Raw genomic sequence first — 144179 nt, 5'->3', positions numbered from 1 at the left:
CAACAAATTGAATCGAGAAATCGCCAAAATCTTCGGTCTCAGCCACACCACGGCCAGTCGGATACTCAAAAGGAAAGAGGCAACGGGGTCAGCCAGCCCGCGAAGACATGGGCGATGCGGCAGGAAACGGAAGACGACCCCATGAGATGACAAAATGCTGGTACGCAACAGCAAAAAGAACCCACGATTGACCAGTCCTGCCCTGACCGTCCTGCAGAAGGATATAGAGTGACTGTTTCGGACAGTACAGTACGAAGACGTATGTTAATTCCTTACCAAACCCATGCGAAAGAAACGGTACAACTGGGCGTTGCGGCACATCAAAAAAATGAAGGATTTCTTTGCACAGAAGGACATTATTGTGATGGATTGGCCTGGATATTCACCGGCCTTTAACCCGATTGAGAATTAATGTCAATAATCAAGATTTAGCTGCGTGAGAAAGATTGCATGACAAAAAAAGCCCTAATTTTTGCTATAATTAAGACCTGGTACCAGGGGAGTGATGTGTCGTTTGCGAATGAGCCGTTTCTTGGAGCCGGATCTCTGAAGTGAACGGAGAGAGCCAATTCCTAACAAGGAGCCGGAAATGGGAGCCGACTTTTTTTGTCATCTATTCCTCACCCCCAGTCTTCGGTTAAAGCCGCAAGTGATTGGTCAATATCCATGGTAGAGGAGGCAGGGGAGAATTACAGACACACGCCGCAGTGAGGAGAAGGTGGAGGGGGTGTTAAGGTAAACAAGTGGACAAAGGTTATCACATTATGCTGTTGTTATTATTCAATTATTCTATTTTTTTCTAGTTGGTATGATAGCATTATTAATATGAAAAGCAAATTAGTGACAGCTGATCATCAGACCACAGTAACCACAGGGAAAGTGAAAGTTAGTGGATGCTCTCTGTGCACATATAAATCAAGCCATCTAAATAGAAATATTTGATATTGTGTATTTTTTTACATCAGTAATTCATTTTTCATATAAGTTTACATGATTTTTTTGGTAGTTAATTAATTTAAGCAACAAAAAAAAAAAAAAACAAACTGAGGAGCCATTTGGGTGCCAAAAGAGCCGGATCTTTTTAGTGAGCCGAGCCGGCTCTCTGAAAAATGCAGGGATTTCCATCACAAGTGCAGGGACCATTCCATCATCAACAACTGTCAAAATCTGGTCGATTCCATGCCAAAACGCATCGCTGAGGTGATAAAGACCAAGGGAGGACAAACATCTTACTAAAATGTACATTTGAATCATTTGAGTTGTCAAAAAATGCAAACAATCAATTTTATGCCAAAATAACAGGGTGGTGCAATGAATTTGCACAAGGGTGTAAAATTTTTGTCTGGAATTTTGTGTCGCTGAGCTTTTCAGACTGTTGAAATGAAGAGAGTGTCACACATTTCATGTTGTCTGTTCATCAGGTTTGACTATGGTGATCACTACTGGATGGTGAAGAGTAAATACTTGAGCTGCAAGTGTGGCTCACCCAAGTGTCGCAACGATTTTGGAAGCTCAACAGCGATGACCACGTCATAGTACAGTTGGAGTTTCTCTTCCTCTTTTTCTGTATAGGTGTACGTACTACGTGCCATATTGCTGCCGTTGGGCCAAAACGTCCTGTCATTAGTTGCCAAATCTCAAATCTACACTGTTGTTCAGTCCACATTTTTATAAATGATTGAGGAGTCCAGTGTTGCTGAGGCTTGCTCTCTTTGACAAGGTTAATGGTTCTGTAACCCGTTTATTTTATCTTATGAAAAGTGGTGAGCTTTGAGGTACAGTGATACCTCGGTTTACGAACACCTTGGCTTACGAATTTTTCGGTTTACGAATGTTAAATTTATGAAAATTTTACCTTGGCACACAAACTATTTTTCGGGATACACAGGGAGCGCGACAATGATTGATGTGTCGTTCGCGATAGTTCAAAGTCAGTGTAGACTGCAAGGTTAAAATATCCCATCAATCACACTTGATGTAAAATGCTATCAACCCAGCTAAACAGAACACAATTGATGAGGAACTAGGTAAAATTATTGCAAAGAAAGCACCTACAAGGGATCATTCCTCAAGATTGTGAAAGAAGAAGGCTACGTTCCTCATCACGTGTACAATGCTGATGAAACCGGCCACTCCATTCATCAAGCAAGTAAATAAAACCACTTTATTATACAGTACAGTTAATTTCTTTAATTATAATACCATAGCACATTTATTATACATAAAATAGAGTATATTTTGTGTCGTTTTAAGGCTTAGAAAATTAGAAAGTAGAAAATTGTTTTATGGGGACATGGGAACGGATTATTCTCATTTTAATGGTTTCCTATGGGAAATTATTTTTTGCGATACACACTTTTCGCCTTACACACTGTCTGGGAACCAATTAAGTTCATAAGCTAAGGTATCACTGCACCAGGATTCAGCTAGACGCCAGCAATGTCAAAGCTAATAAATGCGATTTTGTTCACATTTATTTTGTAAATTACATTTTTTTCTGTTTAGTTTGACACATGGATTGTCTTGCAAACGTATGCACAGTTATAGTAAATGGGAGATTTTGTGCATCTTTATTAAGTATACTTTAAGTATTCAGTACTTCACTTTTTCCACATTTTGTGACAGCATCATACCAAACTTTAGTCATGTTATGTCAATATTTTACACACAACCCAATGACTAATAAAAAAATAAGAGAGATGCGCCATGAATTTTTTTGTCACTAAACCGCTGTGGCGGACAGTAAGGATCATCCCTCTCACCCAGCGAGTACAGCAGGGGGCGTGTTTAAGTTAAAGTTGTTTTAAAGCACTTTCCAATGCTTGTTTAGATCCACTTGTTAACAGTTGAACTAAAAATGTGCTACAGTCAGTCACGTGTGCTCCTCCCTCTACTGGTACACTGGTGACCCCGACGTTCGAAATGTTCCTGGCAATGGACGAAGAGGCGCCTTCCTTGGCCATGTCGCTCCGACCTCCGCAACTTGCAGCCGCCGCTTCTACCGCGAGGCTGCCCGAGTGCAGTCAGAGCGACCCGGCTTTATGGTTTCAGCATGTGGAAGCAATTTTCCACCTACAAGGAATCACGACAGATGAGCCGAAGTATTACATGGTCGTGGCTTCCTTCGGCAAACCGACAGCACATCACACGATGCAACAATTTCGGGGACTTCCACAATGCAGGAAATATGAGGCGCTCAAACAGCTGCTGCTCAGAAGGTTTACTTTTTCGGAATGAGAGAGCAGACAGGTTCTTTTCCCTTCCCGGACTAGACGATGCCACGGCAGGGGATCTAATGGTCAAAAAGTTGTCACTGTTAGGCTCGGATGAAGACGGATTCCTTTTCCTGTACATTTGCCTCCGCCAGCTACCACACTCAGAACGCGCCGTGTTAGCCAACTCGGCGTGCCTGGCCGCCGGCAACTATCAAGGTTTGGCGGAAGAAGCGGATCGAGTACTACTGACTACACGGCGGTTCGCCATGCAGAGTGTGACGGCCGAACCCCTCTGTGAAGCGGCATCGAGCGTTGAGCCGGCAATGAAAGCGAGCTGCTTTTTATCACGAACGCCTCATCAGGAAGATGTTTCCTTGTGGACAACGGCCTCCTCTGTGTGCAGCTAACGGCTCGCCCATCACCAACTTTGATTCCACTTCGGTGACTGTGCTTCCATGGATGGAATTTCCAGTGGAGTTTCATCGTAGCCTTGATCATGGTTCCGATAATAGGCGGATATTTTTTCCCTTCAAATTATGCCATTGCACTGAAGAATGCACAGTAAAAAAATGCTGCATAATTGAAATCCATACCTCGGTTGGCATTTCTGCACCATGCATATTTCGTGTTTTAAATTGTTTCCGGTTTTCATCCAAATTTGTATTTTTCAGAACAGTGCCACTTCAATTACCACTAAATTTGTGTTTTGTTCTTTATCCATAGTGCAATTTTAGTTGAGTTTTTTTAAGTTTTTGGTTCTTTTCGTTTTTGCTTTCGCGTGATGTTGGTCGGTGGTCAGGTCAGGAACCAGGTCGCATGGAACCAATGTGGATTGTTTTCAGGAAAAAAAAACAAATGAGGGATAAGAGGTTAAGGTTGCATGACTGTTTGTTTTTATGTTTTGCTTTGTGATGATTATTTTACCTTGCAGTATGTTAACTGTTCTGTAAAGGACTTTGTAACAGCTGCAGCTGTTGTGAAAGCACAATATAAATCAGGCTATGTTCTATTGTATTCTGAATAGAAATAATAATCATACATTTCGTTTATAAGCGCCTTTCAAAACTCTCAAGGACACTTTACAGTCTCAGGATATTTTTTTCTGCAGGTAAGCAGCGGCAGCCACACGCAAAATGCATTCAAGAGACGTTCATCATAAAGGTGCTCATAGCTAGGAGTAAAAAAAAAATACGGTGTTTGTCGAGCATTCTTTTATTGAGTTACTGCAATTTATAAGAAAAAAAACAATTACTGTATTTCACATTATTACACATTCTGCTCAGTTATGAATCACCTTTCCTACGCTGAGCATTTATGAGTTGATAATACATTTCATTTATAAGCGACTTTCAAAACTCTCAAGGACACTACAGTCACATTTTTTTGTGCGGGTGATTCACAGATGGCTAAGAAGAAATTTTCCAAGGTCAAATCTTGACATTGCAAGCAAACAAACCATTTCACTTTTAGAGTTTTATTCCACTTAAAACACATTTAATTTGTGATGATTTGTTCTAAATTAAAATTGATGCATTATCAAAAAAAGCAAAATACATTCAAAACACGAATTTCTCTAGAAGAAAACAAATCCGATCCCATTGTAAGCATGTTGCCACGACATCCACCAATTAATGAAGTTGCTCGGATTGGTTCCTGATTGTCCGCTGCTTTTATGTGTTACAGCTTTCATCATAGGAAGGAGGAGCTTCTGAAAAACAAAATCACAAAAGCATTTCCATTGTTGAAACGCAGTATTATGAAGCCCACTGTAAGATTGTACTCAATCAAACTAATTTGGAAACATTCCCGGAAAAAAAAACATGCAATCTGAATGGCATTTGGGCATTGATTTCATCAAATTGCAAACGTCTCATTTATATGTTTCATTTGCCACAGTGCATCTTTGCAAATGTCCATGACGTTGACAGAACAAAGAACCCGCGTTGAGGACAGTTCCCAAACAACAAATCTTGTCAGCATGGTTTCGTGGTGCAAGTCATCAAATGCGTGTGCTCAGGGTTCTAAAGTAGTCATATCATAATACTCTGAACACCAGATATGAATTCCTTGGACCATTTGATTAATCTTCATGGAAAGGAGCGACTTTAATTTGACTTAATTCGGTTTTCATTGCAGCCCAAGTAAATACCCAGTTTTACACTTTTGTTGCCTCGTGGCATGGAGGGAATTTAGTGTGAAAACAATTGTGGAGATCAGACCCACTTAGTCACTCACTAATCTACAATGTGGATATGCATATATAGCAGACGTGTATCAATGTGATTTTTTAAAATTGAATTGCAATCACTTATCAACTATTATCAAATGTTATTTTATGAATGAAAGACTATTGTCAATAATTATAATAATAATAATAAATTGCCTGGCTATTTTAATGCCTTTCAAAGCTCTCAAGGACACTACAGTCACAGACAGGCATAGGCACTATAATAAATAAAATGCAATCACAAATAGAATACAATAAATAAAATAGTTATAAATAGAAACAAGAGAAAGAGCTACACAGAAAATGCGATTCTAAATAGGTGGGTTTTGAGATGGGATTTGAAGGTGGGAAGAGAATCGATGTTACGAATGTTCGGAGGAAGTGAGTTCCAGAGTTTGGGGGCAGAGCAGTTGAAAGCCCTGTCCCCCATTGTGCTGAGACGGCCAGGGGTTCGGGGGGCACACAGAGGTGGAGTATCTGTCTGACCTGCTTCAAATCTCCGTTCCCTCTAGGTCCCTCAGATCCTCATCCTCCCTTCACCTCTGTGTCTTCTGCCCGTCTCACCACAATGGGGTGAAGAGCTTTCAGCCGCTCTGCTCCCAAACTCTGGAATTCACTTCCACCCAACATCCTTAATATTGACCCCCTCCCTACTTTCAAATCCCACCACAAAACCCATCTGTTTAAAAGTGCTGATTGAACTAGACTCTAGTTCAATCAGCAATTTTATTATTTATCATTTTATTTACGGTTTTATTGTTTTTTGATTGTCACTTTTCCTTGAGTGTTCTGAAAGGCGCTTGAAATTAAATGTATTATTATTATTATTATTATTATTATTATTATTATTATTATTATTATTATTGGTGTGTGGGTCCACAACCAAACATTGGTCAGATTGAAATGGTTGTCATTGATTGGCTTGGAATTATTATTATTTTGTTTATATTTGCCACAGTAGACCAACAGGTGATTAGCATTCACAGCATCAGCACAGGTTACTGGATAAGCTTGTTTACTAATGAATGACATTAAAGGAAGAAAAAAAAAACATGCTATAAGGGTTCCGAAAGACTAATACCTCTGCAGTTGCCAATTTTCACATTTTTTTTATCTGCTTAGAGGTATTTTTAATAATAATAATAGTAATAATAATCCATTTTATTTATAAGTGCCTTTCAAATCTCTCAAGGTCACTTTAGTCACAGGATCAGTTTTTCTGTGGGTGAGTAGCGGCAGCCACACGCGCCAGCGTTCACTCACCCGGAAGTAACTCAAAAAGATAGAAAGATTTTAACCTCTAACCCAAGTTTATACTCCCCTGACTCCCTCTTGAGAAAGCTTTGCCCTTCTCATTTCTGTTTATCTACTTCCTCGATTGAACTACTGATAATTGTGTGAACAAAATGATGCCAACTAACCTTGTGGGAAAGCAGAGCTCCTGTAGTTTGGAGGCTGCCTCAATGGAGTTAACACTGAGCTAGTACCGTTCTCATAAGAAGTATGAGTCGAGGTCCTAGTGGAACCACGAATTGCCGTTCCATCGTGGTCTACGCCTGTCTGGTTCTGACTGTTGGAGAAAGAGAGGCCAGGAGCATAACTAAATCCACTTGGCGACACAAGCTTGGAGTGCCGATGGTTTCCGAAGCTACCACCCTCAGCACATAGGTGGTATTCAGTTGGTGGAGCGGTTGGAGTATTGGAGGATGACAGTCTGGACCGAGGGGCGGGACGTGGAGTTGGGTTTAGGGCAAGAGGAGGCGGTAACGACGTAGCAGCAGAAGCTGAGTCAGATGCTGTGTCTTCAACATGGGCGGAAGAGAATCGGGCTTCATTTTTCGATGGGTGAAACTTCTTGTCCAAAGCGACATTCCCTATGTGGAGGGGTAGCGTCAAGAGGACACTTGGAGACTTAAGGCTGACCTGGTGATAAAGATTAGACAGAATACAAGTTATCAGAATCAGAATCAGAATCATCTTTATTGCCAAGTATGTAGAACACACAAGGAATTTGTTTCCGGTAGAACACGCTGCACTAGTATCGTTGTCAAAAAAAACTGCTAAGTGGCACTATACAGTTCCATTTTGGCTACTGTTGAAAGAGTTCAAAGAGTTAATGGCTTGGGGGAAGAAGCTGTTTAAATGTCTGCTGGATTTGGTGCGCATGGATCGGTAGCGCCTGCCTGAGGGGAGTAGCTGGAAAAGGTGGTGGGCAGGGTGCGGAGGGTCCAGTAGGATTTTCCGCGCCCTAGTTTGGATTCTTGCAGTATGCAAGTCCTCGAGAGTGGGTAGGGCGGTGCCAATGATTTTTTCCGCCGTCCTAACTGTCCGTTGAAGTCGGATTTTATCACATTTAAAGGTTTCATGCTGTTATATGCTTAGTGAACATGTGTGACTCGAGTACACAATTGAAGCACAGAGAAACCTGGGGTCAATCTCAGGTAAACAGACAGTTAACCTGTCATCTTCATGTAGGAGATCTGGCCTTGAACAGAATTTAGGACTTGACAAACTCCTTCAAAGGAATAATTTAGGACTTGACTCCATCACGGGAAGAGCTCATTAGCCGGGTTACAAACCCATCGGTTCAGGTAAAGACCACCAATTAAAATGTCTATGCTCTATTGTTTATAGCTGTTGGTGCTTGGGACGTCCAGGGACGTGGTATTCAAATCGATGTATCACTAAAATTTGCCATTACTCTCTATAAATAGATTGGCAGGGGGCTGCAGAATTTAGGCATCTATCTTGAATGGCCGCGTCCCCTGCCGGCAGTAAAAGACAATCTTCCTGTGTTCGAGAGCCTTTGTCAACAGTATCTGATCGAATATCTCTGATGCCTGGTTAAATGAAGATGAAATGTTTAGAACCATTTAACATTAAACTCAGTTCACCTCAAATTATTTTTGGTACCTAAATTATATTCAATTTGGAAAGTACTGTATGCAGTTGTAAGGGTTGAAATTGGTCCTTGAGTAATTTCAGGATCTCAGTTGAAAAAAATGCTGTGGGCCTTTTGTCTGCCTTGAGTACCCATATTCATTTTTATGTAATGTATATAAAACTGTCAGCACAAAGTCAAGCGGACTGCAAACGAAAAGTGATCGTGCTACATGATAATACGTTGCCAACAGGGTGAGAAACCAACTTCAAAATAAAACTTAAAACTACTGTGACAAAATGAGAAAAGGAGCAAAAATGTGCCCAATTGTGTAAAGCATACTGCACAGGTATATCAAAATAAAAAATGTCCGCAACAAGTAAGAGACCTGATGCCTTTTCTTTATACTCACTCATTGTCTCTATCTAACTTTACATCCCCTCTATCAGCATACATAACACCATTGCTCAGCTGATGTCGTGCAACAAACTTTTCAAGCCAGCCATGGGACATTCAAAAGTCCTCAATGCTTCTAGTTAATGCTGTGGAATTCTCTTCTTCTCTTACTAGCAGTCCATTTTGTGCAAAGTTTTTTTAACACGATAAGAGTCAAACCATTCCAGGAAACATGCATTTACTCGCAAGCAATTCACTCTCAGCATGTTAATTGTCAGAATCGGACAGAGCAAGAATAATATCTTTGTTTTTCAAAGTGTTGTGGATTTGAGTCTTCGTAACGTTTGCGACTTTGTAACCTGCTTTGTTTAATCAGATACACAGTATATCACTTTCTCTTCTGCGATCGTTACTGTTCCTTTTCATTTTCACATCATGATCTACAAGAGATAAATGAATACATGATTCTGAAATAACGTCTGCCTGGGGGCCTAAAGTTGCCCCGGGGGGTGCAACTTTTACGTCGGGCATACAACTTACAAAATGGCTCCGCCCAGGTGGCCGACAACTTTTTCAAGAACAAAAGACAAAAAAAACTTTTTTTTTTCAAATCAAACATTTGCTTTATTCAATAAAGCAAATGTTTGAACGAAGATTTTGAAATCTGAATAAATTATTCAGATTTCAAAATCTGAATAAATTATTCAGATTTTGAAATCTTCGTTCAGTTTGGAAATTTTGGTTCGTTTGGCAATTTGCATACGCGGCATGACAGCCAATCAGAAGCCTGCTTTGTGCTTTCGGACTTTCCTGAGTGTTATAAGGTCGTGCATTTGCATATCATTGTCCAAAGTAGAAACACAGAACATCAGCCCCAGAAGAAGGATTCAAAAGAAGCTAACAAAATTTATGACGCTACAAAACGTAAACGTGCATTTAAAAACATTGTGGAAAGAGGAGTTCACGTGGCTTGTAGCAGACGATGCAACGCAAGCATTGCATTGTGCAACATGCTGAACAGTGTATGGACAAACAACAACTGGAGCAAAATCATCAACAAGGGATATTTACGATAAATTAAGCAAGGGAGCATTTGTGGTAGGTACATCCTTAATTAAAAAAAAAAAATCCTTAAAACTTTGCAACAATTTCAAAGAAGTACAGATGACGGCTGAAGAAACCTTTTCATCGATGGACCACTCCTGTACGACTGAGAGCTTACACAGACGTTTTGCAATTTTTTTTCTTTATTTTTTTTTTTTTGCGATTAGTCATCTTATTGTATTTCAAGTTGTGAAAAATGGGGCAGGCAACTTTATGGCTGGGCAGGCAACTTTTCAGAGTTTTCTGCCCTGGTGTCCGGTAACCTTTTAATCATGATTTTCAGACACTGACATGAATTCAATTTAAAAGTTTTGCAATTCCAGTAAAACTCACTACAATCAAGAGTGACTTGCATGTTGTCATTTTGTATCCAATGATTGTAAATAGTGGCGCGGATCAATGTATCAATGAGTTACTTCAGTTGACAATTTTCTTTCAATGTTAAAATACAGAACACAAATACGGTTTGTTGATTTATCCCATAACATCTCAACAAAATTAATATCTTGGGGGCTGTACTGTGACAAAATGTAGAATATTTTTAGGAGTAATCAAATTACTTTTGAAAGTCTCTGTATGAAGTTGGAGGGGCTGTAAAAAATTAACAAATAATAATAAATAAATAAATATGACAAAATGTGTGACTTTCTAGCCAAGCACAATACAAATGTGTTTTCTTACTTTAACGTAGTATTCAATCTTTATGAGGTCACAGCCAACGAGGGATGATTGAGGAAGAGGAGGAACAATAATCTGCTCCTTCCACTCCATTTGCCTGCCGGGTTTGACTCGACCGCCTTCCACCTCTGCAATGGCCCTCATGTCGTGGAAGGGTTTTTTTGTTTGATAGGTTACTCTCTGAAACAAAAGGACACAGTTATTTACAAAAGTAACTCATTGCATTACCGTCACTTCAAACAATCAATATGTTTAATTCTGCTATCACATTGCTGGAACTTTCAATTCTTGATAGACAGACATTGATCTTTTGAAACCATGACCAATGAGCTCAACAAGTCTTGAATTTTATTCATCTCATCTCATTTTCCGTAGCGCTTATTCCTCATTAGGGTCGCGGGGGTTGCTGGAGCCTATCTCAGCTGTCTTCGGGCACGAGGCGGGGGACACCCCGAATTGGTTGCCAGCCAATCACAGGGCACACAAAGACATACAACAGTCACTCTCACACTCACACCTAGGGACAATTTGGAGTGGTCAATCTGCCTGCCATGCATGTTTTTAGAGTGTGGGAGGAAACCGGAGGACCCGGAGAAAACCCACGCGGGTCTGGGGAGAACATGCAAACTCCACACGGGGAGGCCGGACCGGGACGCGAACCGGCGACCTCTGCACTGTGAAGCCACTCGACTACCGGGCTGCCCCTTGAATTTTATTTTTCCTCAAAATTTAAAGAATGTCTTGTTTTGAAAATCCTGCCTACAAGAAAGTCTATCGTTGCCGTTCACAAATCTGTACTACAGTATAAGTTAGTCAAGCTCTCTATTTGCAATCCAGCTGGCTAGCTATCTAGCTAGCTATTAGCTATCGAGCTAGCTAGCTCTCTATTTGCTATCTAGCTGGCTATCTATCTAGCTATTAGCTATCAAACTAGCTATCTAGCTCTCTAGTTTAGCTAGCTTTTAGCTATTTGAGTTACTTCCGGGTTGAGTGATTATTAGCTAACTCTTAACTAGCTAGCTTTCTATCTATTTGAGGTACTTCCGGGTTTAGTGATAATTAGCTAAATCTAAGCTAACTAGCTATACTATCTATTTGAGTCACTTCCGGGTTGAGTGATTATTAGCTAACTCTTAGCTAGCTTTCTATCTATTTGAGTTACTTCCGGGTTGAGTGAACGCTGGCGCGTGTGGCTGCCTGCTCACCCACAGAAAAACTGTGATTGTACAGTGACCTTGAGAGTGTTGAAGGGCACACAGAGGTGGAGGGAGGAAGCGGATCTGAGGGAACGAGAGGGAATAGAAATTTGAAGACGGTCAGATAGGTATTGGTGGGGGCAAGGTTATGGACAGCTTTAAATGTATAAAGAAGAATTCCAAAGTTGATTCTATATTTGACCGGGAGCCAGTGGAGCTCTTGGAGGACGGGGGTGATGTGGTGAAAGGATGAGGTTCTGGTGATGATCTGGGCTTAAGAATTCTGGACTAGTTGATGTTTGTGAAGACGTTTCTGAGGGACACGAAGGAGAAGTGAATTGCAATAGATCTGTATGAGGCTGGTCTGGTTGAGGCATAACTAGGATTAGTTATTTTAGGGCATTTCAAAAATGGATGAAAAGATGAGTTCAGATCAATATGTCAGAAATCACATCATCTTGTCACTTTTCATGGGCCTTTTCATTTAAAATCAGATGAGGTGGGTCTGGTTAGATAACTGGAGTGCTGTAGTTTCACAGAATGTTGGTCTGGTTGAGGGTTAACTGTTTTTTTTTCCTTTTAGGGCAGGGGTCGGGAATCTATGGCTTGCGAGCCATATATGGCTCTTTCGATGATTGCATCTGGCTCCCAGATAAAACTCAATACATATTCTCGCTTTTTCGCAGTTAATTTCCTGTTTGGGCGGCAGTTGGCGGAAAGCGCAATTTGATTGGATGACACTGACCTAAGGTGGCAGTTGATGTTCAAAGAGCAATTTTGATTGGATGATACTGACCCTTTTAAAGGACAACCGACGTCTCCGGACAAGTTGTGTCCATAATTTGTAAAATAGCTTCAAATGACTTCTACTGAGCGTATTTTAATAAGATTCCACCGCATATAGCTATATTTTATGTTTTAAGACTCACGCTGAATATTCAGGAAGTCTTGTTTTTGAGTTGGTGACGAGTCCTTACGTGACGTCACTAAAGGAACGATCCTGACTGAAAAAAAGACACATTGTAGCAGTCCTTCCATCACGTCAATGTATGTTGCTGTACTTGTTTGGTCTGACAACCTCGTGTTGCACCCAAAAGCCGCCAGAAGAGGGTGTCCAAGCTCCATATAAGGAATTTATCAGGCTGTGGAAATGGAGGTGGCCACAGGAGGTCACCATTTTGTGCCTCTTTTTTAGGGTGAGACATTTCCCCCCAATGTTGCCTTAAAATGGCACGAAATAAATTCTTTAATCGATTGAAAACATGTATGCTTTCCTCTTCAGAATTATTTGAATCATATTAATAACTGGATGTGTAACAAGAAAGCATATTCTCCAAATCTGAAGCCATTGTTTTGATTCTCCAGCAATGCAAGACGTCTTGGCATGACGTCACGAACTGGGGGCGGGACTTTCTGAAAAGCAATTTAAAATAATAATAATTGTTTGTAGATTTTGGACACTAAGTCATTTTTATTGGTGTTTTGCATTTGAATAAAAATATACTGCGTGTTTTGGGTATTTTAGATGCTATAAAACATTTTTCTGATTGTTAAAATGTCAGTTAGAAAAACAAAAAAGTGACGCCGGTTGTCCTTTAAATAAGCCTGACGAGTAAAAAAAAAAAAATACGAGTATCGTACACTTCAGTTTGAATGGACCGAAGGAGGTTCTGCCGTGATTCTAATTTGCAATGAAAAAATACCATGATGAAACAGTTGAATATCAGTGGCACTTTGACAAGCCCCATGCTAATGTTAACATCAATATAGTTCTGTGAGAGACAGCAGAAAACAAGCGTCCAAGCTAATGAGCAGTGCGACGGCTAGCTAGCAGTAACTTCGCCTATGGAACAGGTAAGTTGACTTTCATTCCGATCGTTTGGCTGGATTTTTTTTTTACAAATCATGAGGAACGGAAAACTATTCATATTAATGGTGAGTATTATCACAAAGTTATTTTAAATAATACATTCTGACATTTTGTAGAAATCACGTGTGTGTGTGTGTGTGTGTGTGTGTGTGTGTGTGTGTGTGCGCGGCTCTCACTGAAAAAATTTCTAAATACTGTACTTTTATGACTCTCTTAATCAAAAATGTTACCGACCCCTGTTTTAGGGTGTTCTGTAAATGAAAGGCCCGGTAGTTGAGTGGTGAGCACGTCGACTTCACAATGCAGAGGTCGTGAGTTCAAGACCCTGTTTGCAAATCAACTAGAGGTGACAGAGCTTTTTAAGCGGTAGCCCTTTGGCTATGGAATGCACTACGCACTAGTCTATGGCCTCAGTTGACACTTTTAAAAACCATTTAAATACTTTTTTTTTAAATTTAAACAGGTGTTTGATTAACTGTTATGTTCTATGCTTGATAATTTTCCACTAGCACTTTTTTGTGTATTGTTTTTATTATGACTGTTTAAAATTTTGTGAAGTACTTTGTGGTTTCACCTGTGAAAAGTGCTATATAAATAAAGCTTACTTACTTTGGCCTCCCTGTGTGGAGTTTGCATGTTCTCCCTGGGCCCGCATGGGTTTTCTCCGGGTCCTCCGGTTTCCTCCCACATTTCACAAACATGCACGGCAGGCTGATTGAACACTCTAAATTGTCCCGAGGTGTAAGTGTGTGTGAATGATTGTCTCTGTGTGCCCGGCGGTTGGCTGGCAACCAATTCAGGGTGTCCCCCCGCCTAGTGTCTGAAGACGGCTGGGATAGGCTCCAGATCTCCCTGCGACCCTAATGAGGATAAAGCGGTACGGAAAATGGATGGATGGATGTAAACGAGTGAAAAAGACTAACATGTTAGAATGCTGGTCAATGACAGAAATCAGGTCATGTTGTCAGTTTTCAGAGGCCTTTTATTCTAAAATGCAACATTTGGTTGGAGGATAACTAGGATTATTTCTTTGAGCATGTTTCAAAAATTTATGAAAATATGAAGAGTTCAGATCAACATGTCAGAACTCAAGTCACCTTGTCAGTTTTCTTTTATTTCAAAATACAACACCAGATCCGTATAAGCATTATCTTGTTGGATAGCCGAGCTGCTGTAGTTTTACTGGGTGTTGGTCTTGTTAAGGATTATTTCTTTTTAGGGTGTTTCAAAAATGTATGAAAAGATTAGGAGTTCAGATCAACGTCCAAAATCAGTTCAACTGTCCGTCACAGCCTAAATAGGACATTGATTGGCTGCCTTTATGTTGGGCTTCTTTAATCAAAGCTGATAGGCTGATTGGATTGGTGTTTATTTCAAGACTTTTTTTGTCATGATGAATATCGTCTGTGTAAACTCTCAGTCGTACAGGAGCGGTCCATCAATGAAAAGCTTTCTTCATCCGTTGTCTGTACTTCTTTGAAGGTGTCTGACGTTTCGCTTCTTATCCAATATATATATATATATTATACATACATACATACACATATTGGATTGGATTTGCCTATATATATATATAGGCAAATCCAATCCAATATGTGTATGTATGTATGTATATAAGTATATGAATGTCGCCGGATAGCTGCTTTTTGTGATTCCAAATATATATTCCTACTGTCCAGAGGTGACGGTGCCAGACCTCTGCTATGATAGGTCCCTGCTATCAGGTTGGGGGGAGCAGAGGACTATTCCCTGAGGCAACACTGATTACTTCTATTGTCCTGACTGATTACCTCTATTTTCCTGCGTGATGGGGTCTATGACTGGCCTGATTGCCCCATTTGCTCTGGTATCACCTCATCACCATAACTAAGCCTGTGTTGCCAAAGAAGTCTGTTGTACGAACGATCCAAATTAAACCTCAGCCCACCATGGCGATTTAGTGAAGGGTTTTGCTGTTTTATGAAAATAGCTTATTTTGCTCCCCTTTCAAATACATATGCACCTAAAGGCTAACAACCACTCAATTGGCGACAGTGAGGTTAAAATCTTAGCGAAAGAAAATAGATGGTTTGAAAGGGGAGTAAAAGTAGCTAGGACAGTAGGAATATACAGTAAAGTCTCGTTATATCGATATTCTCGGGAGTTAGAAAAATGTCGATATAACCGTACTGTTGATATATCAGTCCTGCGCCAAACTGCATTAACAAAAGCCGCCAAAAGAGGGCATCCAAGCGGCATATAAGAAACTGAGCTGGCCATATGAGCTCGCCATTTTGTGCCTTTTTTTGGGGGGGGGGGGGGGGTGAGGGATTTTCCCCCAATGTTGCCTCAAAATGGCACATATAATTCTTTAACCGGGATAGATGGAGGACATTGATTCGCTGTGGCGACCCCTGAGGGGAAAAGCCGAAAGGAAAAGAAGAAGAATTCTTTAATCGATTGCAAACATGTACGCTTTCCTCTTCAAAACTACAGTGTATTTGAATCATATTCATAACTGGATGTGTAACAAGAAAGTATATTATCCGAATCTGAAGCCATTGTTTGAATTCACAAGCAATGCAAGACGACATTTGAATAAAAAGTGACATCGGTTGTCCTTTAATACACAGTATGGAATGTACGGTAATTTTCAAAATCATCACGCTTCAGCAGACAAAACAAGAAACATTGTTGCAAAAAACCATTGCATTCATATACAGTACAGTGGGCATGTACATAACACAACAGGGAAACTGCAACACTTACATCTTACTGTATTATGTATGCAATTTTAAAAAGTCATCAATCTTCTTCTGCTTCCCATTTTTACATTTAAACACAAACACTTCAATATCATCTGCTACACACGAGCTAGCGTCTGAAAATGAAAATGGCTCTGCTACACGGGAGCTGGTCACGTAACAAACTCACGTGACCAAGTCGACCAATGGCGCGACCGATGGCGCGACTCGATATAAACATAGCAAAATGGCCGGCGGGAGATGAAAAAGAGCACCGTAGTAACCGGATTATCGTAAAAACCACGAATCGTACTAAACGGAACTAATTATACATAAAAAGACTAGAAATGTGCACGGGAAATGAAAATAGTGTCATAATAAGCAGTATTATCAATATACACGATATCGATATAACGAGACTTTACTGTGTATATATAGGGCCAAAGCTACCAGCAAAAAAAATTAGTTCGCTGACGAAGCCTCTTGGATAAGAAGCGAAACGTCCGACACCTTCAAAGAAGTACAGATGACGGCTGAAGAAACCTTTTCATCCATGATAAACATCGTTATTTCTGAAGTACAAACTTATAGCACTGTGATAGGTGATGGGTCTATTTTGTTTCTTGTTTATTAGCTGAAACTATTTGTTGAGAGTTTGTATTGGTCAGAATATTGCTCTTACTGTTTTGGATAAGTTCACCTAAGCACTTTCTAAGGACCTGATGTTCTATTTTATTTTTATTTTGTAATTATTTGGAGATTTACAAAAAACAAACATTCATCCATTCATTGTCCGGACTGCTTTATCCTCACAATGATTTCAGGGAGAGGGGGAGCCTATCCCAGCTGTCTCCAGGTAGTCACCCTGAACCGGTTTCCAACCAATCGCATGACACTTAACAACACTCAATTACAGATATTTTTGTCTGCCTCAATAATGTAATGAATTTAAAATGAAAATGTTTTTTTTCTCATTATTTTTTAAAATGAGATCCCCAAAAAATAGTTTAATTAGATCAATTAATTACAGACTTCAATTAATTGATCGCACCATTTTTTTAATTTGATTGCTTGACAGCACTAATGATACTTTACCTTGTAAATGTTCGCTAAAAATTCAGCTTGAAATTGTACACATTTCAGATGTGTGTTTTTTTGGAGGGGGTGGGGCTGGGGGGTTGCGGTCCTATGATAATGCAGTTTTAGGATAATTTTGGTCGTGGCAAGTGTGGAATTAAATGATCACATCACTTCATCTTCACACTGGTAACAATCTCATACAAGACAAGAATGGAAACTCATGTGTAATGAATGTATACTCATCCAAATATTTTCAGGACAAGTTGAAATAAACTTCACTGTTTGGTGAATAGTTGGAGTATTTGAAGTAATTACAGGGAGATTTACCTGCACCAGGGAGGCATTGATGTTGCTGGTACTCTTCTCCGATTTATTGTGGATGACAGTTGACAGCTGAATGACCTGGCCTGGTGTGTATCCCTTCTTGTCAATCTGGGCTTTCAGCATCACTGTGCCGGTTTTTAATAGCATGTAGCTGAATTCCTGGATCACTGAAGAGGAGCAGGGACCCTGCACAGAGATAGGCAGTTACAGGACATTGTGCCGGTGTGGGTTTTCTTCCGGTTGGTCCCACGTTCCAAAAACATGCATGGCACGCTGATTGAACACTATAAATTGTCTCTAAGTGCGAGTGTGAGCGCAAGTGGTTGTTTGTGTCTGTGTGCCCTGTGATTTGCTGGCGACCAGTTTAGGGTGCTTAGGGGTTTAGGATAGGATAGGGTAGGGTAGAGTAGGGTAGGGTAGGGTAGGGGGTGGTGGCTTTCGGGTGGGTAGGTAGGTAGATTACTCCTGTAGCATAGCGAGCAAGATTTGCAGTTTTCAGGGGCTACATTAACGTTATACATCTATATGCTCTACAGGGGCAGACGAAGTAAGAATTGCCGTGTGAATAACCCTTAGGTGTGCCTTGTGATTGACAGGAAAACAGTCCAGGGTCCACCGCGCCGACTGCCTGAACACATCTGGTAGAAGCCCTTTCTGATCTCACACACTGTGTTGTGTTATCCATGTGCAAAATAAATAAAATCAAATACAGCGCTTGTAAATATGTCAAAACCCTGTGATTTAAGGTTGATCAGTGAGTGAGGGTTACCGAGATGCCTGCAGTCATCTGAAATAAACATAAATGCCACAAAACCTTTGTCCAAACAGTGTATCCCTTAAAGCAAACTAAATATACTGCATGGCTCACCCATATGTCTGGAATTTTGTTTAAGTTGAGTGGGTCCAAGAGGTAGAATGCTTTCTCTGTGCTGTAATCTTTGGTGAAGCGCGGTGTGTCAAGGAAAGCTCTTAATCTGTACACTATTTTACCGTAGTTGCCCTCAAATGATGTTGGAGCAGAGCCTGAAAAAAAATAAACATATGCTTTAGAGGTCGTTATTCAAAATGTGTTTTTTTAATAGAAGAAATAACTTCAATGATTGTGTTAACTCATTTTCAATTCCATGCATCCATCTTCTGCCGCTTATGCGGGGTCGCTTCGTGGGGGCAGCAGCTTCAGTAGGGAAGCCCAGACTTCCCTCTCTCGAGCTACTTCTTACAGCTCGTCCTAGCGGATCCGGAGGGGTTCCCAGCATCCATAAACCACCTCTTTGGTCTTCCTCCCAGTCTTCTGTCTGGCAATTCAAGTTTCAGCATCCTTCTCCCGATATAGTCACTCTCGCTCCTCTGGACATGTCCAAACCATCTCACTCTGGCCTCTCTGACTTTCTCTAATATGAGTTGTCCCTCTGATATACTCCTTCCTGATCCTATCCAACCTGGTCACTCCCAAAGAAAACCTCAACATCTTCATCTCTGCTACCTCCAGTTCAGCTTCCTGTCTTTTCTTCAGTGGCACTGTCTCCAGTCCCAACATCATGGCTGGTTTTACCACCGTTTTATACAACTTTCCTTTCATCCTATCTGAAACCATTCTATCACACATCACACCTGACATTTCCCTCCAGCCGTTCCATCCTGCCTGGACACGCTTCTTCACCTTTTTTCCACACTCTCTATTGCTCTGGACAGTTGACCCCGAGTACTTAAAATCCTCAACCTTTTTCATCTCTTCTCCCTGTAGCATCACTCTCATTCACACACACATATATTCCGTCTTGCTCTGACTGATCTTCATTCCTCTCCTTTCCAGGGCATATCTCCACCTCTCTAGTTTCTCCCCCGCCTGTTCTCTGCTCTCGCTCCAAATCACATCATCATCCAAGGAGATTCCTGTCTAACGTGGTCTCTCCGCCTGTCCATCACCATATCGAATAAGAAATGGCTCAGAGCAGACCCCTGGTGAAGTCCCACCTCAACCTCGAATTCCTCCGTCACACCGACAGCACACCTCACAGCCGTATTACAGTCATTATAAAGCTCCTGTACCGCTGTGACATACTACTCAGTCACTCCAGACTTGGTCATGCAATACCACAGTTTTTCTCTGGGCACCCTGTCATACGCTTTCTCCAGGTCTACAAAGACACAATGCAATTCTCTCTGACCTTCTCTGTACTTCTCTATCAGCATCCTTAAAGCAAACACTGTATCTGTCGTACTCTTTTTCACAAATGTCCACATCTGCTCTTAGTCTAGCTTTAACTACTCTTTCATATAGTTTAATTGTATGGCTCATCAATTTTATTCCTCTGTAGTTACTAGAATCCTGCACATCTTCCTTATTCTTAAAAATGGGCACCAGTACACTTTGCCTCCATTCGCCAGGCATCTTCTCACCATCTATGGTCTTGTTGAAATTTGTTTTTGCTATTGCTGTTTGCTATTATCACTAATATTAGCAAGACCAGAAAAAAATCATGTTGGTCTTTGGTGTTTCTTTTTAGCAGGGAGTTGATCTCTTCCACAATCTACTGGGACACAGCGCCATAGTATATTGCTTGCTGACGGTCTGCCTCCTCATGTGGCTGGCGATATTTTGCTTTTGCTGGATGGTGGTTGCTACCTCAGCGTAAATATTTATTTTTTTGAGAAAATGGCCTAAACTGTTTGGTCCTCCTTGTCTACCTTATGTCATTGCCCACGTGAACGTTGAAACCCCCCAGCAGAACTAGGAAGTCAGCAGCAGAATACGCTCCAGCACACCCTCCAAGGACTCCAAAAACGATGCTGTTTGGTGCATACTCACAAGTAACAGTCAGGACCAATCCCACACCCAAAGGCGCAGGGAGGCAACCTTCTCATCTACCAATGTGAACCCTTATGTACAGGCAGTGAGCCGGGGGGCAATGAGTCTGCACACACCTGATCGGCGCCTCTCACCGTGGGCAACTCCAAGTGGAAGAGAGTACAACCCTTTCACGAGAGAACTTGTACCAGAACTCAGGCTGTGTGTGTAGGCAAGTCCGACTATATCCAGTCATAGCTCTTCTACCTCGGACACCAGCTAGGTTGGGGAAGCAGTTGGGATGACAATCAGCACCTCCAAATCTGCGACAAAGGGTGGTGAGCCCTCTCTTTGTCAGGGAGGAGATCTTGCCCCAAGTGGAGGATTTTGAGTATCTTGGAGTCTTGTTCACAAATGAGGGTAGGAGGGAGCGAGAGATCAACGGTGGATCGGTGCGGTGTAGGCTGTGGACTTTGTACCGACCGATCTGTCGTGGTGAAGAAGGAGATGAGATGATATGCTCAATTTACCAGATGATCTACCCTCATCTATGGACACAAGCAATGGGTCGTGACCGCAAGAATGAGCCACCAGACACAAGCTGCCTCAATGAGTTTTCTCTGTTGGGTGTCCGGGCTCTCCCTTAGAGATAAGATGAGAAGCTCAGTCATCTGGGAAGGGTTCAGATTCAAGCTAATTCTCCTCGACATAGAAAGGAACCAGATGAGGTGGCTTGAGAATCTGATTAAGATGCCTCCTGGACACCTCCCTAGGGTGTTCCAGGCATTTCCCACTGACAGAAGACCTCAAGGACGACTCAGGACACGCTGGATAGAATATGTTAGCTGGCCTGGGAATGCGTCAGAAACTGCCAGGAAGAGCTGGAAGAAGTGGCTGGGGGGAGAGCAGTCTGGGCTTTCCTAATAAAGTTATTGCCCCTGCGACCCAACCCAATGGATGGATGGATGTCTACCTCATGTGTACTTATCAAAGCGACATGGTTATTACTGGGAATGTTCAGCAGTGTACATGTCCGGCTGCTCAGATGGCATCATGTGGGGAATCTGAACATTTTATGTATACTGAGTAATGTACAAACTTACAATATTAGCACCAATACTGATATTGATGCATACCAAATTATCTCTGATGCGAAAATATGAATATAGTTGGACAGTGATCCCTCGCTTAACACAAGAGACAAAAATATGTAAAGTCAGGGCTGACAAGTTGTATACCCAATCAACATGGCTGTGCAACATGGGAAGATTATGGTTATTGGTCGACGTCAGCACTGGGAACAAATGAAGCTCCTGCCATGTCCAAAACCTCTGAGTTATCTAACATATTTTGCACAGAAAGTGATATAATCAAAGCGAAAAATAATCACTGTACTTACTTTTCCCAATATAGCTGGATCAGACACGCTAGGGCAATTCGCTATACGAAAACATTTTAAACATGTTTTTATTTCCTTACACATTGTTTTATTTTCTCAGACTTTCGGTCATGACGTCACATCCGGCCGGTCTTTTCCAAAGCACTCCCAAATAGCTCCTCTTCCCCCCTCGGGCTGTCTGCCCCTCTGGGGGTGGGCAGTTCCATTTTGTGCTGTTTTGTGTTGTGTTTTGTTTTTCTACTTTCATTCCTTTCATCACTTTGCTGCTGTGAAATGTAAATTTCTCCACTGTGAGACTAATAAAGGCATATCCAATCCAATCCAATCCAATCCAATCCAATCCAAAGATTGAAGAATCTTTTTGTTCTTACTCTTGATTCCTGATTCATGAATAATGACCATAACAAGAAGATTGGAATGTAACACTACATTTTAGGAAGTCAAACTTTAGGAACTGTCATGATCTGGTTGGCGACCAACGGGTGGGGCTGTCAACCCCGCCTGCAACTGCACAGGTGTTGGTCATTCCAATCAGTGGCAGTTAAAAGGACTCCCGGCACGACCATTTGTTGTTGGGTCATTGTATGTGTTTGCTTTACCCTGTCAGATTTGGTCCTGCTGACTTTATTTAATACAATTTGTCAATTATACCCTGCTGCTCCCTCTTGCCTGCTTTTTTTGGGATCCACCACCATGCAAACCATGACAGGAACAACAGGTTTAAAATAGAGTGAAGCAGATTTGACATTTTTTTAATTGCTTATACCAATTCTGTCAGCTATTAATACCCCCAAAAAGTGTCCACTTGTCTCTGTAATGCTTTTCCAGGCTTTCACTGCGGCCTTATTTTGATGTTTTGTTTTTTAAAATGCTGTTAAATTAATCAATGTATTCTCCCCTTCAGCATGTAAAATGTATGATATACATGGGATAGACATAGACAGTATTGTATAACAAGTTATATTGATAAGAAGCTAGTGCCATTGAACATAAATGTTTTGCATTTAAATGCTTTGAAAACCATGAACCACAAAACAGGCTTGACAGTACCTCAGCCAGAAAAGTAGCAGAAGGCTGTATAAACAACACAGTGTCAACACGGTTATTTGCAGGGATGCATCTGGGCCGCGCCCTTTCGCCATTTATGCATTTTGACAGCCACTGCCTCAACTTTTTAACTCCACGACGCCAGCACCGGCGCAAGTCTATTATGATTAGCGCATGTTGTTTCATGATCTGAGCCATATACAGTATAACATACTTCTGTTAAAATAGCGAAAGAAACAGATTTGGTTGAACAGCAATGAAAGCTTTGAACGGTTTGAACTTTCATCGTTTGTCATCTTGCCTGCCAGGAAGAGCTGACCGTCGTGAGACAGGTTAGTTTTAACTTACTGATGATGTGTTGTAGCGATAGCCTCGCACCAATGGCTTCTCAACCAAGCACACGCACTAAGTGTCTGAACATAGAGTTCCTCTCATACTGAGCAAGATTGCTATCACGACAACACATCATCAGTAGGGTAAAACTAACCTCTCTCACGACAGTCTATATCTAGCCATAATCACCTTGCATTTGTTTCAGTGCGTTCCAAAGTCGTGGTAGAGAATATTTTGACATTTTCGTGATTTGCCGGAAACTGCCGAAAGGACTAATCCAATATTCATTTACCCATGTTGCATTGCATTATGTACATCAAACATGGCAAATGGTTGCAATAAGGAGCGTTAGAACATGAGTAAAACTCTAAAAGAAATTAAAACAGGCAGCAAACAAACATATTCTCGTTTTTTAAGAATCAAATAAGTCTGTGGAGGGTAGTGGCAATTCGTTGCAGCAAACGTTAATGATTCGAATTTAGTGGATAATGGGAATTATTTCAGAGCTGTTGAGGCAAATTGGAAATCTTCAAAGAAAATGGATTTAAGTAGACATGAGTAAGAAATATTGTGCTTGAGTCTTCTCTGTAATACCGTTGAATACCAAAATAGCAAAGGATTGATTGTGCAGTAACTGAAGAAAATTGAAAATGTTTGTTAATTTTATGTATGAATAAATTATTTTACTTGAATTAAAGTTGTTGATATTAGAAAAATAGATTTTAGTCAAATAATGTTTTTCATTTGCAATTGAGAAATATCATGCTCCATTGAATGTATTTTGGTTTATTTCAATCAGGTTTGGATACTTCGGCAATCCAGTTACATTGGATCCATCAATTTTAGAATGTTGCTCCCTTTTCAGACACAAGTGGCTCAACTGGCCACTTTTTTTACTTTCCCAGATGCACCCCTGCATTTGCTGCTCAGTAAAATATAGGCTTGAGTGGTTCTAAAATCCATTCGATTTTGTCAAGGGATTGGACGGCTGATCGAAAAACAAATGAGGGAGACTTCATTTCCTGGAAATTATGTATTTTTAAAAATGGTGCATTAATTTTAAGGACACAGGTTGCGATTCTGACCTGGAATAAGAAACTTGAATGGAAAGGTGTGATTTCCTTGCTTCAGAGTGCCTGTATCAAACAGAAAGAAGTAAAAACAGCATCAAAACAAAAACTCAATGTTTATAGGCTGATTCTGTTTCAGGGGGTTGGGAAAACTATCTACTTGTGGTGTATAGATTTTGATCCTCATGAGTTTTGATGAAAATGTTTCTTCAGCCGCCATCTTTTTCATTTTGTTTTTCTACTTTCATTCCTTTCATAACTGCTGCTGTGAAATGTAAATTTCTCCACTGCGAGACTAATAAAGGCAAATCCAATCCAATCCATCTGTACTTCTTTGAAGGTGTCGGACGTTTTGCTCCTCATCCAAATAACTGTGTCAGCGAATTAAAGTTGTGCTTTTAACTCTGGCCCTATATACAGTATATCCCTAATGGACAGAGGTGGTGGTGCAAGTCCTCTGCTATGATAGGTCCCTGCTCTAAGGTTGGAGAGCAGTTAACTACTCCCAGAAGCTAATCTGTTTACTTCGGATGTTACCTGTGCATTATGTTTTTTTAATTGTGTTAATCTAAAATGTAATATACGTTTACTGTTTCTGTAGGTGAGTTGCCTTTTCTAATACAGTGTCCTTTTTATGTGTTGGCTTCCTGTGTTCAAGTTGTTGAGGGTGGAGGAAAAAACTGTCAGTCAGTCTGAGGCCTGTCATTGGCTGTCATTATCCTCCCTCTTCCTCTGTATGCCCCCTGCCCGTCTCAGCACGATGGGGGACAGAGCTTTCAGCTGATCTGCCCCCAAACTCTGGAACTCACTTCCTCCCAGCATTTGTAACCCCGATTCTCTTCCCACCTTCAAATCCCATCTCAAAACCCACCTATTCAAAATTGCATTTTCTGTGCAGCTTTATCTTTTGTTTCCATTTATAATTGTATTTTATTTATTATTGTATATATGCTTGTCTGTGAATGTAAAGTGTCCTTGAGAGCACTTTATTTGCTAGCTGTTTGCTATCTATTAGCTCTGTAGCTGGCTCGCTAGCTATCTAGCGAGCTATCTATTAGATATATGGCTGGCTAGCAAGCTAGCTATTAGATTGTCTAGTTAGCTCTCATGAGTGGGTTGAGTGAACGCTGGCGTGTGTGGCTGCCTATGCTCACCCACAGAAAAACTTATCCTGTGACTGTAAAGTGTCCTTGAGAGTTTTGAAAGGAACTTTTAAATGAAATGTATTATCATTATTATTATAGCATAAAGTGATTGACTCCCATTGGAGTTAGGCGGGCTAAGTAAGCAGAGGTGAGGTAAGGGGAGATGAAAATTTAGGAGCATGTGAGAACTCAATTTACGCCCTGACGACACTTTTTGTAAAGATCGAGTGTTGTGCTAATTTGTAAGGAGTTTGTACACACAAAATCAGCTGAAATTTAGCCTCCTACGGCCATGCAAAACACCCAGTCGGGAGTGCAGCCACGGCTAATGTTAGTACCAAAGGCATTCGCAAAAGGGGAAAGATGTCAGCATAGCTGCTGTGCCATTTGCAGCATATTAGAAGTTTATTTCAGCACTTTATTTTGTCATGATGAACAGTGTTCTTTCTGAAGTGCCAATTTATAGCACTGGGGCTTTAAAGGACAACCGACGTCTCCGGACAAGTTGTGTCCATAATTTGTAAAATGGCTTCAAATGACTTCTACTGAGCGTATTTTACAAAGATTCCACAGCATATAGCAATATTTTACATTTTAAGACTCGCGCTGAATATTCAGGAAGTCTTGTTTTTGAGTTGGTGACGAGTCCGTACGTGACGTCACTAAAGGACCGCCCTTTACCGTAAAAAAGCCGCATCGTAGCGGTCCTTCCATCACGTCAATGTATTTTGCTGTACCTGTTTGGTCTGGGGACCTCGTGTTGTACCCAAAAGCCGCCAGGAGGCCAGAAGAGGGCGTCCAAGCTCCATATAAGGAATTTATCAGCCTGTGGAGGTCACCATTTTGTGCCTCTTTTTTTGGGTGAGAGATTTTCCCACAATGTTGCTTCAAAATGGAAAAAATAAATTATTTAATCGATTGCAAACATGTATGCTTTCCTCTTCAGAACTATTTGAATCATATTCATAACTGCATGTGTAACAAGAAAGCCTATTCTCCGAATCTGAAGCCATTGTTTTGATTCACTAGCAATGCAAGACGTTTTGGCGTGATGTCACGAACTGGGAGCGGGACTTTCTGAAAATGCCCAATTCGCAGCTCAATTTTTTGCAGATTTTGGACACTTTCAGTCATTTTTATTGGTGGTTTTGCATTTGACTTAAATATCATACTGCGTGTTTTGGTTATTTTAGATGCTATAAAACGTTTTTCTGGTGTCAGTTAAAAAACAAAAAAAGTGACGTTGGTTGTCCTTTAAGGGTCTGTTTTATTTATTATTTGAAACAAATTTCATGTTCAGTATTTGTATTGCTCAGAAAAAAAATCTTACTGTTATTGATATGTTAACCAAAACACTTTATGGACCTGATGATCGCTTATTTTTATTTTGTAATTATTTGGAGATGTACTAAAATCAAACTGATATTTCCTTTGGTGTTCTAAACTATAAAAAATGGATTAGTCTCACATATACTCATTCATTTTTTTCATAGACAGAAAGTACAGTAAATGGCTGTGACTGCATTTGTTTAAGTCTCTTTGAAAACTATTTATTTATAAAACCAGGTTTTTTGTGATGTGAATCTTTTGATCTGCCTCACTCCTCAAAAAAAATGTGATGGATTTAAAAAAATAGGGGTTCTCTCAGCTATTTTTAGATGAGATTAAAATACAGGTAACATCCGAAATACGACAGAGTTCTGCTCCGAACAAATGGTCGAAAGTCAAAATCCATTCAAAATGTTGAATAGAGACTCAGAGGCTAAATGACTCAAACACCCCCCCTCCCCCTCTTCTGGTGCCATTGCACGGTCGATCGCTGTGCGAGAGTGAGATGCTGACTGGCTGGCCAAAATTGTCGTACACGTTGCCGGCATCTAGCGCGTTGCGGTGCCAGGCATAGAATTATTTTTTTTTTTAAATAGGGTCTGTAAGTCGTGGTCGTAAGTACGGGTGGTCGTAAGTCGAGTTGGATGTAAATCAGATGTTACCTCTAGAGAGTAAAACAATCAATTAATTTTGTTCAATTGTGTGGACTGGTTTACACACAAAATTAATCTACGTAAAGTATAAATAAATAAATGTGTTTGGGTGACGGGTGACCAACCTTTGTCTGAAACAGACAGAGTATTGTTGAAGTACTGTTCCTCCACTGTCCATGTTGTTTCGTTTACTTTGTTGGTGATGCCACATAAACCATTGCAGTTCACCTTCATGGCTGAAAATGACAACATACAAAATTGATGTGACTGTCCTGGATACATCACATTAAGAATAATGCAATCAGTAAGCATTAAGAAAAATAGGAATTGTCAACAATGCTGATAATACATGGACCAACATGACCTTGTCCCAAAGAGATTGGTACCACACACTCAAAGGTGCAATGGATTATGAGCGTGTACGCGCACGCACACACTCACACACTAGGTTGATTAAAGTTAATTTTAATTGAGTCCCATTCAAATGCAGCTATTGTATAAACCCAAGTCCAATGAAGTTGAGTTGCAGTATATGGAGCTCTGTTTCCTCTGCACCAACATGGGTCTCAGGGGCCTCACCCTGGAACAAGGCATGGAGATGGGGCTCAATGGCAAGCACCTGGTGGCCCGGGCCTATGGGACCAGGCCAGGCACAATCATTGGTGGGAGACCCCAAATTGCTCAGAACAAAATAAGCTTGGTGGTGGCAAATGCGAAGATTTTGGCAGGTGTTGTTGTTGGGTGGAAATTCATGAATTAATGTTCCGATCAGTTGTAAAAAAAGGTATTCGAGCTACCATATGGAATTGTGTTTTGTTATTTTTTTAGTCTAATTCATTAAGTCTGTGAGGAATGGATGGAAAGACTGCATTGTATGTGGGTCGATAAGTGGTGTTAGTCAAAAGCCCCCTCCCTACAGAAATACGGACCTTCTGACACTTTTACCTAGAAATGGCTGCTTTCAAACCATCCATTTTCTCTCTCTCAAATATACTGTTCGGACCTTGTTGTCCACAAATAACTGCTACTTCTTTTTGAGGTCCACCTAAAAAAAAACTCTTCTTGACCCTGAAGAATTACCCTGTCTGTTGTCCTATGCGCCTGCTCAATGAAATTGGTTTTCCCATTTTGTATAGATCTGTGTATTTCTCACACACTTTACTCCATACGCCAAATTCCTTTTCTCAATATGAGTTGACTGATCTTTGGAGTGCACAAGCCCTTTGTCTTTGGTTTGTTCCGAGGTTTGAAATTTCCCGGCATTTCATGTGATTAAAAGTTTAAAATCATTGTACATTTTTCAGACAAACCTGATAAATATGGAATCCGATTGTTGTGTCTGTCACTTTTTTCCCTTTCATTCGCATTGAGAATGATCAATCTGGTTGAATGTGTGACATGCATTTTTGTGTTTATGTAAAGAATATCAGCTCAGAGAACGCACCCTATTTAAGAATTCTTGGATGAAGTGCTGGAAAGTGCACTTCATCAAATGCTCACATGGTGACGGCAGTAAGGCTTTGAAAGGAATGGTTTGGAGGAACTTTCATTCAAAAATAATCGAGAAACCAGTAAGTAAGCGAGGTTACGTTGTTTTTCACCCCAATATCAGTCAAAAAGCTAAAAATGCACACTGTACATTCTCAAAACATCAAATTAAATAAAAATTACAGAAAATACAGAAAAAAATAACACTAGCCTTGTATCTACCCCGGTAAAGGATGACGCTTCTTACTGATGTCACAACGTTTATTGTGAAACACTTGGAACACCGTGAAAACTATAAAGGACATTGAAACAGCAACGTTACGATAAGTTAGACAAAACACAGTAAATAAGCAAATCAATAACGTAACGTGTGCACCTTATTAACTGAAAGTAGATAAACGTTGACGCAGGGGTGCTCATTACGTCGATCGCGATCTACCGGTCGATCGCGGAGGTAGTACTGGTCGATCGCAGCGTGACAGTAAAAAAAACATTTGTCAGCCTATCAAACGTCCCGTCACTTGATTGACATACAGGGCAACCATTCAGATGACAACTGAATTTTTACCTTTAGGTCGCCGTGCATGCGTAAACAACGGCGCTAAACGCAGCAAAATTTACAAGCTAGTCAGCGAATTACCTCAGATTTTAAGCCCTTGCTAAAACATATGGTGATCAAAATGAGTGAGAAACCTGGATAAAGTAAGGGGGTAAAACATATTACTTTTATACGGAATGGGAAAATGTGGAGCGGCATTTTCGGACTTCCAAGACGGACAGATTGCAAAAGAAGCATTCGTTGAAGCAGCTGACTCCTTGTTCAGAGACTTTAAAAATAAGGCAGAGATATTATCTTCAATCAAAGCTCTGCAGCTGTCTGCGCTGTAAAGCCATGGCTGAGGATTTAACCCAGCAAATGTGGAAAGACATCGGAGATTGTGAGTGTTCTCACTGCTGAAGTCCAGGGCTCATGGGCAGTTCTGTAACTTACTCACACAGTCTGGTGGGGTGAGGTTCAATTTGGATCGTTCATACAATAGCCTGCTGCAAAACAGGTTAGGCAACTTTCGTAATGCTGATGAGGGTCGTTATGCTGATGAGGTGATACCGGTGGGAGTGGGGGTAATAGGCCAGTCGTTAGTCAGGAATGCAGGAACAATCAGTGGGGCCACAGGGAGGGGTCCTCTGCCCCCCCAACCTGAGAGTAGGGACCTATCATAGCTGTGTCCGGCGCCACCATGTCTGGACATTAGGGATATATAAATAGGGCCGATACGACCAGTCAGACTTTAGTTCGCTGACGAAGCCTCTTGGATTTGTACAGATGACGGCTGAAGAAACCTTCTCATCGACTTACTCACACAGGAAAAGTACCCCAACATGAGGAAATGTGCTACCTCCTTGACTGCATTATTCGGCTCCACTGCTTTATGTGAGTCAGCCTTTTCCTACATGAAGATCATTAAGTCCAAATACCGTTCCACCATGAATGATGAACATTTGGAAATGTGCTTGAGGCTGGCTGTCAGCAGCTACTGTACGGACTATGCATCCCTGGCTGATTCAATTCAGTGCAAGTCATCAAAGTAAACTCAGGTAATTACAAAAAATGTTAATAGTTATTTATTATGTTATGTATATGTAGTTATGTGTGTTGTGCAATATTGGCTTATTCAGTTATGCAAGGTACATCAACATACATTGTACATACAACGATGAGAAGGTTTCTTCAGCTGTCATCTGTACAAATTTGAGAACCAAATTAAGAACCACCACAGATGTATTGTACATACAAAGAATCCTTAAAACATTTGAAAATAATTATTTTTTGCATTTTTGTCGTGGGTAGATCATTTTGACTTGGCAGTTTTTATAAGTAGCTCGTATGCTGAAAAAGTGTGAGCACCCCTGACGTAGACTTTCGACTGTCGTTCTCTATCTAGCAGTTGCTCTGCTTCTGTCTCTCTAGCATCAGTGTCGTTCTGTCTGTCTCGCCTTACTCTCGTTTATCGAAACATGACACGGAAGCGGAAATGACAATGACAAAACATAAAATATCAAAGACGATTTTAAGAAAAACACACATATAAAGGTTTGCATAGAAACGTTAAACACTTTTACAGAACAACAAGACCAAATAAATTATGTTGTTGTTGTCATGGCAACCAATGACAATATACCTGCCAGTTACAAGACTATAATAACATTGCATCTGCAGAAAACCGTATAAACTGACACACCTCATTTGATTCACATTGCGGCGAATCCCCTAAACCAGGGGTCCCCAAACTTTTTCCTGTGAGGGCCACATAACTTTCCCCTTCTGTGATGGGGGGCTGGTGTCAGTTTGTAACAGAAAAAGTGTGACGAACATAGGGGAGCTTAAAAAAAATGTTTTCCAGAAAGCCACACATAACCAAATAATAACCAAACAAATAATAACACTATTAATGAAATAAATAATAACTAAATAACCCTCTCTGAGTTCTTCACAGAATTTTTTTTTGCGAGTTTGTATTGTTCAATCACGATTATAAACAACATACATTGATTACATCGATTAAAAAAGGAACAGATAATGATCGAAAACCGACCTTTGACTTGTAAAAGGATTGTTTATTTTTCTGTAGGCCAAATAGGATAAAATCTGACAGCATCTTGTTCTACCGGAAACAAATTCCTTGTGTGTTCTACATACTTGGCAATAAAGATGATTCTGATTCTGATTCTGATCTCTGGTATTGTTCAGGGGGCCGGGCCAAAATTGCTGACAGGCCGCATACGTAGTTTGGTGACCACTGCCCTAAACTAACCGCTGCTTCTGAGAGCTGCTTCACATACACTATGCGTTGTTTGGAATCAACTAACTTGTAGAACAAGTGAATGGTTATTTGAGATCATGATTGTTGACACATTTTTAATCAGATTAAGAGCCGGTTGGTCTCGCAGCAACATCCTGTTCATTTACTGTTGTGTTTAAAGGACAACCGACACCTCCCGACAAGTTGCATCCATAATTTGTAAAATCACTTCAAATGACTTCTACTGAGCGCATTTTACAAGGATTCCAGCACATATAGCTATATTTTACTTTTTAAAAGTCACACTGAATATTCATGAAGTCTTGTTTTCAAGTTGCTGTCGATGAAAATGGTGGAAAGTCTAATTTTGATTGGATGATACTCACCTATGGCCATTGATGTTGAAACAGGTAAACGCCCCCTTTAAATAAAACCGGCGATTAAAAAAAATGCTGAATATCATACACTTAGGTTGAATGGACGGAAGGATTCGCCTTTGTGGACAGAAAAAGTTCAGCCGTGATTCTTATTTGCAATGAAACAATACCATGAATGAAACAGTTGAATATCGGTGGCACTTTGACAAGCCCCATGCTAATGGTTAGCATCAATATACAGTAAAGTCTCGTTATATCGATATCGGATATATCGATAGTCCCGGTTATATCGATACTATTTCTATGCACACACGGAGAAAATTACATGCAAACAGGGTCGGATATATCGATAGTCCCGGTTATATCGATATTTTTTCGGACTCCCTTGGATATCGATATAACGAGACTTTACTGTACTTCTGTGAGAGACAGCAGAAAGCGAGTGTGCAATCTAATGAGCCGTGTGCAGGCTAGCTAGCAGTAGCTTCGCTGATGGACGCAGCAATTTGACTTTCATTCCGATCGTTTGGCTGGATTTTTTTACCAATCACAAAGAACGGAAAACTATTCATATTAATGGTGAGTATTTATTTTAAATAATATATTCTGACATTTTGTTGAACTCACATGCGTGCGTGTGTGTGTGTGTGTGTGTGTGTGTGTGTGTGTGTGTGTGTGTGTGTGTGTGTGTGTGTGTGTGTGTGTGTGTGTGTGTGTGTGTGTGTGTGTGTGTCTTTCACTGACAAACATTTCTAAATGTTTTACTTTTATGGCTCTCTTAGTCAAAAAGGTTCCCGACCCCTGACCTAAAGCATAATCTGGACAGACAGCTGTGGTGTTCTTGAACTAATAGCATAACCCAAACTAGTCCACATGCACTGAAGTAGACCGACTCTCCAGTGTGTGCTACCACAGTACGTTTGCTGCGTCCATAACCAGAGAGACCAGAGATGAATATTCTGTCAGGACTGACGGAAGCTTTGTCAGTACGTCACTTACGAGTGACGACAGATATTTTTTTTTAAATGACAGACCCAGCACCGAGGGAAGTGTTTTTTTTTTTTTTTTGGTCCGTCAGTGTTATCATAACTAACGTGATCAAATGACATCTGACCTATCAGTCTGTCACTGATGGACACAGAAACACGCCTATCTTTATCAGTGTTTGTTCTTGTGGGATCTTTGTTCTTGGGGATCTTACGAGAGAGGTTGCTCCTATTTTCAGAGAATCTCTGCAGTCTAGTGGCCTGCTGTGAATCACTGAGGAAACTGAACCAGCTAATTTTAATAAATATGACATCACTTCACTTCGCCATGACAACACAAATGTACAATCTTTGTTTGAGTGTAACACTGTATGGATGCGTATTTATTTACATATAAAATTTACAGATGTGTGTGTTTTTTTATCTGGCTGAAATGATGTCGGTATTTTGAAACAATTATTTCTTGTTTTGGGGCGTTGGATGATGAGTGAATCAGAGCGAATGAGAGAAACAATGGTGTTGTATTGTGTGGTGTATTATTATCCTAGATTTATCCAATTTTTGTTTGTTTTTCGGCACAGTGGCCGACAGTTTGGCATAGCCGCCTTACTGTGCAGAGGTGCAGGGTCCGATTCTGACTCTGGCCTTCCTGTGTGGAGTTTGCATGTTCTACTGTGCCTGTGTGTGCTTTCTCAGGGTTCCTCTCATATTTCAAAAAACATGCATGGCAGGCTAATGGCAGTCTTAATTGTCCCTTGGTGTTAGTATGAGCATGGATGGTTGTTCATCACTGTGTGCTCTGCAGTTGACTGGCAACCAATACAGACTGGCCCAACCTTCTGCTCAAAGACAGCTGGGATAGGTTCCAGAATGCCCATGACTCTCATTAAAATAGGCGGATTAAAAAAATGGATGGATGGATGGATGGATGGATGGATGGATGGATGGATGGATGGATTGGTTACAAGATGCACATGGCACATGATGTTTTGATCATTTCCTGAATGTTTGCGGCCAAGGGATGATTACAAATCTTGTTTGTTAATACTATAGAAGATATTTGCTTGAGATTTGCCACTACTTAGCTTGATAGCTAAATAGCATGTGCTGCGAATACATGAGACAAAATGAGTAGTACACAGGTGGTGCCCTCTCATTAGGAGTTAAAAAAACTTAGAAAAGTTAAACAAAAATTGCAGTCACAAAGAGTAATTTAACGACTACAGAAAAGCGGTTACAGTTTGGTACGGCTTGAAATATTACGAACTGATTATGATGGACAAGTGTCCAGGCCCCTGACAAATTTTTTTGACCACCACTTTGGTCAGATTTTATAATTTTGTGTAAACATTAGGGCAATTACAATTATTGTTATTAATTCAAATACAACACACTATTTGGGTCATAAATATGTAAATTCTACTGATGAGACGGTTTCTTCAGCCGCAATCTGTACTTCATCACTAAATCGCCATGGTGGGGTGGGGTGAGGTTTAATTTGGCTCATTCTTACAACAGACTTCTTAGACCACATAGGCTTAGTTATGCTGATGAGGTGATACCAGAGCAAATGGGGCAATCAGGCCAGTCATAGACCCCGTAATCAGGCAGGACAATAGAAGTAATCAGTGTAGCCTGAGGGAATAGTCCTGTGTTCCCCCAATCTGAGAGCAGGGACCCATCATAGCAGAGTCTGGTACTGCCACGTCTGGACAGTAAGGATATATATATAGAGAGAGAGCCGAAACTACCAGCAAATTTTAGTTTGCTGACGAAGCCTCTTGGATAAGAAGCAAAACGTCCGACACCTTCAAAGAAGACGACGGCTGAAGAAACTTTCTCAGCGATGGACCTCTCCTGTACAACTGAGAGCTTACACAGATGTAAATTCTACTGTTATGTCAGTGCCTCCCCAGCAACGGCGGGCAGAGCACAGTAGATGTCCAAGCCGAATGAGCAGTTTTGATGCCCCTGAAATCAGTGGAGGTTTGAGAGGGAAGGGTGTTCATTTCGAACATGAGTGAATTTTCATTCATTCATTTCTGCGTCACTGGCGTCATTCCTCCTGTGGCCAACTCACACCGTGTGAAGGTGAATATGCCCCCTTCTGCGAAGCACAACACACCTTCAACAGGCGCAATAATCTACGATTGATCTCTGACAAATATGTATTAAATACTTTCACATTGATCGTTGGATCGTATTGTGAGCGTGGAAGTCCAGTAGATGCCCCCCAAGTGGCCCTCGTCCCATTGGCCTTGTCTACTGCATGCTCTGATCACCAGCCATGAACCTCAACACAAATCATCAGTACTATGTAGAAATGTTTTTCTACCAAAACTTGTGATTTATCACTTGCCATATTTGACTGATCCTATTGTATTTTTTTTCGAGGCATGTACATTACATCAAAGCCTCTGTATAGCACTGGGTTTTAGCGATAGGGTGTAGACATGCTCTATACTGTATGTACATATACGGGTGTTTGATAGATCTACATAAATAAAATACATCCCGTGTGTGTGTGTGTGTGTGTGTGTGTGTGTGTGTGTGTGTGTGCATGCAACAAATTGATGGATTACAAGTTTATAAATCAGTCAACTATAATACAGTAAAGTCTCGTTATATCGATATTCAAGGGAGTCCGAAAAAATATCGATATAACCGGGACTATCGATATATCCGATCCTGCGCCGAATTGCATTAAACAAAAACCGCCAAAAGAGGGCAGCCAAGCGCCATATAAGAAACGGAGCTGGCCATTAGCTCTCTTTTTTTTGGGTGAGATTTTCCCCCAATGTTGCCTCAAAATGGCACATATAATTGTTTAATGATTGTAAACATGTATGCTTTAATCTTCAGAACTACAGTGTGTTTGAAACATATTCATAACTGGATGTGTAACAAGAAAGCATATTATCCGAATCTGAAGCCATTGTTTGGATTCACAAGCAATGCAAGACGTCTTGGCGTGAAGTCATTTTTATTTGCATTTGAATAAAAAGTGACATCGGCTGTCCTTTAATACACAGTATGGAATGTTAATAATTTTCAAAATCATCGCGCTTCAGCAGACAAAACAAGAAACATTGTTGCAAAAAACGATTGCATTCATATACAGTACAGTGGGCATGTACATAACACAACAGGGAAACTGCAACGCTTACATCTTACTGTATTATGTATACAATTTAAAAAAGTCATCAATCTTCTTCTGCTTCCCATTTTTACCTTTTAACACAAACACTTCAATCTCGTCTGCTACACACGAGCTAGCGTCTGAAAATGAAAATGGCTCTGCTACACGGGTGCTGGGCACGTAACCAAGTCACCTGACCAAGTCGACCAATGGCGCGACTGATGGCGTGACACGTAACCAAGACACGTGACCAAGTTGACCAATGGCGCGACCGATGCCGGCTCACGTAACAAGACACGTGACCAAGTTGACCAATGGCGCGACGGATATATCAATATAAACAACAAAAATGGCCGGCGGGGGATGAAAAGGAGCACCGTAATAACCGGATTATCGTAATAACCGGGTATCATACTAAACGGTACTACTTATACATAAAAAGACTAGAAATGTGCAAGGGAAATGAAAATAGTATCGTAATAAGCGGTACTATCGATATAACCGATATCGATATAACGAGACTTTACTGTACTTTCAATTATTCAATTATTGTTTGAGTGTTTTAACGGGATAATGAAATTATTCCAACATCAGAATATTATTTATTACACCTAACAATTTGACATTTGGCGCGAACGGTTGCAGCTGCTCACCCGCACAAAAAAAAAAATCCGGTGACTGTGAAGTGTCCTTGAGAGTTTTGAAAGGTGCTTAGAAATTAAATGTATTACATGTATTATTATTATTATTATTATTATTATTATTATTATTATTATTATTATTATTATTATTATACAGAGTTTAGCAAGGATCAAGAAGCTGATACACGTGGTTTACTTTTACATGATTTTATTTTAATATATAGCAGGCCAGACCTGGGTCTCAGGCCTTGAGTTTAACACCTGTAATAGACCATAACAAATAAATTAAAATGCTTTATAATATCAAGAAATGTTTATTTCTTCTATGTATCGTGTTGTATTAACGATTGTTCTGATCATTGTCATGAACTAAAAATATGATTTATCAAAATAATTATTGTTATTTATTCATTCAACCTGCAGTGTTTTCGTACCAGTGGCTAGGTACGCGACAGTGAGGTATATTCCACCGCAATTGTTTCTGTACCCTATTTTCCAAGCTGTGCAGTTTATGATGACGTATTACACGTTTCCCCCCCATGCTGGTTCTTGAAATTTCCGAATACGACAACGAGAAACGGGGGAAAAATTGATTGAAGTTTACGCTCTTTTTGCTAACACTAGTTTATAAAGGTGAGTAAGTTGTATTTGTACAACTCATAGAAGTGGTAGAATATAGATTTTTCTCCATAACTGCCAAGTTTCAAGCAAAAAGAAGCATGAGCATATATATTTCTAGAGCTCGCAATTTTCTTTCCTAGTAGTATTCAGTGACGGCCATTTTTGATTTCTGATTAAAATCTGCGTGAATTTGATCGTTGTTCTTATTAAAATAAATATCAGTTAATTATTTTGAATCTTTTCTTGTCTTTTCTGTTCTTGTTTAGAATGTCAAAAGCTTTCCAATGGTACCTTACTCGTTAAGATCTGCCTAAAATTAAGAAAGTTATGATAGTTTAAACTGTAATAAAGAAATCGGTCACAGATTTTCATTGCTTTAACTGTACAGGCAGAAAATCCCCTCATATTTTGAAAATTAAAAATTCAATTATTTCCTTATTATTTGTCATAGGACAATAATCTATACATCATTTGAAAGATATTTAAATGCATTTTAATATGATATTAGAAAATGTGTGATGAATTATTATTGAAAATTTGGTCACATCCCTAATTTGTGTTTTTTATTTATTGAACCTGCAGTGTTTTCGTACCAGCGGAACATTCCCATATTAAATTCACATACAAGAAAATTCGCCCCGAATATAGTACTGATGAGGCCATTTAAAACGAATACCATAACATTAACACACATATATCAAATGGAAGCGTCAACATCAACAACGAGGAGTATGTTGTCCTGATAATTGAGGTTTCGCTTCCTTGTTTGGCGACTCCACTGCTCCCACCCCACCCCCTCTCGATTCCAACAAGAAAAGCCAGAGTAATTGACCTTTAACGTCACTCTTACCTTTACATTGTAACTTTTGGCCCACTCTGATCGTCACTGTTCCCGAGATATACTCGCCAGGGTTGTAAAGTTCTTTACTGTTGTCAAGTGTGATCTCGAAAGCCTCAATTTTGCCCATGTTTGTTCCGATTCAGAAAGACTGCGAGAGTCACCTGTGCGATCCAACCCCTTCCAACTCCGCCCCTTTGCCCGCGTCACTACATTCTCAAGTTGGCCCCGACACCACCGACTTCAATTATGTCTTTGTACGAGTGATGGAAATTCCAGCTCTTTTCAGAGAGCCGGTTTTTTTTGGTTTGGCTCACTAAAAAGATCCTACTCTATTTTGCTCCCAAACGGATCATCAGTTTTTTTGTTGCCTAAATTAACTACCAAAAGTAATGTAAAATTATGTGAAAAACGAATTAATCATCTAAAAATACACTATATCAGCTACTTTTATTTATATGTGCACCGAGAGCATCCACTAACTTTCACTTTCCCTGTGGTTACTCTGGTCTGATGAGCAGCTGTCACTAATTTGCTTTTCATATTAATAATGCTATTATACCAACCAGCAAAAACATTATAATTGAATAATAACAGCATAATGTAATAACATTCGTCCACCTGTCTATCCTACCCCCCCACCCCACTTTCTCCTCACTGCTGCGTGTGTCTGTAATTCTCCCCTCCCACCTGTAGCATATGTCACACTGCTACAGAATGTTGCGACAGGTCGAAAAGCAGCGGTGACGTCACGACCGCAGGTAGACTAAGATGGTGGCACAATAAACACGTTGACAAAGCAACTCTCCTCTCTCATTCCTCCGGACACAACATTGGCGACGAAGATGGACTTCTACACAGCTCCCCTGCCCTCGTTTCTCGCGCTCCCCGGTGAGCCACCAGTCCCGTGGTTTCGCTGGTATGACTCGTTCACGACATATCTGACGGCGACCGGACTAAACGAGGCAAGCGAAGCACGCCGAACGGCTATGCTAATACACAGTTTAGGTAGTGAGGGGCAGCGCATTTTTCGCTCTCTTAGACCCGCGCAGACATACGGGTGGTGCCATTCAAGTGGTGCACAGTGGAACTGGATGGAGTGAGCTTTCCACTCCTGCTCGACACGGCAGCCTCCAGGTCACTGTTGAACGTGTCCACAGTTCGACGGCTATTTCCTCATCTCCCGATCGAGGCCAACGCTGAGGACTTGTTTGGCTATGGCCAAACTAAGATTGGTATGGTGGGCACTGCCACCTTCACGGTGCGCTATGGCTCAAGGACTCTCCCTGCTTTCACTTTCCAAGTGTCCCGTCACAGCGCCAACCACTCGGCTTTTCTATCTCTGACAATGCGGGTGCCCCAATTCACCCCCAGGCCAACGGGGGTGGAGGAAGCTCCAACCAAGCAGACGGCCCTCCCTACTCTTCCTCAGCCAGCAGAGGGCCCAACGAGAAGCGCCGGACGAAGCAACGCACACTTACTGTGTCGGACTGGGTCCGCATTCGCCGGCCGTGCTGCTCTCACAAATTGGACTCATTCTGGACAGCACCAGTCCAGATTATCGCCCAACTCGGACCGACCACCTTCTGTCTGGCTGACGGGTCGCGTTGGCATGCCAGCCGCCTTAGGAGAGTGGCGGCACCGACCCCCTCGAACGACTTCTCAGGCAAAGACTACTAACGTCCTGTCACACATCAGAGAACACTGATGGGACGCCTTGAAGAGCGTCGTGAACCAGCCGTGCCCGTGGGGCCAGAGCCTCGGCCAGCTCGCGTTCGCCTTTGCCCTCTGTATTTGGACAATTATCACCGATTTTGAATGTTCAGACCCTAGCCAGTGCTTAGCCTATCGCGTGGCAGAATAACCCACACGGCTAAGCAGGGAAACCGGCAGTCTACCCGGTTTCCCTTGTTACAGAGTGTTTTTGGTTCCTTCAGGGAGGGGGGTAAAGCATCCACTAACTTTCACTTTCCCTGTGGTTACTCTGGTCTGATGAGCAGCTGTCACTAATTTGCTTTTCATATTAATAATGCTATTATACCAACCAGCAAAAACATTATAATTGAATAATAACAGCATAATGTAATAACATTCGTCCACCTGTCTATCCTACCCCCCCCCCACCCCACTTTCTCCTCACTGCTGCGTGTGTCTGTAATTCTCCCCTCCCACCTGTAGCATATGTCACACTGCTACAGAATGTTGCGACAGGTCGTAAAGCAGCGGTGACGTCACGACCGCAGGTAGACTAAGATGGTGGCACAATAAACACGTTGACAAAGCAACTCTCCTCTCTCATTTCTCCGGACACAAAACCACCTCTACAGCGGATATCGACAAATCACGTGCGGCTTTAACCGAAGACCGGGGGTGGGGAATAGAGGACAAAAAAGTCAGCTCCCATTCTGGCTCCTTGTGAGGAACCGGCTATCTTCGTTCACTTCAAAGATCCGGCTCTAAGAACCGGCTCGTTCGCAAACGGCACATCACTACTTGGTATAGGTACTTGCAAACAACCGCTAGACTAGAGTGACAAAGCATGCCAATGAGATTAAAATCTTGTTGAACAAGGAACTGTCGAAATCCGACTTCTGAGTACAAATGGTACGTACATTTTGATTGTTTACGTCAGTGTTTTTCGGAGCAGTCATTTTAGAATTCAGTAATACACTATCATTTTCATTCAATACGGCGGTTGCTTACTCGGGACTCATCGGAACATCACAAAATATCTGCTACATCAGGGGTGTCAAACCTACGCCCCCAATGAGGTTCGATCAGGCCCGCATGATAATTTGAAAGTGGAAAAATGCATAAAAGACATGGAATTAATATTTTTAATTCACTGCAATTCATGGATTATCCGCTAAGGGGCGCACTCTTTCCATCAGAAGACACGCCGCATCACTGAGGCAGACTGAAAACAGCAGACGGTGTCAATGCGCCATCTGCTGCTTGTTACGTTGTTAATACCTTGGTCTCTACCTCTCCGCTACACACCCATTAGCCAAAATGTCGTTATCCAAACGGAGAAAAGAAGATAAGAAGTGTAGAATTTTCAAAGAAAAATGGACCACGTCCTATTTATTTACAGAGATGCACGGAAAACCTTTGTGCTTGGTGTGTCTGCAACAAGTGTCGGTATTGAAGGAATATAATATTCGACGCCACTACGAGACTCGTCACAGCGAAAAATATGACGGGTTGCAAGGACAACTGAGAAGAGAAAAGATTAACGAATTGCTGGCGGGTCTGAGGAAACAGCAGTCAACTTTCATCCGGAGCCGAGAAGTCAATGACACAGCGGTAAAAGCCAGCTACCCAATTGCTTGCGAAATAGCATTAGCATTGAAGCCGTATTTCGACGGTGACTTTGTTAAACGATGCATGATGAAGGCGGCTAAACTTGTATGTTCCGAGAAGCGACAAGCTTTTGCCAATATTTGCCTGACGAGGAATACTATAGCAGAGAGGATTTATTGCATTTTCCGTGGCAATTGACGAGAGCACTGACATCACAGACGTGGCCCAACTGGCCATATTTATTCGATGAGTTGATGAGACATTGACTGTTACTGAAGAGTTTCTTGAGTTGGTGCCAATGATGGACACCACAACAGCCGAGGACATTTTCGGCTCTGTCGTTGCTGTATTGGACAGAGTTGGAGTGGACCGGTCCCGCGCTGTCAGCCTGGCTACAGACGGCGCGTCATCCATGGTTGGAAGGAAAGCAGGTTTCGCGACAAAGTTCAAAGACAAAGTACAAGCCCTTGGAGGAGATCGTTTCTGGACATTTCACTGTATGTATTTTGCACCAGGAGGCATTGTGTTGCAAGTCGCTGAAAATGGACCACGTAATGGAGGTGGTTGTTCGCACTGTAAATTTCATCCGGTCCAGAGGTCTGAACCATCGTCAGTTTGACAAACTTCTCAGCGACAGTAACATTACCCACAGCCTGCCATACCACACTTTAATGTTAGTCAGCAGCTTCACTACAAAAGTTCTGTGATGGAATTCTACTGTTCATACAAGTCCATAAATTTTCAGTATGTATTGTATGTGTATGTTTCATGTATGAAGTTTACAGATTTACAGGGCAGGTGAACACTTTCTTCATTACACATTTAAAATCACTCCTAAATTTGTAAGATGTACGCAGGAATTACATTTAGATGTTATATGCGTATGTGTAAGTGGTTTAAAAATTCCCTTTCTTTAAAAGTCTCATGCATTACTATATTTTTCAGTACCAATTCAAGTTTTGTGCCTTTGTACAATCAGTGGGATCAATTGCAATGCATATTTGTGAATGATCAAAGTAAATTGCACATTTGTCTAAGGAAATATGAGGTGTTTCATGAAATGTTTTGTAAAAGGATAGTTCATTAAATGCCAATATTTTCCTAATGTTCTTGTGCTTCTTTACACCAAAACAAAGGAAAGACATGATATTTTTGCTATTTTTAGCAGAGTATGGTGTAATTTTAATGGTCCGGCCCACTTGACATCTCCCTAGGCCGTATGTGGCCCACGATGCGAAATGAGTTTGACACCCCTGTGCTACATCATTTCACCAAAGACAAATTATTTAAATGTCGTTGTTTTTTTTTTAACGTGAAACAGTAAAATTTGACAATTTTTTAGTTTTCATTATTTTTAGAGAGTTTCAATATTCATTCATGCAGGGTGCTTCAACGGCAGGTCCGTCTCACAATGCAGAGGTTCAATTCTGGGCCCCGCCCTTACTGTGCGGAACTCTGAGCCCCCCCCCCCCCTCTTCCACCACAGAAACATGCATAGTTGGTTAATTAAACACTCTAAATCGTGAATTTATGGCTCGCGAACCACGTATGACTCTTTTAATGATTGCATCTGGCTTACAGATAAAATATTCTCATTTGTGAAAGCTTTTGTTAAATTGTTGGGGTTGTCGGAGTTTTATTCCGTTTATGATGGTTTTGGCATCTTTGTGTGATTGGTTGAAGGAGGGCAGGATGTGTTGTCCCATCGAGTAGTGATGGGAATTCCGGCTCCTTTCAACTCCGTTCTTTTGGATTGGCTCACTACATGGATGGGTGAGACAGGCGTTCACATTTGCTGTTGAAACAGCAGATGTCAATCACGAATTACTCGATGAAATCATTGAAATTCAGTTTTGGTGTCAACAAATGAACAAGTGCCCAGTTATTGCCAAGAAAGCCCTGGATTTTTTTAATACCATTTGTTACAACATATCACTGTGAGCAATGTTTTTCGAGGATGCTGGACATAAAACCGAAGAAAAGGAACAGACTTTGCTGTGAAAATGACATGAGAGTGGTACTTGGTGAAGCCATGCATATCTGAACTGGTCTCTCAAAGGCAACAGCAGAAGTCACACTGATTTGCAGGTATGTAATTTGTTTTGAGTTTATGCATTGTGTTGGTTTTGTTCTTTGAACACGGTTATGTTCATGCACGGCTGATTTTGTGTAACAGTAAAAAAAAAATCTGTCTTGAATTTGAAAGAAGAATCATATTTTATTTTTCACTCAAGAGAGGTTCGGTGAATGCACATATGAAATTAGTGTAGTTTGGTACCTCCAACAAGCTTAAGAACCACTGGCTTAAAGGACAACCGACACCCCCGCCGGACAAGTAGTGTCCATAATATGTAAAATCACTTCAAATGACAAGCATATTTTACAAAGATTCCACCGCATATAGCTATATTTTACGTTTTAAGACTCGCGCTGAATATTCAGGAAGTCTTATTTTTGAGTTGGTGACAATTCCTGACATCACGTCACGACAGGGACGCCCCTGACCGAGAAAGCGACACACAATGCATTTTGGGCACTTTGTTTGATCTGAAAACTTCATGTTGATCCATGTTGACGGCGAAATTAGAAGGAAAACATGTAAATAACGCGATGGTGAATCGTTGTGTGTTGCACCAAGACAACTATTTGATATTCGCTGACACAAATTCCCAGCAGACAAATCAGCCCATTTCCAACGGAGCTTGGGTGCCATCGTCTGCATGTTCTGGGTGCTACACATCAGTCCTGATGCCTCAAAATGACCCGGAAAGACTTTAATCGATGCAAACATTTATGCTTTCCTTTTCAGAACTATTTGAATCATATTCATAACTGGATGAGTAACAAGAAAGCATCTTCTCCGAATCTGAAACCATTGTTTTGATTCTCGAGCAAGGCAAGACATCTTGGCGTGACTTCACGAACAAGGGGGCGGGACCTTCTGAAAATGAAACTTTCTCAGATCATTTTGAAGTAGTTTTGGGAGACTTTGTCATTTTTATTGGTGTTTTTCATTTGACAAAAATATCAGCTTGGGTGTTTTGGGTATTTTAGATGATATAAAACATTTTTCTGATGTCAGTTAGGAAACCAAAAAATGGTGTCGATTGTCCTTTAATCATACTGTACTTATATAAGCCTTAAAGGACAACCAACATCACTTTTTTGTTTCCTAGCTGACATCAGAAAAACGTTTTATAGCATCTAAAATACCCAAAACACGCAGGATGATATTTGTAGTCAAATGCAAAACACCAATATAATTGACTAAGTGTCTAAAAATTACTTCAATTTGAAACCGGAAGTGGCCAGTTTCAGAAGGTTCCACCCCCTTGTTCGTGGTGTCACGTCAAGACATCTTGCCTTGCTCGAGAATCAAAACAATGGCTTCAGATTCGGAGAAAATGCTTTCTTGTTACTCATCCAGTTATGCATATGATTCAAATAGTTCTGAAGAGGAAAGCATACATGTTTGCAATGGATTAAAGAATTTATTTAGTATCATTTTGAGGCATCTGGAGAGAAATGTAGCACCCACTAGATGGCGTGGAAAGGGGCTGATTTTTCTCCTTGGCATTTTTGTTAGTGAATATCAAATAGTTGTTCTGTGTAACACACAAAGATTCACCATCGCGTTATTTATGTGTTTTCCTTCTAATTTCGGCATCAACACGGATCAACACAAAGTTTTCAGACCAAACAAAGTACCACAAAATGCATTGAGGTGATGATAGGACTGTGACAGTATGTGCTTTCTCGGTCAGGGGTGTTCCTTCCGTGACGCCAGGACTCGTCACCAACTCAAAAAAGAGACTTCCGGAATATGCGTCTGTGCGTCTGTGAAATGTAAATTTCTCCACTGTGAGACTAATAAAGGCATATCCAATCCAATCCAATCCAATATTCAGTGCGAGTCTTAAAACGTAAAATATAGTTATATGTGGTGGAATCTTTGTAAAATACGCTCAGTAAAAGTCATTTGAAGCAATTTTACAAATTATGGACACAATTTGTCCGGTTGTACATTCCATACAAAATATAGCACTGAAGCTACTTAAGTACGAATTCACCTTATGGACGCCCGTTCGGAACGTATGTCGTTCATAAATTGGGAAGCGTCTATAGCTTATTTTGAAGGCACATTTAAAGGACAACCGACGTCTCCGGACAAGTTGTGTCCATAATTTGTAAAATGGCTTCAAATGACTTCTACTGGGCGTATTTTAATAAGATTCCACCGCATATAGCTATATTTTACGTTTTAAGACTCGCGCTGAACATTCAAGAAGTCTTGTTTTTGAGTTGGTGACGAGTCCTCACGTGACATCAGAAAAGGACCGCCTCCTGACCGTAAAAAAGACGCATTGTAGCGTCTTTCCATCACGTCAATGTATTTTGCTGTACTGATTTTTTTTGAAACCCTTGTGTTACATCCAAAAGCCGCCAGCAGAGGGAGTCCAAGCCCCATGCGAGGAATGTATCAGCCTGTGGAAACGAGCTGATTCATTCCTCACAGGACCTGGTCGCCATTTTTCTGCCTCTTTTGTGGGACGTTACATTACAGTCCAGATGCCTCAAAATGACACGGAAGGACTTCCTTAATCAATGGCAAACATGTATGCTTTCCTCTTCAAAACTATTTGAATCATATTCATAACTGGATGTGTAACAAGAAAGCATATTATCCGAATCTGAAGCCATTGTTTTTATTCTCCAGCAATGCAAGACGTCTTGGTGTGACGTCACGAAGTGGGGGCGGGACTTTCTGAAAATGCCCAATTCGCAGCTCAATTTTTTGCAGATTTTTGACACTTTAAGTCATTTTTATTGGTGTTTTGCATTTGACTAAAAATATCATACTGCGTGTTTTAGGTATTTTAGATGCTATAAAATGTTTTTCTGATGTCAGTTAAAAAACAAATAAGTGACGTCGGTTTGCCCTTTAAGCGTTACCATAACGACCAGAGGGTGTTCCAGCCAGGTAGGATGTCTTATCATGATTTGTGTTTATCATGTTTTCATAATACCATTGTTTTCTTGCAGGTAGCATTATATTATTTTGTTGTGTTTGCCCGTCACACCTTAATGGCCAGTTCCTGAAAATATTGTATGATATTAAAACCGATCCATGGGACAAAAAAGGTTGGGGACCGCTGTCATGTAAGAACTCATGTTCTTACATGAGTACCCCAAAATTCTTTAGAATTCATTCACATTTTTTTTCATTGGTGACTCTACTGAAACATAAACACAAAACAGTACCTTGGAATGAAAATACAGTATATTAAGACCTTTTGGAGATGTAGATGGCATGAATTTAAAAAAAATTAGGGTTTCCACCTTGAATGCAACACCAAAGCAGCAAAACAAATTACAGGGCGGCAAAAACTCATACATTCATACATAGAAATGTCCGTTGCAGTTAACGTACAAATAAACATTTAAAACACCCAGTAATATATTTATATTTCCAAATCAATGTAGAGCTATATTTACAGCCATCCATCCATTTTCCAGACCGCTTTATCCTTATTTGGGTCGTAGGGGTGCTGGAGCCTATCCCAGCTGTCTTCGGGCACTAGGCAGGGGACACCCTGAATTGGTTGCCAGCCAATCACAGGGCACATAGAGACAAACGACCGTTCGCTCTCACACTCACACATAGGGACAATTTTGAGTGTTCAATCAGCCAGCCATGGGGAATGTGGAAGGAAACCGGAGGACCCAAAGAAAACCCACGAGGGCCCTGGGAGAACATGCAAACTCCACACAGGGAGGCTGGACCGGGTCTTGAACTCACGACCTCTGCACTGTGCTAACCACTCGACTACCGGGCCGTGCTATATTTACATTCAGACTCAATTCAAATACTTCCATATATCTTCTATGTCAGAGTTGTAGTCGGGGTAGAGGAAGTGGTGGGAACATTCACAGGGTGCAAGCTGAGATCCAGGGAAGGCGTTTCCTCTGGCATAGGAGGACTCTTCTTCTGAGCTTCGAGCTTCTCGATGAGTTGGCTGTGTAGCTCCTTCAAAGGATCACTGCTCTAAAAGATCAAACATTGACACACAATGGTAGTCAATGCAATGTGTAGTTTTGTGTCTCTATTCAGAATTATATTAACCCTCATATTATGGTGGGAAAAAGAGTATGTTGTGGGTCGTTTTTACCTGTCTATCCAATAATCCACACAAAACAGACAAATATTTGGTGACAACAGCAACAACTGAATCTGAGATATTGTAAAAAAAACTTGGAGACACGGACAACATTTTTATCCCATTGGCATATTTTAGAACGGTTTTGTCAATGTTTTTCTCCTTCAAGTTTTTTTTTGTTTTCTGACATTTTCAATGTTTCATCTACAATGTTGTTGAAAATCTTCAAGGGCCAAGAGGCAGTTTTGCACTAGGAGCTGTATGTTGTGGTAGTTTTGTCCTTTGGTGGAATTGTAGTGATACCAAAAAGTCAAAGTCAAAGTCAGCTTTATTGTCAAATATGCTAATATGCATGACATACAGCACAGATGAAATTACTGTCCTCTCGGACGCAGCATGCAAGGCACTTATAATTACTTTAACAAACATAAACATGAAAACGCCAATTTGCCGGGAGAGGGGAGCCGCTGCGTGTTCACGCAGACCATACCAGAGCAAATGGCGCAATCAGGTCAGTCTGGTATCATGATACCAGAGCAAATGGCGCAATCAGGCCAGCCGTAGACCTCATACTCAGGCAGGACAATAGAAGTAATCAGTCAGGACAGTAGAAGTAATCAGTGTAGCAGCAGGGAGTAGTCCTCTGCTCCCCCCAACCTGAGAGCAGGGACCAATCATAGCAGAGTCTGGCACCGCCACATCTGGACAGTAGGGATATATATATAGGGGCGAAACTACCAGCAAAATGACTTTAGTTTGCTGGCAAAGCCTCTTGGATAAGAAGCGAAACATCCGACACCTTCAAAGAAGTACAGATGACGGCTGAAGAAACCTTTTCATCGATGGACCACTCCTGTGCGACTGAGCGCTTACACAGACGTCTAGCTAATAACTGAATTCCAAGGTATGCATGCAAGTCTCATCCAATGGCTTAAATTTCTCTTGAAATACTGTACACACCTCCAATTCAGTCTTTTGCAGTAGAATATTCTCGATTGGTGATTTGATGATGGTACTAGTTCAGCGTGTTTGACCGGAAACAAATTCCTTGTGTGTTCTACATACTTGGCAATAAAGATGATTCTGATTCTGATATTAACAGCTGAAATTCGGATTGAAGAACACCAACTCATGACAAAAAATATTGTAGCACCAGGAGTTATTTTGATAACAATAGTAGGTGAGTCTGCCTTGACTTTGGTGTGGTGAAGCTGACCATTTTATCTCACCATCCTTGGATGCCCATATCCCCTGCGTGGCTGATGATTGCCGCATTCCTTGGTTTTCATCCAATGGAGAGACAGCAGTAGACCTGTCCTCTGTCATCTCATCGTTGCAATACTGACAAACTGAATCATCAATAAGACTGTCTTCTGTCTCTTGAGAGAGTATCCGTGTCTGAAATCTCTTCCTCTGCTATCCCAATTCGAACTCTGTAATGAAGCTTTAAATCTTGTGAGGCTCGGTTTTGGTGTGTTGGTCGAAGAGATGACATGGGAAGGGTGACAAGTCACTCTGTGTTCCTGAATGTTCCTGCTCTACACACATCTGGCTCTTTGGAAATCAAAACAAACCACTGTTCATCAAATAGACATGCCTATTTTGGATCTGAACAGCTGCTTGCCTACATTCCAGTGCCTGGGTCAAAATGACACCCAACATCAAATTCGTAATCAAACTGTGCAGACATTCCACTACACATTAGAGCAGTGGTTCTTAAACTGGGTTCGATCGAAATGCAGGCTGTGTTTTGAAACCAATCAGTGGTTTGTGCTTAAACTGGTTTATTTGTTTTATTCACTTCATAATTCATTTTTGACTGCTGCGATATATTGTCCAAAAAATAAAGTAGTTGCTGAAGAAATGCCGCTTTGTGTCCAGTCAATTGTCGAAATTTGGCTAAGCTAGTCATTGTCCCACCTCTGTGTGCCCCCCCCCATTCCCCATCAGCACGATGGGGGACAGGGCTTTCAGCTGCTCCGCCCCCAAATTCTGGAACTCACTTCCTCCCAACATTCGTAACATCCATTCTCTTCCCACCGTCAAATCCCATCTCAAAACCCACCTATTTAGAATCACATTTTCTGTGTAGCTCATTCTCTTGTTTCTATTTATTTTATTTATTGTATTCTATTTGTGATTGTATTTTATTTATTATAGTACCTATGCTTGTCTGTGACTTTAAAGTGTCCTTGACAGCTTTAAAAGGCGCTTAAAATGAAATGTATTATTATTAATATCTCTGCAGAAGTGATTGGAGAGCCCTTTTCTCATTTCTCTATTGAATGAATGCATGCGTGTGACTTGGTTCTGGGTGTTTGGTGTTCTTATTTTACCATTGAAAGTATCTCAATAATTCATCATCATTAAGTTTGTATAGTTTCTTGTTCTGTAGCCACAAGGGGACATAAGCCAGTGTCTTCTTGTGCCGGTCCCAAGCTCGGATAAATACAGAGAGTTGTGTCAGGAAGGGCATCCTACATAAAGGCTTGGCCAAAACAAATATGCAAATTAAACCTCTGAAGATGGAGGACACTGATTCGCTGTGGCGACCCCTTGAAAGGAAAAGCCAAAAGGAAAAGAAGTATCCCAATAACATTTACAGTTGGGGTTTTAAAATTTGGTTGTACAATTGGTAGTTAGTTACAATGCCTTGAACTTCAAAATATTTTTGAAGTTCAGGCCCCCATACAGAGCTTTTTGCTGGGCCATCGGCCACTGTCTAAATGACCCCTTCCACACCACAACTCTTTTAGCGTGACTGGTGCTCCCCAAGATGGTACATTTTACTGTGTCAGCATATTTCACCAGGTCAGTGTAGGGCTGTGTGGCTCGACCATCATCACTGTAAAGGATGAACAGATGGAGCGAGCGTACTCATATCTCCAGTGAAGGTGTGTCTTATGTCATTGAATTTCTTATTAATGCATGCACTCAGTGAACTGTAGTAAAGAAAATCCAAGAGCAACATTATAAGTGTAAGTAAAATTATTTCAGAACAAGTGTTCAGGTCGCATTTTAAGCAATAACAACTTCAACTGAGTGTCAGAGCAATGTGGTTTTCATCCCAGTCATTGAACAGTGGAGCAGCTCTAAACCCTCAGCAGAGACATTGAAAGGGAGTTTCTTTGGGTTTTTGGGGGGAGGGAATTTGACTGTGTCTTGTTCTTTGAGGAGTTGTGTGGAGGGTGCCTCGCGGGCATGGCGTACCAAGACTCCCAATAAGGGCTGTTTGCCGGCAATGCAGACCAAACTCTGACATTCGTGTCACATGGACCAATCAGCTGGAATTGTTTCCGGTGAGGGTTTGGCCACCCTACCCCCCATGGCTGCCTTTTGTTCATAAGCTTTGTGAACAACATTTCTAGGTGCAGTCAAGGTGGTGAGAAGGTTTTCCCTTCAGCATCTTAGTACTGCATCCCTGCTTTTTACAGATGATAGTACTGCCTTCTTCAAGCCATGAACTTTCCGCAAACTGGATCGCTAATAAGAGATGGGGTGAACAATTTTTTTTATATACCTGTACTGTATAGTGCAGTTGTTTTTGCAAAATAATGTATTGTTGCACTTTGTTGCATGTGTTGTCAGACATGGATAATACAAACACACTTCGGACGTTCATACAGGAAATTCACTGTTCCATAGTTGTTTCACAGCTCTGATTAATAAAAGTAAGTTAATACTTTAATGGTAAACCTAACCTGTTTCGGAGGTTCCAGAGTTTTCATCAATGTTTCCATATAGGAAGGGAGCACCTTGTGGTGCAGGTGCAACAGCATCCGTAGAGTATGTCTGTGAACATTCTCTTTACTGTAAAATACAAGCAGTAAAGATCCATAGTTAAAAAAAAATGTCTGTTTATTTCAAAGCTGCCAGAACAAGTTAACAAGGTTATTTTTGCCCATGTTCAATCTGAAATTGATGTGCTCAAGACAGGATAACATTCCATAATATGGGAAGAATAGCCAACCTGGAAAAAGTAGTCAATAGGAAGCCATCAAACACAACTGAACAAAATTCTTCTCCTCCAAACTCATCAGAAAGCAGTGTAAGGTGTCCGGTAAGCAGGTGCAAGAAAATGTCACCAAAAGCCATGTCATTATAAGTCTCCACTGAAGGGAAAGAAGACATTGGAATGATAGATTTTACTTCATTTCAAGAAAAAAAGTGCAGTTCACATTAAACATTTACTTGTTCAAATGGCACTTTTTTATAAAGAAAAATAAGACTAAGTTATATTATTTAAAAGAAATTCTACTCTTAATATGGCCCACAACCTGTAAGAGTTAGTTGAAATTTACATTGGCTGTTTTAATTGACCATGAGTTTGAATACGATGGGTTTTCTTAGTTATTTATTTCTATTTCTAATATGTATTTTTTTCCTCAATTGAGTTATACAAGGTATAGGTCACAATAATCTATTTTGTAATAATAAAATACTACTACTACTACTGATTCGCTGTGGCAACCCCACAGCGAATCAGTGTCCTCCATCTTCAGAGGTTTGATTTGCATGTTTGTTTTGGCCAAGCTTTTACGTTACCTGCCCTTCATGACACAACCCTCTATATTTATCCGGGCTTGGGACCGGCACAAGAAGACACTGGCTTGTGTCCCCTTGTGGCTACAGAACTTAATAAAGATTAAGATGCTCAATAAAAGGCAATGGCAGCATTACATTTGTGTCATTTTTATATCAACCCGTAATTTTAATATGGATCTCTAGACATCTATTGAAGCATATACAGAAGAAAAGCTAACTATATTTAACAACGGTGGCGGTTAATTTCTGAGAATGCTCAAATTCATGTGAGTGTGAGGGCCTAAGTGCATTCTTGAGCCTTGTTTTAGCCATTAGCCCAAATTTCTAAACATAAGATCGACTTTTAAAGTTATAAAGTTTTAAATACTGTAGGATTCATTGTGTCATGTTTCTTCACAAATAAATCATATTTTACATATTTATGTTTGAAGCATAAATGTGGAAAAATGTGTTGAGTTTTTTTTTTGAGTGGGTTCTGCACTCTGTCAGTGTTATAGTTTTTGAACTGATATTTGTACATTTGTACAAGTTAAATAAGCAATGGGAAGTGCCCAGGTTGACTACTTTGAAAAAAAAACAGGGTGGATTCTCACCTAAAGCAGGTAGCAACCTTTGTAAGGCATTCTTGTTTCTCAGCTTGGCTATGTGTAGGATGTAGTAGAGACCCATTTCACAGGCCACTCGGTTCTCCTGCAGGTATCTGAGGCAAATCCAATCACATATGTGACTCATAAGGATTGACTACTTTCGAATGCCACACTTTTCAGATTTTTTTTCATTAATTCATTCATCCACAGAGACGAACCATCCACACTCACACCAAGGGACAATTTTGAGTGTTCAATCAGCCTTCCACGAGTGTTTTTGGAACGTGGGAGGAAAGCAGAGAACAAGGAAAAACCCACGAAGGCTCTTGGAAAACATGCGCCTCCACAAGGGGAGGCTGGAGCTAGAATTGAACCTGTTACCTTTGCACTGTGAGGTCACCGCGCTAAGCAATGGCCACCCTTTCTGATTTTTATTTACAAAAATATTTTACAACAGAGTGACATTTTCCTTACAGTTCAAAGTGATATATATACATTCAAACAAAATACATTTTCAATGTGACTTTAAAGGACAACGGACATCACTTTTTGGTTTCCTAACTGACATCAGAAAAACGTTTCATAGCATCTAAAATACCCAAAACACGCAGCCTGATATTTTTAGTCAAATGGAAAACACCAATAAAAATGACCCAAAGTGACCCAAAACTGCCACCAATTCGCTCAAAACTGGGGAGATTCAGAAAGTTCCGCCCCCTTGTTTGTGACGTCACGCCAGGGTACTCCTTCACAAACTGCCTTGCTCCAGAATCAAAACAATGGCTTCAGAGAGTTCAGATTCAGAGAATTGTTGTTACTCATCCAGTTATGAATATGATTCAAATAGTTCTGAAGTGGAAGACATAAATGTTTGCAATTAAAGAAGTCCTTCCGTATCAATTCGAGCCGTCTGCAAGCGATGAAACCGGTGAAGATCTGGACTCCGATGTAGCGCCCAAAAAATACACAAGATGGCGCACAAGCTCAGTTGGAAATGGGCTGAATAGTCTGGTGATTTGTGTGAACTTACACCTACTTTATGCGTGTTACCGCCATTGGCTGCGACACAACGATTCACTATCGCATTATTTATGTAGTTTCCCTTCTAATTTTGCGATCAACATGGTGTTTTCAGACGAAAAAAAGTACCCAGTCGCTTTCTCGGTCAGAGGCCGAGATTCCGAATATCACGTCACTTCGGGCATCGTTATCACTCGAAAACAAGACTTCATGAATATTTAGTGCGAGTCTTAAAACGTAATATATAGCTATGTGCGGTGGAAACTTTGTAAAATGTGCTCAGTAGAAGTCATTTGAAGTGATTTTACAAATTATGGACACAACTTGTCCGGGGGTGTCGTTTGTCCTTTAAAGGACAACCGACACCATTTTTTGTTTCCTAACTGACATCAGAAAAACATTTTATAGCATCTAAAATACCCAAAATACGCAGGCTGATGTTTTTAGCCAAATGCAAAACACCAATAAAAATGACTTAAAGTGTGCTAAAACTGCAACAAATTGAGCTGCGAATTGGGGGTTTTCAGAAAGTCCCACCCCCAGTTCGTGACATCACACCAAGATGTCTTGCCTTGCTCGAGAATCAAAACAATGGTTTCAGACTCGGAGAAGATGCTTTCTTGTTACTCATCCAGTTATGAATATGATTCAAATACAGTAAAGTCTCGTTATATCGATATTCAAGGGAGTCCGAAAAAATATCGATATAACCGGGACTATCGATATATCCGATCCTGCGCCGAACTGCATTAAACAAAAGCCGCCAAAAGAGGGCAGCCAAGCGCCATATAAGAAACGGAGCTGGCCATTAGCTCCCTTTTTTTTTGGGAGATGTTCCCCCAATGTTGCCTCAAAATGGCACATATAATTCTTTAATGATTGTAAACATGTATGCTTTAATCTTCAGAACTACAGTGTATTTGAAACATATTCATAACTGGATGTGTAACAAGAAAGCATATTATCCGAATCTGAAGCCATTGTTTGGATTCACAAGCAATGCAAGACGTCTTGGCGTAAAGTCATTTTTATTTGCATTTGAATAAAAAGTGACATCGGCTGTCCTTTAATACACAGTATGGAGTGTTAATAATTTTCAAAATCATCGCGCTTCAGCAGACAAAACAAGAAACATTGTTGCAAAAAACGATTGCATTCATATACAGTACAGTGGGCATGGACATAACACAACAGGGAAACTGCAACGCTTACATCTTACTGTATTATGTATACAATTTAAAAAAGTCATCAATCTTCTTCTGCTTCCCATTTTTACCTTTGAACACAAACACTTCAATCTCGTCTGCTACACACGAGGTAGCGTCTGAAAATGAAAATGGCTCTGCTACACGGGTGCTGGGCACGTAACCAAGTCACCTGACCAAGTCGACCAATGGCGCGACTGATGGCGTGACACGTAACCAAGACACGTGACCAAGTTGACCAATGGCGCGACCGATGTCGTGTCACGTGACAAAGTCACACGGCCAAGTCGACCAATAGGGCGACCGATGGCGGCTCATGTGACCAAGTCGACCAATGGCGCGACCGATGGCGGCTCACGTAACAAGACACGTGACCAAGTTGACCAATGGCGCGACGGATATATCGATATAAACAACAAAAATGGCCGGCGGGGGATGAAAAGGAGCACCGTAATAACCGGATTATCGTCATAACCGGGTATCGTACTAAACGGTACTAATTATACATAAAAAGACTAGAAATGTGCAAGGGCAATGAAAATAGTATCGTAATAAGCGGTACTATCGATATAACCGATATCGATATAATGAGATTTTACTGTAGTTCTGAAGAGGAAAGCATAAATGTTTACAATCGATGAAAGGAGTCCTTCCATATCAATTCGAGCCGTCAATGACAGCAATGTAGCGTCCCAGACAAAGGCAGAAGATGGCGCCCAAGCTCTGTTGGAAATGGACTGATTTGTCTGCTGGGAATTTGTGTCAGCGAATATCAAATAGTTGTCTTGGTGCAACACACAACGATTCACCTTTGCGTTATTTATGTGTTTTCCTTCTAATTTCGCCATCAACACGGATCAACACGAAGTTTTCAGACCAAACAAAGTACCGCAAAATGCATTGTGTGCCGCTTTCTTGGTCAGGGGCGTTCCAAATGTGACGTCACGTGGGCATCGTCATCAACTTGAAAACAAGACTTCCTGAATATTCAGCGCGAGTCTTAAAACATAAAATATAGCTTTATCCGGTGTAATCTTTGTAAAATACGCTCAGTAGAAGTCATTTGGAGTGATTTTACAAATTATGGAGACAACTTGTCCGGAGGCGTCGGTTGTCCTTTAAGGAAAGGGAACAAATGTGCAATACTTTAGTGTGAAAACTTTTGAAAGGCACCATTATCTCAAATAAATTATTCACATAAATTATTGAATTTTGGAGCAGATGAGTGTATTTTTTTTCTTTGTTCTGTAAGCTTATACCTTTTAAAGGCATCTGGCAAAGTCGTAGGATAGGAGAGTGAGGTCTTCTCTTCGGTGGGAAGTTTCTGCTCCACAATGTAAGTGTGGTCATCCACAACCACAGACATCATGGCAGGCAGAAAGCGGGTCATTAGCTCCAAATCCTGAGTGCCAGTGTGTGCCAAGTACAAAACAAAAACAAAATCACTTACAATCTGTTTACTGAAACCAAACCAAGCACATGTTGCACAAGTACTCATGGAGAGAATTTTACAGTACATACCAAACGAGGTTCTTTGAAAACTTGACTGTCAATCATATCCCACGCTCCTTGACCAAGAGACAGCATCCTGAGAAGCAACATCAGATCGGGACTATCCTGTTGACAAATAGAGCAGCATGTTTTCAGATGATTGTTTGGATCCGTTTTCAAAAAAGTTGTTTCAGAAAGAAGTAGGACTGACAAGAAAGACAGCACTTGAGGAAAATAATCTGTTTGATAAAAGTTTGGACTTAATATCAAGATATCAACTAACAGTAGGTGCAGAGTAATGTAATCATCCCAAGGTTTCTACATTTTGAAGCGAAAGTTAAATTCTAGAGTCTAGAAAAGTAAAGTCCAGAATCGAGACTTTACTTTTGTGGCCGTGTGAGATAAATGACAAGCATCAAGTTTTAGCAATCTGACGGAAAAATATTTTTGGTTGGTTCTGTTTCCATGACTATGTGATCTTACCACGAAAGTCATTTCGGAAGTCATTTAGCAAAGTTTTTTTCTTTCAATAATGTGAACACATTTACTCAAAGCGTGTTCATATGAACACAGATAAATTCATTTAAAAAAAGGCTTTGTAAGAGTCGATGGGAAACCTGTCAGTCATTATTGTATGTCGATAAAAAGGTTTCTTCAGCCGTCTTCTGTACTTCTTTGAAGGTGTCGGACGTTTCGCGTCTTGTCCAAGACGCTTTGTCAGCGAACTAAAAATTTTTGCTGGTAGCTTTGGTCCCATAGATATATCCCTACTGTCCAAAGGTGGCGGTGCCGGACCTCTGCTATTATAGGTCCCTGCTCTCAGGTTGGGGGGAGCAGAGGATTATTCCCTGAGGCTACATTGATCACTCTATTGTCTGTGTGTGTGTGTGTGTGTGTATATATATATATATATATATATATATATATATATGTGTATGTGTGTGTATATACGTATATATATATATACAGTAAAGTCTCGTTATATCGATATTCAAGGGAGTCCGAAAAAATATCGATATAACCGGGACTATCGATATATCCGACCCTGTTTGCATGTAATTTTCTCCGTGCGTACATAGAAATAGTATCGATATAACCGGGACTATCGATATATCCGATATCGATATAACGAGAGTTTACTGTATATATATATATAGTGATATCATGAGAGGCTGGCTCTCAGTGGGACGGGACAAGAAGTGCAATGGACGACGGATAAATGGCCCTCATCCTTTCCCGCATGTCCCCCACATGCTCGATGAGGGTACGTTGTCGGCACGGCTGCTCTTCCCAAGCCTCTTTGGCGATATCCAGCAGTCCCTGGGGTCTGTCAGAATACAACAACTCAAAGGGTGAGAAACCGGTAGAAGACTGTGGTACCTCCCTCACGGCAAACAGCAAGTACGGGAGCAGTTGATCCCAGTTTCGGCCATCTTCTTTGATAACTTTCCTCATCATGTCCTTGAGTGTCTTGTTGAATCGTTCTACCAATCCATCTGTCTGTGGGTGGTAGATGGAGGTTCTCAGTTGCTTGACCTTGAGCAGGGCACACAGGTCCTTCATGACCTTGGACATAAAGGGGCTTCACTGGTCGGTCAGTATCTCCTTTGGGATCCCTACCCGGCTGGCGAGAGGAAACAGTTGCTTTGCGATCTGCTTTGTGGTAGCCTTTCTGAGGGGAACAGCTTCTGGGAACCGAGTGGCATAATCCATCATAACCAAAATATACTGGTGTCCCCTAGCACTTTTTGGTAGAGGTGTGACTATGTCCAGCCCAAGCCTCTGAAAAGGGGTCTCAATGATGGGTAAGGGAATGAGCGGGTTTCTGTATGTGGACTTGGGCGCCACCTGTTGGCACTCGGGGCAAGAACGACAATAGTTCTCCACATCCTTGTGCACCCCTGGCCAGAAGAACCGTTGCAAGATTCTCTCTTTTGTCTTTTCAACCCCTAGGTGTCCCCCTAGCAGGTGTGTGTGTGCCAAGTCCAGTACTGTAGCTCGGTGTGGTTGTGGTACAAGAAGTTGTTCACGTACTTCATCATTTTGCTTCGTCACCTGGTATAATAGCCCGCAATCAACCGCAAAATGGAGGTATGTGGGGCTTGTCCTTTCCCCCAGTACCACACCCTCTAAAACCTGCACATTCTTCATGGCGTTGGCAAGGGTAGGATCCTGTAACTGGGCTGTACCATACCGGCCTGTTAGAGGAGGCAGCTTCTGAGTCCCTGGGTTCTCATCACTACTGGAAGCCGGGAGATTTTCTGGGGCTGGAGTTTCTTCGGCGGTCTCTGGGCCAGACTCCGTCTCCGGTGGTGCATCTGCTGTCCATAGGAGAGCACAGGCTGGGGAGAGTGAATCAGAGGGGTAGGCTTGGGTATTCACTACACGCGTCTTACCTCTCCCCTTCCGAGGTAGTCGGGCCAGTCTTTCCTGTGTTTCTCTCCACAGTGGGTGAAAGGCCGGACAGTCGCATCCAATCAGGAGGGGGACAGGGAGAGAGTCAACCACACCGGCTACCGTGCGGATGATTCCCTTGGTTGTGGTCATGGTGAGTTCAGTAGTGTGGTACTCTCTGGTGTCTCCGTGGACGCAGGAGACTGGAAGGGTTTTCTCTGGAGACAACCTGGTTGGATCGACCAGCGTTTGGCGCACCAAGGTGACCAGGCTTCCGGAGTCCAGCAGGACTTCAACATCCTGTTGATTCACTGTCACCGGACAGGTGGGGGGCCTTGTTAGTGAGCTGTCACTCCCCCCCAGGAGGGAGGCATAATGAGCAGGGTGGGCACTGGAAGAGTCAACGGACGGCATGGACTCTTCCGTTGGTTTTCCACACTGCCATGAGATGTGTCCCGTCTCTCCGCATCTGTAGCATCGTCTGGTTTCGGTGCCACTGGGCGTCCGCCACTGCCTGGGTGGACCTCTGACACCACCTGGAGCAATCTTGGCTGTGTTGGCAGTCTTGGGCAACTTTGGGCGGGCCATTTCAGTCCGGGGTGGGGATGTGTTGCCGGTTTCCCTCTTGGTCGTTCGCAGCATCTCCGCTGTGGCCTGGTACTGCTCCACCGCTGCCACTGTTTGACACGCAGTAGTCAGCGACTGCTGACTGATTATCCTTTTCGCCTCACAGGGCAGGGCTCGTAAGTAGCGATCCACGACAATGGCCTCGACCACCTCAGCTGCCGTGCTCCTTTCCGGTTCCAGCCACTTCCGTGCGATGCGGGCCAATTCGTGCATCTGTGCCCGTGGAGGTTGGTCTGGCTGGAAAGTCCAGGTGTGGAAGCGGTGTGCCATCCCGAACTTGGTGAGCCCATGTCTGCTGAGAATTTCAGCTTTTAAATAGTCGTAGTCTTCTGCTCTGTCTGCGGTCAAGTCCAGGACAGCATTCAGCGATTCCCCTGTCAGGAAGGGTGCAAGCAATCCCACCCACTGCTGCTTGGGCCACTTTTCTTGAGTGGCTGTTGCTTCAAATGTATGCAGGTACGCCTCAATATCATCCGTCACCCCCATCTTGGCTAAAAAAATCCCCCGCCTTCACCCGGGGCATGTTCTTGGCGGCCATTTGTTTTTGCCAGAGCAATTCCTCTGCCTTCAGTTCATTGGCTCTCCTTTGCTCCTCCAGGAGAGCCAAATTGGCCTGATATTGGGCTTCCTGACTTGCAAGCAGGGTTTTCAAAATGTCCTCCATTTTTTTTTTTTTTTTTTTTTTTGTAATTGAGGATATTTTCAATTTAGAAAAACCATAACACAAACCATCAATGTCCATGCACTTACTAACGCTTGTCCAGTGCCCGCATTCTCCACCATATGTGATATCATGAGAGGCTGGCTCTCAGCGGGACGGGACAAGAAGTGCAATGGACGACAGGTTTGGATACAAACAAAGGTTTTAATCAAAGGTTTCAGGGGGGATTCACAAGCAACAAAGGTTTGAATAGTGTCTCTTCCAATACTTAAATCAAAATAAAGTCTCTTCTGAGGTAAAACTGAAGACGGAGTTCTTTTCCAAGAGTCTCTAGGCCTCACCCCTCTTGATGTCCTCCTCATGTAGCCTAGCCACCTTAGCAAGGTCCAACCCCAATGTCTTGTCGTGTGGTCCCAACTGGCAATGAGTTCCACGCAGCAATCAACTTCTTCACAGAGCACAGCAATCGAGCTTGTCTTTCCCCAACCTCCACACTCAGAGGCTCTCTGCCTTAAGAGCCTTGCCTGCCAATCCCGCCCTGATCAGCTGCAGGTGTGTGGTTTTAATTGCTGCCTTCCATCAGATGGGGCCAAGACTCTCTCTGGGTGGAGCCATCTTAGGGGGATGTATTTGCCCTCCAGGACACAGCCTCTCGTGACATCACAATATATATATATATATATATATATATATATATATATATATATATATATATATATATATATATATATATATATATATATATATATATATATATATATATATACACACACAGTATGTGTATAGGCCAAAGAATCATTGATGTACCACTCCTGTACGACTGAGAGCTTACACACACATTATGGTATGGTGCTGTAAAATAGTACGTACTTGCCCCCTTCTAGATTTCTGTGTTCTTTACATATTTGTCACATACAAATGTTTGAATTAATCAAACTCATTTTAATATCTCACAGAGGCAACTCAAGGAAAAAGAAAATGTAGTATATGTAGTAGTATAGGCAAAAATGTTCCCTATGTGTTGATACCGACTTCAACAACATGACTGCACCCTGAAATAAATTAAAAGCTTTCTGATTCTGATTCAAAATTGAGGAAAGTCACAACGTTATGACTTTATACTGAAGCAAACATTTTATTCCGTCTAAAATGGTGTTGTTTGCTGCAGAAACGTAAACTTTTAATTTTACATAATGTCAACTGAAGTGCTTCCAATTAAAGACTTTAAATAAACGTGGATTGTTTTGCTTACCCTGGGTAAAGCATCCTGGCTAAGAAGCTCTTGCAGGTTCCTCATAATGGTGAGCACCAGGGTGTTCGAAGCAAATGGGTCACAAAGGATCATCGACAGGTCCCTGAAAAGTACAGAGGGCCATCAACAAGCATTGATAAGCCACGGCCACTTTGTCTGTATGTATTTATGTATGTATTTATTCATGTATGTATTTATTTATGTATGTATTTATTTATTTATGTATTTATGTATTTATGTGCTTATTTATTTATTTATTTATTTTACCCAAGGACTTGCTCTTGTCCTTTCTTGACTCCATCTAAGAACCCTTGCAACTCTCTGGCTCGCTTTCCATCCACAAATTTCTCTCGGATGCAAGCATCTAAGCACCAAGTAAACTGAAAAATAATTAAAAACAATTCATTGAAATCATGAATCCCAATGCTTAATTACTAATGAAAAAAAAGCTATGCCTTCTTACTTTGTGGCAGGGGTCAACAGAACATATTTCACTGATGTCCAAATCATGGAGAGACATGAGCAGTTCTGCTCGAAGAGTGCAGTAGTGAACATTTCGTGTTCGTAGGAACAGTGTCCGCAAAAACTGCAAGACCATATCATAAAGCTTTACATTCTTCCCAATCATCTGGGTCAGCTTCAGGACCACCTGTCACGCACACACAAACAAAATAGTTTGAGTAAACATCTCTGGAGAATATTGTGTTTGAGTTTATTGGTACAGACGCTCCCCAACTTACGAACGAGATACTTTTCAAACGGTCGTTCGTACGATGAATTTGTTCATAGGTTGCTTCAGTGCTATATTTTGTATGGAATGTATTTTTAAGGGACAATAGACGCCTCCGGATAAGTTGTGTCCATAATTTGTAAAATCACTTCAAATGACGTCTACTGACGTATTTTACAAAGATTCCACCGCATATAGCTATATTTTACGTTTTAAGACTCACCCTGAATATTCAGGAAGTCTTGTTTTTGAGTTGGTGACGATACCTACCGTGATGTCACGTCTGGAACGCCCCTGACCGAGAAAGCAATACACAATGCAGTTTGGGTACTTTGTTCGGTCTGAAAACTTCGTGTTGATCCGTGTTGATGGCGAAATGTGAAGGAAAACACATAAATAACGCGATGGTGAATCGTTGTGTGTTGCACCAAGACTACTATTTGATAATAGCTGACACAAATTCCCAGCAAACAAATCAGCCCATTTCTAACAGAGCTTGGGCGCCATTTTGTGCATTTTGTGGGACACTACATTGCAGTCCTGACGGCTCGAATTGATACGCAAGCACTTCTTTAATCGATTGCAAACATTTATGCTTTCTTCTTTAGACTATTTGAATCATATTCATAACTGGATGAGTAACAAGAAAGCATCTTCACCGAATCTGAAGCCATTGTTTTGATTCTCGAGCAAGGCAAGACGCTGTGCGTGACGTCACGAACAAGGGGCCGGGACCTTCTGAGGTCATTTTGAAGTAGTTTTGGGACACTTTAAGTCATTTTATTGGTGTTTTTCATTTGACTAAAAATATCAGCTTGCGTGTTTTGGGTATTTTAGATGCTATAAAACGTTTTTCTGATGTCAGTTAATAAACAAAAAAATGGTGTTGGTTGTCACCCTCTTCTGCCTCTTTTTGGTCCTACACGACGTTTTCAGACCAAAGTACAGCAAATTGCATTGACGTGATGGAAGGACTGCTACAATGTGTCCTTTTTTCGGTCAGGGGCGTTCCTTCAGTGACGTAACGTACGGACTCGTCACCAACTCAAAAACAAGACTTCCGGAATATTCAGCGCGAGTCTTAAAACGTAAAATATAGCTATATGCGGTGGAATTTTTGTAAAATACGCTCAGTAGAAGTCATTTGAAGACATTTTACAAATTATGGACACAACTTGTCCGGAGACGTCAGTTGTCCTTTAAGGCTTATATAAGGATGTTTAAGGTTTATATTAGTATGTTTAAGGCTTGTTTAAGTAACCTGGTTTGTACTGAAAAACAAACATTGAGTAAAATACCTGGATACGCTCTATAAAGATACAGTACGTATTAACTTGATTTTTGAAGTTTTAAAAAAGCAGCATTGTGTTGCATTATATCATGGTGCCCCCTGCACGGCTGCCTCTACAGCAGCTCCTAAACCTGTTTGAGTCCCTTTCCGTCCGACTATTTTGTTTATGTATTTGTCCGATCGTGTTTTATGTATTTTTGTCCCCGAAACCTCTGGTGAGGAAATGGGCATCTTTTCATTTCTGCTCATCTCCGTTTTACTTTTTTGTGACTTCCGTGAACTGGGAAACAACTCGCACACACGATGCACGAGCAATGGCGATAACGCAACATCAGATGGAGTACCATGAAACCAGTTTGCTGCTCCTCACGAAAGCACGGCTGTCGGCGATCACTCCGGGGACACACACGCTGAGTTGGAGGGCTTCCAACTCATATGTGCGAACACGAATGCAGGGAGCGGTAAGAAGAAAGAAAGGGGATTTGCTGTGTTTGTGAACGACAAATGGTGCAATTCCTGGGCACTTGGGACATTGAACATTTTTCGACATACCCGCAAAATGTTTGTATATACTTTTGTACATGAATGTTCGTAAGTAGGGGAGCGTTTGTATTTACACCCACCTCGCCTTGACGACGCATTTTGGGAGATGGACTGAAGAAATTATGCAGAATAGAGAGATCACTGCTGAAGAGAGCGGTTTCTTTTTCCACAATATACTGTTTTAGGAGAGGTGAAACCTCATCCCCAAATAGGGCCTGGTTGTCCTGCCAGATCTGCCTTTTCACCTCCACAGCACACACTTTGTAAAGTTCCTTGTCAGCCATGACCATTTTCAATTTCTTCTCTGGTACCTGGAAGAGTACACAGTTTGTTGGATGTTGCTTTTGTAACCCTTTATGAAGAAAAACAGTGGTCACCAACCTTCTTGAAAGTGATATTTACTGCTTGGATGCTGCTTAATGTGAAAAGCTGCTTGTTTGACATACATTTTTGAAATCAGAATCAGAATCAGAATAATATATTTGCTTAACTTACCATTTATTAATTAATGTCACTTGTCAACAGAATATTCTATTAGAGATGGCTTTAAGTGACCCTAAAACAGTGGTTCTCTCCGAGGGGAGGCGTGAGGGTCCTGGCTCTCTGTCAAACTTAGAATTAATGTTGAAATACTTATACAGTGAGACCTCGGTTTAAGAACCCCTCGGCTTACGAACTTTTCGGTTTCCGAATGTTAAATTAATGAAAATTTTACCTTGGCATACAAACTATTTTTCGGGAAACACACGGAGCGTCACAATGAGTGATGTCATTCGCGAACGAGCCGGTTCTTGGAGCAGGATCTCTTAACTCTTTCCTCCCTAGCAGGCATTTTGCATTTCTTCCCCCACAGTCTACAGAGCCTGCAGCCTAGCTTTGTAGTGTGCTCCCTGAGTGGCTTCAGCAGGAAATTCATAACAAACATGTGTGTTCAAATAAACTGTTATAACTTCTTTATTTGTTGTTCAATCTTTATGAAACTTTCAGTACAGTTTCATAACATATAATAGAATAAGATAAAGTTTTTTTCGTGAAATTGATTGAAGTTTTAAAAAATTATTGCAATGTTAATATTTTTTTTCCAAAACCTGCAAATTACAACAAAATGCATTCACAACAAGTCACATATGCATGAAATAAACCTAGAATGCATTTAAAATAATTCAGGATGTTTTTATTTGTGGTATGGTTTAAAACATGGAATGCATAGGTTCACATTGCATTGCTCACAACCTGTTCTTGGCTCGCGACAAATTTTCTTCTTTGCACACTCTTTCCATGTTCTCTTTTTATCCAATTCTACTGGCCAATGAAGGAGGGCAGCAGTGTCATTCTCCTTCATGCATTCTCTTTTTCTTTTCCTTCTGTAATTGCCAAACAACTGATGAGCTAAGTTTGTCCTGAATTTTAACTGAGTCCTTTTTCGGAGGCGACCTGTTCTGGTTTTCACTTGATGGTTTGGAGAGAGTTTCATCAGTATAAATCCATTGCAAATACAAATATTCACTAGAAACCAGAACAGGTATTTCCACCATTTGAGTGATTTCCTGGAGATAGCGTGTGCAGCACGTAGTTGATCAGCCCGAAAGTATTTGAATGGTGATAGAAGTTCATCAATGCAACAGTCACGAATGTGTCAGATGCCAAAATGTCTTCATCAACATGGTCATCTATTTCATTCTCATCAGGATCTGGAAAGATATACAGTACATGGGTATTTTAGAAAAAAAAACATATGGACCTCTGTTTCAATAACCATATTGAGAATGCAAAGCTATGAGGTACTGCTATTCGTGGAAAATTATTCGCATCGGGTACCAAGTCAGGATCAACAATATAATCATGAAAATAGCGTTAGCGTTAAAATGTTCCGAATTCGGGACATTCCTTATTTTTAATATTTCTCGGTAAATAAACAAGTTAGCGTTAGTTTATGCATTTCAGTATCAAGGTAAACCTGAATAGCTCATAAAATAGTTACAACATATACTTACGTGGTATTTCATCCATGACGAAAAATAGAAGGCGCTTTGAAGATGGAGAACAAGTTGTGTTGCGCATGAAGGAGATGATGTCACTGACGGATTTAAAAGCAAAGCTGCATATAATCTGTTTTAAAGGGACATGTAACTTGTGCCGCATCAGTTTCAATCAGCACTTGAACTGCTACCTTTCATTTTCTCGAGCTAGAAGCACATTCGTCCGTAAAGGGTTAACATCTATTCACGGCCCGCCTGTAGTCGGCATCCGGCATTATTTGCTATTGCTTTACCCCGACTGGAGGCGTGACTCGGGATACACGGAAGTAAAAACACAACGACTGTAGTCGTTTGCCGGGAGGAATGAGTTAAGTGAACGAAGAGAGCCCGGCTCCTACGAAGGAGCTGGAAATGGCAGGCGACTTTTTTTGTCCTCTATTCCCCACCCCCAGTCTTCGGTTAAAGCCGCACGTAATTGGTCAAGATCTGCGGTAGAGGAGGGAGGGGACACACGCAGCAGGACATATGCAGCAGTGAGGAGGAGGAGTGGTGAGGAGGAGGGGAGTGAGCACATGAACAAAGACAAAAAAACCAAAGTGAAAAGGTGAGAAAATGGATAGAAAAACAGTGAAATTTGGACTCGTTTCAACATTATTGATAGCAACTTCATTGGGCAGAGTGTAGGCTGCAAGATTAAAATATCCCATCAATCAGGCTCCACAACTAACCCGCACAAACCATCTGGACAATTTGAAGAGAAAAGACAAGCAAGGGAACCAGCTATTAATGAGGTTTCTAGTGTGTCTGCCTGCATCAGTTGCAATATCACAACTTCCAAGATGTACAACCTAGAGCTCCTTGAGACACTTTATGCAAAAAGATATCAACCCAGCTAAACAGAACACAATTGATGAGGAACTAGGTAAAATTATTGCAGAGAAAGCACGGCAACTTCACTCGGATATCGTCAAGAGGCAACCTGGAAGTTCGTCATCTATTGATGATTTCAAGGCTAGCCACGGATGGTTCGAGACCTTTAAGCGTACAGGGATTCATACAGGGATTCATAATGCCATTCGTCATGGTGAGGGAGACAGTTCTGACAATAAAGCTGCCAAAGCTTACAAGGAATCATTCCTCAAGATCCTCATTAATGCTGATGAAAACGGCCTTTTTTGGAAAAAGATGCCTAACCGGACTTTCATTACACAGGAAGAGAAGTCCGTCGCTGGGGAAAAGCCAATGAAAGATGGGCTAACCCTCCTTCCTACAGTCCTTATGGAATGTGACTTTCCCTCCCACCTCCTCTTACTCAATTCCATAAAGCCATCAATAACCATCACAAAGGTAGTAAAACGACTATTATACAGTACAGTTTATTTCAATACCATATCACATTTATATATACATAAAATAAGGTATATTTTGTGTCGTTTTAAGGCTTATTTAGTAGAAAATTATGTTTTATGGGCACCTGGGAACGGATTACTCTCATTTTAATGGTTTCCTATGGGAAATTAATGTTTGTAATCCACACTTTTCACATTACACACACTTTCTGGGAACCAATTAAGTTGGTAAGCCAGTGTATCACTTTATATACATTTAAAGACATCCATAACCATGCCCCTCCTCCATCGGTCAGACCTTAAAATTCCCATTATAAGTTTATCTGTGGTTTTATTGTTTTGTGTTTGTGACTGTAGAATCTACAGTATAGTGTCCTTGAGACTTTTGAAAGGTGTTTATAAATAAAATGTATTATTATTATTTTTTTCGGTTGTTTGTTGTTTGACTTCAAGATGGCACCATGAGAGTAGCTGGCTTTATAGCAGCCAGCATGCGTCTAAGAAATAAAAAAAAGGGGGCCAATTGGCCCCCTTGTAATTGGCCCCCTTGTGTCTGAAATTCTAAAATTGATGGGGCCAGATTTAACTAGATTGCCGAAGTATAGTAAATTGATTGAAATAAACCAAAATACATTAATTGAAGCATGATATTTCAATTAAATTGCAATTGAAAAACATTCAAAAAAATATTTTTCTAATATCAACAATTTTAATTCAAGTCAAATAATGTATTAATACATAAAATAAACACATTTTGGATTGGATCGGATTGGATTTTCCTTTATTAGTCTCGCAGTGGAGAAATTTACATTTCACAGCAGCAAAGTTATGAATGGAATGAAATTAAACAAAATTCAGGAGCTGCTGGAAAGGCAGCCACTCTCACGGCGTCGTCTTGAAGTCAAAAGAACAAAAAAACTAAATAACAAATAATGTGACAACACAAAGACACAGCGAGTCATTCATTCTTAAGCACTTTCTGTACCCTCTTTGTTGCATGAAGCAGTTCTAGATGAAATAGGAGAAGATCAAATCATCTTTTCGCCAGTGGATCAGGGACATCATGGTGGAATGTGCACGTCGACTACAAGCTAAATGTTGAAAGCAAACACGCAGCTGTAGCATCCATTGATGAAAAGAGATTGTCTCACATTTCTTGTCCCACATAAATCCGCTTCAATTCCAAGCCGCGACAGTTCAACATACGCATCGGCGCTCTGCTCTGATGCTCCATTTTAAATGTTCTTTAGTTACTACACAATCAATCCTGTGCTATTTTAACATTATACGTTATTACAGAAAAGACAAAGAGAACAGACTTAGCACAATATTTCTTACTAGTGGCTACTTAAGCAAATGTCTTTGCTTTGAAGATTTCCAATGTGCTGCAGCAGCTCTGACATCATTCCCATTAGCCATTAATTTGAATCATTAACAGCAGTTTGCTGGAGCCTTTTACTGAGCGAGTTACTTGTTCTGTAGCCACAAAGGGACATAAGTCTTCTTGTGCCGGTCCCAAGCCCGGATAAATACAGAGGGTTGTGTCAGGAAGGGCATCTGACGTAAAAGCTTGGCCAAAACAAACATGCGGATCATACCTCTGACGATGGAGGTCACTGATTCGCTGTGGCGACCCCTTGAAGGGAAAAGCCGAAAGGAAAAGAAGAACAGCAGTTTGCTGGAACGAATTGTGACTACACCCCGCAGATTTATTCGATGGTTTCTTAAAATACGAAAATGTGTGTTTGTTTGCTGCCTGTTTTTAATGTCTTTTAGGGTTTTACTCCTGTTCGCGCACTCATTTTGCAAACATGCACCATGTTTGATGTATAGACTGCAATGCACCATGGGTAAATGAATATTCGAATATCTCCTTTGACAGTTTCCGGCGGATTATGGAAAAGCTCTAAATATCCTTTACCACGACTTTGGAACGCACCGAAACAAATGCAAGGTGATTATGGCAAGATATTGGGAAGGCAAGATGGCAGACGATGAAAGTTAAAACATCTGATGGAAAACAACGTTTTCAATTGCTGCTTAACTAAATGTGTTTCTAGCTATTATAACAGAAGTATGTCACATGTATTGCAGATCATGTAGCAATATGCACTAATCGTAATAGACATGCTCTTGTGCTGCCGCAGTAGAGATACAAAGTTGCGCCAGTGGGTGTCAAAATGCGTAAATGGCGCGCAAGGGCACGGCCCAGATGCATCCCTGACCTTTCCTTTACTCTTCCTTTTATAACCTTGCAGTTGTGAAATGTAAATTTCTCCACTGCGAGACTAATTAAGGCCAATCCAATCCAATACACTTATTATAATTATTAGTTGAATTAGAGAAATGTGGTTTGCAAGTCTAACAATTTAGTTAATGTAAGAAAAGTTACTAGAAGGGGCAGCAGCAGGGCAGAGACAAAGGAAAAAAAGTACTACTACTACTGGGAATTGCACACTGTATGGTGGTGATGCACAAAGCTCTATGATGTTAATACTTTCTAACAAACTAAGTAAAAACACCTAATATTTAGAATTTATTTTCCAACACTTACCTTGGGCAAATGTTTCAGCACCTGCATCACCACTGGTTGAATGGATTGCATTTTGACCAGTGGAAAGCTTTTCTCCAGCAATTCTTCAAGTTTCCCATATCTAGACATGTATGAAAAACAAAAAAACACATCTGGACTGCCATCTTTTGAAACTGGAGCGGGTGGTGCTGTATGCACTGGTTATTTCCACTCTGGATAGGATGTCAATTGTAATGTCACTTGGAATCAAATGGTTACACTTTTACTCTGGTGTAGAACTGGCTGCCCCTGTAGAGCGCTCACTTGTGCAAAGTTACATCAGGGAAGCCCCTGAAAACAACTTAAACCAGAGGAAATTTTAGCCTCCGCAGGAGGCGGTTTTAACTTTTATTCTGGAGTAAATGCTAGATTGCGGAGAAGCACCAATATTAAATGGGTCACATTAACGCCACAAGGGTAACTTGTTTAGCTGCCGCTAAACACTTGCAAGAGGCACTATAAAATTTGGCATCAGCATAATTAAACTGTTTTTAGCACCCTTGGGCAGTGACTGAGCATTATTTCAAGATGTGGTCATGTTGTTGAAGTCGGTATCAACAGTGTGTTTTCAGGATCAGAATCAGAAAACCTTCTTCGTCCCACAATGCGGTCCACAGCAGCAATTTGAAAGGGGTTGGGGTGGGGGGTGAAAGGATAGAAAAACAAGATTTTCTAAGCACAGTAAAAAAGACGAAGACGAGTCGACTCAGCCATTTCACACAGTGGCATTCTGCCCAATAGCTGATAAAGTGAGGTTTGATAGGAAGCTGGGTCATTATTATTTTCAAACCACTCAGGATACACTTTTTTGGAGCAAAAATGTGTAGAGAGCAGTCAAAAGGGGGCAATAGATAGCCAATTTTCATACCTGTCTTCCTCTTTGCCTTCGGCAATAGTAGCCACTCGCTCCATCAGCTTTTCCCGCAGTTCATCAAAGACTGACTGGTGAAACTCCAACCGGGGTGTTCCGTGAAGATCCAGAAAAGGAAGGGCAGACTGGAGAGTGGGCAACAAGATGCCATTTTCCATCTACAATCATAAGATGTATCAAACCGTCTTAATTAATCAATATCAAGTATCGAAACATGATCATAAAACCCTTAGAATCCCGTCTTTTTTGTCATTGAGGTTGAATCATTTTCATTAAATCTTTACAAATATAGTTTACTCTGAGAAAAAAAAATCTTCATATTTGATTTAGTATTGATGTCTTTTTTTATGAATTTTATGTGTAGTAACAGTCATTCCAAAATTAAATACTGTATTTTCCACACTATAAGGCACTTCAATTTTTTAAAATTCCACTTATATGTGGAAAAAGTTTAAAAAATGTCATTCATTGAAGGTGTGCCTTATAGTCAGGAAAATACTGTACTGCCCCAAATAAAAAGTTTTTTTATTATGCAAAACATTCATATTTACAAAATATTTCAACATGGCTTACGGAGCACTATTTAACTCCTTTACTGCCAGACATGCAAAAATGTGTCCACTCCAGTGCTAGGGGTTTTTCCTCACTTTCACTCAAATTGCAGGACCCAGAGAATATTGAGTTTTAGGACTACATAAACATTCAACACAGCGTTAGAAACCTTAGACTCGCTTCTTTCATCAGAAAAAAAGTTCATTTCTAGCTGATTTGGTTCAGGAGATATTGGCTATTAAAATCTGGCAGTTTCAGGCCAAATGCCCGATTTTTCCCAAAAAGCAAAGAAAAAGAGCTTTTTGTGAAGAAAAACAAATTCAAGCAGAAAGGTGATCAAGGATCATATTTTTAACTTCGAGTGACACCTCAACCACCTGGACAGTTTACTTCTATGAAACAACAAAAGTAAAAAAGACTTTTGATGACAAACCTATATTTATTTAACTTGAGAACAGAACAGAACCAGAAACAGAACAAAAATAATCTATTTATCGAGGTGTGCATGTGTTTGAACTATTTACACGTGTGTGCGTGAGCTACATACAGGTGACCCCTCGGGACAAGTGTCATCATCATCCAAAAAGATGCGTACCCATGAAAAATTCAATTGTGGCTTTGATTAAAAAGCTATTTATTTCAAATTACAACCACACATTATTCAGTTTATGGAAGACTATTCACCAGCGTTTCGGCGCTCGGGCCTCGGCACTCGGGCGCGTGGGCACGCCGCGATGAGAACAGGGGGAGTGTCCACCGACGCCAGCAGCGACGCGGGTGGGCGTTCGCGCTCGGGACCGCTGCGACGAGAGCGGCGTCTCGGAAATACAGCCGGCGCCGCCGCCTCTTTGAGACAGTTCGTTCTGCTTCGGGGTGAGGTGGCGGGTCGGGCCACGCGTCAGCGCGGAGAGCGAGGTAAGGCCGGGGAGAGGGCAACCGGTAGAACACGAGCGATTCAGACCCACGCCCGTCCGCCCCCATAGCGTCCGAATCAGATCGTTTGCATGTCATTTAACACAGAGTCTTTATTCAACATTTTGAAAGGATTTCGACTTACGACCATTTTAACTTATGACCGTTTGGACAGAACGGAACCCGGTCGTAAGTCGGATGTTGCCTGTAGTTGGCACGTGGGCGGCCCGGTAGACGAGTGATTAGTACACCGACGTCAGAGGTCGTGAGTTCAAGACCCGCTCCGACCTCCATGTGAGGAGTTTGCATGTTCCCCGGACCCGCATGGGTTTTCTTGGGGTCCTCTGGTTTCCTCCCACATTCCAAAAACATGCATGGCAGGCTGATTGAACACTCCAAATTGTCCATCGGTGTGAGTGTAAGTGTGAATGGTTGTTTGTCTCTGTGTGCCTGTGATTGGCTGACAACCAATTCAGTGTGTCCCCTGCCTTGAGCACAAAGACGGCTGGGATAGGGTCCAGCAACCCCTGCCACCCTAGTGAGGATTCAGCGGTCTGGAAAATGGATGGATGGATGGATGGATGGATGGATGGATGGATGGATGGATGGATGGATGGATGGATGGATGGATGGATGGTTGCACGTCAGATATGGTGGCCATGCGATATACGACCAATGAAAAGTAGTGAACTTTCAGTCTGCTGTCTGTACGAATTGCCAAACAGAATGAGGGAACTAGAGAACAGTGCTACAAACGACATACCTGCCAACTTTTAAAACTAGAAAAGCCTAGTAATATTTCAGGGTCCAGGGGCCAAAGTCCTGGTGAAGGGTCAGGGGGACAAAGCCCCCCCTCCCGAAGCCAATTGATTTTTAACATCATAGCTATTTAAACAGAGGCTAAAAACACCCTGCAAATGTTGATCAATGTCTAAGATATAATTGTGAAAAAATATCTATATTTGAAATCGTCAGTCAAGAAAATATCATGTTTGCTACTCGACTGTGTAAGCTCTCAGTCGTACAGGAGTGGTCCATCGATGAAAAGGTTTCTTCAGCCGTCATCTGTACTTCTTACAGATGATAGGCTGCCAAATGAAAAACAAAGTAATGTAGTTTATTCAATACATTGTAAGAATGAAAATTGTAAAGAGCAGTACATTGGGGAGACTAAACAAATTCTCAAAAAAAGACTTCATTAACATTGCAAGGATAATACTAGTGGGCCTCAATCGGCAATACATATGCACCTAAAAGCTAGCAACCACTCATTTGATGACAATGAGGTTAAAATCTTAAAGAACATAGATGGTTAGAAAGGGGAGTCAAAGAAACCATTTTCATAAAACAGCTAAATCCTTCATTAAACCCATATGGTGGGGTGAGGTTCAATTTGGATCTTTCATACAATAGCCTGCTTAGGCAAAATAGGATTAATACTGATGAGGTGATACCGGTGGAAATGGGGCAATCAGGCCAGTCGTTAGTCAGAACAATAGGAACAATACGTGGAGCTGCAGGGAGTAGTCCTCTGCTCCCCCAACCTGAGAGCAGGGACCTATCATAGCAGAGTCCAGCACCGCCATGTCTCTGAACTACCTAAACTACCAGTAAGACTTTAGTTTGCTGACAAAGTGTCTTGGATAAGAAACGAAACATCCGACACCTTCAAAGAAGTACAGATGGCGGCTGAAGAAACCTTTTCATCATGTTTGCTACTATTTTACTGTTGTACAATCAACCAAAATATTTTCATGACTGACAAGTTGAAATATAGATATTTTTCACAAGTATAACTTTCACATTGATCAACATTTGTATAGTGTTTTTAGCCGAATTTTAAGTCGCTGTGACGTTAAAAATCATTTGGCTTCGGGGGGCTTTGCCCCCCTGACCGTCTCACCTGGACTTCAGTCCCTGGACCCGGGCATAATACTCGGCTTTTCTGGTTTCAAAAGTTTGCAGGTATGAATAATGTACAGCATACTACAACTATTATACGGGATTTATTTTAAATTGTGAACCAACCTTCCAAAGACCATTTTGGCTCAAATCCAGTTAGTCTCAACTGTTGATAGCCAACAACAATGCTGCCGCCAATTGCTACTATTGTCATGGGCAAACCAGGAAAAGTAATCCTCAATCGTATTAATATTTTTTTTTAATCGCTGCGTACAGTCGGATTGATAAAAGCATAATGTGCACACGCGCAGTAAACTGACTGCATTTCCGCTTGTTAGCGTTTTTTTTAATCATTTCAAATAATGTACGGCGTACTACAACTTTTATACGGGAATTGTAATCATTTATACAGGCAGCTATTAGCCAACGTTGACAGGTATGACACTCAAATTACAAACTCGTATAATTTTCAGCTTTTCTTGACTGAAGTATAACTCCTGGAAATGCTTGAGAGTATTCCTCATGAAACAACTGCAGTTTTCTCTTAGATTTCACACTTTTTGTTGCTTTTTCTCCGGCAGATGCCATTACATGACAATGATAAAACCGATGCTAACTCATGACTTGATTCCAGAATGACCCTTAGCACACGCATGCGCAATTCATCTTAAAGGAAGCTAACAGCGGTCACTGAGCAGATTACCTGTTTTAAATTTAGAAACGATACTTAGCGATCTTGTGTTTTGAATGAACGGTGGGTATTTATTATTTTGATGATTTTTGACTTCTTGTTTTTAATTGGAAACCGTAATTTTCATTCATAAACCGTAACCCGGAATGGGATAATGAAAACTGTACTAATTACGGCAAACCCGCAGTAGTGGGGAGGTAGGCAAGGAGTGTGATGCTATATAGACTGTTTGAATGGCCAGATAGACTTATGGAACGGAACTAGAGAATAGTGCTACAAGGAGTGTGATGCTTTATTGTGGATGGGAGGTGAGGGCATCCAAAGTGCACATTCAGCCACAGCCATGCACAAAATACACACGCTTGAGACCATATGCGTTTTGTTGAATCACGGTGTATAATTAATACTTTTCCAAAATGCAGTCCGTTTACCCATAGACAAGATCGATTCGCAAAACAATCGGACAAACACAAATCTGGATGAATAAACTGTGCTAAAACTTAGTGCGTACTGCTTAGTACCTTCAAACAAAGTGTAGCGGTAAGCGGTTACCATATACTCCAGACATAAATTGTATTATTATAATCTTCCCAAACTAGAACAACATGTTTAAATTCAATGTGAAACGCTGTCTTTACCTGAAACTGATCAATAGCCTTCAGTGGCTCAGTGCAGTTGGTGAGAGTTTCTTTCAAATCCTCGCCGTTTGATATCCCCAGTTCAGGCAAACCCCCGAATGTTTTTGTTTCCATTTTTACATCTACTCTACAATGTAGAGATAGAATAATATTAGCACGGACCAACTGGTATCCACTCGACACAGGACAACTTTCCCTCAAAAGCACGCACGAGTGGTCACTTCACCAAAAGTACGTCAGAAACGCAGCTGAACTTTTGTTCCGCTTTTCATTCAACTTTTAATTTAAATTACAGGCAAAGAAATCGGACGCCGGCTCCATTCCCGCTGAAGGATGGTCGAATCTGAACATAAACGCCGCCAAAATATGTCCGTATCATATCAAATACCTGTTGATATATTGGTAAAATAAGGTCTACTCCCGGAGACATTTTTTCTATCTTCAAAACGAAGGTCATTTGCTTTGTTTAATAGCGCGTTTGAACAAGTGATAGATAAACGTTTCACTTTGCCTTGGGGGGGGGGGGGGGGGTCAAGCGTCCGCCCCAAATCTATAAATCCACCTGCAAAGCTTGGTCAAAATAAACATGCGAATTAGTGATGGGAATTCCGGCTCCTTTCAGAGAGCTGGTTCTATTGACTGCTCATGATAAAGATACGGCTCTTTCGCTCCTCAGTTTTTTTTTTTTTGTTGCTTAAATTCATTAACTACCAAAAATCATGTAAAATTATGTCAGAAACAAATTACCCATGTAATACAGTATAGCAAATATTTTTTTGTGTGGCTTTATTATTTATGGACAGAGTATCCACTAACTTTCCCTTTCCCTGTGGTTACTCTGGTTTGATGCTCAGCTGTCACTAATTTGCTTTTCATATTATTAATGCTATAATAGCAACTAGTAAAAATGACAATAATTGAATAATAATAACAGCATAATGTGATAACATTTGTCCACTGTACCTGACCACACTGATCTCCACAGTTACCTGCTCAAATGGCTCCAAAACAATGCATGAGTCCTGCAGTACCTCCCATTCCTCTTTGCTCAGAGGATCAACAGGTGCATTGATAACATCCAAGGTAGAGATCACTGCATCCTTGGACCCCAGGATCCGTTTTAGCATGTGAAAGGTGGAGTTCCACCTTGTAATACGCTCTTGCTTGAGCTTCATCTCAGGCATGCCCATCTGTTGTTGGGTAGATTTGAGTTTATGTGTGGCTGTTGTGCTCCTGTAGAAGAATCCACTATCCCCTTGACTTTGTCCATAGTTTGCAGATGACACAACTGTGGTGGGCCTAATCAACAACGATGAGGAGACAGCCTACAGGGACGAGGTCAGCCGCCTTGCCACGTGGTGCAAGGACAACAATCTCCGTCTGAATGTGGAGAAGATGAAGGAGATTGTTGTGGACTTTAGGAGAGTGCGCCCCCAGCATGCTCCACTAACCATTGACGGTGCTGCAGTGGAGAGAGTGAGCAGCACCAAGTTCCTGGGAGTGCACATATCCGAGCACCTGTCCTGGAGCTACAACACGTCATCTCTGGCCAAGAAATCCCACCAGCGCCTGTACTTCCTCCGCAAACTCAAAAGAGTTGGAGCCCCGACCCCCATCACGACCTCCTTCTACCGCGGTACCATCGAGAGCATCCTGACCAGCTGTATCACCGTGTGGTACGGCACCTGCACCGTGTCCTACCGTAAGACACTGCAGCGCATCGTGAGGACAGCTGAGAAGATCATCGGTGTCTCTCCCCCCCCCCCCCCTTCAGGACATTTACAACACCCGCCTCACCCGCAGAGCCATCAGGATCGCTGGCGATCCCACCCACCCCTCCCACAGCCTCTTCAGCCTGCTGCCATCGGGTAGGAGACAGCGGAGTCTCCGAGCCAAGACCAGCAGGCTCAAGGACAGTTTCTGCCACCAGGCAGTCCGGAGACTCAACTCCCACCCAGCCCTGCCCACCCTGCCCATTCCCACTGCCACACTCACCGAACTCTGAGGACATGCTTCACGCTGTACTATCATCCTGAACTCAATTTTTTTTTCTCTCACTTCAATCACTTCAACCCTTTCTTCTTGTTTGTTTTTGCATTACTACATTACGTCACTTTATATATGTCATTACCTCACTTTCCATACGTCACTACCTCACTTTACATACGACACTACCTCACTTTACATTCAGAAATAACATGTATAGTCTGTTGTCAATTGTATGTCTTTTTTAGCCACGTTAGCCAACTATCTTAACCTGTGACTGTAAAGTGACCTTGACAGTTTTGAAAGGCGCTTATAAATGAAATGTATTATTAGTGTCTTGCATGCTGGATCCGAGAGGACATTAATTTAATCTGTGCTGTATGTCATGCATATTAGCATATTTGACAATAAAGCTTTGACTTTGATAGTCATCACCTTCAGAGCATATCTATTCACTTCCGGGTTGAGTGAACGCTGGCGCATGTGTCTGCCGCTGCTCATCCACAGAAAAACTCATCCTGTGACTGTAAAGTAACCTTGAGAGTTTTGAAAGGCACTTAGAAATGAAATGTATTATTATTATTATTATTATTATTATTATTATTATTATTATTATTATTATTATTATTATTATTATTATTAATATTATCTCTTACAACCAGGGTAAGACATGGGTGATGGCTCCGTTTCAGGGTTTTAATTGCTTTTGTGATGTTAGTTGCATTGTTGCTAACAAGGCAACGCACTTTGTTTCCCACATCCCACTCTTTGGCCACTTGGAGCTGCTCCTCTGCTAAATTCTCAGAAATGTTTCTGTCACTAAACTCAAACAATCCAGCAGACCACTTTGAAATGTTCAATAAAGTGGCATGTAACTGATATGTAGCATGTTGTGATTCGGGATGTCCAGCAGTCAGTTGTTCGACAAACAACTGTGGCTTTTTTAACCGTTCTTAGACTGCAGCACATTTTTGTCACATATGATTCTGGTATGATTCTTTGAGAAAATGTTTTCAGAATCAGAAAGCATTTAATAGTCCCACAATGTGGACATTTCCTGCTTGGAATTGCATACATTGGGTTGACAGCATGACTATATTTTCTGAATCATTTGTCATCCACAATTGAAAATGGCTTAAAATCACTTGCAATCATTTTACCCAGTTCCTCATCAATTGTGTTCTGTTTAGCTGGATTGATAGCTTTTTGCATAAAGTGTCTCAAGGAGCTCTGGGTTGTACAACGTGGAAGTTGTGATATTGCAGCAGCAAAAGATGCAGGCAGACACACTCGAAACTTCATTAATAGCAGGTTCCCTTGCTTCTCTTTTTTCTTCAAATTGTACGGATGGGTGGACTGTTATGATGCGCCTGTGCGGGTTGTTTGTGGAGCGTGATTGATAAGATATTTTAACCTTGCAGTCTACACTCTGCCTTTGAACTACAGTATCAATCAAGTTGAAACGAGTGGAAATGGCACTGTGTTGTCTATCAATTTCCTCACCTTTTCACTTTTGTTTTTTTCTTTGGAGAGCTATCAAGCTCTGTCGTCTCCTTTTTCTGTTTCATGTGCTACTCAGTGTGCTGCTGGTTCTCTAACCCCTCCCCCTTCTCCTCACTGCTGCGTGTGTCTGTAAGTCACCCCTCACTTCTCTACCACGGATATTGACCAATCACGTGCGGGTTTAACCGAAGACTGGGGGCGGGGAATAGGGGGAAAATAGTCGGCTCCCATTTCCGGCTCTTTGTTAGGAGCCGATTCTGTTCGTTCACTTCAGGGATCCGGATCTAAGTACCGGATCGTTCGCGAACGACATATCACTAATGCACAGTGTTGTCAATCGAAGTAACTGCTCACTGAACTTCGATTTTGCGAGTGGAGGCTGGCTTGACCGCGATCAACGAAAGTGGCTGCCAGGTCGCACACCAATCGACCGCCGCGATTGCGCATCCTCGGCGCGGCGCGATGTCGTCATCAGCCTACAAATGTCGCCTCTCAGGCAACAAGAGCCTCAACGTCAGACGTGAATCATGTGGAAAGTCAGCTGACAATCCACAACCAGGAAGGGTGCTGAAAAGTTGTACAAGTTGCCATGTAAAACATAGTTTTCCCTCTGCACCACGTGTCTAATTTTTAGATAGATTTTAAACGATAACATGTTCGGTGGGGACGACGAAGATGGAGATTTCCTGTCACCCACAGGCGGGTGAGTTATGCCTCTCGTTTCGACGATGAAGAATATGTTAGCATTCGAGTTAACCAGCATAAGATCAGTCAGTGTTGATCGATAGCTGAATAATTTAAGCGTTCTGTCATTCAAACAGGCGGCCCGGTAGTCGTAGTTTGTGGAGTTTGCATGCTTTCCCTGGGCCGAGTGGGTTTTCTCCGGGTCCTCCGGTTTCCTCCCACACTCCAAAAACATGCACGTCAGGCAGATTGACCACTCCAAATTGTCCCGAGGTGTGAGTGTGAGAGTGACTGTTGTATGTCTTTGTGTGCCCTGCGATTTGCTGGCAACCAATTCAGGGAAATGGATGGATGGATTCAAACACGCGCAAATTCATCCCTGATCGCAAAAAAAAAACTAAACCGAAATTTGAATTACGTTTATTCATTTGATGTTTAACAAATTCATCTTGACTTGACTTGCTCTTTTTGGAGGGCCAAGTTGGCTTCGTTGTTTGGGCTTGACGAAGAAACCAGTCAAGGGAACGATTCCTTTCATTACACAGCACCTAAACAGCCGAGAAAAAGCCCAAATACAGGTGAGATCATTAAAACTGATGAATGAAGTGAATATAATTTGCTATCACTGCTCAATGTTTTGCTACTCATATTTTTGCAGTTTCAGGTGTCGAAGAAGAACCATCACATGGTCCCCTTGAAGTCTTATTTGCTGTTGCTGTCCACGCCTTTCAATAGTAAATACCCTGATTTTTATGTTTGAAGAAATGAAGAGCTATTTGTTTTCATGAAATTGTATTTTAAACATTCTACCAAATGCGCTTTTGTGTAAATGCTCATATATTGTCTGAAGAGAACAATTAAAAGTAATGCATGCCCCCGATACAGTATAAATGGACAATACGTGAAGCAGGGAAAGCTGGGAGCGGCCATACTGGGCAACCACACCACTAAAGAGGTAGGGACTGTACTTTGGAATACCGTTATACATATTACCATTGGATGGGCATTTTAATGATTGTGCTGAGTTGCCATTTTCCTGAATAATTTCTGTCTTTTTGTGTAGTACAAGTTGCTCCTGTACTTAAGCCACCAGAAGCCAGTTATTTCTGTCAAGATCAATATTGACTTCATTTTTACGGTGAGCTATGGAAGCTTGGTTTACAAACTTAATTCACAAAAGGCCTCATCTAAGAGAGGTGTGAATCACGTTTACCGCAAATGTCCCGAGCGCATTTCATATATTTCTGTCAGATGTTAATACTGTAAACAGATAGTTACATATGTTTTTATCAAAATCACATTCTTTCAAAAATGTGTTTGTTTCAAGCAAAAATATTTGTCTCTACAATCGGAGTGTGTGTGTGTGCGCGCGTGCATGTGTGTGTGTATATTTGTGTATATGTATGTATATGCATGTATGTATATGCATGCATGTATGTATATGCATGCATGTATTGTGATGTCACGAGAGGCTGTGTCCTGGAAGGCAAATACATCCCCCTAAGATGGCTCCACCCAGAAAGAGTCTTGGCCCCATCTGGTGGAAGGCAGCAATTAAAGCCACACACCTGCATCTGATCAGGGCGGGATTGGCAGGCAAGGCTCTTAAGGCAGAGAGCCTCTGAGTGTGCAGCTTGGGGAAAGACAAGCTTGATTGCTGTGCTCTGTGAAGAAGTTGATTGCTGCGTGGAACTCATTGCCCGTTGGGACCACGCGACAGGACACTGGATTTGGACCTTGCTAAGGTGGCTAGGCTACATGAGGAGGACGTCAAGAGGGGTGAGGTCTAGAGACTCTTGGAAAAGAACTCCGTCTTCAGTTTTACCTCAGAAGAGACTTTATTTTGATTTACGTATTGGAAGAGACACTATTCAAACCTTTGTTGCTTGTGAATCCCCCCTGAAACCTTTGATTAAAACCATTGTTTGTATCCAAACCTGTCGTCCATTGCACTTCTTGTCCTGTCCCGCTGAGAGCCAGCCTCTCATGATATCACATATGGTGGAGGATACGGGCACTGGACAAGCGTTAGTAAGTGCATGGACATTGATGGTTTGTGTTATGGTTTTTCTAAATTGAAAATATCCTCAATTACAAAGAAAAAAAATGGAGGACATTTTGAAAACCCTGCTTGCAAGTCAGGAAGCCCAATATCAGGCCAATTTGGCTCTCCTGGAGGAGCAAAGGAGAGCCAATGAACTGAAGGCAGAGGAATTGCTCTTGCAAAAACAAATGGCCGCCAAGAACATGCCCCGGGTGAAGGCGGGGGATTTTTTAGCCAAGATGGGGGTGACGGATGATATTGAGGCGTACCTGCATACATTTGAAGCAACAGCCACTCGAGAAAAGTGGCCCAAGCAGCAGTGGGTGGGATTGCTTGCACCCTTCCTGACAGGGGAATCGCTGAATGCTGTCCTGGACTTGACCGCAGACAGAGCAGAAGACTACGACTATTTAAAAGCTGAAATTCTCAGCAGACATGGGCTCACCAAGTTCGGGATGGCACAGCACTTCCACACCTGGACTTTCCAGCCAGACCAACCTCCACGGGCACAGATGCACGAATTGGCCCGCATCGCACGGTGCGGGCCAAGTGGCTGGAACCGGAAAGGAGCACGGCAGCTGAGGTGGTCGAGGCCATTGTCGTGGATCGCTACTTACGAGCCCTGCCCTATGAGGCGAAAAGGATAACCAGTCAGCAGTCGCTGACTACTGCGTGTCAAACAGTGGCAGCGGTGGAGCAGTACCAGGCCACAGCGGAGATGCTGCGAATGACCAAGAGGGAAACCGGCAACACATCCCCACCCCGGACTGAAATGGCCCGCCCAAAGTTGCCCAAGCCCGCCAAGATTGCTCCAGGTGGTGTCAGGGGTCCACCCAGGCAGTGGCGGACGCCCAGTGGCACCGAAACCAGACGATGCTACAGATGCGGAGAGACGGGACACATCTCATGGCAGTGTTGAAAACCAACGGCAGAGTCCATGCCGTCCGTGGATTCTTCCAGTGCCCACCCTGCTCATTATGCCTCCCTCCTGGGGGGGAGTGACAGCTCACTAACAAGGCCCCCCACCTGTCCGGTGACAGTGAATCAACAGGATGTTGAAGCCCTGCTGGACTCCGGAAGCCTGGTCACCTTGGTGCGCCAAACGCTGGTCGATCCAACCAGGTTGTCTCTAGAGAAAACCCTTCCAGTCTCCTTCGTCCACGGAGACACCAGAGAGTACCACACTACTGAACTCACCATGACCACAACCAAGGGAATCATCCGCACGGTAGCCGGTGTGGTTGACTCTCTCCCTGTCCCCCTCCTGATTGGACGCGACTGCCCGGCCTTTCACCCACTGTGGAGCGAAACACAGGAAAGACTGGCCCGACTACCTCGGAAGGGGAGAGGTAAGACGCGTGCAGTGAACACCCAAGCCTTCCCCTCTGATTCACTCTCCCCAGCCTGTGCTCTCCTAGGGACAGCAGATGCACCACCGGAGACGGAGTCTGGCCCAGAGACCGCCGAGGAAACTCCAGTCCCAGAAAATCTCCCGGCTTCCAGTAGTGATGAGAACCCAGGGACTCAGAAGCTGCCTCCTCTAACAGGCCGGTATGGTACAGCCCAGTTACAGGATCCTACCCTTGCCAACGCCGTGAAGAATGTGCAGGTTTTAGAGGGTGTAGTACTGGGGGAAAGGACAAGCCCCACATACCCCCATTTTGCGGTTGATCGGGGGCTATTATACCAGGTGACGAAGCAAAATGATGAAGTACGTGAACAACTTCTTGTATCACAACCACACCGAGCTACAGTACTGGACTTGGCACACACACACACCTGCTAGGGGGACACCTAGGGGTCGAAAAGACAAAAGAGAGAATCTTGCAACAGTTCTTCTGGCCAGGGGTGCACAAGGATGTGGAGAACTATTGTCGTTCTTGCCCCGAGTGCCAACAGGTGGCGCCCAAGCCCACATACAGAAACCCGCTCATTCCCTTATCCATCATTGAGACCCCTTTTCAAAGGCTTGGGCTGGACATAGTCGGACCTCTACCAAAAAGTGCTAGGGGACACCAGTATATTTTGGTTATGATGGATTATGCCACTCGGTTCCCAGAAGCTGTTCCCCTCAGAAAGGCTACCACAAAGCAGATCGCAAAGGAACTGTTTGCTCTCGCCAGCCGGGTAGGGATCCCAAAGGAGATACTGACCGGCCAGAGAAGACGTCCAGATGGGTCCAAATTTGTCCCCACACCAACGCCAGATGACCCTCGAATGGGTTGAGCGTAACCAAGACATCTTCTCCTCCATACCTGGACACACAGACGTGGTGCAACACGAGATACGCACCATGCCTGGAAAAACAGTACACCAGCGTCCATACCGTGTGCCAGAGGCCCGTAAGACAGCTATACAGGAGGAGATCAGGGAGATGCTGGAACTTGGAGTAATCGAGGAGTCCCAAAGTGCGTGGGCGAGTCCAACCGTGTTGGTCCCCAAGCCAGACGGGTCAGTACGATTGTGTAATGACTATCGGAAGTTGAATGAGGTTTCCGAATTTGGTGCTTATCCAATGCCTCGTGTTGACGATCTCATTGACTCCCTGGGACAGGCACGCTTCATCACCACTCTCGACCTCACAAAGGGATATTGGCAGGTGCCCCTGACCCTGACATCAAAAGAGAAGACAGCCTTCGCCACACCTGAGGGACTCTACCAATACACCAGGCTCCCGTTTGGTCTCCATGGAGCACCCGCCACGTTTCAGCGCCTAATGGATCGGATTCTCACCCCACACAAGAGGTACGCAGCAGCATACGTGGATGATGTTGTCATACAGAGTCCTGACTGGGAGAGTCACTTACCCCGAGTGCAAGCTGTGATTGACTCCCTCAGAAAAGCAGGTCTCACAGCAAACCCGAAAAAGTGCAGGTTGGCATTTGGCGAAACCAACTACCTGGGCTACACTATAGGACGGGGGCTGGTGAAACCTCAAGAAGCAAAACTACGGGCTATACAAGATTGGCCCCAACCCCTTACCAAGAAGCAGGTGAGGTCGTTCTTAGGCATGGCTGGCTACTATAGACGCTTTATCGCTGACTTTGCTACTATAGCAGCCCCCATGACAGAATTGACGACCAAAAAACACTCCCGATTGGTGAAATGGAGCCCAGAGGCCGAAATGGCCTTCGCCAATCTAAAATAGGCACTGTGTTCCAGTCCGATCCTGGTGGCACCAGACTTCAGCAAGGACTTCATTGTGCAAGCGGATGCATCAGAAGTTGGTCTGGGGGCTGTACTCTCGCAAGTACATGGAGGAGAGGAACATCCCATCCTGTACCTTAGCAGGAAGCTGTTGCCCAGGGAAAAGAACTATTCCACAGTAGAGAAGGAGTGCCTTGCCATCACATGGGCGCTGGAGTCATTGCGCTTCTATCTCCTGGGAAGACGTTTCACAGTGGTCTCTGATCATGCTCCTCTCCAATGGATGGCCCGGAACAAGGAGACCAACAGCAGAGTAACCAGGTGGTTCTTGAGTCTGCAGGCCTTTAACTTCTCTGTTGTCCACAGGGCTGGCAAGCGCCAAGGCAATGCGGATGCCCTCTCCCGAAGGGAGGCCTTCCTGGCCTGTTTCGCATCCTTCACCCCGCCGAGGACGTCGGTCTCAAGGGGGGGTGTGTGTGATGTCACGAGAGGCTGTGTCCTGGAGGGCAAATACATCCCCCTAAGAAGGCTCCACCCAGAGAGAGGCTTGGCCCCATCTGGTGGAAGGCAGCAATTAAAACCACACACCTGCAGCTGATCAGAGCGGGATTGGCAGGCAAGGCTCTTAAGGCAGAGAGCCTCTGAGTGTGGAGGTTGGAGAAAGACAAGCTCGATCGCTGTGCTCTATGAAGAAGTTGATTGCTGCGTGGAACTCATTGCCAGTTGGGACCACACGACAGGACATTGGGGTTGGACCTTGCTGGTGGCTAGGCTACATGAGGAGGACGTCAAGAGGGGTGAGGCCTAGAGACTCTTGGAAAAGAACTCCGTCTTCAGTTTTACCTCAGAAGAGACTTTATTTTTATTTACGTATTGGAAGAGACACTATTCAAACCTTTGTTGCTTGTGAATCCCCCCCTGAAACCTTTGATTAAAACCTTTGTTTGTATCCAAACCTGTCGTCCATTGCACTTCTTGTCCTGTCCCGCTGAGAGCCAGCCTCTCATGATATCACAGTATGTGTATGTATGTATGTATGTATGTATGTATGTATGTATGTATGTATGTATGTATGTATGTATGTATCTATCAGTGACGTGCGGTGAGGTTCATGGCTGGTGAGGCACTGACGTCATCACAGTCAGATTTACAAACATATGAACTCCACACAGTAGCTTATTCACCATTTGATTGGCAACAGTTAATGTGTTTTAAGATGTCATGTCAGCATTCTTTATATACAGTATACAAACTGTAGCATAGAAAAAAAAAATAAAAAAATGTTATGATCGTGTTACTTTCACTCATAAATGAAGTCCAAGCCTCTCTGTCTCAATGGAGATCAGTGCCAGTGAAAAAAGTCGTCCTTGATCAGTCCTGTTCCGACTGTATGTTTTCAGTCTTTTCAGTGCTGAGGATGAGAATGCTGTCGTAGCTGGAAGAGTGAGCACGAGCTGGAGCAACTTTGTTGCTTCAGGAATAGTTTCACTGTAGTACAGTGTTTATAATGTACAGTGACTGTACATTATATACTCCAGCTAAACTGTAGAAATTTAGTTCATATACTCAAAGCTGTAATAGCCATATGCAGAGGGACAGCAATGCGGTCTCACTGCAGAGCAAGCCAGCACATTTAGCATCGTGATTGCGCAATCCATGGTGAGGCTCAGCCGGCTGCTGCCTCACCGCTTGTCTCCACTTAATATTTGAACGGTAAATGTGAACATTCAGCGATTTTGAAAAAAAATGACGTGGAAAAGAACATTAAAGTACAAATCACTAAATAAATATAACTGTTTAATTTATTTTGTCATTTGATATTTATATATATATATATATATATATATATATATATATATATATATATATATATATATATATGGCGGTAGACGAGTGGTTAGCACACCGGCTTCACAGTGCAGAGGTCGCCGGGTCGCGTCCCGGTCCGGCCTCCCTGTGTGGAGTTTGCATTTTCTCCCCAGACCCGCGTGGGTTTTCTCCGGGTCCTCCGGTTTCCTCCCACACTCCAAAAACATGCATGGCAGGCAGATTGACCACTCCAATTTGTCCCTAGGTGTGAGTGTGAGAGTGACTGTTGTACGTCTTTCTGTGCCCTTCGATTGGCTGGCAACCAATTCAGGGTGTCCCCCGCCTCGTGCCCGAAGACAGCTGAGATAGGCTCCAGCGACCCTAAATGAGATGATATATATATATATATATATATATATACATATATCCGATATATATATCAGTAAAGTCTCGTCTCATTATATCGATATCGGATATATCGATACTCCCGGTTATATCGATATTTTTTCGGACTCCCTTGAATATCGATATAACGAGACTTTACTGTATATATATATATATATATATATATATATATATATATATATATATATATATCTCATCTCTCATCTCATTTTCCGTACCGCTTATTCCTCATTAGGGTCGCGGGGGTTGCTGGAGCCTATCAGCTGTCTTCGGGCACGAGGCGGGGGACACCCTGAAATGGTTGCCAGCCAATCGCAGGGCACACAAAGACATACAACAGTCACTCTCACACTCACACCTAGGGACAATTTGGAGTGGCCAATCTGCCTGCCATGCATGTTTTTGGAGTGTGGGAGGAAACCGGAGTACCCGGAGAAGACCCACGCGGGTCCGGGGAGAACATGCAAACTCCACACAGGGAGGCCGGACCGGGACGCGAACCGGCGACCTCTGCACTGTGAAGCCGGTGTGCTAACCACTCGACTACCGGGCCGCCTATATATATATATATATATATATATATATATATATATATATATATATATATATATATATATATATATATATGTATATGTGTATGTATGTATGTATGTATATGTGTATGTATGTATGTATGTATGTATGTATGTATGTATGTATGTATGTATGTATGTATGTTTCGTTTGTTTGGTTCCGTGTTCCAAGTAGCCATCGAACACAAGATACTGTGGGCCTTCACAGATAAAGCATTTTTACCTATCTAAAAGGGAGGGCACCTTCTGTACAAAAAACAATTTCAGATTTCATATTTTTTGTTTTTCTGCAGGTACAGTCCAACAATTATGGGACATTTTATGATGACCAAAGGCAGAATTGGTCCCTCATGTTTGATTCAGAAAAATCATCATCTGACTTCTGTAAAGAGGTAAGGAATAAAAAAATCGCAAGCTTAAAAAAAATAGATCAAGAATCATCTTTCAAACTTTCTCACCGAATTCAAACCACTTTGTTTTGTAGGTGTGTTTTCGTGTTGTCAAACAATTACAATAATTGCAATCACATTTATAAATTCATAGTTAATTCACAATTGATCGTGATTAATCACAGGTTTCTGTCTGATTCAAAATTACTTTCTATATTTTTGTCCTATTGTTCCCATTTGAATGCTCTCATCAACAAGAAATAATGGATCCGTTTTCTTTGTGCTAAATATAAACATTGACTGAAACATCTTTCTTCCACAAAGAGCAATGAAAAATATTTTTCACACAACAGCTCCTTTTTTTAGGGAATTATAACGTGCACATCAAAGGTTAACTAGTACTCAGCCGAAGATGAAGTGAAACCATGTCTAAATACTTTAGGCTTTCTCAGGTTTGCTTTGAACAATGCAGTCAGAGTAAATGCTCTTTATTCGCCGTAGACTCACCAGCCGCTGGCAATTCATAGTGTTGTTGTAAAATGCAATGCAATTGATTTCAGCTCGAGTCTAGCTGTGGTGAGGACAATGTTGAGAATTCTTTATATAATCAATTTTGTTATTTCCTCTCTTGATTCTCTGTTTGCGGCATTATGTTTGCTTTTCTGAGTGTCATTAAAGTCATCGTTGATTTACGTTTTTGGGGGCGGTCATTGAACACCTCTGAAGCAGAGACCTACCTGTAGTTGCTTGACTGAAACAAATTATTAATGTGTATGTTTTGCAGGCTAATTGAACACTCAAAATTATGCCAAGGTGTGAGAGCGAATTGTTGCTTGTCTCTGTTTTCCCTGCAATTGGCTGGCAAACAATCCAGGGTGTCCCCCGCCTAGTGCCCTAGGACGGCTTGGAGAGGCTCAGCACCTCCCGCGACCCTCGTGAGGATTAAGCGGTCCGGAAGATGAATGAATGAATGTTTTAAAGAGAACCAACACGACAGCTATCATCATATGTCGGAAAAGTGTTGTAGCTCCAAAACAAAATGAGCTGTGTGTTGCTTCTTTTTAAAACATTCATTCATGTCTGTCTATCTGCCTGTCCGTCCATCCACAGGACACACACACTGTAACTTTGCTCACGGTCTGTAAATACATATTTTTTCCCATTAGGTGTGTCTGGCAAAGGCAAACAGCTGCAACGTTTTTGATGCAGTGCTGACTCAGGATCTAAGTCCCGGGGAAGGCCAGGCAGTACAATATGGAGACTCTTTGGAGGTGGCATACAGAGGATGGCTCTTGCAGAACCACACAATTGGGCAGGTTGGGAATTGGTGCCCAAAAAATGTCAGTTTTGATCAGAGGGGGATTCAGGAACAATTTTGATTAATTAAGTTTTATTTCAATTCAGATGTTTGACTCCAATCAAAATAAAGACAAGTTGTTACGGCTGAAAATTGGAGCTGGAAAAGTAATTCAAGTAAGATGAAAACATGTTTTCTTGAGGTTTTCCAGCAGACTTAGCACAAAGAGAATTTTCAAGGCACAAGATTATTTTGCTTGAACAAATGGCGTAATGATCATGTTCTTTCTATTTCAACATCAAATGTTCAATATTTTGAGTTTTATTTACTTAGTTTGGTCAATCATCTTTGCTCTTTTTACACTTGCTGTGAACATCCCATCACTTTTATTCAGTGACAGCGTTTATGCAACGTCGTCACTGATGTTTTGGTCACTGAGTTCACACAGTTAACCAAAGGTAGGCCTACATGCATTATTATCCTTTTTTGTTCATTTATTCATTCATTTTCCAAACCGCTTTGTGCTCACTTGGGTAGCAGGCGGTGCTGAAGCCTATTTTAGCTGTCTTAAAGGACAACCGACACCATTTTTTTTGTTTCCTAACTGACATCAGAAAAACGTTTTATAGCATCTAAAATACCCAAAACACGCAGGCTGATATTTTTAGTCAAATGCAAAACACCAATAAAAATGACTTAAAATGTCCAAAACTGCGGAGATTCAGAAAGTCCCGCCCTCTTGTTCGTGACGTCATGTTATGTCACAAACTGCCTTGCTCCAGAATCAAAACAATGGCTTCAGAGAGTTCAGATTCGCAGAAGATGCTTTCTTGTTACTCATCCAGTTATGAATATGCAGTGTTTGAAATAACGTATGCCTGGAGTCCCGTGGCGTGCAAATTTGACGTCTGGCAACAACTTTCAAAACGTCTCTGAAAAAAAAAAGATTTTTTTGTCAAATCAAACGTTTGTTTTATTCAATGAAGCAAACGCTACAAGCAAACTGCTACAAGCCACGTGGCCTCCTCTTTCAAAACTTTCAGTATGCAAATTGCCAAACAAATGTTTGTTTGGAAATTTGCATACTCGGCACGGCAGCCAATCAGATCCTGTTTCAATCCTGTTTCGTTCCTTCGGACTATACCATGACTGAAAAGTGTACTTGAAAGTTTTGAAAGCCGCTTAGAAAGAGGAAGCCACATGGCTTTGAGCAGACAACGCAACGCAAACATTGCATTGTGCACCATGACGAGCAGCAAGGGATATTTACCATAAATTAAGCAAGGGAGCATTTGTGGTATGTACTTCCTTAATTAAAAAAATCCTTTGTACTTCGCAACAATGTTTTTTTTACCATTAGTTGTCTTGTTGAGTTTCAAATTGTGAAAAATGGGGCAGGGAACTTTTCAGAGTTGTCTGCTCGGGTGTCCGCTAACTTTTTGCCATGAGTTTCAGACACTGGAATATGATTCAAATAGTTCTGAAGAGGAAAGCATAAATGTTTGTGATCGATTAAAAAAAGTCCTTCTGTATCAATTTGAGCCGTCTGCAAGCGATGAAACCGGCGTTTCGTCCAGTATATGGAGCAGCTGAAAAGAGCCGACCTTCGGTTAAAGCCGCCCGTGATTGGTTAAAATTTGTGGTAGAAGATGGAGGTTTTACGCACACACACAAAAGAGACAGCAACACAATTTGAGCAGCAATGAACATCACCGATGTTGAGATGAGAGAGCTCGAGCGCGACAGAGTATCAAATGACACGGTGGAAAGTGGATGCTTGTCCGATCGGTTTTCTCCACTAAAATGGTGATTGCTCTCTTTTACCAGGTGAGCTCACAGTTAGCATGCAGTGTGACTAAATGAGCGCAACATGCATCAAACTTCCGCTATCCACGCGGCAAATCGCGAACTCTGGTTCGCTTCCTCATTCGCCCCCGCTGGTGCTCTACTGCTACGGTCCGTTGGAAATCGCTGGTTTGTCCGCTGGGAATGTGTATAAAGTTACACCTTCTTTATGCGCGTTACCGCAATTGGCTGTCATACAACGATTCACCATCACGTTATTTATGTAGTTTTCCTTCTAATTTCGCGATCAACATAGTGTTTTCAGATGAAAAAAAGTACCCAAAATGCATTGTGTGTCACTTACTCGGTCAGGGGCGTACCAAATGTGATGTCACTTCCGGCATCGTCATCAACTTGAAAACAAGACTTCATGAATATTCAGCGTGACTTTTAAAACGTAAAATATAGCTATATGTGGGGGAATCTTTGTAAAATGCGGTCATTTGAAGTGATTTTACAAATTAGGGACGCAACTTGTCTGGAGGTGTCAGTTGTCCTTTAAGGCAGTAGGCAGAGGATACCATGAACCAGATGCCAACCAATCGCAGCGGCACACGGAGACGAACAATCCGCACTCACACCGAAGGACAATTATGAGTGTTCAATCAGCCTGCCATGCACGTTTCTTGTACTCTTGTGTCAGCAGGGATGGGAGAAGGGTGTGCTGGGGATGAAAAAGTCTGGGTGCCGTCTTATTGTTGTCCCACCGAACCTTGCTTATGGATCACAAGGTCTCACTGACCGTGTCCCAGCTAACAGCACTCTAATTTTTGAAGCAGCACTCAGACGGGTGAGCACCTGTGTGTTTTTCTACTAACTCACAGAAATTTGCTCATCTCGTATTGTGGCACATAATACGTTTGATTGACCAACTGTTAAGAAGTAGTAACTTTGGTTTGAGATATGGAAATTAAATGATTACCTACAAAGAAGTGGCAATGACATCTCACTAATTTTTATTTTAAACTGTCATGTTATTCAGTTCTGTTAATGTGCTGCAGGTGAAATTTTCTAAGGAATGTGGCTCAGATCAAGCTAGGGCCAGTTCAAGAGACTCTGGGACTATCTCCCCTGCTCCGAGTATTGAGAATCTGATAACAGACCAACCAGTACAAACAGCTGCCCATGACTCGGAGAGACAAGGGTGAGGCTAATACTTAAAAGAAATACAGATACTATAATATGATATATATCTTTTTTACAGTTGGCTTTTTCTCCCCCAGGGAGACACCTCTGCGTGCAAAGTCAAATTCCCTCAGTGAACAACTCACAGTAAGTGATGACCGATGACTAGCTTCTGCGGCTATTTCACTGTTAATTATTCATCCAAATTCAGACTACAGATCCCACGAAGGCCAAGCTGATCTCTCGGATGGCAAAGATGGGCCAGCATATGTTACCCTTTCTGACAGGCCATCCTGAATCTAGTGACTCTGAATTGGAGGTGAGTGTCAAGTGTTACAAATATTGTAGCATGTCTCAACAGTTTTACCCCTGACGGCAAGGGGGTTGCAGGAGGATCAGCATGTACACAAACATGCATATACAAACTCATTTCTAATTGAGCTTTCATTTTCTGCATTTCCTGGCATGTTTTGTGGATGTTCCGTGAATTACATGGTTTAATATTGAGCAACAACCTATTCTGTGTAGGCTATCTCATAAGTCTGCGACAAATGATTATTTTGCTAGTCGACCTGTCACTGATAGCAGTTACAATCAGTTGACTCATAGAAATCCATCCATCCATCCATCTTCTGCCGCTTATCTGGGGTCGGGTCGCGGGGGCAGCAGCTTCAGTAGGGAAGCCCAGACTTCCCTCTCCCCAGCCAGTTCTTCTAACTCGTCCTGGCGCATCCCGAGGCATTCCCAGGCCAGCTGGGAGACATAGTCTCTCCAGTGTGTCCTGGGTCGTCCCCGGGGTCTCCTGCCAGTGGAGACTTATAGAATCATCACAGCATATTATTTAAGATATTTTCAAATTAAATAAAAACAATTACGATTATAGTACATACATCATTGAGTCAACTTTGTAGCCCATATTAGCATGTTTATAAATTATGGGTCATCTTATAATATTATTACTAATCCATCTCATTTCTAAGCGCCTTTCAAAACTCTCAAGGACACTTTACGGTCACAGGATATTTTATCCGTGAGTGAGCAGCGGCATCCACACGCGCCAACGTTCACTCAACCCGGAAGTAACACAAAGTGGATAAATTTACATTTCACAGCAGCAAAGTTATGAAAGGAAGATGAAAGGAATGAAATAAGTAGAAAAACAAAATACATGAGCTCATGAGAGACTCAACTTTGCAAGCCTCTTTATCAAGTGGGATTCTGCCATAACATTTCAGGAGTCGTGAATCTCGGCTACTGATTTTGTGATGATTGAAAATAGAATTAACGTGTTGCAGTGAGGTTACAAAGTCCTGTACAACCCATCCAAATACACAGACGCTTTCACATACAGTGAGACCTCAACTTACGGACTTAATTGGTTCCCAGACAGAGTGTGTAAGGCAAAAAGTGTGTATCTCAATTTTTATTTCCCATAGGAAACCATTAAAATGGGAATAATCCGTTCCCGGGTTTCCATAAAATATACTTTTCAACTAAATAAGCCTTAAAACTACACACAACATACCTTATTCTATGTATAATAAATATGCTATTGTATTGTAATGAAAGAAATGCACTGCATTGTATCATAAAGTCACTTTGTTTACATTTGTGATGGTCATTGATGGCTTGATGGAATGGCGTTGGAGGTCGAAGGTCAAAGGGAATTGCTGTTTGGAAAGAGGCACATTACATGAGGACTGTAATTAAAGAAATAAACTGTGCTGTAAAATAAAGTTTTATTTACCTTTTTGATGGTCGTTGATGGCTTATGGAAGGAGAGTCACCTTCCATAAGGACTGTTGGTAAATTAACCTGGTGTGGCTTCTCTTCTTTGCTTCTTTGGAGACCCCTCATCATTTTTGCTGATTAAAAACCTCTTAATTGACACCTGTTGCTTTCTGACTTGTAAGGTCTTACGAAGCTGAGGCATCACATTATCGATCATCATGTTGATGATTGTCATAGCCACTGTCTTTTCTGGATGGAACTGTTCGGTAAAAGCCTGCACATCATTCCACTTTGCCAGCGTTGCCTTGATGAGCTCACTTGATGCTGCAGCCATCTCCTCGCCCTCAGATGTTCTCGAACCAGCCGTTGCTGGCTTTAAAATCTCAATAAGCGCCGAACTTCCAGGTTGGCGCATGGCGATATTGGCGTGAATTAGCCGTGCTTTCTCGCATAATTTGCTCACGCTGTCGCCGGATAGCTGCTTTTCGTTAATCCAAATTAACAGAAGTTGTTCAACTTCTTCCATTGCCCGAGACCGTCGCTTTGAGAGCACGGAAACGCCTTTTGCAACAGACGCACCTTTGATGACTTCTCTGTTCCGGAGAATGGTAGCAATGGTTGACTTAGCATAGCCGTGCTCGGCCACTAAATCACACAAACGCACACCTCGTTCGTGTTTTTCAATTATCTCCTTCTTCTCAGCGACAGTGATTTTATTTTGTGTCTTCTTGGGCTGAACACGACCCTGTGGTTGTTTTTTTCTCGGTACCATCATAGTAAAATTATGAGCAAAAAGCTCCAAGTAGGCGATCGACGTGTGCATTCAATGAGAGGGGGTGTGGAAAGTAGCGCCGGCTGGAGCGCTGTTCGGTTGTGTGCCTCCGCCCGAGATCATTCCGCCAGATCCGAAGGTCGTGGCTTTGGTGTTCTTCCGCTGAAGATTACTCCACCAGCCGTGGTGGGTGTGTATTATGAAAATAGTGCGTATTATAAGGTTTAATTTTCATAAATTTGACGTTCATAAGAATCCAATCCAAGATAAGATGTTCGTAATTTGAGGTCTTACTGTATAGGCAAAAAAAATATATAATCAGGTTGAAGCCAGTGAGATTCTACCACCCATCATACTGACCGCCATCAAGATGAAAACTCCTGGCTCCGCCACTGACCATGACTGTGGTCAAGCAGAACAACAGATAATTGACTATAAAGTGGAACCTCACATACTTGGGGTTCCGCGCCTATGGATTTGCATCCTAGCGGATTCTTTTCAATGTCTTTCAATATTTAAAATAACAAAAGAGTTAAAAATATACATATATTTTTTATTTCCAGTGTATGTCAATGAGCCTTAATTTCTACCCAAATTGTTAATGGGTGTGCCCAGTTCTTATTCCGTATGAATAGTGGGTGTCCACTGCATTTACAGTAACTTTCAAATGACATGGAATGCTTAAATCCCAATGTTTTTTTATTTATTTACATTGTATTTATAAGCGCCTTTCAAAACTCTCAAGGATACTTTACAGTCACAGGATGTTGTTTATTTAAAGGACAACAGACACCTCCCGACAAGTTGCGACTATAATTTGTAAAATCACTTCAAATGACTTCTACTGAGCATATTTTACAAAGATTCCACCGCATACAGCTATATTTTACGTTTTAAGACTCGCACTGAATATTCAGGAAGTCTTGTTTTTGAGTTGGTGACGATACCTACCGTGACGTCACGGTAGGTATTGTCACTGATCGAGAAAGCGACACACAATGCATTTTTGGGTACTTTGTTTGGTCTGAAAACTCTGAAATTAGAAGGAAGACACATAAATAACGCGATGGTGAATCGTTGTGTGTTGCACCAAGACTACTATTTGATACGAACTGACACAAATTCCCAGCAGACAAATCTGCCCATATCCAATGGAGCTTGGGCGCCATCTTGTGCATTTTCTGGGATGCTACATTTCAGTCCAGATGCCTCAAAATGACACGGAATACCTTCTTTCATCGATTGCAAACATTTATACTTTCCTCTTCAGAACTATTTGAATCATATTCATAACTGTATGAGTAACAAGAAAGCATCTTCTCCGAATCTGAAGCCATAGTTGTGATTAGCGAGCGAGGCAAGACGTGTTGCCGTGACGTCACGAACAAGGGGGCGAGACCTTCTGAAACTCGCCATTTCCCGTTTCATTTTGAAGTCATTTTTGGACACTGTCATTTTTATTGGTATTTTTCATTTGACTAAAAATATCAGCCTGTGTGTTTTGGGTATTTTAGATCCTATAAAATGTTTTTCTGATGTCAGTTAGGAAATAAAAAAATGGTGTCGGTTTTCCTGTAAATGACACAATCTCATTTTGTGCAGGATACCACCACTGATAGAGCCAAGAATCTGCCTTTTTCATCATCTCCTGTACAGATCACTTCTGCTGCCCCAGTTCAAGCACATGGTATTAATGTATTGTATTTTATTCCTTTTGGCATAGCTCCATCATGTGGATGTGTAATGCAACTTCAGCCAATATTGTGGCTTGTTTTTCCCTGACCCTTATAATGCGCTGGGCTCAAACAACATCTGAAAAAAGTTTTAAAATTGGCCATTCATTGAAGGCTTATACTCCGAAGCACCTTATCGTGCGGGAAATACGTTAGTTTTTCTTTTAACCACTTTTCATGTGACATGTATTCTTACCAATGTCTGTTCTGTTTTGTTCTGTTGTTCCTCCTCAGTACTTCCACATCCCTATCCTGCTCTTCCTACTAATGTGATTCCCAACATTACCAATATTGCTGCACAGCCTGGTTTGCTTGGTCATACTCACACTTTTCAAGTGAGTTTTCCTTCTACTTTGTCCATATTTTTTGGAAATACTGTAGGTTATGAGAGAAAAAAGTTGCTCTTGTTAATTATTATTATTGTTGTTGCCACTGTTGCATTGAAGTTTTACTCCTACACACAGACTTCTCTTCCTATGAGTCAGCTCCAGTCTGTGAGCCAAGTTTATCCAACACGTATCCCATGCATTGGTAAGATAACGAACCACGCGAAAGACTAATGCTTTATCAGACACATCCCATCCAACCATCCATCCATCCATCCATCCATCCATCCATTTTCCCTGCCGATTTATCCTCATTAGGGTCGCGGGGGGTGCCGAAGCCTATCCCAGCCGTCTTTGGGCACTGTCCTCTGCAGGGGACACCTTGAATTGGTTGCCAGCCAATCACAGGGCACACAGAGACAAACAACCAGTCACTCTCACACTCACACCTAGGGACAATTTTGAGTGTTCAATCAGCCTGCCAAGCATGTTTTTGGAATGTGAGAGGAAACCGGAGAAAACCCACGCGGGCCCAGGGAGAACATGCAAACTCCACACAGTGAGGCTGGACAGTCTCAAACTCACGACCTCTGCACTGTGGATCCGGCGTTCTAACCACTCGGCTACCGGCCCACCGTCACTTACCATAATGTTAAATTTGTATGTTTCAAGTGACATAACTATTCTCCAGGCTCCAGTGACGTGACTTCTTTTTTGATGATCGAGACACGACAGCAAAACACAGAGGTTCGGTTAGCTGTGGGAAAAGTAGCGGATAAGGTCGATCAACTTGCATCAAAGGTACAAAATCCCAGTGTATATTAAGTGCATAACTTTAACACAAACTGGCCCTACTTTCTACCTACATTATTTTATTTATTAGATAGATGACCTTCAAAGGCAGGGAACTGTCTCCTTGGGACTGTCTGGTAGATCGATGGAGTCCTCCATGATCCTGCAAAACATCCAAAGAATCATCCAGGTATTGTCATGTTACTACAATCTCAAGCAACTGTGTCATTCTAGCGAATGGACATTTTGGAATAATTGCTGTTTTAATAATGCCAATGCGCTTGATCATGGTCGTCAAAATAATTTTCAGCGCAGGGCACATCTGAATGATGGTTCTCTTTGAAAGACAGTTGTAACCCTCGGTCCTTGTCAACCTGGTAGATGTAACTGCGGGTGATGAGGCAAATAAAAAATCCTGAGAGCCTGGTAATAACCGTGGACCAGTATGATCTTTTCCACCCAGTTCACGAGGAGCAGCTTGGACCAGATTGGTTTGCATGCCCTGTCACGAGTTGCATCCGGTTCATAATTGCTGATCTTACATTTGTTTTTGTAATGTGAAGGAAAACATGAGAAGATCCGCTTCTAAAATAATCTGAACTAGACATCATGTCCCACAATTCAGAAATAGTGTTAAACATGTCACGCACTGCCATGCCCATATTCAGTGTATCTTTGAATATGTTAAAGAACTTCAGGTGGCAAGAATGACCCGTCCTCTGTTGTAGTCTCTATATCTTGAGGTAGTCTGGCTGCAACCACAATTCTCAGATGCTCCATCCTTCAGCTGCTCCACCATGGACACCCTGGAAATATGTTGGTTGAATATGGTGTTCAAAATAAAATTGTATTCCAGTGTTTCCACGGACTTTTAATATGAATAAATAATAACCAAAAAACAAGAGAAAGAATGTATCTTTAAAAAGCAAAAATGTGGTGAGACCAGCCATGATGTTTAGACTGGATACAGTGCCACTGAAGAAAACACAGGAAAAAGCGCTGGAGGTAGCAGAGATAAATATATTGAGGTTTTCTTTGAGATTGACCAGGTTGCATAGGATCAGGAATGGGTATATCAGAGGGTCAACTCATATTAGAGGTTTTAGAGAGAAAGTCAGAGAGGCCAGAAGAGAGAGTGAATATATTGGGAGAAGGCTGTTGCCAGGCAGGCGACTGAGAGGAAGCCCTAAGAGGAGCTTTCTGGATGTTGTCAAAGAGGACATGAAGGTAGCTGGTGTGAGAGAATAGGACAGTTGGGTCGGTACAGCATCTGCTGTGATGCAGACCTTGTCTTGGTCTATCGTGGTGAAGAAAGAGCTCAGCCAAAGGACCAAGCCCTTTAGTTACTGGTCAATCTGCTTTCCAAATCTCACCTGTGGTCAGCTGTGGGTCTTTAATGAAAGAACTAAATCCCGGATATGGGTGTCCAAATAGAGTTTCCTCCACAGGGTGTCCTGACACTCCCTTCGAGATACGGTGAGAAGCTCGGTCAGCTGAGAGGGCCTCAGAATAAAACCACTTCTCCTTCACGTTAAGAGGAGCCAGATGGTGCCGTGGGCACCATCTGGCTCCTCTGCCACCTCACATCCTACTTGTCGGGCATACCCACTAACAACATTTAACATCACACCTTCAATTTCTAGCTTCAGACTCATCATTCTATCTATATCTATATTGAGAGTGGATGGATTGATGGATCTATATAGCATTTGAACAGGGGTCTGTAACTTTATGTCCACTGCATAATCCCCTGTCCTTGTTTGTAGGAAAATGAAAGTTTAAAGAAGGACATATTTGAGAAAGGCTCTCGAATTGAAGAGCAAAACCACAAGATAAGTGAACTATTCAACCAAACCCAAAGGTAAGCCTGAATATATATATTTTTAATTGTCTCAACCGTTCCTGCCCAGAGGCCAGATATCATGCCTAGTTGTGTATTTTGTGTAGGTATATGGAACAGAATAACACACTTTTGGAAAAAAGAAATGACTCTCTCCAGTTATCAAGTGAGTGGAGTCAGGCAAGACTGCTGCAGGCTGAACAAGACAAGGTCAGTATGAGCTATTTATTGAGAGTATATGCAAATTGAAGTGATTCATTAGTAAAACATGGTCTTCTTGTTTTGAATACCACGTCCCAAGCACCAACAACTATAAACAACAGAACATAGACATTTTAATTTGTTGTCTTTCCCTGAACCGATAGATTTGTAACCTGGCTAATGACCCCTTGATGTGAAGGAGTTTACCAAGTCCTAATTTATGTCCTATGAATGAGTTTCCTAAATCCTAAATTCTGTCCAAGGCCAGATCTCGTACATGAAGATGACAGATTAACAGGCTGTGCCTGTTCACCTCAGATTGACCCCAGGTTTTCTGTGCTTTCATTGTGGGCTTTGTGTTGAAACTTTTAAATATGATAACTTCTATTCTGTCTATTCTCTTTCATCTAATTACTACTAAATTGGTATGAACCCCAAAATATAGCTTTGTTTACATTGGTTTTAGCATAGACATGCACCATTTTTTTTAATTTCTGACTTATGACTAGGTAGGATGCAAAAGTCCGATCACACATGGATGTTTTACCTAACTACCTTTGAGATAGATTTTGTGAGATCAAATTTTATACTTAAAATACTCACATTTTGTAAAAAAAAAACAGCGGCCATGCTTGAGAGACCTTTATCTTTGCTTCTATTGTATCAATAATCAAAATCAGAATAATCTTTATTGCCAAGTATGCATAGCACACAAGGAATTTGTCTCCGGTAGAACACACTGCACTTGTATCATCAAAAGAAAAATCGAGGCACTATTTTAGAGAGTTAATGACTTGGAGGAAGAAGCTGTTTAAATGTCTGCTGGATTTGGTGTGCATGGATCGGTAGCACCTGCCTCAGGAGAGTAGCTGGAAAAGGTGGTGGGCAGGGTGCGGAGGGTACAGTAGTATTTTCTGCGCCCTTGTTTGGATTCTTGCAGTGTGCATGTCCTCGAGAGTGGGTCGGGCGGTGCCAATATTTTTTTTCCACCATCCTGTCTATTGAAGTTGGATTTTGTCAATTCCTGTGGCGACCCCGAAACGAACGGTGATGGAAGAACACAAATTGATTCAATGACAGCCGTGTAGAAGTGTCGTAGTGCCTCCTGTGGCAAGCCATGCTTCTTTAGCAGCCTCAGGAAGTACATCCTCTGTTGGGCCTTTCTCAGGATGGAGTTGGTGTTAACCTCCCACTTCATGTCCTGGGAGATTGTGATTCCCAGGAACTTGAAGGTTTCGACGGTTGACACAAGCCAGTTGGATAGTGTGAGGGGCAGCTGTGGGGATGTTTCCTGAAGTCCACGATCATCTCAACTGTCTTGAGCGTGTTCAGCTCCAGGTTGTGACGGCTGCACCAGAGCTCCAGCTGCTCCACTTGTTGTCAGTACGCAGACTCGTCGCCATCTTTGATGAGATCGATGACCGTGGTGTCGTCTGCAAACGTTATGAATTTGACAGCTGGGTACGTTGAGGTGCAATCGTTTGTGTAGAGAGAGAAGAGCAATGGCGAGAGGACGCATCCCTGTGGCGCTCCAGTGCTTGTGGTGCATGTTAAGGATGATATAAAATAATATATAAAATTTGGTGTCAGGGTGTATATTTTGGGGGTGAAGGAAAATAATAGAATGTCTTTCATGTGCCTTTCCACGACAATATTAGGTAAAATATGCAATTGTTTAAAACATCAGGCCACATTGTAGTTTTGCTATTCCTTGGATTGGATTTGCCTTTATTAGTCTCTTGGAGGGCCGTTACACATTGTGGTTTTAAAATCAGAAGTCCATAAGAATGACTATTATTGTGGGCTATATATGACAATGTCAAAATTTGGTTCAGACTTTTGCAAGTATCATGGAACTTGACATGCTTGATTTGCTTACAAGGGCCATTTGAAATGATATGGTGGGCCAGATCTGGCCCATAGACCTTGACTTTGACACCTGTACACTGGATGTAGGCATGCTATTCAATACAACACAGCTTTACAATTTATATAGCACTTTTCACGCTGTAACAAAGTGATTTGCTTAATATAACCGTACGTCCAACAAATCACAATATTGATACGTAATTTAGACACATTGGATTACAAGCCGCACTATTGACTTTTGAGAAAATTTAATGTTTCCAAGTCTGCCTTATAATGCGGAAAATTCTGAAATGTTTCTCTCTTGCTTCCAATGTGATACTCTGTCAACTGTTTTCTGACATGACCTTCCTTGATTTTTAATTATTACATAATTTGTGCTTTTTTTAAATGTTTCACTCTGGTTCTTGTGACATGGAGTTTAATTTTGTGTCGAGCTGCCTATTCCACATACTGTCACTGTATCTTCCCGAAGGTCCACCAGATTCAGTTGAGGGACGAACTGGCATCAACTGCAGCTCATCTTTCTCAAGTGCAACTAGAATGTTTGAGTCATCAACAGAAGGTTTTGGAGCTACAGACTAAATTGAGCACAAGTCTGCTTGACCGTAAAAGGCAGACTGAACACATCACTGACCTCGAATCACAGCTGGAAGGTTGGTGTTCATACATATCGAAAGAAAAAGCTGCTTAAATTTGTATATCCACTGTGCAGTACGGAAATTTTACACTGTATCTTGCTGTCTGCATGTGACATTACAGTAAAGTCTCGTTATATCGATATCATTTATATCGATAGTACTGCTTATTACGATACTATTTCTATGAACGCAAGGAGAACATTTACATGCCGCAGGATCGGATATATCGATAGTCCGGTTATATCGATATTTTTTCAGACTCCTGAGAATATCGATATAACGAGACTTTACTGTATTTTAATTTCTAATGAAGCAATTGTCATCTTAATTATATACCAGCCTGTGGGAAATGAAAACCTGATAAGAATTCATACATCCAAACAGGAGTGTGGAAAAAGGAATGACCGTATTTTCCAGAGGACAAGGCATACCGGATTTCAAGGCGCACCTACAATTGATGACATATTTTTAAATGGTCCAAACAAAGAGGCCTACAATGAGTTGTATGCTAGGCTCAATAGCAAGTAAGGAGAGTCTGATCTTTACAGTTTGGCGAGACAGAGGGACTGTGATAGTAAGGGCATGCCGCAGGTTAAGGTGATTAAAGGATGGAGATGGCAATGTAATAACAGGTACCAGTGGTGTGACGGTAAGATGGAGAAAGTACTTGATGAATGAGTAAAATGAGAAACAACAAAGAGTCGAAGATGTGACTGTTGTGGACTAGGACGTAGCAAAGATTAGTAATGACAAAGTGAGGAGGACGCTGAACAGGATAAAGGGTGAAAAGGCACTCGTGACTGATGCTTTACCAATTGAGGTATGTGTAGTGCAGGGGTGCTCACACCTTTTCAGCATTGGAGCTACTTTTGAAATGACCAAGTCAAAATGATCTACCCATTATATTTATTGGGAAATATATTGAGCATTCTTGCAAGTAATGTTGATGTATGTAGCACAACACACCACAATTATGTACATTCTTTGCCATTACCTCAGTTCACTCTGATGACTGACAGATGAGTCAAACACACTTTGAAAATGTCATCCTGAAAAAAAGGTGTTCCTCCCATTCCGTATGAAAGTGATATTTTTTTCTTCTCATATTGCCCAGCTCCCTCACTCATTTTTATACCCTATTTTACGTTTAAGAGGGAAAAAGTGAGCGAAAAATTAGGATATAACTAACAACTAACTTGTTAACTTTGCAATACTCAGGGCCGTTGTTTGAGCATGCACAGTGTACCTAATAAAAAGATGTCATCTGACTGGTTGTCTGGTGTATCAATGTGTCACGTCCGCTCGAGGAGTGGTGACAGGACTCGAGGGACGACGGAAGGTGGTTAAGGTCGGATCCAAAATACACGGTTGAGACAGTAATTCCAAAAAAGAGTCTTTACTGAGACACATATGGCATGAACAGAAAATAAGGCAAGGTAGAGGCCAATGACAAGAGCAAACCTGCGTGCGGAGGGGTGACGGGGAACTTCCTGGAATACACCGACAACAAATGAACGGTAAGGGTGGCTTTTATAGCCAGAAGGCGCAATTAAGGAAATGGGGAACAGGTGCGTGAGTCAGGAGAGCCAGGAAGGGAGGGGCCCGCTCCCAGGAGCAGCGGAGGAAGAGACAGGAGGGGAGGGGCATGCTCCTGGCGTCGACGAGGATGTGGATGCCAATGAAGTGGCAGGATGGCGGATAGTCTGACATCTAGTTTTTATTCCAAACAAATCAACTTTATTTGTATAGAGTGAGTTCATAACTATGTCACATCACCTTGTCATGCGATCTACCAATAGTACCTTGAAAATCGACTTGTAGATCGCAATCGACGTATTGAGCACCCCTGGTCTAGTATTTAGGAGAGGTGGCAGTGGTGTTAGTGACTGAGTTGGTCAAGAAGATCTTAGATGGTTTAAGAGCAAATGAGATGTGCAGAGTTGTAGGAACTACAGAGGAATACAATTCCTAAGCCATGCAATGATTGTTTTTTAAATGACTTTGCTCCATGTGATGTCATGAGAGGCTCGCTCTCAGCGGGACAGGACAAGGAGCGCAATGGGCGACAGGTTTGAATACAAACAAAGGTTTTAATAAAGGGTTTCAGGGGGAATTCACAAGTAACAAAGGCAAGAATAGTGTCTCTTCCAATACTTAAATCATAATAAAGACTCTTCTGAGGTGAAACTGAAGACAGAGTTCTTTTCCATGGGTTTCTAGGCCTCACCCCCCTTGATGTCCTTCTCAGGTAGCCTAGCCACATTTAGCAAGGGTCCAAATCCAGTGTTCTGTCATCTGGTCCCAACTGGCGATGAGTTCCATGCAGCAATCGGTTTCTCCACAGCTCACAGCAATGGAGCTTGTCTTCCCCGCCCGCACACTCAGCGGCTCTCCGCCTTAAAAGCCTTGCCTGCCAATGAAGCCGTGATCAGCCACAGCTGTGGGGTTTGAATTGCTGCCTTCCACCAGATGGGGCCAAAACTCTCTCTGGGTGAAGCCATCTTAGGGGGATGTATTTGCCCTCCAGAACCCAGCCTCTCGTGACATCACAGCCACCATACCTGTTTAAGCTTATCCGCCCTTACACACCTTCCTGACGACCAGGGTCTGCCGACCAGACATTGTTAGAAATATCAAGGACTAATCGGAGGCTCACGGGTAATGAGCCTTTTCCGTTGCTGGTCCGCTCTGATCTTAAAACCAAAGTGACTGAATATTTGGCATGCCCCCTCACAGCTCATCTTTTAAAACAGGCCTCAAAACCTACTTGTACTCTTTAGCATTTGACTCATCATAATTCAGACTTGTTCTTAGTTTTACTTCCTGGTACTTTCTACTGTCTTTGTGACTGACTTATTGCTTGTATATGATTGTTGCTCCATGTTCAGCACTTTGTATGCAGAATTGTCTGTTTGAAAATACTCTATAAATACAGTTGAGTTGAGAGAGAGTTTAGTATGTAAGTTAGGGAGATAGTTAAAGCTAGACTAAGAGCTTAAGTGAGCTTTTGTGATTAACAGTATCGTTTAACGGCAAAAAAGAGTACGACAGATGCAATGTTTGCTTTAAGGATGCTGATAGAAAAGTACAGAGAAGGTCAGAGGGAACTGCATTATGTCTGTAGATCTGGAGAAAGCGTATGACAGGGTGCCCAGAGAACAACTGTGCTATTGCATGAGGAAGTCTGGGGTAACAGAAGTATGACAGAGCAGTGCAGGACATGAACAATGACTGTAAGACAGTTGTGAGGTGTGCTGTCGGTGTGACGAAAGAGGAATTCAAGGTGGAGGTAGGAATTCACCAGGAGTCACATCTGAGCCCCTTCTTATTCCCTAAGGTGATGGCCACTTAATTTCCACGGACGATGGTGTTTGCAGATGACATTGTGATCTGTAGCAAGAGCAGGGAACAGTTGGAGGAGAAACTAGATCGGTGGAGGTTTGCCTTGGAAAGCAGAATAATGAAGCAGCAAGATGGAATACATGTGTGTGAAGGAGAGGGAACCAAGGACAAGAGTGAGGTTACAGGGAGAAGAGGTAAAGCTTTCTATCTATTTGAGTTACTTACCGGTTGAGTCAACGCGTGTGGCTGCCGCGTGTGGCTGCCGCTGCTCACCCACAGAAAAACTTATCCTGTGACTGTCAAGTGACCTTGAGAGTTTTTAAAAGGTGCTTATAAATTAAATGTATTATTATGATTAGAGAAGGTGGAGGATTTTAAGTACTGTATTTTCCATGTTATAAGGCACACCGGACTACAGGGGGAAATGGAATTGTGGCTGCTGACAGTAGTTGCGTGACCTGTTGTGGTTCAATATTACTTCACATAAGGTGCACTGGCGTATAAGGCAAAAGGTCATCTTTGGAAGAAATGAAGACTTTTGAGTGCGCCTTTTACATCAGAAAATATAATACTTGGAGTCAACTGTCCAGAGGAATGGAGAGTGTGGAAATGAAGTAAAAAAAGCGTGTACAGGCACCCTGGAACGGCTGGAGAAAAATGTCAGGTGTGATGTGTGATAGAAAGGTTTACGCTAGGATGAAAGGAAAAGTGTGTAAAATGGTCGTGAGACCAACCATGACTGTAGACAGTGCCACTGAGCAAAAGAAAAGCAGAGCTCGAGGAAGCAGAGATGAAGATGTTGAGGTTTTCTTGTTGACCCGGTTGGATAGGATCAGGAATGCTAATAATAATAATAATACATTTTATTTTAAGCGCCTTTCAAAGCTCTCAAGGACACTTTGCAGTCACCGACAAGCATAGGTACTATAATAAATAAAATACAATGACAAATAGAATACAATAAATAAAATATAATTATAAATAGAAACAAGAGAAAGAGATACACAGAAAATGCGATTTTAAATCGGTGGGTTTTGAGATGGGATTTGAAGGTAGGAAGAGAAGCGATGTTACGAATGTTGGGAGGAAGTGAGTTCCAGAGTTTGGGGGCAGAGCAGCTGAAAGCTCTGTCCCCCATCGTGCTGAGACAGGCAGGGGGGCACACAGAGGTGGAGGGAGGAAGAGGATCTGAGGGAACAAGAGGGAATAGAAATGTGAAGGTCAGATAGGTATGGGGGGGGCAAGGTCATGGATAGCTTTAAATGTATAAAGAAGAATTTTAAAGTTCATTCTATATTTGTCCGGCAATGAGTATGTCGGGGGGACCACTCATATTTGAGATTTTGGAGAGAAAGTCAGAAAGGCCAGATGGCACAAGGTACACAATTGAACTATGTAGCCTTTTTGTGGGGAGTCATTTTACTCAATGTTGTGCAGGGAGATTTTTTTTCCAATGTGAAAAATGTGTTATTGCTTTAGCTTATGAAGGAAACACTGGTCTATTGTAAATAGTGTAATAAGCATATTACATGATCAGTGATTGTGGCGGAATGTGTTTGTTTCAGAGTTGAAGGAAGTATTAGAAAGAACTCAGGCTGAATACAGCGCAGAGATGGGAAGATGCAAGGATATGGCGCTGAACCTCAAAAACATGGAGGAGGAACTTAACAACCTAAAGACAAATGGAGATCGTCAAACAAAAGTGAGTGCCCATCATAATGATGTATTTTTTTCACCCATCGGTTAAGTGCTGTTCAATAAGTGTTATTTATAGTTCCTTTATACAGTATAACCTGAACAGGAAACTTAATACAGTAAAGTCTCGTTATATCGATATCGGTTATATCGATAGTACTGCTTATTACGATACTATTTCTATGAACGCAAGGAGAAAATTTACATGCCGCAGGATGGGATTTATCGATAGTCCGGTTATATCGTTATTTTTTCCTACCCCCGAGAATATCGATATAACGAGACTTTACTGTATTTTCACCACATTATGCAAATAGCAATGATAATGCTTCCGCCTCTTTACAGTCATCCAACAATGACATCATTTCCAAAATGGCTTGACAAGAAAAGGATAGACTTAAACAAAACATATCAAAAAAAAATAAACCTTCAAAGTACACATTGAGAATATTCGAGTGGCATTTAGTAAGTTCAATGAAATTGGAATTTTTACATTTGGAGGACTCATCAAATAATTTTGAGCCTTCGGTTATGGTCTTCATTAATAATAATAATACATTTAATTTACCATCGCCTTTCTGAACACCCAAGGACACTTTACAATAAGGACAATACATAAAACAATAAAACCATGAATAAAACACTAATAATAATAAGAAGAAAGAAGCGCCAACGCAGAGCGCCGATGCGTATGTGTAACTGTCGCGGCTTGGAATTGAAGCGGATTTATGTGGGACAGGAGATGTGAGACAATCTCTTTTCGGCAATGGATGCTACAGCTGCGTGTTTGCTTTCAACGTTTAGTAGTCAACGTGCACATTCCACCATGATGTCCCTGATCCACTGGTGAAGAGACACTTTTATCCTCTCCTATTTCATCTGGAACTGCTTCGTGTAACAAAGAGGGTACAGAAAGTGCTTAAGAATGAATGACTCTCTGTGTCTTTGTGTTGTCATGTTATTTGCTATGTAGTTTTTTTGTTCTGTTGACTTCAAGATGCTGCCGCGAGAGTGGCTGCCTTTCCAGCAGCTCCTGAATTTTGTTTACTTTCATTCCTTTCATCACTTTGCTGCTGTGAAATGTAATTTCTCCACTGCGAGACGAATAAAGGCAAATCCAATCCAATAAATAACATTTCTAGATTAAACTAGACCATGAAAGTAAGTTTAAACAGGTGGGTTTTGAGGTGAGATTTGAAAGTAGGAAGGGGGTCAATATTACAGCTGTTGGGTGGAAGTGAGTTCCAAAGTTTGGGAGCAGAGCGGCTGAATGCTCTGCACCCCATCGTGGTGAGACGGGCTGAGGGTATACAGAGGTGGAGGGAGGATGAGGATCTGAGGGCCCGAGAGGGAACGGAGATTTGAAGTATGTCAGACAGATGGGGGGGGCAAGGTTATGGATGGCTTTAAATGTAAACAGAATTGTCTTGAAATCAATATGAAGTTTAACAGAGAGCCAGTGGCGCTGCTGGAGGACAGGAGTGGGTTTTAGTGATGATCTGGGCTGAGGAATTTTGGACTAGTTGGGGTTTATGGAGACATTTTTGATTGACCCCGAAAAGAAGTGAGTTACAATAATCGATACGGGAGGTGACGAGACTGTGGATAAGGATAGTAATGGTGTGAGGGACGGAGACGATTGATATTACGGAGGTAGAAATATGGAGACCGAGTTATGTTATTTATATGGGAGTGAAAAGATAGTGTGCTATCAAGGGTGATGACAAATCTATTGTCCAATCAATTTGTGGATGAAAAAATGTAGGTGAAAAGGTTAAACCCGTCATGAAGGAAAATCCCAGTGAGCGTTTCACCATTATCGTATCACTGTGATTCAAATTGTAGTATGAATTCTGGATAAAATTATTCTTTTGTTGAGATGCTTGCTGGCAGAGCCTGTTTGAGACAGTTGATATTTTTCCTGACACCCTCAGCACGTGATATCAAAGTCAAAGTCAGCTTTATTGTCAAATATGCTAATATGCATGACATACAGCACAGATGAAATTAATGTCCTCTCGGACCCAGCGTGCAAGACATGCAAGGCACTTATAACGTGGCTAAAAAAGACATACAATTGACAACAGACAATACATGTAATTTCTGTGTGTAAAGTGAGGTAGTGTCGTCTGGAAAGTGAGGCAGTGACGTATGGAAAGTGAGGTAGTGACATATGTAAAGTGAGGAAGTGACGTATATAAAGTGACGTAATGTAGTAATGCAAAAACGAACAACAAGAAAGGGTTGAAGTGAGGTCTTGCAGAAAAAAAATGAGAAAGAAGAAAAAAAATAGAGTTCAGGATGATCGTACAGCATGTAGCGTGTACTCAGAGTTCGGTGAGTGTGGCAGTGGGAAGGGGCAGGCTGGGCAGGGCTGGGAGGGAGTTGAGTCTCCGGACTGCCTGGTGGCAGAAACTGTCCTTGAGCCTGCTGGTCTTGGCTCGGAGACTCCGCAGTCTCCGACCCGATGGCAGCAGGCTGAAGAGGCTGTGGGAGGGGTGGGTGGGATCGCCAGCGATCCGGATGGCTCTGCGGGTGAGGCGGGTGTTGTAGATGTCCTGAAGGGGGGGGAGAGAGACACCGATGATCTTCTCATCTGTCCTCACGATGCGCTGCAGAGTCTTACGGCAGGACACGGTGCAGGCGCCGTACCACACGGTGATACAGCTGGTCAGGATGCTCTCTATGGTACCGCGGTAGAAGGAGGTCGTGATGGGGGTCGGGGCTCCAACTCTTTTGAGCTTGCGGAGGAAGTACAGGCGCTGGTGGGATCTCTTGGCCATTGATGCCGTGTTGTGGCTCCAGGACAGGTCTTCGGATATGTGCACTCCCAGGAACTTGGTGCTGCTCACTCTCTCCACTGCAGCACCGTCGATGGTTAGTGGAGTATGCTGGGGGCGCACTCTCCTGAAGTCCACAACAATCTCCTTCGTCTTCTCCACATTCAGACGAAGATTGTTGTCCTTGCACCACGTGGCCAGGCGGCTGACCTCGTCCCTGTAGGCTGTCTCCTCGTCGTTGTTGATGAGGCCCACCACAGTTGTGTCATCCGCAAACTTTATGAAGAGGTTGGAGCTGGGTGATGATGGTGAGCAGTCGTGCGTGAGCAGAGTGAAGAGGAGGGGGCTCAGCACACACCCCTGGGGGGCCCCTGTGTTCAGCGTGATGGTGCTGGAAGTGTTGTCGCCAACTCTGACTGCCTGTGGTCTCCCCGTCAGGAAGTCCAGCAGCCAGTTGCACAGGGAGGTGCTGATCCCCAGTTTGCTCAGTTTATCGGTGAGTTGTTGGGGGATGATTGTGTTGAATGCTGAGCTGAAGTCGATGAACAGCATTCTGACCGAGGAGTCTCTGGTCTCCAGGTGGGTGAGCGCTGTGTGGAGAGCAGTGGAGATGGCATCATTGGTCGAGCGGTTGGGCCGATATGCAAATTGGAAGGGGTCATGGTTGGGGGGGAGGGCAGCCTTGATGTGGTTCATAACTAGCCGCTCGAAGCACTTCATGAGGATGGGAGTGAGTGCGACCGGGCGGTAGTCATTGTGGCAGGTGGGGGACGACTTCTTCGGGACCGGGATAATGGTGGTGGCTTTGAGGCACGTGGGCACAACAGCCTGGCTCAGAGAGGTGTTGAAGATGTCCGTGAAGACATCTGTGAGCTCCACAGCGCAGTCTCTCAGAACACGGCCAGGAATGCCGTCGGGACCCGGGGCTTTTCGTGCGTTGGTCCCTCTGAGGGATCGCCTCACGCTGTCCTGGGACAGTGTCAGCACCTGTTCGCCGGGAGGTGGTGGGGTCTTCTGTGCTGGAGTGCTGTTGTCTGCCTCGAAGCGGGCGAAGAAGTCGTTCAGCTGGTTCAGCAGAGTGGTGGAGTTCTCGCAGGTCTGTGGAGTGGGCTTGTAGACTGTGATGGTCTGTATCCCACGCCACAGGTTCCTGGTGTCTCTGCTGTCTTTGAAGTGGTTGGCGATCCTCCTGGAGTGCTGTCTCTTCGCCATCCTGATGCCACGTGACAGGTTGGCCCTGGCTGTCCTCAGGCCCAGCTCATCGCCAGCTTTGTAGGCAGCGTTCCGAGCCCTGAGGAGCCTGTGGACTTCACCCGTCAGCCATGGCTTCTGGTTGGCCCGGATGGTGACAGATCTGGTGACAGTCACGTCATCCATGCACTTCCTCATGTAGGAGGTAACAGAGTCTGTGTACTCTTGGAGGTCGGTGTTGTTGTTGTAGGTGGCCGCTTGTCTGAACATGTTCCAGTCAGTATTGGAGAAGCAGTCTTTGAGTGCCTATGACGACCCATCAGGCCACACCCTTATCTGCTTCTTGACTGGTTTGACGACTTTGACAAGTGGCCTGTATGCGGGCATTAACATGATAGTGGAGTGGTCCGAAGCTCCTAGGTGGGGGAGGGGGTAGGCTTTGTAGGCTCCTTTGTGTGTGGTGAAAACATTGTCCAGAATGTTGTTACCTCTCGTCGGAAAGTTAATGTGTCCATGGAGATGTGGAAAAACACTTTTCGGGTTGAAATCGCCAGTCAGGATAAGGAAAGCATTTGGGTGGGCTGTCTGTTGCTCGCTGATGTGCTGGTAGAGTTCATTCAATGCCGCGCTCCTGTTGTTAATTGAGCTCGGGGGGGATGTAAACTGCTACCAGCAGTATGCCACTAAATTCCCTCGGCAGGTAGAATGGCCGACATTTTATGACCATAAATTCCATCAGTGGCGAACAGTGTTTGCATACCACAACAGCGTTGCGGCACCAGGCATCACTGATGTAAACACAGAGTCCCCCGCCGCGAGTCTTCCCCCCCTCGACGAGCGCTCTGTCTGCCCGGAAGCTAGTTAGCTGGGCTAGCTGGATGGCACTGTCCGGTATGCTGTCGGTCAGCCATGTTACCTGTTAATCCAAAAAAATGATGGTATTTTGAAGTTCCTCAATTAATTCTGAAAGTCTTTACAGAAATCATCGTTTTTGTTTTGCTGAATTTTTCAAAGCCTTTTGCAAATATTTCTCTACAGATAAATCATCAAAACATGCAGATTGAGACATTAAACAAAGTATTAGAATATACATCTTTTATTCTCACCATGAATACATACATTTTGATTGAATTTAATTTTGATTTTCAGGCATCTGATTTTCATGATCAGCTTGACCAAAGATGGAAGATGAAGTACGAGCAGGATTTAGCCTCAGCTAAAGAACAATATGCCAAAGAGGTGACTGATCTGAAACAGGAGAAAGATTATCTGCTGTAGTTGAATGTGGAGCAAGAACAGGCAAATGACTCAAAGAACCGTGTTTTGTTATTTTCACAGTTATTGTTTTTATAAAAGAGCAACATTCTGTATTTATATTCTATTCATCGTTAGTCGAGGTACTGTAGTATTTTTAAGATATCAACAAATCATGCCCGTCACTAAAGAGTAAGATCCTCTGGGTCATTTTTTCTTGTAACTGTAAATTTTGCCACCAGAATGATTTGAAATGTAATTTAACTTACCTTTCCTTTACTCAAGCACTTTTTTGTCTATTTCCGACAAATAGCAGGAGTCACACAGTGCCACTGTTAAGGAATTACAAGAGAGAAGAGTGTCTGAACTTGAGATGAAACAGACTGAACAAGAACGTTCAGCAGATACAGCAACAGAGGTATGTCATCTTTAAATTAAAGACGCTCCCCACCTTACGAACAAGATACGTTCCGAGCGGTCGATCATCAGGTGAATTTGTTTGTAAGTTGCTTCAGTGCTATATTTTGTATGGAATGTACTGTATGTTTAAAGGACAACCGACGTCACTTTTTTGTTTCCTGACATCAGAAAAACGTTTTAACGCAGTATGATATTTTTAGTCAAAAGCAAAACACCAATAAAAATGACTTAGTGTCCAAAATCTGCAAAAAAATTGAGCTGCGAATTGGGCATTTTCAGAAAGTCCCGCCCTCAGACGTCTTGCATTGCTGGAGAATAAAAACAATGGCTTCAGATTCGGAGGATATGCTTTCTTGTTACACATCCAGCTATGAATATGATTCAAATAGTTCTGAAGAGGAAAGCATACATGTTTGCAAACGATTCAAGAATTTATTCTGTGTCATTTTGAGGCAAACGGGCGAGGGGAATGTCTCACCCAAAAAGAGGCAAGAAAATGGCCACCGAGCTGTGAGGAATGAATCAGCCCGTTTCCACAGGCTGATAAATTCCTCCCATGGAGCTTGGACTCCCTCTGCTGGCGGCTTTTGGATGTAACACAAGGGTTTAAAAAAAGCAGTACAGCAAAATACATTGACGTGATGGAAAGATGCTACAATGCGTCTTTTTTACGGTCAGGAGGCGGTCCTTTTCTGACGTCAGGTGAGGACTCGTCACCAACCCAAAAACAAGACTTCCTGAATGTTCAGCGCGAGTCTTAAAACGTAAAATATAGCGATATGCGGTGGAATCTTATTAAAATACGCCCAGTAGAAGTCATTTGAAGCCATTTTACAAATTATGGACACAACTTGTCCGGAAACGTCGGGTGTCCTTTAACTCATTCACTGAACAGAGAAGTATAAAACACAAATGCTCTTACAGTCATAAAATAAATTCACAACTGTTGTAGTAGTACGACGACATATTTCCTTGGGTCGTCAGTTAGCCGTTACTGAAGCTGCTGGCACGTAATTACTGAATTACGTGCCAGCCGCCATTATTTTTTGTGCATGCATCGCATCCAAGGGCTGGATGTTTACGCGATAAATAAAGGTTTTATTATTCTTATTATTATGCAAGTAGAATGTTTATTATTAAAAAATACAAGAGCACATTGACCTTTAAAATACCTAAATCACTTCTCAACATGTTTTTTTCCTTTTTTTGTAACAATACATATTACATGTTGAACTGTGATGCTCCTATAAAATAATTACAGATTAGAAGTGCTGCTGAGAGAGAGTAAACTACATTTAGTCCCCAGATGTCAAAAGCTACTTGGTAATAAGACTGTTATTGTCATGAGAAAAATGCATCCATAATAAGTTAGGATAACGACCAATGAGTCTTTTATTTCATTCATTCTTCAAGGGCCGACTTTTTTTTCATAGTTATCAACCTTGTTTACTTTTGACATTATCTGACTGAAAATGCAAGACCTTTTGTAATCCTTTAGGTGAAGCGTGTGATGAATGGTGTGTTTCATTCTCTAAGAGGGGAGTTTGACCTCAATGAAATTTACAGTGGCCAGACTGTGCTATGTATGCTTGTAAATACCATCAAGGTAAGTGAAACCCAAATATTTTGGGAAACTTGAAATAAACAAATGCAGTTTCATTAAAAGACGATTTTTTTCAACTGCAAGTTGTTGTAAAAAGTACAATGTCCAAATGTGTGAGATCGCTATCTTCCAGATTTACAGACGACTGTCAAACGCATGTTAAACATTCTGCATGTGCCCCCCCCCCCCCCCCCCCCCCCCCCCCCGCACACACACACACGTTAAATCACTCTTAGCTACATGGAACTTTTATTGTATGCTGGTTGTGTAATTCAGTGTGTCAAACAGGGTTCACACAGGATGTTAAAGTCTTAAAATCGTGGAATATAAGAAAATAGTCCCTGAAAGCATCTTGCATTATATCTTGTAGGTCACGTTTCTATTCCCCAAGTTTCCTTTAAGGACAACCGACACCCCTGGGACAAGTTGCGTTCATAATTTGTAAAATCACTTCAAATGACTTCTACTGACCGCGTTTTACAAAGATTCCACCGCATATAGCTATATTTTAATTTTTAAAAGTCTTCTTCTTTCTTCTTCTTTTCCTTTCGGCTTTTCCCTTCAAGGGGTCACCACAGCAAAACAGTGTCCTCCATCTTTAGAGGTTCGATCCACATGTTTGTGACATCAGATTCGGTACGCCCCTGACCGAGAAAGCGACACACATTGCATTTTGGGTACTTTTTTTCATCTGAAAACACCATGTTGATCACGAAATTAGAAGGAAAACTACATAAACAACATGATGATGAATTGTTATGTGGCAGCCAATTGCGGTAACACGCATAAAGAAGCTGTGAGTTTACACAAATTCCCAGAGGACAAACCAGCCATTTCCAATGGACCAGAGCAGTAGAGGACCAGCGGAGGCGAACGAGGAAGCTAACCAGAGTTAGCGATTTGGTGTTTGGATCGCGGAAGTTTGACGCATGTTTACTCATTTAGTCACACTGCATGCTAACTGTGAGCTCACCTGGTAAGAGAGAGCAATCACCATATTAGTGGAGCAAACCGATCGGACAAACATCCACTTTCCACCGTGTCATTTGTTACTCTGTCGCTCTGTCAAGCTCTCTCTCGTCTCAACGTCTCTGATGTGCTGCTCAAATTATGCCGCTGTCTCTTCTCCTTTCGTGGGTGTGTGCGTAAAATCCACCCTCTGTCTTCTACCACGGATTTTAACCAATCACGGGCGGCTTTAACTGAAGATCGGCTCTTATAAGCGGATCCATATACTGGAGAAAACACCGCTTGTGCGCCATCTTGTGCATTTTCTGGGCTGTTACATCTGAGTCCAGATCTCCTTCACCGGTTTCATCAGAATCAGAATCATCTTTATTGCCAAGTATGTAGAACACACAAGGAATGTAACGGTCGAACATGCTGCACTAGTGTCATCAGCAAAAAAATTGCAAAGAGGCACTATACAATTCAGTTTGGGATACTGTTCAAAGAGTTAATGGCTTGGGGGAAGAAGCTGTTTAAATGTCTGCTGGATTTGGTGCGCATGGATCGGTAGCGCCTGCCTGAGGGGAGTAGCTGGAAAAGGTGGTGGGCAGGGTGTGGAGGGTCCAGTATGATTTTCCGCACCCTAGTTTGGAGTCTTGCAGTGTGCAAGTCCTCGAGAGTAGGTAGGGCGGTGCCAATAATTTTTTCTGCCATCCTAACTGTCCGTCGAAGTCTGATTTTGTCCATTTTTGTGGCGGCCCCGAACCAAACAGTGATGGAAGAACACAGGATGGATTCGATGACAGCCGTGTAGAAATGTTGCAGCACCTCCTGGGCAGGAGGTGAAGTGCGAAGTCCACGATCATCTCTACTGTCTTGAGCGTGTTCAGCTCCAGGTTGTGACGGCTACACCAGAGCTCCAGCTGCTCCACTTGTTGTTGGTACGCAGACTCGTCGCCGTCTTTGATGAGACCATTGGCCGTGGTGTTGTCTGCGAACTTTATGAATTTGACAGCTGGGTGCGTTGAGGTGCAGTCGTTCCTGTAGAGCGAGAAGAGCAATGGAGAGAGGACGCATCCCTGCGGGGCTCTAGTGCTCGTGGTTCGTGTTGAGGATGATATTTTTCCCAGTCTGACCTGTTGTGTCCGTCCTGTCAGGAAACTGAGGACCCACTGGCAGATCGTAGGGGACACTCCAAGCTGGAGAAGTTTGGGGATGAGGAGTTCTGGGATGATGGTACTGAACGCAGAGCTGTAGTCCACAAACAGGATCCTTGCGTAGATTCCTGTGTTGTCGAGGTGGTCGAGGATGTGGTGCAGTCCGATGTTGACTGCATCCTCCACAGATCTGTTTGCCCGGTAGGCAAACTGAAGAGGATCTAGCAGAGGTCCGGTGATGTTCTTTAGGTGGTTCAGCACGAGGCGTTCAAAGGACTTCATGATCACAGACGTCAGAGCAACAGGTCTATAGTCGTTCAATCCCGAGGGTGCTGGTTTCTTTGGAACTGGGACGATAGTAGACTGTTTGAAGCAGGATGGGACTTCACACTGCTCCAGGGATCTGTTGAAGATTCGTGTGAAGACTGGAGCCAGCTGGTCAGCACAGACTTTCAGGCAAGAGGGGGACACTCTGTCAGGTCCCGCAGCTTTCTTGATCTTCTGCTGCTTGAGGAGCCGTCTCACGTCCAGTTCGTGGATCTGTAGGGCAGAGGGCGGAGATACGGTAGTTTCTGGTAATGGTGGGCATATGAGGGAAATGGGGGTTCCCTTTTCAAATCGGGAAAAGAATGTATTAAGGTCATCAGCCAGACCATTGTTGTACACTGCTTGGGGTGATGGTAAACGATAATTTGTTATTGCTTTCAGGCCATTCCACACCGATGCAGATTCGTTAGCGGAGAATTGTTTGCAGATGGCTCAAATTGATACAGAAGGACTTCTTTAATCGATTGCAAACATGTATGCTCTCCTCTTCAGAACTATTTGAATCATATTCATAATTGGATGAGTAAGAAGAAAGCATCTTCTCCGAATTTGAACTCTCTGACGCCATTGTTTTGATTATGGAGCAAGGCAGTTTGTGACCTAACATGGACTTTCTGAATCTCCCCAGTTTTCACGCTCATTTGTGGCAGTTTTGGGACACTTTAAGTCATTTTTATTGGTGTTTTTCATATGACTAAAAATATCAGCCTGCGTGTCTTGGGTATTTTAGATGCTATAAAACGTTTTTCTGATGTCAGTGAGGAAACAAAGTGTCGGTTGTCCTTAAAACTATCATTTGACATTTTGGTAAAATCACGTTACTTAAATCAATGGGATAGAGGAATGAATCGTTGAACACAATGCAGGCACAGATCACAACCTGCGGTCAAAATACAATTTAATTCAATTTCAAGGCATTTGCTTCTGAATTTTTATGACTTATTTGTGTATTTGCAGAATGTAACTTTAGATCTCCTCAATGACAAAGACTCCCAGAAAACAATTAAAAAGGAAGAGTTGGCAGATCAAGAAGTGGAAACAAATCGAGGTGATTCCAAACAACAAGAGAAACAAATATGTAACACATTCCTTGTGAATCAAGGGAGTGCAATCAGCGAACCAATAAAGGAGGGTGTTTTTGAGACAAAGAATGACCATGACCAGAGTCGTGAGGACCAGATGTCGGAGGAAGCCGAGGCACAAGAACATTCATCTATTTTCAAAGAACAGCGCGGCACATTAGCATCTCAAACAAAACAAGGGCAGGCACGAGATGACACCACTGAGGCACATCCAGACGCTGCACCTCATGAAATTGTCCTAACTGAGGTCGAACGGGAGCAGAATGCTGACTTGAGTCATGTGTCAAAGGCGAGATTGGAGAATATTGAAAACTCAGGAGGGGGAGATTCCGAATCCAAAAAGTCTTTAGGCCCACCACCAAATGAGGTTCAGCTCAGAGGCGTTAAAAATAACAGGTGGGTGCTCACTTGAATTTTTTTCCCCTCTTTGACCTTGTCAAATAATAATAATACATTTCATTTATGAGCGCCTTTCAAAACTCTCAAGGACACTTTACAGTCACAGGATATTTTTTCTGCGGGTGCGCAGCGGCAGCCACACGCGCCAGCTTTCACTCAACCCGGAAGTAACAAAGTAAAAACATAAAAAAAAAAAAAAAATAATAATAATAATATGACAACACAAAGACACGGAGTCATTGATAGGCAAAGTGTCAATTTTGACTACTATTTCTGTATTTAGTACTTACACAAGATGCATCGCATTATTGGATGTTGGCATGGTAAAATACATGTTAGCTTGCAACTCATTTTTTTTAAATCACTATTACTTGAAATTACTGTGACGAATGATGCTGCATTTTCTCAGATTGATTTTTCTTTCTTTTTTTGAATTATTTTTAGAACAGTTAGAAAAGGGAAAGCATAGTCACATTGAGCATCATTTGATCCAAATATCAAAACAAAACAGATCACATAACCATCTCAATAAAACGTTTTAGATTTCTTGCAATTCTGCTGATGCAATGTCCTGTTCACTGTGCCATATGAGAAAGACAAAAATAATAATGAAAGAATAGGAGAAAAAAATAATACAAATACATTTTTGAGTTGTAAAAAAATGGGCGGCCGGGTAGTCGAATGGCTTCACAGTGCAAAGGTCACAGTTTATGTGGTAAAATAGATAAACAGTGGTTTTTAAAAAGTTGTTTTCTTGACTTGGAACAGATTATTTTTTTACATTTATTATAATGGGAAGTGCTGTTTCGGTTTTCAAACTGGTTTCTGCAACGGATTATGGTCGAAAACTGAGGTTTGACTGGACTGTGTAAAGTTACTAATGATCATGATTATGTTATCCTGGCCCAATGTTTCTTTTGTCCCAGTCTGACTGGGGAATTATCGATGGAAAATGGAGAGCCTATTTTCAAGAGCAGAGCCAGTCACCAATCCACTTCAGAAGAAGAGGAGGATGAGCTGGTGAGCAGGAATTACAAAAGTCGCTCATTTATCGATGAAAAGGTTTCTTCAGCCATCATCTGTACTTCTTTGAAGGTGTCGGACGTTTCGCTTCTTATCCAAGAAACTTCGTCAGCAAACTAAAGTCTTACTGGCAGTTTAGTCCTCCTGATATGTTTACACTCCTTTTCTCTACCTTCGACGCTTGTTGGTATTAGTTTAGCCCTATGCTGGAGGGTTCTGATAACTCCTAGTTTGTTTTGTAAAGGGTGGTTAGAATCGAAAAGTAAGTATTGGTCAGTGTGCGTAGCCTTCCTAAAGGCCTCTGTTTTTAGCGCTCTGTCCTCTTTTATAATTACTTTACAATCCAAAAAGGCTAGTTGGTTCTCTTTAATGTCCTCACGAATAAATTTAATGTTGATGTCTACAAAGTTGAGGTTATCTGTGAAGGATTTAATTTCTTGTTTTTTTTAATTATGACAAAAGTATCGTCCACATATCTAAACCAGTGTCTAGGTTTTGTCCCTGGGAAGGATGTGAGGGCCTGTTTCTCCATCTCTTCCATGTACAGTTTAGCCATTATGGGTGAAACTGGTGAGCCCATAGCACAACCATGAATTCGTTTGTAAAATTTCTCCCTAAATTGAAAATACATAGTATTAAGGCAGATTTCCAATAATTGGCAGATGTGGTCCAGTTTTTTTTTTAAACCTTTGGTTAGTACCGCCTTTTCTGTCTCTGAGAGATCTGTCTGACAAATTTTTGATCCAATTCTCTCTTGAAATCTCATACCTAATTTTTCCCGTGTTTACAAGTACTTAAACCGGACCACATCTGCCAATAATTGGGAATCTGCCTTAATACCACGTATTTTCAATTTAGGGAGAAATTTTACAAACAAATTCATGGTTGTGCTATGGGATCACCAGTTTCACTCATAGTGGCTAATCTGTACATGGAAGCGATGGAGAAACAGGCCCTCACATCCTTCCCGGGGACAAAACCTCGACACTGGTTTAGATATGTGGACGATACTTTTGTCATAATTAAAAAAAACAAGAAATTAAATCCTTCACAGATCACCTCAACGCGTCAGACATCAACATTAAATTTACTTGAGGACATTAAAGAGAACCAACTAGCCTTTTTGGATTGTAAAGTAATTATACAAGAGGACAGAGCGCTAAAAACAGAAGTCTTTAGGAAGGCTACGCACACTGACCAATATTTACTTTTTGATTCTAACCACCCTTTACAACACAAACTAGGAGTTATCAGAACCCTCCAGCATCGGGCTAAACTAATACCAACATGCTTCGAAGGTAGAGAAAAGGACTCAAAACATCAGGAGAGCACTAACAAACTGTGGGTACCCTCAGTGGTCATTTAACAAATGTCAGAAAGAAAGAATAGGAAATAAAACCAAAAATTCTGAAGATACAAAAAGGAGAGGATTAGCAGTACCTTACATTGCAGGAGTTTCTGAAAAACTACAAGGAGTCCTTTGGCAACACAAAATTCCTACTTATTTTAAACCGATAAACACTAAGACAAAAATTTGTGCATCCAAAAGATAGGCTGCCAAATGAAAAACAAAGTAATGTAGTTTATTCAATACATTGTAAGAATGAAAATTGTAAAGAGCAGTACATTGGGGATATTCTCAAAAAAAGACTTTATCAACATCACAGGGATAATACTAGTGGGCCTCAATCGGCAGTACATATGCACCTAAAAGCTAGCAACCACTCATTTGATGACAATGAGGTCAAAATCTTTGCGAAAGAACATAGATGGTTTGAAAGGGGAATAAAAGAAGTGATTTTAATAAAGCAGCTAAATCCTTCATTAAAGCGATATGGTGGGGTCAGCTTCAATTTGGATCATTCGTACAACAGCCTGCTTAGGCAAAATTGGATTAGTAATACTGATAAGGTGATACCAGTGGATGTGGGGCAATCAGGCCAGTCATTAGTCAGAACAATAGGAACAATCAGTGGAGCTGCAGGGAGTAGTCCTCTACTCCCCCCAACCTGAGAGCAGGGACCGATCATAGCAGAGTCCGGCACCGCTATGTCTGGACAGTAGGGATATATGTATAGGGCCTAAACTACCAGTAAGACTTTAGTTTGCTGACGAAGTTTCTTGGATAAGAAGCGAAACGTCTGACACCTTCAAAGAGGTACAGATGATGGCTGCCGAAACCTTTTCATCGATGGACCACTCCTGTACGACTGAGAGCTTACACAGACGTTGCTCATTTATCTTCTTTTTGATGCAGTTGGAACTATTTTTAATTTTCATCAGTGACAGATATCAAGTTGAATCCTACATGAATTGACGCAAAATGTTAATGCATTATTAAACAGTTTTGTACTGTGTATTGATTTCAACAGTGATTAGTTTTGCATTTTTGGTTGCTAAATGACTATAATTGTTTTGTTTTTCAGAGCTTGAAGGGACATCTGCCACCAGCTCCACTGGCAGGTGATAACAATGATGAAGATGATCATCATGAGGATTGGCTGAGTTAAAATGAAATAAAAGCTCAAATTAAGCAGTTCATCGAGTTCCTCATGGTGTTAATCTTCTTCTTTTCCATTCGGCTTTTCCCGTCAAGGGGTCGCCACAGCAAATCAGTGTCCTCCATCTTTAGAGGTTTGATCCGCATGTTTGTTTTGGCCAAGCTTTTACATCGGATGCCTTTCCTGACACAACCCTCTGTATTTATCCGGGCTTGGGACCGGCACAAGAAGACTTATGTCCCTTTGTGGCTACAGAACAAGCAACTGTTGATGGTGTTAATCTGATTTACAATATTCACTGTGGCAGACTACACTGTAAATTTGACCAAGATATCTTTTTCGGTTAAAAAAAAAAACAAAAGAACAATTTCATTTATTTGTGTTTAATCTTTTTAAGATACTGTGGATATAAGAATTGTATACGCAGTTTAAAAGCTGTTAAAATGTTTTTTTTTATCTGAGGGGGGGAGTGGTGGGGAGAGGGGAGAGTGGCAGAGAGGGAAAGTGAAAGTGGTGGAGAGTGAGAGTGGCAGAGAGGGAGAGTGACAGTAGCGGACAGTGAGTGGCGCAGAGTGAGAGTGGCGGAGAGGGTCAGTGAGTGTGGCGGAGAGGGAGAGTGGGAGTGGCGGAGAGTGAGAGTGGCGGAGAGGGAGATGGGAGAGTGGCAGAGAGGGGAGAGTGGCGGAGAGGGAGACTGCGAGTGGCGGAGAAAGCGAGTGAGAGTGGCGGAGAGAGAGAGAAAGAGAGGTAAACCGTTTGCAACAAGCTTATAGCAGTGTCTGAAACTCATGACAAAAAGTTAGCGGACACCAGGGTAGACAACTCTGAAAAGTTGCCTGCCCAGTCATAAAGTTGCCTGCCCGATTTTTCACAACTTGAAACACAACAAGGCAACTAATCGCAAAAAAAACCCATTGTTGCAAAGTATTAAGGATTGATAATCAGAATATATAACAGAACAACACTTTAAAATTAAGTAATTGATGGACCGACCACAAATGCTCCCTTGCTTAATTTGTCGAAAATATCCTTTGCTGATGATTTTGCTCCAGTTGTTGTTTGTCCTTACACTTCCCAGCAGGTTGCACAGTGCGTCCTCTGCTGCAAGCCACGTAAACTCCTCTTTCCACGATGCTCTCAATGTACGTTTACGTTTGGGAGTGTCATACATTTTGTTAGCTTCTTTTGAGTCTCTCTTCTGGGGATGAGGTTTTGGTTTGATTCCTAACCACGCAACCATTTTTCTTGTGTTCTCTGTGCGTCTACTTTTGAAAATGATATGCAAATGCACCCGGAAGTTATTCGATGCAGGCTTTTGGTTGGCTGCCGAGTATGTCAATTGCCAAACGAACCGAAATTCCGAAATTTCAAAATGAATGAATATTTCAAAATCGGAATAAAGCAAACGTTTGATTTGAAAAAAAAAAAATCATTTATTTTTTATTTTTTACTGTTTAAGTTGTCGGCCACCCGCGCAGACAGGTTCTGGAAGTTGTACGCCCGGCGTAAAAGTTACACGCCTTGGGCATCCGGGCAAACATTATTTCAAACACTGCTTATCGCCATGGTGTGGTCATGTTCTCAACTGGATATCACATTCATATTTATGTTAAATGGAAGTTCTGAGACCTGTGCAACTATTTAAAGTGCCACTGATTCATCACAAAATCAGTTTAACCATTTCAGTTGGCTTTTCCTGGCATATTTTGCTCCTTTGCAGATGTTAGGTTTTGTTGCCATCACCGACTCTTACTCTGAACAGTTCTTAATTCCTTCCACCTTGTCTCAGTTTCCAATTTCAGCATTAGACCAAGATCCCCGAAGCACACTGCTACCATCACCATGCTTCGCTGAAGCAATTGCATTTTTTTTCTTGGTAACAATCAGTTATTGAACCATGACACATTTTCCCTCATCTGTTTCAGAGTATTGACACACTTGATGATTGTAGCCATAATTCCAAAGGGTGTGTATGATTATAGTAGCACAAACAACTTTGCTCATCACCAAAAGAACCCCATATCTGCAGTGATGCACGGTGTTGGCAGTTGGGTCTTATACCGTAAAGTGTATTTGGGGTGAATCAGAGGCACTAAATGGGACCAGGTGTGTGCTACTTCCCAATTAACATGGATTTGATTATGTCTTGTTAATTCTGAATGCTGCCACATCCCAAGAGGGTATTCACATTTGTTCAACTACATTATTTCAGTTATTTTCCTTCCTGTCTGAAAGGTTCAGGATACAATCATAAAAGAAAAAGTTTTGTATTATGGGCTGGAAAAGGTTTTGAAAAGATGCATGTCTCCCCTTTTTCAAGCACAAAAACCTGGCATTTTAACAGTTGGATGTAGACTGTTTATATGAGATGATGGATGATTATGACAACATAATAGGTTTTGAAGTCAGTAGTTTTCCTGTTGTCTTACATTTAAAAAAATAGCAGTGGTGATTTTGAACATTTACGATGAGAAGCTGTAGAGAGTATTGTATACTTTTACACAGGTTTGCTAACATGGGTGGATGAATTCAGCCTACTAAATAAAGATCTCAAATGTCTTAATGTTTGATACATTTATTTACACATGATTTTCACGCATTCCATTTTTGTTGTCACGTCCGCTCGAGGAGTGGCGACAGAACTCAACGGACGAAAAAGGAAGGGTTTGGTCCGAAATACACAATGGAGACAGTATAGTTCAATAAAGGTTTTACTGAGACACACAGGGCAAAACAGAAGGTAAGGCAAACGAACAGACGAGTGGGACCAACCTGCGTACTGCTGGGTGACAGGGTAACGAATGAAAGAATACACCGCCGAGGACAGAGCGGGAACGGGTGGCTTTTATAGTCAGAAGGCACAATCAAAGGGATTGGAATCAGGTGAGGGAGCCCGGAGAGCAGGGAAGGGAGGGGCGCACACCTGACGCCAATTAGGATGTGACAGTGCCCCCCCTCAACGGACGACCCCTGGCGGCCCACCCGGTTTGGAGGGGTGAGCCGAGTGGAACGCTCGGGTGAGTGATGGATTGGATTGGATTGGATTTGCCTTTATTAGTCTCACAGTGGAGAAATTTACATTTCACAGCAGCAAAGTGATGAAAGGAATTCAAGTAGAAAAACAAAATACATGAGCTGCTGGAAAGGCAGCCACTCTCGCGGCGCCGTCTTGAAGTCAAAAGAACAAAAAAAAAAACTAAATAACAAATAATATGACAGCATAGAGACAATATGACAAAACAAAGACACAGAGTCATTCATTCTTCAGGACTTGCTGTACCCTCTTTGTGATGACATGAAGCAGTTCTAGATGAAAGAGGAGAGGATCAAAGCGTCTTTCCACCAGTGGATCAGGGACATCATGGTGGAATGTGCACGTCGACTACAAGCTAAATGTTGAAAGCAAACACGCAGCTGTAGCATCCATTGACGAAAAGAGATTGTCTCACATCTCCTGTTCCACATAAATCTGCTTCAATTCCAAGCCGCAACAGGGGCTGGGTCGAGGATCCAGGAACGGGGGACCCACTGACATTCTTCCTGCCCATGCGGCGTGAGTCCAGTATCTCCCGCACCGTGTAGACTGGGTCGCCGTCCACCATCTGGGAGGGGGAGGGGGAGCGGGTGCAGGAGCTAGGGGGCTGGTTTCCACCGGCTTGAGGAGGGATACGTGGAAGACCGGGTGGATCTTCATCGTGGGTGGCAGCCGGAGCCTGACCGGGCTGAGGACGGCCTCGATGGGGAAGGGACCCGCGAACCGTGGGCCCAGTTTGGCCGATGTCCTGGTCAACCGGAGATCCCTTGTGAACAGCCACACCTCCTGCCCGACCTGGTAAACCGGTGCCTGGCGGAGACGACGATCCGCGATGTGTTGGTTCCGGGACGCCATGCGTGACAGGGCAACTCTGGTTTCCTTCCACACACGATGGGCCCGTGACGAAGTCCAGGGAGATATGGGACCAGGGTCGGGAGGGGACTGGTAGTGGCTGGAGAAGTCCCGCCGGGGGTTGATGGGCGGCCTTCCCACGGGCACTGGCGGGGCATGCCTTCACGTAGTCCGCGACGTCCCTCCTGTAGTCCGGCCACCAGAACCGCTGGGCGATGAGGTGGATCGTCCTGTTGACCCCAGGGTGACAGGCAACCCTGGAGGCGTGTCCCCAGTGCAGCACCTCGTTGCGTAGTGCGGGGGGTACGAATAGGCGATCCACCGAGCAACCCTTGGGAACCGGATTACCACCCTGGGCCTCCTGAACCTTCTTCTCCACCTCCCACCTAAGGTCGCCCAAGATGTGTTGCACCAGCAGGATGTTGGCGATGACCTCCTCCTTCTCTGCCGGCTCGTGAATGCGAGATAATGCGTCCGGCTTGGTGTTCTGCGAACCTGGGCAGTAGGTGAGAGTGAAGTTGAAGCGGGTCAGGAACAGTGCCTGCCGTGAATTAAGTCTCTTGGCGGACAGGTTCTTATGATCGATGAAGACGGTGAAGGGGTGTTTGGCCCCTTCGAGCCAGTGTTTCCACTCCTGCAACGCCAGGATGGCCGCCGGCAGTTCCCGGTTCCCCTCATCATAGTTGGCTTCCGCAGGGCAGAGGCGGCGGGAGAGGAAGGCGCATGGGTGGAACTTCTGGTCGGCCGGGGAGCGCTGGGATAATACCGCCCCCACCCCGAACTCCGATGCGTCGACCTCTACCGTGAACACGTGGTCTGGGTCGGGGTGGTGTAAGACAGGAGGGTTAGTGAAGGCGCGTCAGAGGCGGTAAAACGCCCCCTCCGCGTCGGGTGTCCACCTAAAGGGAACTTTGGTGGAAGTGAGATTGGTTAGGGGAAGTGCCTTCTGACTATAACCGCGGATGAAGCGGCGGTAGAAGTTGGCAAGCCCCAAAAATCGCTGGAGTTGTTTGCGTGTCTTGGGGGTTGGCCATTCTACCACCGCTTTAGTCTTGGCGGGATCGGCCCGAAGTTGCCCCTGCTCCACAACGAACCCCAGAAAAGGCAGAGCGGACGTGGAACTCGCACTTCTCTGCCTTCACGTAGAGCCAGTTTTGCATGAGCCGCGCCAGGACCCGTCGGACATGCTGCCGGTTGTTTTCTGCGGATTTAGAGAAGATAAGGATGTCGTCCAAATACACAAAGACAACAGTGACGTGCAGTCATGGGAGGCAGGTGAGGCTGTGCCTCACCTGTCATCATGGAAATATCAAATGACAAAATAAATTAAACAGTTATATGTATTTAGTGATTTGTACTTTAACGTTCTTTTCCATTTAACTTTGCCATTTTTTTTTTCAAAATCGCTGAATTTTCACATTTACCGTTCAAATACTAAGTGGAGACGAGTGGTGAGGCAGCAGCCGGCTGAGCCTCACCATGAATTGCGCAATCACTATGCTAACTCTGCTGGCTTGCTCTGCAGTGAGACCGCATTGCTATCCCTCTGCATCGATGAGAAGGTTTCTTCAGCCGTCATCTGTACAAAAGTGAAGGTTTCGGACGTTTCGCCTCCTATCCAAGAGGCTTCGTCAGCGAACTAAAGTCTGACTGGTCGTATCGGCCCCATTTATATATCCCTAATGTCCAGACATGGTGGCGCCGGACACAGCTATGATAGGTCCCTACTCTCAGGTTGGGGGGGCAGAGGACCCCTCCCTGTGGCCCCACTGATTGTTCCTACATTCCTGACTAACGACTGGCCTATTACCCCCACTCCCACCGGTATCACCTCATCAGCATAACTACCCTCATCAGCATTACGAAAGTTGCCTAACCTGTTTTGCCTAAGCAGGCTATTGTATGAACGATCCAAATTGAACCTCACCCCACCAGACCGGTTTAATGAAGGATTTTGTTGTTTTATAAGAATCGCTTTTTTTACCCCCCTTTCAAACCATCTATGTTCTTTCGCTAAGATTTTAACCTCATTGTCATCAAATGAGTGGTTGCTAGCTTTTAGGTGCAAATGTACTGCCGATTGAGGTCCACTTATATTATCCCTGCGATGTTGATAAAGTCTTTTTTTGAGAATTTGTTGAGTCTCCCCAATGTACTGCTCTTTACAATTTTCATTCTTACAATGTATGGAATAAACTACATTACTTTGTTTTTCATTTGGGAGCCTATCTTTTGGATGCACTAATTTTTGCCTTAACGTGTTTATCGGTTTGAAATAAGTAGGAATTTTATGTTGCCAAAGGACTCTTTGTAATTTTTCAGAAACTCCTGCAATGTACGGTACTGCCAATCCTCTCCTTTTTGTATCTTGAGAATTATTGTATTAATGTATTAATGTAGCCAAATATTTCAAAACTATTTTAGCTCTGTTGGTTGGTAACACAGAACATCACGTAGAGAACACCACAGGATTTGTAGAGAGGATCAAAGACCTCACGATGGACCACTCCTGTACGACTGAGAGCTTACACAGACGTATCCCTCTGCATATTGCTATTAAAGTGTTCAAAAGCTTTTAGTATATGAATTAAATTTCGACAGTTTAGCTGGCGTATATAATGTACAGTCACTGTACATTATAAACATTGTACTGCAGTGTTTATTTTATTTCATTTTTATCAAAACTGCATTGGTGAGGCACACAGTTCTCCTGCCACATTACAGGAGGCGCTGGTGATTAGAGATTCTTCTTGCGACTTCTTGGCAGCAGAATAATAGAATTAGTGACAGCAAGCTACAGTAAACAGTTAGCAAGTTAAGTGCAACCAACCAGTCATTTTTTCGTGTTGCAGAATGGAGGATTATATATCTAAATTGAAATAATTTTCTGAACTGGACTTTCAATTGAAGCAGGAGATAATAATTAAAGGAAGACCAACACTGGACTGTATAGCTCACAAACGGTGAGGGATGAATGTAAATCTCCTGGACAGATTCTCAGCTTTTTGGCCAAGAAGGATCTGATTGAAACTATTCCTGAAGCGACAAAGTTGCTCCAGCTCGTGCTCACTGTTCCAGCTACTACAGCATCAGTGGAGCGGTCATTCTCAGCACAAAAGACTGAAAACATACAGTCGGAACAGGACTCATAAAGGATGACTTTCGTCACTGGCAGTGATCTCCATTGAGACAGAGAGACTTGGACTTCATTTATAAGTAAAGGTAACACGATAACGTTTTTTTAAATTCTTTTTTTTTTCGATGCTACAGTTTGTATACAGTATATAAAGAATGCTGACATGACATTTTAAACAAAACATGTTAACTGTTGCCAATCAAATGGTGAATAAGCTACTCTGTGGAGTTCATATGTTTGTAAATCTGACTGAGATAATGTCAGTGCCTCACCAGCCATGAACCTCACCGCAGGTCACTGAAAGACAAATACGTTGAGGAAATCCCTGGGCACATCATTGATGAGGCTTTGAAATACGGCGGGTGCGTTGGTGAGTCCGAACGGCATCACCAGGTATTCAAAAGGCCCCAAGGGCGTTTTGAATGCAGTCTTCCACTCGTCCCCCTCTCTGATGCGAACCAGATGGTATGCGCTACGCAAATCCAGTTTAGTGAATATGGTGGCCGATTGGAGGGGCGCGAAGGCCGAATCCATGAGGGAGAGAGGGTATTTGTTGCGGATTATGTCATTCAGACCCCGGTAATCAACACACGGACGCAGGGACTTGTATTTCTTTTCAATAAAGAAGAACCCCGCGTCGAGCGGAGAACGCGAAGGTCGGACGAGTTCCGCCGCGAGGCAAGAGTCAATGTATGTGTGCAAGGCTTCTTGTTCCGGGTGTAAAATGTGGTAAAGTCGGGAAAGTGTCACCCCTGGCTGCAGTTCTATGGTGCAGTCATACGGTCGGTGGGGTGGCAGGGATTACGCGTTGTCTTTGCATAATGCCTCCCGCAGATCATGATAACAACACGCACACCCTCGAGACAGATCCCTTTGGGCGAGCCACCACGGAAGGGGTCTCGCCCTGACGTAGCCGACCGCAGACAGTTAGCGTACCAGTAGGGGCTCCAACCCTGGATGGTGGGGCCCTCCCACAATATGGAAGGGTCATGGGTGCTGAGCCAGGGGAGGCCCAGCACGAATGGCGCGTTGCGGGAGGGCATGAGCAAAAACCGGCGGTGTTCGACATGGTTGCCCGACAGCCGTAGTTTGAGTGGTGCGGTGATTCGCGTGACCCTGGCTAAAAGTCGGCCGTCAAGGTCGAGAATCTCCTTGGGGATTTTCAATTCCTCGATGCCGCAACCCAATGTCACTGCCAGTTGGGGGTCGATAAAGCACCTGTCCGCCCCCGAATCCACTAACACCCGTATAGCTTGGCAGTTGGACGGGCCAATTAATTCGCCGTCCAATTCCAAGCGCGTGACGGGCGCCGTCCTCGACGCCTCCGACGTCCGCCGTGGTCGCCGTTTACACGGGGACTTACAGGTGCTGGAGGTCTTTGGCGGGGACCCTTGAGTGCGACGACCCCCGGGGTTGGCACGATCGCTCCCCATCTGCATCGGCTCTGGGACCCCTCCTGGCGTCGCGCCTGCTCGTTGCCGCCGGGTGTGGTCGTCCGCTGCTTGCTTCCGGGTTTGCTGGACCGCTGGGTGCCTTGCTCCCGCTGCCGCTCCCGGTCCAGGCAGATGACTACATCGATCATCTCGCTGAGGGTGGTGTCAGCGTCGCGGGTGGTCAACTCGTCCTTGAGAGCGGCACTCAGTCCGCCACGAAACACTCCTCTCAGCGCCCGATCGTTGTAGCCACTATGGGCAGCCAGGATGCGCAAGGCGATGCAATACTCAGCGGCCGAACGCGTTCCTTGTACGCAGTCATGGAGGAGTCCCTCAGCCTCGCACTCTGTGACCGGGTGGTTGATCACTTGGCGAAGCTCGGCCACAAAGTCCGGGTAGGAAAAGCATAGTTCGGGCTGGGACTCCCGGACGGCCAACACCCAGGACTCGGCCTGGCCCGTGAGCAGGCTGGTAATGAAAGCCACCTTAGCCTCATTGCTAACGAAGGTGGAGGGTTGTTGCTCAAAAACCAGCGAGCACTGCATCAGGAATTGAGCACAGCGCCCGGGTTCGCCTGCGTAGCGTGAGGGGTGCGGTAGGGAGAGCTTGCGACTACTCACAGGGGGTGGGGGGGGGGAGTCAGGGTAGCGACGCATGTCTCAACCTTCTGTAGGCGTTGTGCCAGCGAGGACACTGTGTGGCGGATCTCCGCGACCGCTTGCGCCAGCTGGCTCGAACGCTCCACCTGATGGGCTAAGGCGGATATGAACTTGTCTCCATCGGCGAGATCCATAGTTGGCCGGTGTATTATGTCACATCCGCTCGAGGAGTGGCGACACAACTCGACGGACGAAAAAGGAAGGGTTTGGATCCGAAATACACGATGGAGACAGTATAGTTCAATAAAGGTTTTACTGAGACACGCAGGGCAAAACAGAAGGTAAGGCAAACGAACAGACGAGTGGGACCAACCTGCGTACTGCTGGGTGACAGGGTAACGAATGAAATAATACACCGGCGAGGACCGAGCGGGAACGGGTGGCTTTTATAGCCAGAAGGCACAATCAAAGGGATTGGAATCAGGTGAGTGAGCCCGGAGAGCAGGGAGGGGAGGGGCGCGCACCTGACGCCAATTAGGATGTGACATTTGTAAATCCATCTTCAAAGTTTTTATTCATAGCTGTGCTATTTTTTTGTCTCATACATATTGTTTACTAGGTGGTATTTTTAACATTTTTGATAGTCTTTAAACATGTCCACTCAGTTTGACAATGTCAAATAAAATATTTAATTAATGTGAGAAAAACGATTCAAAAAGTAAACTGGAATCATCACATAGACACAAGGTTTCGGAGTCCTTGCTTTAACAGAGGAAATGTCAATCTCACAGACTTTTTTTTTACTCTATTCCCCGCCACCAGTCTTTGGTTAAAGCCCTGCGTCAAGATCCGTGGTAGAAGGGGGAGGAGAGAATTCCAGACACACGCAGCAGTGGAGTTGTTTCAACTTTATTGACAGTTCAAAGGCAGGCAAACCCAATGGCAGGCAAACCCATTGTACAAATTGAAGAGAAAGGACACGAATGGGAACCAGCTATTAATGAAGTTTCTAGTGTGCCTGCATCTGTTGCTGCTGCAATATCACAACTTCCAAGATGTACAACCCGTTATGCAAATAGCTATCAACCCAGCTAAACAGAACACAATTAATGAGGAAGTGGGTAAAATGATAGCTAGTGATTTTCAACCATTTTTAATTGTGGATGACAAAGGATTCAGAAAATATACTCATGCTCTCAACTCAATGTATGCAATTCCAACCAGGAAATTTCTCCATTGTGGGACTATTAAAGGCTTTCTGATTGAGATTCTGAAAACACTTTCTCAAAGAATCATATCAGAATCATATATGACAAAGAACGTGCTGGAGTCCAAGAACGGGTAAAAAAAAGCCACAGCTGTTTGTCTAACAACTGACTGCTGGACATCCCGAACCACAACATCCTACATGTCAGTTACATGCCACTCTATTGAAAATTTCAAGGTGGGGACCTGTCTGCTAGATTATTTGGAGTTCAGTGAAAGACATATTTATGAGAACTTAACAGAGAAGCAGCTCCAAGTGGCCAAAGAGTGGGATGTGGAAAATAAAGTGGTTTGCTGTGTTTGCAACAATGCAACTAACATCACAAAAGCAATCAAAACTCTGAAATGGACCCATCACCCATGTCTTAAACTGGTTGTAAGAGATGCTCTGAAGGTGATGACTGTGGACAAAGTAAAGAAACAGAATCATCTTTATTGCCAAGTATATAGAACACACAAGGAATTTGTCTCTGGTAGAACACGCTGCACTTGTATCATAAGAAAAAATGAGGCACTATACAGTTATATTTGGGTTACTGTGTACAGAGTTAATAGCTTAGGGAAAGAAGCTGTTTAAATGTCTGCTGGATTTGGTGCGCGTGGATCGGGGATAGTGGATTCTTCTCCAGGAGCACAATGGCCAGACATAAGCTCGAATCTACCCAACAACAGATGGGCATGCCTGAGCTGAAGCTGAATTACAAGGTGAAACTCCACCTTCCACATGCTAAAACAGATCCTGTATTCCAAGGATGCAGTCCTCTCTACCTTGGCTGTTATCAATGCACTTGTTGATCCTCTGAGCAAAGAGGAATGGAAGGTAGTGCAGGACGCAGGCACTGTTTTGGAGCCATTTGGACAGGTCACTGTTGAGATCAGTGTAGGCAGGTACAGTAGACAAATGTTATCACATTATGCTGTTGTTATTATTATTCAATTACCTTTTTTACTAGTTGCTTTTATAGCATTATTAATATGAAAAGCAAATTAGTGACAGCTGAGCATCAGACCAGAGTAACTACAGGGTGAGTGAGTTATTGGCTGCTCTATGTGCACCTATAAATAAAGCCATATAAATAACAATATTGTACATCCTGTATTATTTTACATGGGTAATTTGTTTTTCGCGTAATTTTACATGATTTTTGGTCGTTAATTTAAGCAACAAAAAAACGCAGGAGCCATTGGGAGCTGATCTTTTTAGTGAGCCGAGCCAAACGAACCAGTTCTCAAAGGAGCCGGAATACCCATCACTACGAGATAAGTAGCGCTCCAAGTTTGAGCCAGTTGCGTCGCCGTACCTTATCGACTGCAACTGTGGGTAGGACGGAACAACACGTAACCTTTATATCCAAACGACGTACAGTCATATGTTCGTCCGATATTCAGCAATATTGGCATTGATCTCAATCTACCTAACCCCTCAGTGCCGTACCGCATCACCTGCAACTTGGTTAGAAAGGTACAAGACGTAACCATTTATATCCAATCGACGTACATTCAAATGGTGGTCCGATCTTCAGCAATATTGGCATCGATCTCAGTCTAGCTGGACCCCTCAGTGTCTCGAAAATGAGTGGCATGAGAACCATCGTGGGCACGACGGGCATGATTGCAGTGTTGGGGCTCGGCTATGGGATGTGGGCGCTCATTGCTCCAGGAGAAGAGAGACGGAAAGAAATGATCAAGGTGACTGCACGATGTCTTTTTTGCCTTTCGACGTACTTCCATGTATCCCATTACTAAGAGTACATGTTGAGTCAAGCCAAGGCTTACAAAAGTCTGTTTACTGTGTCGAGCAATTGAAGGCTCAGAAGTGTTATTCTTTGCATGTTTTTAAGTTTCAGATAGCACGAGACTAGAGTATCGACGTAGCCTTTCACTGCAGTGCCATCTATTGTTTTGGAATATCACCGCAGTTTTATCTATGTGACTGTTGTAGTGCACTCAGCAATGTTCATGAACACACAGTTGGATTAATTTAGGGAGAAAACCATTACACATGTATTGTATCAATGACCTCATAAATATTATTCTGAGTTGGCAAAACATTTCTCATAAATGTAATTCAAACCCATTCTATGAAGTGTAGAAACAGATCATCAATTCAAGACTGACCACTATGCCTCTGCGGTATGTGAATTTTCCATACTGCTTGTCTGCATTAGGGTTGTGCATGATCTGAGACATCCGGGTTAAGACCATTATCAGTAATCTTGAACAAAGATTCAAATGTCAAAAATATCCTAAATAATGTTTGTTTAAACAATGGTGGTGGGTTTAAAAGTTGGTGTTTTTTGCATTGAAATAAGACTGAAAAAGTGGAGGTTGACTTGTACAAAAATATTTGAGGTCTAAAACTCTGAAGATGGAGGACGCTGATTCGCTGTGGCGACCCCTGAAGGAAAAAGCCGAAAGGAAAAGAAGAAGACATTATACCCATTCAGGATGCAAGATGGCTACAGATATTGAAGCGAATGCTGAAACTGACTCCCCAGGCCAAAGAAAACCCTTGTCACAAAGAATACAAATAAAAATAGCGGGAAGAAAAACAGAAAAGAATCAAAGAGTTAACAGAAAATGGAGCAAGGCAGTGACAATCTGGAGATAAGTGTCGATGAAAAGGTTTCTTCAGCCGTCATCTGTACTTCTTTCAAGGATGTTTCGCTTCTCATCCAAGAGGCTTCGTCAGCGATATATATATATATATATATATATATAAGTAAAGTCTCGTTATATCGATATCGGATATATCGATAGTCCCGGTTATATCGATACTATTTCTATGCACGCACGGAGAAAATTACATGCAAACAGGGTCGGATATATCGATATTTTTTCGGACTCCCTTGAATATCGATATAACGGGACTTTAGTGTATATATATATATATATATATATATATATATATATATATATATATATATAGAGAGAGAGAGAGAGAGAGAGAGAGAGAGAGAGAGAGAGAGAGAGGGCCACAGCTACCAGCAAAAAATTCAGTTCGCTGACGAAGCCTCTTGGATGAGAAGCGAAACATCCGACACCTTCAAAGAAATACAGATGACGGTTGAAGAAACTCTTTCATCGATGGACGACTCCTGTGTGACTGAGAGCTTAAACAGGCATGGAGAGAAGTGGTTTTAAGGTCGGCCAGGTTAACCGGCAGCTAATGAGAAGTTATGATGTAAACGTCAAGGTGATAGTGATAAATGATGCGGAGTCTTCAAACAATTGAAAAGGGGCCTTGAAATACGGTATCACAGAATGTAATGTACAGAGATGGGAAGCTAAAAAAGGGTCCAGTCAGTCTGCACTAAAATCCAGTAGATACCCTGGAATTATCTGTAAACGGCAGTTGATGCTCCAAACAACCCTCTCAAGACTGCTGTGTTAAACTAATTTTATTGTGAAATCAGAATCAGAATCAGAATCAGAATACCTTTATTCGTCCCGCAATGGGGAAATTTGCAGTCCACAGCAGCAATTGAAGAGGGATGGGGTTGGGGTGGGAGTGAAAGGATAGAAAACAAGATATTCTAAGCATAACAAAATAAAAATGTCAACTGTATACTGTGCAAATGTAGATGTGCAAAAACCGTTCTATAAACAAGACTGTACATAGTGCAGAATCAAGAGATGCATTTAGATATATTGCAACAACCCATATTTACAAGTGTCCAGTTTTTTTTTTTTTTTTTTTTTTTTTTTTTTCCCACATGTGATCATTGGGAATTGTGAAGCCTGACAGCAGTCGGTAGGAACGAGCGGCGGTACCTCTCCTTCTTGCAGCGCGGGTGTAATAGTCTCTGGCTAAAGGAGCTACCCAGAGCTGTCAGGATGGGCAGGAGGGGGTGGGAGGGGCTGTCCGTCATAGCTTTTAGTTTAGCTAGCGTCCGTCTGTTGCCCACCTCCTCAAGAGAGTCCAGCGAGCAGCCCACGACAGAACTGGCCCGCTTGACAAAGCGCTCCAGTCTTTTTCTGTCCCGGGTGGTGATGCTGCCTGACCAGCAGACAATGCCATAGTGGATGGCTGATGCCACCACAGAGTCATAGAAAGTCTTTAGGAGTGACCCCTGAACTCCAAAAGACCTCAGTTTCCTGAGGAGGAAGAGGCGACTCTGTCCCTTTTTGATTAGGGCATCCGTGTTTGTTGTCCAGTCCAGTTTATTGTTGAGAGTAACACCCAGGTACTTGTAGGAGGTCACCCTCTCAATGTCCGAACCCTGGATGTTCAATGGTGCAGGTGACGATTGTTTCCTGCAGAAATCCACCACCAGCTCCTTGGTTTTGCCAGTGTTGATCTGGAGGTGATTCTGCTGGCACCAGTCCACAAAGTCCTTTGTCAGTCCCCTGTACTCCCTATCGTCTCCCTCTGTAATGAGGCCGACAATAGCTGAGTCGTCAGAGAACTTCTGAAGGTGGCAGGTTGGGGTGTTGTAGTTGAAGTCCGAGGTGTAGAGGGTGAAGAGGAATGGAGCCAGGACTGTTCCCTGCGGCGCTCCGGTGCTGCAGAGAAGCCTGTCCGACTCACAGTTCTTTACCCTCACGTACTGTGGCCTGTTTGTGAGGTAGTCTGTAATCCAGGATGTGAGGTGATGGTCGACTCCGGCATGCTGCAGCTTGTCCCCCAGTAGACTGGGCTGGATGGTGTTGAAGGCACTGGAGAAATCGAAGAATGTGATCCTCACCGTGCTCCCAGCATTCTCCAGGTGCAGCAACGCCGTATGGAGGAGGTAGATGATGGCATCCTCCACACCGATGCTGGGCTGGTAGGCAAACTGCAGCGGGTCCAGCGATGAGCTTGCCAGCGGTCGCAGGTGGGCGAGGACGAGTCTCTCCAGCGTCTTCATCAGGTGAGACGTCAGCGCCACCGGTCTGTAGCTGTTGAGCTCTTTGGGGTTGGCAATCTTGGGCACTGGGACCAGGCATGACGTTTTCCACAGCTGTGGAACTCTGCCCAGCTTCAGGCTCAGGTTGAACAAGTGCTGGACAATGTCACACAGCTGGTCGGAGCAGGTCTTGAGGAGTCGGGAACTGATGTCATCCGGACCTGCTGCCTTCCTCACCTTCATCCTCCTCAGTTGGTTCCTCACCTGCGCAGTTGTGACAGACAGGCAGGAACCAGGAGGCAGAGTGGCGGCTGAGGGTGTGGCAACGGTTGGGAGGGCAGATGTTGGTTGTGGAAAGCTGGTCGTGAGAGGGGGCAGGGAGGGTAAGGCCACAGTGAGAGTTGGTGCAGGTGCAGCTACAGGTGAAGTTGACGGTGGGCCGGGGGCGGCTGGCGTCTTGTCAAACCGATTGAAAAAGCGGTTGAGTTCATCTGCCCAGTCCTTGTCTTTTTCGTTCAATGTCACTGGGCTTTTGTGGCCTGAGATGTTTTTCAGGCCCTTCCAGACACCAGCGACATTGCTGGCTTGCAGCTGCTCCTCCATTTTCATCCTGTAGGCCTTCTTCCCCTCTCTGATCTTCCTCCTCAGTTGGATCTGCACGGCCTTCAGTTCCTCTCTGTTGCCTGACACAAAAGCCCTTTTCTTCTCCTTCAGGAGGACTTTTATGTCGGGATTAATCCATGGTTTGTTGTTGGCAAAACACCGCACAGTCCTGGTGGGTACGGTGTTTTGTTCACAAAAGTTAATGTAGTCTGTGATGGTGTTGGTGAGTGAGTCAATGTCTTCCCCATGAATCTCAGTAAAGAGCTCCCACCTGGTTGAATCAAAACAGTCCCGCAGAGCTTCTTCAGCTTCTGTGGACCATCTTTTGATCGTGCGGGTCACAGCTGGTTGCCTCTGGACAAGGGGTTTGTACACAGGCTGGAGATAAACCATATTGTGGTCTGCTCTTCCGAGAGGGGGGAGGGGGGAGGGTTTGTATGCATCCTTGGCGTTTGAATAAAATAGGTCCAATATGTTATTGTCTCTGGTGGCACAAGTTACATACTGTGTGAATGTTGGGAGGGAGAATTTCAGGGAAATGTGATTGAAGTCCCCTGAGATGATAAACAAGGCGTTGGGGGACTGGGTTTGCAGCTTGTTTACAACAGATATGAGGGCATCGGAGGCAGCGCCGCCATTTGCCGTAGGGGGAATGTACGTCGTCACGGCTATGACGTGTGAGAATTCCCGTGGCAGGTAATGCGGCCGAAGGCTAACGGCTAGCAGCTCGATGTCCCGAGTGCAAAGTTTTTCCTTCACCGTGATGTGCCCAGGATTGCACCATTTGTCATTCACAAATACAGCAATCCCCCCTCCTTTCTGCTTACCGCTGCCTTCATTTCTGTCCGCTCGTACGAGTTGGAAGCCCTCCAACTCTGCGTGGGCGTCCGGAGTGATTGCCGAAAGCCATGTCTCCGTGACGAGTAGCAAGCTGGCTTCCCGGTACTCCCTCTGATGTCGCGTTAGCGCCGCCAGCTCGTCCATTTTATTTGGGAGCGATCTCACGTTCCCCATGATGACGGACGGGAGAACGTGTCGGTATTTCCTCGTTCTTTTGCGGCGATCTTTCCCGGCCCGACATCCTCGTTTCCTCCTCTTCAATTCATCGGGGATGTCTGGTGCGGCGGCCGCTAGTCCGCTATTAGCCCGCCACGCTAGTAGCTGGTCTCGACTGTAAACAATGGGATTCCGCGTGCGCGTGGATTCCCCGTTCACAGGAGCGATGAAAAAGTAAAAAATAACGGCGATGAGCAAAAGAAAAGATGCCCATCTCCTCTCCGTAGGTTTATGGAGCGAGATCAGGCAAAACAAAAACGGAAAAGTAAAGAAGTGAAAAAGTAGACAAGAAGGGGAAAGAGCTGCTGTGGAGGCAGCCACACAGGGGGGCGCCATCTTCTTTTCATTGAAGGGGCAAAGTTAAAGAAATCAACATTTATTGAAAAATGAAATAAAATGACTATTATGTCCGCATTCTGATGGGGCTGCCACAACTTGGTTCATGGTGGCAAAATAATTAATATACTTTATAATAATTAAAATAATAATAAGAATAATCCATTTCATTTCTAAACACCTTTCAAAACTCTCAAAGTCACTTTTACATTCACAGGATTGGTTTCTGCCGGAAGTAACTCAAATAGATGGAAAGCTAGCTAGCTAGCTTGTTAATAGATAGCCAGCGATCTATCCAGCCAGCTAAATAGCTAGATAGCCAGCCAGCTAGACAGCTAATAGATAGCAAATAGCTCGGTAGCTAGGTAGCCTAGATCAAATTGTTAGGAATAAATCATCTTAGTAACTTGCCGGCTTTTTTGGTCATCCCTCTCACAACGAACACGCCAATTGTTTGGTTACAACGTTGCGCAATAAGGTCAATATTGAATTACGTTTATAATTGTAAATTGAAATGGTAACTGTTCATGCGAATATAGCAGCCTGCTCTGAATTACAAAACAAAGAAACAAACAAGACATTGGTTTTACAGCTTTCTTGTTCCCCACTAATCATTGATTGTATTTTTGTGCCTCCTGATCCCCCAGAATCTGCCTGAGTCAAACCCAATGAGAATGGAAGAGACAAGGAAACGAAATGCTCTTGTAATGCAGAAACTCAAGGAGGCTGCGGAAACAAATGAAAATCTTGCAAGAGGATTGGGAAGATCTTCAAAATAGACCTGACCCATTTTGGGATCTGTAGTCATTGCTATATTCTAACGCCAGGGACAAAAAGAAGACATTGGATTGTTCTTCCACTGTTAAGTATGGAATATTTGACCAGTACATTAAAACTATAGAAAAATGTGTGAGCAGCGAATATATACACCAGGGGTGTCAAACTCATTTCGCATCGCGGGCCACATACGGCCTAGGGCAGACATGAGCAAACTACGGCCCGCGGGCCACATACGGCCCGTTAGGCTTTTTAATCCGGCCCGCCGAACTTGCCCAAAGTATAGTAAAAACAGTGTCTGAAACTCATGACAAAAAGTTAGCAGACAACAGGGCAGGTAAGTGAAAAGTTGCCTGCCCCATTTTTCACAACTTAAAAAACAATGAAACAACAAATCACATTAAAAACATTGTCACAAAGTAAAGTTTTTTTTAAAATAAAGAATGTACCAACTACAAATGCTACCGTGCTTAATTTACGGTAAATGTGCATGGCTGTAGATTTTGCTGCAGTAGTCGATTGTCATTGTGGTGCACAATGCAACGTTTGCATTGCTTCCTACGAACCACTAAGCCCCTTTCATAAGTCTCACGTACACTTTACAGTCACGGTTTAATGTAAATTTACGTTTTGTAGCGTCACATATGTTGTTAGCTTCTTTTGAATCTTTCTTCTGGGCTGAGGTTCTGTGCATCTATTTTGGAAAATGACATGCAATTGCACGACTTTATAACGCTTGCGAAAGTCCGGAAGAGAGAAGCAGGCTTCTGATTGGCTGCCGTGCCGAGTATGCAAATTTCAACTGCAGGTAGCCTACGTCTGTGTGCTCGGCGACGGTACACGTGTACTGTTTGCGCATGAAGGCGAGAGAGTCAGTGGAGAGTTTGTTGAGCGCGCGGTCAGGACAAACCATCTATGATTTGGCAGAATTTAACACAAGTAGGTATTATTGAGCCTGAATATTTCGTTGTGTAATATGTTTTGAATGTTGAAAGTGATTCCATTTTTCAATAAATGTTGATTTCTTTAACTTTGCCCCTTCAATGAAAACGTATTAAAAACAGACGCAATCTTGATAAATCACAGTGCATATGTTATTTTAATCTATTTCCATTTCCTCCTCCAAGTATCTGCGAAATAGTATGTAAACGCCATATTCCTTGAGACGAATTTATTAACTAATCAGGGATATTTTTCACATTTGAAAGACAGTTAATAAATTGGGTTGTAGTGTTCTTACTGTGCTATGAGGTTGTACACACTACATTTGAAGGACAACCGGCACCATTTTTTTTGTTTCCCACTGACATCAGAAAAACGTTTTATAGCATCTAAAATACCCAAATCAGGCAGGCTGATATTTTTAGTTAAATGAAAAACACCAATAAAAATGACTTCAAAATGAATCCGGAAATGGCCAGTTTCAGAAGGTCCCACCCCCTTGTTCGTGACGTCACGCCAAGACGTCTTGCCTTGCTCGAGAATCAAAACAATGGCTTCAGATTCGGAGAAGATGCTTTCTCTTTACTCATCCAGTTATGAATATGATTCAAATAGTTCTGAAGAGGAAAGCATAAATGTTTGCAATTGATTCAAGGAGTCCTCCCATATTAATTCGAGCCGTCAATGACAGCAATGTAGCACCCAGAAAATGCAGAAGATTGCGCCCAAGCTCCGTTGGAAATGGGTTGATTTGTCAGCTGGGAATTTGTGTCAGCGAATATCAAATAGTTGTCTTGGTGCAACACACAACGATTTACCATGGCGTTATTTATGTGTTTTCCTTCTAATTTCGCCACCAACACGGATCAACACGAAGTTTTCAGACCAAACAAAGTACCCAAAATGCATTGTGTGTCGCTTTCTCGGTCAGGGGCGTTCCAAACGTGACGTCACATGGGCATCGTCATCAACTCGAAAACAAGACTTCCTGAATATTCAGCGCAAGTCTTAAAACTTAAACTATAGCTATATGCTGTGGAATCTTTGTAAAATATGCTCAGTCGAAGTCATTTGAAGTGATATTATAAATTATGGACATAACTTGTCCGGTGGCGTCGGTTGTCCTTTAATGCTTTAGGTTTAGTATTTCCAGCCCGAACACTCCCTCCAAATGCTCCTGGCCCGGCCCCTCTGTCAAATTTTAGAACCCAATGCGGCCCGCGAGTCAAAAAGTTTGCCCACCCCTGGCCTAGGGAGATGTCAAGTGGGCCGGACCATTAAAATTATACCATACTCTGCTAAAAATAGCACAAATATCATGTCTTTCTTTTGTTTTGGTGTAAAGAAGCACAAGAACAGTAGGAAAAATATTGGCATTTAATGAACTATCCTTTTACAAAACATTTCATGAAACACCTCATATTTCCTTCGACAAATGTGCAATTTACTTTGATCATTCACAAATATGCATTGCAACTGATCCCACTGATTGTACAAAGGCACAAAACTTGAATTGGTACTGAAAAATATAGTAATGCACTTTAAGATTAAATGATACTTTTAAAGAAAGGGAATTTTTAAACCACTTACACATACGCATATAAAATCTAAATGTAATCCCTGCGTACACCTTACAAACTTAGGAGTGATTTTAAATGTGTAATGAAGAAAGTGTTCACCTGTCCTGTAAATCTGTAAACTTCATACATGAAACATACATACACATACAATACATACTGAAAATTTATGGAGTTGTATGAACAGGAGAATTCCATCACAGAACTTTTGTTTTGAAGTTGCTGACTAACATTAAAGTGTGGTATGACAGGCTGTAGGTAATGTTACTGTCGCTGAGAAGTTTGTCAAACTGACGATGGTTCAGACCTCTGGACCGGATGAAATTTACACTGCGAACAACCACCTCCATGACGTGGTCCATTTTCAGCGACTTGCACCACAATGCCTCTTGGTGCAAAATCTTCTTCTTCTTTTCCTTTCGGCTTTTCCCTTCAGGGGTCGCCACAGCGAATCAATGTCCTCCATCTATCCCGGTTTTGTGCATCCTCTTCTCTCACACCAGCTACCTTCATGTCCTCTTTGACCACATCCATAAACCTCCTCTTCGGTCTTCCTCTCGGTCTCCTGCCTGGCAATTCAAGGCTCAGCATCCTTCTCCCGATATAGTCACTCTCTCTGGACATGTCCAAACCATCTCAGTCTGGCCTCTCTGACTTTCTCTCCAAAGCTTCTAATATGAGTTGTCCCTCTAATGTACTCATTCCTGATCCTATCCAACCTGGTCACTCCCAAAGAAAACCTCAACATCTTCAGCTCTGCTACCTCCAGCTCTGCTTCCTGTCTTTTCTTCAGTGGCACTGTCTCCAGCCCAAACATCATGGCTGGTCTCACCACTGTTTTATACTGTTTACTGTATACTGTTTGTTGTATACTGTTTTATCCTGGTGCAAAATACATGCAGTGAAATGTCCAGAAACGATCTCCTCCATTAAGGGCTTGTACTTTGTCTTTGAACATTGTCGCGATACCTGCTTTCTTTCCAACCATGGATGACGCGCCGTCTGTAGCCAGGCTGACGGCGCGGGACCGGTCCACTCCAACTCTGTCCATTACAGCAACGACAGAGCCGAAAATGTCCTCGGCTGTTGTGGTGTCCATCATTGGCACCAACTCAAGAAACTCTTCAGTAACAGTCAATGTCTCATCAACTCAACGAATAAATATGGCCAGTTGGGCCACGTCTGTGATATCAGTGCTCTCGTCAATTGCCACGGAAAATGCAATAAATCCTCTCTGCTATAGTATTCCTCGTCAGGCTAATATTGGCAAAAGCTTGTCGCTTCTCGGAACATACAAGTTCAGCCGCCTTCATCATGCATCGTTTAACAAAGTCAACGTCGAAATACGGCTTCGATGCTAATGCTATTTCGCTAGCAATTGGGTAGCTGGCTTTTACCGCTGCTTCACTGACTTCTCGGCTCCGGATGAAAGTTGACTGCTGTTTCCTCAGACCCGCCAGCAATTCGTTAATCTTTTCTCTTCTCAGTTGTCCTTGCAACCCGTCATATTTTTCGCTGTGATGAGTCTCGTAGTGGCGTCGAATATTCTATTCCTTCAATACCGAAACTTGTTGCAAACACCAAGCACAAAGGTTTTCCGTGCATCTCTGTAAATAAATAGGACGTGGTCCATTTTTCTTTGAAAATTCTACACTTCTTATCTTCTTTTCTCCATTTGGATAACGAC

At 42.6% G+C, this 144179-nt stretch overlaps 6 protein-coding genes across 17 annotated transcripts in view; 3 read left to right on the top strand and 3 right to left on the bottom strand.

The window, feature by feature from the left end:
- The window catches only part of ehmt1a (euchromatic histone lysine methyltransferase 1a), a 54746-nt gene extending 52274 nt beyond the window's left edge, over positions 1-2472 (top strand). For all 6 annotated transcript variants that reach the window (XM_088995056.1, XM_088995055.1, XM_088995053.1 and 3 more), the window contains one exon: positions 1422-2472. In XM_088995056.1, the coding sequence (XP_088851182.1) occupies positions 1422-1536 (115 nt within the window). In that variant the 3' untranslated portion in view covers positions 1537-2472. The remainder of the gene's footprint in view (positions 1-1421) is intronic.
- A 1939-nt stretch (positions 2473-4411) lies between these two features.
- Positions 4412-38521, bottom strand: arrdc1a (arrestin domain containing 1a). Its single transcript, XM_088995062.1, has 8 exons — positions 38362-38521; positions 27584-27694; positions 24347-24397; positions 18563-18717; positions 17698-17880; positions 10505-10681; positions 6864-7365; positions 4412-4923 (listed from the first exon to the last, which is right to left on the bottom strand). The coding sequence occupies exons 1-8, from the start codon at positions 38477-38479 to the stop codon at positions 4886-4888; spliced, it is 1335 nt and encodes a 444-aa protein (XP_088851188.1). The 5' UTR covers positions 38480-38521; the 3' UTR covers positions 4412-4885.
- Positions 38522-44440: 5919 nt separating this feature from the next.
- Positions 44441-75837, bottom strand: nelfb (negative elongation factor complex member B). The gene is made up of 13 exons (XM_088995051.1): positions 75623-75837; positions 70925-71085; positions 70039-70138; positions 64237-64467; positions 62056-62241; positions 61860-61972; positions 61593-61695; positions 56689-56784; positions 56427-56569; positions 52949-53055; positions 51781-51922; positions 51512-51620; positions 44441-47698 (listed from the first exon to the last, which is right to left on the bottom strand). The coding sequence occupies exons 1-13, from the start codon at positions 75734-75736 to the stop codon at positions 47537-47539; spliced, it is 1767 nt and encodes a 588-aa protein (XP_088851177.1). The 5' UTR covers positions 75737-75837; the 3' UTR covers positions 44441-47536.
- Positions 75838-79392: 3555 nt separating this feature from the next.
- Positions 79393-124611, top strand: fkbp15b (FKBP prolyl isomerase family member 15b). 6 transcript variants are annotated; one of them, XM_088995045.1, is made up of 28 exons: positions 79395-79814; positions 80270-80373; positions 80454-80529; positions 80681-80750; positions 80859-80933; positions 88066-88164; positions 89328-89477; positions 89566-89634; positions 91950-92093; positions 92305-92447; positions 92527-92575; positions 92640-92747; positions 96534-96618; positions 96899-96999; positions 97129-97195; positions 97682-97791; positions 97874-97972; positions 99549-99643; positions 99730-99832; positions 102165-102345; positions 107238-107374; positions 112488-112577; positions 112906-113010; positions 114511-114618; positions 118005-118525; positions 119455-119548; positions 121978-122014; positions 122148-124611. In XM_088995045.1, the coding sequence occupies exons 1-28, from the start codon at positions 79765-79767 to the stop codon at positions 122189-122191; spliced, it is 3114 nt and encodes a 1037-aa protein (XP_088851171.1). In that variant the 5' UTR covers positions 79395-79764; the 3' UTR covers positions 122192-124611. The 6 variants fall into 6 exon arrangements, with proteins under 6 accessions (XP_088851173.1, XP_088851171.1, XP_088851172.1 ...); XM_088995046.1 differs by lacking the exon at positions 122148-124611 and having other exon boundaries at positions 80460-80529; positions 121978-122090; XM_088995043.1 differs by lacking the exon at positions 122148-124611 and having other exon boundaries at positions 79397-79814; positions 121978-122090.
- Positions 114817-117998, bottom strand: LOC148899662 (uncharacterized). The gene is made up of 2 exons (XM_088995050.1): positions 116700-117998; positions 114817-116604 (listed from the first exon to the last, which is right to left on the bottom strand). Exons 1-2 carry the CDS (start codon positions 117000-117002, stop codon positions 116470-116472), a joined length of 438 nt encoding a protein of 145 aa, XP_088851176.1. The 5' UTR covers positions 117003-117998; the 3' UTR covers positions 114817-116469.
- A 9044-nt stretch (positions 124612-133655) lies between the features above and the next one.
- Positions 133656-140432, top strand: uqcc3 (ubiquinol-cytochrome c reductase complex assembly factor 3). 2 transcript variants are annotated; one of them, XM_088995042.1, is made up of 3 exons: positions 133656-133834; positions 133922-134061; positions 139844-140432. In XM_088995042.1, the coding sequence occupies exons 2-3, from the start codon at positions 133945-133947 to the stop codon at positions 139973-139975; spliced, it is 249 nt and encodes an 82-aa protein (XP_088851168.1). In that variant the 5' UTR covers positions 133656-133834; positions 133922-133944; the 3' UTR covers positions 139976-140432. The 2 variants fall into 2 exon arrangements, with proteins under 2 accessions (XP_088851168.1, XP_088851167.1); XM_088995041.1 differs by having other exon boundaries at positions 133917-134061.
- Positions 140433-144179: the final 3747 nt, after the last annotated feature.

This window comes from Hippocampus bargibanti, linkage group LG04 (genome assembly GCF_051943395.1).
Source record: "Hippocampus bargibanti isolate YZ-2025 linkage group LG04, ASM5194339v1, whole genome shotgun sequence".
NCBI lineage: Eukaryota > Metazoa > Chordata > Actinopteri > Syngnathiformes > Syngnathidae > Hippocampus > Hippocampus bargibanti.
The sequence above is the reverse complement of the archived record's forward strand: the minus strand, read 5'-3'. Positions and strand labels throughout refer to the sequence as shown.

Coding starts and splice junctions, on each gene's coding strand:
- LOC148899662 (XM_088995050.1), bottom strand. CDS start 117,002: ATGAAGTCCTTTGAACGCCTCGTGCTGAACCACCTAAAGAACATCACC. Junction 116,605..116,699: donor TGACAGGACGGACACAACAG/GTCAGACTGGGA, acceptor CTCGCTCTACAG/GAACGACTGCACCTCAACGC.
- fkbp15b (XM_088995043.1), top strand. CDS start 79,765: ATGTTCGGTGGGGACGACGAAGATGGAGATTTCCTGTCACCCACAGGC. Junction 89,478..89,565: donor AGAACCACACAATTGGGCAG/GTTGGGAATTGG, acceptor ATTTCAATTCAG/ATGTTTGACTCCAATCAAAA. Junction 118,526..119,454: donor AGAGGCGTTAAAAATAACAG/GTGGGTGCTCAC, acceptor CTTTTGTCCCAG/TCTGACTGGGGAATTATCGA.
- nelfb (XM_088995051.1), bottom strand. CDS start 75,736: ATGGAAACAAAAACATTCGGGGGTTTGCCTGAACTGGGGATATCAAAC. Junction 64,468..70,038: donor TGCTGAAACATTTGCCCAAG/GTAAGTGTTGGA, acceptor GTACTCTTCCAG/GTACCAGAGAAGAAATTGAA. Junction 47,699..51,511: donor CTCTGGAACCTCCGAAACAG/GTTAGGTTTACC, acceptor TTGATCTTTTAG/AGCAGTGATCCTTTGAAGGA.
- uqcc3 (XM_088995041.1), top strand. CDS start 133,743: ATGTTCGTCCGATATTCAGCAATATTGGCATTGATCTCAATCTACCTA. Junction 133,835..133,916: donor CCTGCAACTTGGTTAGAAAG/GTACAAGACGTA, acceptor CATCGATCTCAG/TCTAGCTGGACCCCTCAGTG. Junction 134,062..139,843: donor GACGGAAAGAAATGATCAAG/GTGACTGCACGA, acceptor CTGATCCCCCAG/AATCTGCCTGAGTCAAACCC.
- arrdc1a (XM_088995062.1), bottom strand. CDS start 38,479: ATGGGCAAAATTGAGGCTTTCGAGATCACACTTGACAACAGTAAAGAA. Junction 24,398..27,583: donor TCTGTCTGTTTCAGACAAAG/GTTGGTCACCCG, acceptor TGTTTGATACAG/GCACTCTGAAGCAAGGAAAT. Junction 10,682..17,697: donor TCAATGCCTCCCTGGTGCAG/GTAAATCTCCCT, acceptor CTTTTGTTTCAG/AGAGTAACCTATCAAACAAA.